The following is a 144131-nucleotide window of genomic DNA, read 5'->3' as shown; positions in this document are numbered from 1 at the left end:
TTGGTATAAAAGAATTTTGATACTTTAAAGCTATACAAAGAATATTTAAAAATTGTCTAGACGTTAACTCATAATATTTATAATCATCTTTAATTAAATTCAACTTTGATAATTTTATTAAAATGTGTTTCGTATAAACGTAAATGTAACGGACACGCTTCGTCAGTTATTTTAATATCATCTTAAAAATTTTGAACCTTCTGTCAGGGGGAGGGTAGATCGACTTTATGACATTGAAATTCAGAGTGTAATAAAGTTTTCGTCATTTATAGCAAGCCATTTAGACGAGCTTAAAGCTTTAGAGAACAAGAGTTAATATACACACATACATATGTAGTTGCACACATATATAATAACACACATATATATGACGTAAAGAAATGATATATTTGACAAATAATTAATAAACAATTAATTTTATGAAAAAAAAATTGACACTATAGAGGCTGCCGATAGAAATGAAAACTTAGAAATATTACTATTAAAATTTGTATATCGGTAACGCGAACCCATAAGATTTTCCCCTACCAAAAAGTGCCAAACGTGACTGATAAAGGAGTCTTCACTTAAAAAAAAAGATTTTTCGCCTGATGGTAGCCGTGAGTTTTGTTATCTGCCAGGTTTATTTATATTATGTAAAAAAAAGTGTGTGTAATTCACACACGGCAGAAGTGAAAGTTCTGAAAAGTAGACTACGAGAGATGTTCTTCACCGAGAATATAAAATACTGTGTAATGCATTCTATCTCATTCTCCCTTCGACTTAATTCTATACTTTTATCTTTTTGTTCCTTTAACGTGACGCATTTTCGTTTCATCGACTTTCAAATCACAACTACTCTAAAGAAGTTTCGATTTAAAAACTTTCTTTGCAACAAAAAAATAATAATAATCTAACGATATGTTTGTAAGCATGTTGTAAATTTACAGACACAACTATTGACTTCTTAATTTGTGTACAAACGCGAATGTTATCCATACACATACACTAGCGTTGTAATACACTAAAGCAAACTATAGAAAGGTTTCCTGTTCAATCCACATTTCTAAAGCGAAAAGGTTTTCAACATAATATTCTTAATTAAAAAGAATTATTAACTAAGAACCTTTTCATATTAACAAAACGACTTAATCAATACGTAACGCGACACGGTTCCATGTGACGTCTCGTGTCTATTGTATTATACCCTTGTCGCTGTTGGCAGTTGAACAATTATTGTCAGTTCAATTGTGTTATAGGGATGTCAAATGTACGTTTATTAAATTTATTTAATTAAAAATATTAAATTGCGAATTTGTAATAAACTTAAAGGCTGTGGTTTTGTTTACCTAATTTTTGTTTACTTGGTAATTGATACATCTTTTTCATTCTAATATAGCCAAACCGTGAATCGAAATTGTCATCATCATCATCATTTCAGCCTATTGCAGTCCACTGCTGGACACATGCCTCCATAAATTAGCGCCAAAAATGGCGTGAGTTTATGTGTGTTGCCCATAGTAGCGACGCTGGGAAGGCGGGTTGGTGACCGCAGGGCTGGCTTTGTGGCACCGAAGACGCTGCGTCCCTTCTCTTCGGCCTGTGTGATTCAAATCCAGCGGTTGGATGGTTATCCCGCCATCGGTCGGCTTTATAAGTTCCAAGGTGGTAGTGGAACTGTGCTATCCCTTAGTCGTCTCTTACGACACCCACGGGAAGAGATGGGGAAATTCATACTCACGTTTTTTTTAATGTCTTTTGCTGTACATGTTTTTTTTTAATCAACTATCTTCGAAAATAAGTGTCTATTTTATTTACCCGAACCTTTTTGGGTTTAAATAACTTGTAACCAGGATATATCGAAAGCTTTGAACGTACTGATAATCTTAAGCTGGCGTATTTTATCTACCAGGATTAATGTCCCCTTCATTAGGCAATTACCAGCGATTAACGCTTCAGCCTGTAATATCCTACTATTGGGCATAGGTATCTTTCCCCATGTAGAAGAAGGATCAGAGCTTAATCCACAACGTTGCTCCAAAGCGGGTTGGCGGATATCCTTACTATGAGTAACGATCGCTATCAAGTGTACATGATAACAACCGGGATCGACGGCTTAACGTGCTCTCTGAGGGACGGTGAGGAGACCCACGAGGACTGCACAAACACCTACACCACGGCAAACACCTGTATGGCAACGATTATAGGAACCTAAATACACCTTTTGTTATTTTTATTAAATTAATCTAGAAGTTAGTAATAATGCCTATAGAAGGTTATTATCCGAAAAGTTTGTTCTCGTCTAAGAAGATCTAGCTAAAAATATCGTGTAGCCAAAAATTATAAATTGTATAGAAACAAAATATTGTTAATAGCCTTTAATTATGGCCTAAATTAAATTTTAAATACGGTAAAATAAGTAAATTATAAGTACGTAAATTTACACCAAGCAGAAGTAAATCCAGTCATTCAGTCAGTTCAGCCTATTGCAGTCCACTGCTGGATAAAGGCCTCCCCAAGTTCGCGCCAGACATCCCGGTTTTCCGGAATTCTCATCTTACGTACCTATATCGTTGGTCCAACGGTCCGGAGGATGACCGAAGTTAATCCGTGTAAAAATAATTGCTATGCCCCTAGATTAATATTAAAACAATGTATATACACTCGTAATTATGTAAATGCTACTTTATGGACTTTTCGAAGATTTTTTAGGCTTGTATAAACAAGCCTAAGAAGTCTTAAAAATTCTTTATAAGTCCCTTTAAAAAGGAAGCCTGAAAAACAATTTATAAAATGTTATTTGTTTTGTATCTTTCTTTTAGCCTTTGATTTAATGTCATTTTGTTTTGCCCATAGTGTGTGACGATCAACATGCCTTGATAGCTTACATTAGCAAGATATATTTTTAATAGCAATAAAGTTATGCTTGAAAAGTAATTTATCTAAAATATTTAGTCAAGCTTCAAGAGCACTAGTGAACTACCTTACTCCCACCTTATGCAGAAATAACTAATTATGTTACGTACAAGAATACTTGAGATGCATCGAGGATACTTGTAAGAAAATAATATTTTATAATCAAGATGTAATATTCTGCAGTCTTTAAATAAAAAAAAAAAAAAAAAAATGTGGTGTCATGGGACAACAGGTAGGAACGAAGTTCCTTCGCATTTATAGAAGCAACACAATTTGAAAAAAAAAAAATGTTGAATTTTATATATTTTTTCTCGTTCTTGATTTTTTTTTTAATTTTGTTGATTGGTTTTTAATTAAGTACATAAAAGTATTTAGGAAATTTTGTAGTTTAGAAAGTAACAAATACCGTAAAATACAATAATAATAATAATTCAAACTATTAAGTGAAATAAAAAAAGATGTCTTTATTTATTTTTGTCGACAGTATAAAATTCCATAAATAATTTTAAAAAGTTTACTAGTAATATTTTAGTTTTACAAACGACATATTATATATCGTTTGTAAAACTAAGTCGTGTGACTGATATTACGTCACTTCCGTTATATATTTTTCTTACGGTTTTAGTATCACATTTTTTTCAGTTCGGTCGCCCAGCCAAATGTCGACCTGCAGTAAGGAACTTCGTTCCAAAAAAAACAACTAAACTTATCTCATTTTATATTATATTACATACGTTCCTCTAATGAGGTTACTTAAAAAAAAAAATGTCTAATTCCTAGATAGTTTTCGCTTCATTCGATTAAAGGTAGCCTAAAAGAGCGACTTTTTAGCGATAAGACCGCCTTTTGCACATTTTTTTATATATATTGGAATTTATTGGAGTTTACATTTTCGTATAAGGCCACCGGTATGAAAAAAATATGAGGAGTAAAATCTAACGAACGAATGACCTCGTTACGTTTCTCGTAACGCCATCTATCGACACCCAATATTAGTGCTGTAGATGGCGCTATTTGATTAGTTTATTTACCATTTGATAAGGTATAGTGGTATAAAACTTTCTTAGACTAGTAAGCCTTTTTATGCCTATTTAGACAGTCGATCTGAAGGAGCGAACTCCAGTTTCACACGTTTTTTTTCTTATTCTATTTATTATTCTTTTCCTAGATGGAGAAACAGAACCCAGTAGTCGGATGTTACAGGCTGAATCGATCGATCGAATGTTTCGATGTTTTGAATGATCGAATTTAAATATATTTTACGTTGTACAAAAGAGGATACTTTTATTAATCAGACAATGTAGTGTGCAATCTTCATGTTGCTTTTTGTTTTTATTGATCCTAATCGCACAGAAGAGCGACAAACACATGTGGTTCGAATGACGATCGCTGCGTCTCTGTCACTGTCGTCTGTCACACAAAGCTGCATATTTAGCAACACACGCACACTTTGAAGACCGTAAGCAAAGAATGCAATAATAAAAACCGTAAGTCTTGTGATGTCTGTACAATGATTTTTATATGTACGTTTTAAAAGTTAATCTTGAAACAGTGAAACTGTGATCAAAATTAATTAATATTATATTAAATTGTTTTTTTTCTTCTTCAAATTACTCAATGAGTCGAAATTTATTACTTTAGCAAAAAAACATTCGTTTTTTATATACGTAAATGGACTTCTATGTTAGATGCGATACGAAATAATATTCATAATGTTCATAAAAAAATAGTATAAAATAAAATAGCTTGAGATAGAATGCAACATCTGATATTCTGGAATCAAACAAAAAAAAACTTCTACATTTGCAATTATATAGATAGATTAAAAGATTAATATTGATTTAATAAAAAGAACAATGTAGTCAGTTCCTTCATCTACTAATAGATGGCTTTGTGCGTCCGAGTGAAAGACTAATTTATTTAGTTTCTTCATTTACTAATAGGTGGCGGCGGTATGGTGTCTGTTAAATCGCGCTGTCAAGATTATTTCACAGATGTACTTAATAGACTTCTGATTGTAATTTCGTGTGCCTAAATGGTAAATATACGAGTTTAAATACGAGCTCAAACTTGTAATTTTTAATTAATAAGTATACGAGTGTGAATACAAGTTTAAATATACGAGTTAAGTAAACGTGTGCGGTGTGTGTTTTATTTTTGACATAGATAATGTTTTTTTAAGCGACTTCAAAAAAGGAGGTTACTCAATCCGACCGTATATATATATATATATACATTAAAATAAATAAATAAATATATATATATATATATATATATATATATATATATATATATATATATATATATATATATATATATATATATATATATATATATATATATATATATATATATATATAAGAATGAGTCGCTGAATGTGTTGCTAAGCGCAAAACTCGAGAACGGTTGGACCGATTTCGCTAATTATTTTTTTAAAATATTCCTTGAAGTACGAGGATGGTTCTTACGGAGAGAAAAATACTAAAAAAAAAATAAAATTCCTGAAAAAGTCTAAAAACAACACTTTTCTATACTTCCATACAAAAGATTTGTGATAATACTTAAAAGTCAATTTGAACTTTAATACCATACGATAAAGTTTGTGTTAGGCGATACGAAGTTCGCCGGGTCAGCTAGTATATATATATATATATATATATATATATATATATATATATATATATATATATATTTTTTTTAATGTATGCCGGGGATAGCTTCGTCGTTTATGAAGCGAGTTTAATAATTCTTTTTTGTTTGTTGGAAAGGAGATATTCCAAATGTGGTGATTTGATAAAAAAAAACCAGGATCTGATGATGGGATCCCAGAGAAATTGAGGGAAACCCTCGAAAATCATAATGACGACTAGTGCATTTGTTAATTTTTTTCGTCTACTTACGTTGTATTTCTTATCGATGTCGAAATGAATTGAAATCGGTTTTTTTTTGCGAGCAAACACAATTATATTAAATTTGTATTTGTTTGTTATGATGTATAAGTCTGATTTTAATTTTCTTTTTCGCTGCTAAATGAATTCTTTTGTAATGAATTTTCTGGTTATATTTTTTTATTAATTATCGCTTACGCGTATAGTTAGTATTTAAATTTTATTACACAGAAGTGGAACCAAACGCGATAATTCAGAATTTTAAAATTCCTCTCAGCATCTCGAATAGTGATAAAATTGGTCCCGAACGTTCGTTGTACGTAATCGCACACGTTTGTGCTTCCTTCACTCTGGGGAGCAGCTTCCAATTTACTTGCAAGATGAATGCTCCCCATTCATTCGAGTCAGTAGACTGGTAGGTGTTTTTTCGAACGTGTTTCAAGTCTCGAGTCGATTATTTGTTCCTTTGTCACGTTAAAGGATACAGTTCAGTTTTTACATAAATTCTTTTTCCTTTTTTATTTTGTTCTTAATTTTTTTTGTAGCATTTCATTTTTACATTATTTAAGACATCTTATCTGGTTACTGGTTCTGTAATAATTTCTATATCTATATGTTTAAGACATATTTACTGTGGCTTAATATTTATAGTGGCAAGTACTGTACGAAATTTTCCGTCCAGCTGGTCCAGTAACCCAGGAGATTGGACATTTCTGCTCTTGTAGATGTGGGATCACGGAAGTGATATACAAGACCATGGATGGAATTGTATCAAATTATCGACATATAATAAAATTGCTGTGGTATTTTACCGGTTTTGCAAAATCAAAGATTTCTTGATTAAACGAGGCTTCAAAAGCCTTGTAGAATCTGCATTTTACAAATTATAAAGATTGAATCACTGATAAAATGTATCTATTATTCGTTAGAATATAAGCAAATAATCCGCCTGCCCAGCGTGGTGACTATGGGCAACACACATGAGTTCACGCCATTTTTAGCGAGAACTTGTGGAGTATACGACAGATAGACGGCGATAGGCTGAAGTGATGATGATGATAATGAAACTGACAAACCAGTTCAGAAACTTCTGTCTATTTGATACTGCCTTACATCAAAAAAATATTAAATTGTAGATAGACAACAGTTATTTGAAATGTAAAACCAAAATATCAAATGCTTATGTTTGCTCATATTTCTTTTTGAATTAAATCCACAGCCCTACTAGAAATAAATTCAAGTTACAGAGTGTCGTATTTTCTGTGCGACGTCATAGTGCCTCTTGCATCTATTTATGGACTGGCTTACTTATCCTGCGGCCTTTATTGTATTCAATTATGTACTGGAATGAATAATTTCATTTGTATTTGGGTAGTGAATTCAAACTTTTTATTACATATGCAAGGAAAGTTTACTTATAAAAGATAAGTTTTTTTTTTAACAATAGAGAGTCGGTTTTTTTGTTCGATTATATTGCAAAAACTACTAAACTGATCAGAATAATACTTATAACATCAGATGCAGCGTGTTTCGTAGAAGATTTTAGTATCTAATAATATGTTGCTGATTATTTACCGTATAAAAAATATGGACAGAAAGAGGTCGCTTGTATACTATAATGGTGGATAAATAAAAACCGATATATGTAATATAAATTTAACTTTTTTGCTAATGAAACGTCTTAAGATGGGCTACAAAAGGTCACGCTTTTTTATATACAACTAGGTCGGCAAACAAGCTATAAGCTAGCTATCTTTTACTGCTTGAAAGCAATTTTTTTTTAAGTGTGATAACTGTGTATGGAGATATTTTAAACTAAATTTAGAACGATTTCATTTTAAACGACCAAAAATAAAAATAAAAATCCTGGTCTCATATCGCAAAGGAACCCCAAAGCGGCGCTAAGCTTAGAAATTGTTCCAAGTTGTTCAAAAACATTCTCGTAAGCAGAACGTAAAACTAAACAAGTTGTTGCTAGCTAAACCATGTTATCTTTTGTTTTTCTCTTTATTTTAAGAAATAGCACACCTACTGTTTTCGTTAAATGTTTAGGGAAGTAAAAGTACTTAGCAAAGCTTTTTCCAAGTAAAGTTTCTTCTGAAGTACCCAGCTTTTTTTTATAATAAATTTGTAGCAGTTTGAGGAATTACTATTTTTATTATTGAAAAAATTCACCTTACTGTAACGTAAACTCCTGTATTCTTTTTCCCTATTCAAGATAACAGACTATGATTACGGGAACTATATTGATTACAGATACACATTACACACAGCTAATACTAGATGGCGCTATCAGTAAGAATGATAAATGAAAAAAAATTTGATCACAATTTAGTTCTGAAATATATTAAAGATAATAATTTTGATTAGATTATAAACAATTGTACAGTTTTACAACATATTTTCGTTTATTTTTTCTTTTACCCTAAGAACAAAACAAGTTAGGCTTTGATATGTGAAATTCAGTTATGCAAGCAGATATTTCAACTAGCGGTCTTATTTCTTACTTAGTCGATAGTTCGAATGTGAAGAGGTCTTGACCTGCTGTTACTGCTACTGATTCAGCGTGACAAAAATGAAAATTATGCCAAATCTGCCAAGAGAGTTATAAAACAATTCCGAGTCACGAACATTCTATCATCAGAGAACTAATAACAGCTATATGACTAAGTAAAATTATCAAAGCGAATAAATTCGGTCGGTAACCTGATCGTATATTGTACGATTCTACTCAACCTGAAAGTCCACGGGAAGAAAATAAAATATAATTAATCAAAATATTGGGTCAATACCATAAATTGTAATATAAATATAAACGAAAACACTACAACTGCGCACGGCACATGGCAAAAAAAAATGTCCGAACTATGCACGATAACAATTTTTAAAAGATGCTATGAAATGTTTCAAGCTTTTCTGCTTATGTTGTTAAGCATTTAGATCTCTAAGACCACTGAGGATCAATACGTGTCAGACGTCTTTTATTTATTACTTTGATTGTTTATTATATATTTAATTTAATGTATATATTCCTACGTTCAACAAACTCTTTAGCTTTTATTGCTTTAGCAGAATATTTCTAACAGAAATTCAAACGAACAAAATATAAAATGTACAGCGAATCTAAACGTGATGTGATCACTGCCACTTTGCTCAAACTCTGAGTTGTGTTTTATCTTCCAAGTGAATTTACACTCGAGTAAAATCATTAACCTAGATACTAGACAACTAAGCTCCGTTGAAAGGAGAGCTTATATACATTTTACTTAGTACCGGAGAATTTTTGAGCCTTTTTGTTTCTGGATTTTTTTAAAACTAGAAATATTTATTAGTATATTTTATAGTGTTTGAAAGAATTAAGAGCGTATTTACTTTTGTATGCATGCTAGTCTAAAGAAAAAGTGTTTTAAAATAAGCTTTTGGACCCATCGGGAGTTTACTTGTTATACATTTAGCAGCCATTGGTAAATTTACAAGAGATTGGGCATTTTTTGATTATTTAGCTTAATACAACATAAAATTTTGTAAGTTAAGTAAAGTTAATTAAAGGTTCTTGAAGCAAGTCTGAATAATAAATATCAAGAATTTGGAACATCGTAGATTAAAACGAATGGATGGTCCAACGCCTCTGAGTCAATACGCTTAGCGATCAACGGCTACTGAATGAGCATATGCAATAACTCCGATATTGCCTTCGTTGTCCGCAAAGAGTAATTAAACAGATGTACCAGTACCCACATTTCCCTTTGAATAGTTTGAAATGTATATTACAAATTTAAATTATGCCTAAAGTTTAAAAACATTAATAGTATACCAATAACATTATTTTAATTATTACAGAATAGGATGTAATAAGATAAATAAAGGTATAGGTACAGATTTTTCTTTTGTTTATTTTATAGAAAAACTTTGACAAGATTGAAACACTACGGGTTTCTCTTCGCTACTCGAATATTGAAATTACGTAAAGCGAATAGAGATATCGGAAAGATGTGAATATTTCGTATCTTTTATCGGTTGGATCCGATTATACGTCAGATAGCGTTATCAGCCACCATTGAAATAATATCATAACCGTTAAGAGCCTTTTGATAGGAACTTTTAAAGCCTATCATGAGATTGAAATATATCACATCTGCTACTTATTTAGTCTATCATAATCTCTGGTCGAAAATCTGTACGGATCACAAGTATTATTGGATTTCTGTCTGTATGGTGCCCCTTTTTGCATCGCAGATTTCACTCTTATTTGCCGTGTCTGGCCTTTTACTCATGGCATATAAAAGTTTAAAAAATTATCTGTGTTTAACTGAGGTAGAGCACAGCAGGAAATTTTCTGCTCAAAATATGCAGCAGCCAAACTGGGGTCGACCTTACAGAAGATTACAGCTAAATAATACTGTTTTCAAGCAGTGTTATGTTCTGCTCCAGGGGAGAATTCGGGATAGGCAACGCGCTTGCGATGATTCTGGTGTTGCAGACGTTGTTAGCTTTACAATTAAAATAACAATAATTGCGTGCTCAATTTACAGATTCTGAGCTCCTTATTTATTTTTATTTATTTAAATTCTTTATTGTACAGTAAATACACTAATACAAGTGTGTACAAAAGGCGGGCTTAACGCTAATGCAGCCTTACTGTATTATTTTGATCATATTCTAAACCAAGACTATTTTATTTAAGAAAACTTTTAAAATACTTTATTGGTCTATTATTAAAGACTTAAAGGATGATATTATAGGAAAACAATGCGATCACTGGCGAGTGTCGCCATATCAAATTGGAACAGAACAATGCGTTGAGTCAGTCAAGGTTAGATATTTGAATATTTTGCTTATATTAAAAACAGTAACAAGGAACTCGGCGGTATGTATCTTCATTAATAGTAAATTGTTAAGTAACATTTACGTCTATGGGAATATTCCTTTTCTTCGTTCATTACAATTTTAGGGTCAGGGATTGGTGAAGGACGGTGCGTGAATGCCTAAACACTGGCAGTTGTGGATACAATTACACTTGGAGTGGATATTTGTATTTTTGCAAACATTTCTTTCCGGTCTTTGTAGGTCTCTGTAGGTATTATAGAGCTCATAATCACATGACGACGTTCTATAGTCCTAGTAGGCATTATATGTAATATGAATATACGCCAACTTGCAAAATCCTTCCCTTATGTAGAGCCCAGCAGTTGAATGTTAGTGTGAATTAATCAATCTATCAATCGAAATTTCAGAAATTTTGAAAACATTTCAAGAGTATTCCTACTATTTTCATTATTGGTTTCTATTTCAGATCGTTCAAAATTCACAATAAGTAAATCAAACTTGTAATATACGAAACCGATTATAAAAGAAAGTTGAAGATTTACTGGCAGCAAAACATTATAAAAACGAAACGAAACTAGTAACATGACTTTGAAATAAAAGAAAACGCAGATGATTATTTACAAGAAAATTTCAAATGACGAATGAAGAAATTTGAAATATACAAAAATACAAACCAAGAACAAAATATTACGACGAGTTGAAATTGGCAAACTAGGTATATTTAATGAAAAGAAAAAGATACAAGGGGTAATTTTTTTTAACGTAGTCTATACTTTTGAACGGGGTCGACGCAATTAGGAGCTCTAGCCTCGGGACTCGCATTTGAATCGTAGCGAATGACATCTCAGAAATGAACCGAGGTAAGAGAAATGTACAAATATTTACCGTTTCGTGTTTAATTTTCAACATGATTTGTAAATAAATAAGATTTTTTGAAATAAAACTTGGTTACCTGGCCGAGATCCTTATTTAAGGCTACAGCTAATAATAGTACGAAATTAATCATTCGTATGTCTCATTAAGGTGGGACACAGCAGAAAATATCTCGTCGAAATTTGGAAAACCGTTGTGTCGTTTGCGTTTATTCAAAAAAAAAAAATAAAAAAAAAACACTTAATTTACATCGTAAAGTAGTAAGTACGTCGTAAGTAATCTCTTGCTTAATTTAAATGGTAATAAATATAGTTATATGACAATCACGGTCAGCGGTCACCCACCCGCTGCCCAGCGTGGTGACTATGGGCAAAACACATGAGTTCACACCATTTTTGACGCGAACTTTTGAAGGCCTATGTCCAGCTGTGGGCTGTATTAGGCTGAAGTGAGACAACCACCAGCTTCCGAATAAAAAATAATCGTTTGATTCAATAAGTAAAAAAAATTAAGCAACACTAGTTAAAATACAGTCGAATTTGGAACCTCGTCCTGTTTTAAAGTCGGTTAAAATTATAGCTTGATTTCATTACACCTCTTAGAAAAGTGACCACACCATTCTTGATTGTATTGAAATGAGTTACTCACTGCATCACATGCAATCCTGCGTCCGTCGTAAAAATGGCATGCTTGCCATAATAATTGTGAATGGATTTATTGTATGACACCGTCCCAGCGCAAATAAAATTAGATCTTTGTATTTTAATATGGAAAGTAATGTTTATATATTTAGTTATGATTTCATGACGTGTTGGCGCAGTGATCAGAATTAATGACGCGCTAGCAATCGCAGATACGACCTCCTGGAAATTTGTTTTCGAGTTATATATCGACGCTAGAAAGCGAACAGGTAGTAACCCACAAAAGTACAATTGTTCACCAGAGCCGAAAAACTTTTTATTTTTTTTAATTTTAATCATAACTTGCGTATTTATGGACCTAGAGTTGCCATTTTTTGACACTATATTTATGATTATTTGCTAAATAGCTTATCTTAAATGGATTTAACCTAAAGTTTATTTAAAATAATATTTTGTGGGTTACGACATTTGACAATATATTTTACAATCCATTAAAACGTAGTAAATGAAGTAAGTAAACGTATGGAACGACGAAAATCGCACTTTTTTTTGGAAAGCAAAAAGTTGGTAACCATCATTACTTTAGGTAACATCACATATAAAAACCTCATAATAATGAACAATGTTTGATATGTTGTAATCAGTATGTAGTAACTAGCATTTTTTTGCATAATCCGAAAAATCTAATTGTAGTAAAGGTAAATCAATTGAACTGAGGTTGCTAAACAGCCTACAGTAAGAGTCAAAGAAATAAAACGTATATACTAGAAATAAATGTATTTTTGATAGGTTTATTTAAAAAAATCAAAAAGTATTTTTTAACCGACTTCCAAAAAAGGAGGAGGTTCTCAATTCGACTGTATTTTTTTTTTTTTTTTTAATGTATGTTACATCAGAACTTTTGACCGGGTAGAGCGATTTCGACAAATTTTGTTTTAATCGAAAGGTGGTGTGTGCCAATTGGTCCCATTTAAATTTATTTGAGATATAACAACTACTTTTCGAGTTATATCTAATAATGCGTTTTTACTTGACGCTTTTTTCGTCGACCTACGTTGTGTTATATACCGCATAACTTTCTACTAGATGTACCGATTTTGATAATTCTTTTTTTGTTGGAAAGAAGATATCCCTAGTTTAGTACCATGATAAAGAAACCAGGATCTGATGATGGGATCCCAGAGAAATCAAGAGAAACTCTTGAAAATCCGCAATAACTTTTTACTGGGTGTACCGATTTTGATAATTTTTAATTTAATTGAAAGCTGATGTTTATCATGTGGTTTGACTACTTTTTCAGTAATCTTTTGATAACGCGTAGTTGCTTGACTATTTTTTCGTCGATCTAAAAAAAAATACAATTAGACTTAAACAAAACATGATGTACCTTGTTGCATTAATCTAAATTAAAACAATCATTATTACGTATTTATCCATAAAACATTAACAATCAACAGTTTCTGTCATAATATATAAAAATAAATAAAAAATAATTTTTGTTATAATAAACCCTAAAAACCTTTAAAAATAATCAGTACTTTCTTTAGCTTCTATAAACTGAAAATAATTACTTTAACAATCGTCTTCAGCATCGGTGTCAGGTAAACAATCTTTGACTTTTGCGCTGGTCTTAAAATCTAAATATTCTTTAGCGAATCTTTTCGGAATTACCAGTTTTTCTACTATTTTTTTTAAATCTGCATATTTCTTTTGAAAAATTGGCAACTTTGAAGAGTACAACTTCTGTTTTGGGGTCGCATTGCTCAACGCACTGAGTTTAACTTCATTGGTGTCTGCATCTGGCATCATGGAGGTTTTCACGAACATTTTTTCGGGGTGTTTCTTCCGGAATGTAACAATTGATATTTTAGAGATTTGTATGTTCTGGTTTTTTTTGAATGTGTGTTCCACAATATCTTCAAATCCTGAAAAGTCTTCTCCATTCAGAACGTTCACAATATACAAAATCGATCTTATCGCTGAAGAGCGATTTCTTCCAGATAACCTTTGGGCACAGGACATGATATAGTAGTGACGGATAGGAAGTGTACAATATTCTTAAGGATGAATAAAAATATAAAATATGCATGTTAAAATTCTGAATATTATTATATATTAAGGGACATATATAGTACTTCTTTAGACGTTGCTTAAAACAGGCTGGAGTAGAAGCACGTCTTATTGAAAGCGGAAGAGAATTCCAAAGGCGGACAGCTTTAGCAGTGAAGGAATTAAAATAGAGGGAGGATTTATGGGAAGGAACTTTTAGAAGTAAATTGGAATCAGATCTAAGGGAACGTTCATGGGAATTGCAAAGATACGTGAACCGTTCTTTAAGATATTGAGGGGCATCAGGATTGAAAAGTACACAGTAAAGTAGGGAAAGTACATGAGTATTCCTGCGAAAACGAATCGGGAGCCACTTGAGTTTCTTGCGGAAATCGGAGACGTGGTCGTATTTGCGAAGCCCAAATACGAACCTTATACAAAGATTCTGGAGTCGCTCAAGCTTATTCAGGATATATGCGTTGTGTTGAACCTAAAATCATTAGTAGTGTTGTGAAACAAAGTTACTTGTTTCATTGGATCCTTGTAAATGGTGTAAATAAAGTGAAAAAAATAAATAAAATAAACCGTGTAAAGCGTTATAAGCATCACAATATAAAAAAATATCACCTACTAAAAGGTATTAAACGCAAGTGACCATAATTTTACGAGCAACAAAACTGTAGTAACCCGCATTAGTTATGGAATTATTGATGTTGTAACTTTTAGATTAGTTCTTTTTGTAGAAAACAAATTGTCGTAAGAAACAGAGTAAAAAATAATACCTGTTTTTTTGTTATTTACATCGTTTTATTGGTGCAAAAATGAAAAAAATATGGCAATTTTGAAAATCCTATATTTTTTATTATCAGTCGTACAGTTACTTGACATATACCATTCGACGCGTAATTTTTTTCTTATTCTAATGACGCAATAAAAAAATATTTCGATGGGTGTTGGTTACTACGTGTTTGCTTTCTCGCGTCGATATGTATTTCTACATCCTACTGAATGCTGTTAATTGTGTGTTTTTTTATTCGTTATTATCAAATAACGTATTGGCGCGTACATTGCGCGGATACGCAAAACTATACGTGCTTTGGTTATCGGTTTCACGCTAGCAGCGCTAGCTGATGACCAATAGCTTAAAATATCTGTACGAAAAACACAAAAAAAAATTGTAAAAATTTGCTTCACCATCGCTTGTTTGTCACGTGCTTTTGTAAAAGTTCATTTGCATTTATATTGGTTATTCTAACAGACGATAGTTCATTAAACTCTTTATACTGGACGTTATCACAAAGGCGAGTGAAATATTACCATAAGGGGAACTGAAGGGAGTTTATTGCATGTGCAAAACGTAGGAATGACGTATCACGCGAAAATGTATTTAAATTTTAATTAATGCGTTGATCGTATGCGTCAACATTTCTTACTGAGGGCTGGTAGCTCACACGATACGTTCAGGAAGGGCAAAGTTTAGTGCATGAATAATTAATTGGAGTCTTTTTTGTATACAACTAGCGGACCTGGCAGATGTTGTCCTTCCCGGAAAATAACTACCAAATTTGATTGCTTACATATCGATAGCAGCGCCACCTAACGGGTCTGATTGAGATAAAAATTACTTTATTTCCCAAGTTGGACCAAATTACAGATGCTTAAAAAATGTGATAAAAATTAGTTCAATAGTTTCGGAGTTTATCCGGAACATAACATCGTGATACGAAATTTTTATATACGGCAAACAAGCGTATGGCTCACTCGATGGTAAGCGATTACCGTAGCTTATAAACGTCTACAACACTAGAAGCATCGTAAGGGCGTTACAGACCCTATCCCCAATTTTCTCCAGCTTTGGCCACATTAGTCACCAACAGAGATACAACACTGCTTATTACTTATTTAGCTCTGGTCTTCTGTAAGGTCGAGGTACTATCCCAGTGGGGCTGTTCCATATTTTTAGCAGAAAATTTCCTGCAGTGCCCTACCTCGGTTATGCTGTGCCCTACCTCAGTTATCATAGTAACATTAGTTATTATCCCTAATTTCGTTCGCATGGAAACCGTCCTACACGTACTAGATATTTTATCACGTCCGCTTCTATAGTGTGAATATGAATTCATAACTTAATAATCAAAATTATGCTAGTCAATCTCTTTCAGTAAAACAAAAATTTTTGAGTTCCTATCTGCAACCCATGATGAGTGCCGCAAGAAGATTTTTGATGAATCGCAAAAGTGAAAACTTAGAAAAATAATAGTAAATTACTTTCCTCTGTAAGGATTGATAAGTGGCTTCTTTAAAGTATGGCTAGTTCATCATTTATCAACAAAAAACTAAATATATACCCTTAAATAAACATTTGAAATGAAAATGAAAACATTAAATTAACTTAAAACAAAATTTTATTCTCATTTATTTTCATTCACTCTTATTTCTTCTTTCCTTCTTGTTTCTTCTTTGTGGCGGACAGAGTTCTGTTAAGTGCTTCACGAGCTATTGCATCATCACGTTGCTCAAAAACTTTGTTTAGTTTTGGATTCCATTGTGAGTCTGGAAAATTTTATTTACTACTTTGTTAAGTATCCCGACTCCATGGATTACGCAAGATAAGGGAAATGATTACATTATTCATAAATATTGCATCAGCCTGGCGACGAGTATGGGAACGCTGAATCGACTCAACGTGACCTGCAGTTGCGACAAACAACGGAATCAAGTTCACGGCATTTTTACCTCACTTTCTGTTCTCACATCGAACACGATTGTCATGTAATATTAATTTTTATAAATTGTAATTGTAATAAATAAATTAGTTGTAATAATTTCGGTTTTTTTGCAACTTGTCTGTCGGACTGACATAAGTACTTACTTTATCTTACAATACATAATATTGTACATTTGAAATATTTTAACGAAAAATCAAAAAATTAATTAGCCTTATATAAGGTTTTAGAAATGCATGATGAAGGTGTATACTGTATGTATATTCAAAATATAACGAACGCACATAAATATGCATAACTTGGCGTGACAAAACCAAGAAAGATATTTATTTATCGATTGCCATATACAAGCCATGCCATTTATCTATTGATTACCATATATAAGAGAATTAAGGGCTAGTCGTCTAGTAGGTAAATAAAACTAGTGAAGTAGTGAGCTAAAAGATATAGCTCTATAAATATATACGTATATTTATAGTGTGATTCAGACAAAACGTAATTCATTTACCATTCCCAAATTAAAAAATGCAGTCCCAACAACAACAAAAGAAAAAGTTAAGGCTATAGCGGCGACAGATACAAAGTGTGCCTTCAGCTTATCACCAGTTGAATTGTCACGTTTTCCCTCTCGTGAACTGTGACTTGAGTGCTTCGTGAGGGCATACGTTAAGATGAAGTCGGAGTATCTTAAATACGGCTAGAGAAACTCTAAAGATAGCCATCGAGACACAATCGCGATAGCGACTTTAAATGCTTTGAAAATGTTAAACGTTTACAGGAAAAGACAATTTTGTAGCAGTAACCATAAATTTTCTTTAATCAAATAATGATTTATATAGTTTATAGCAGACCCCACAAACGTTGTTTTGCCATATATTTTATTAACGCTCTTAACCCCCTCCCGCCCCTTATAATTTAGGGGTATGAAACATAGATGTTTGCCGATTCTCAGACCTACCCGATATGCACACAAAATGTCATCGGTCCAGCCGTTTCGGAGGAGTATGTTAACTAATATTGTGACACGAGGATTTTATATATAAGATAAGAGATTTTATATATTTTTTATTATTTAAGTAATGGGTTTTTTTCCGAATAATATTCATTTATAATAATTCTGAATATTAACTAAAACGCATTTATGTAAATTATGAAATGACAATTAATGTATACTTTATCCTTCTCCTACATGGAAAGAAAAAGGCTCTTTATATACAATATTATACTTAAGGACAACTCTACCAGAGCAGTTGTTTTTACTTTTGTATACGCGAAAAAAGTCCACAGAAATCGCGTTTACCGAAAGTTAAGATTTTGATTAAAACTAAAATTTAGAATAAATTTGATATTTTTACTTAAATTTATGCTTAGCACATTTCTCATTTCCGCAATTTGTAGATTGTTTGATTTACTAATAAAAAAGCCGAGGCTGCTAATAAAAAGCAATGGTCTGTTATTACGTCTAATTTGTTTAATTTTTTTTTAAACTCAACAACATAACCACCCTAACTATAAAATTTAATCTTTGATTTCTTTGATTTCTCTATCTTCCTCTACTTTTATTTATCTATTACTGTCTAATATTTACGGTAAAGAGACATACCAACAAATAGTTTTTCGAGAAGTTGACATCTATCCTTCTGTCTTCCAAGGACGTGTTCTTCGTTGTACAATTGTAGTTCGTGCATACGGTTGATAGCTTCGTCTATTTGCTTATGGCGTTTATTCATGAAATCTTCTATCATTTCAGGAGTTACCACAATTCTGTTACATTTTCAAAATATAATTACTTGTATTAAAATTAGCTACGAAAATTTATAATAAATGTCGACAAAATATTTAAGATATTCATATCTATTTTTGCTTTTCACTTTTTGAGATACTTATAACTGACAAAAGCATGATTTTAAAATTAATTTTAATCAGTGTATTATTAAAGGTGACTTTTTCATCAATCGAAAATTCTCTAAATAAAAATAAAAACTTGTCAATTTAATAACAAGAACCACCAAAATAACCAGCAATATATATATATATATATATATATATATATATATATATATATATATACATATGTATGTTTCTATAAAGTGTAAAGTAAATCTTTGTACCATAAACACCATAAATATGTACGATTTTATTTTTGTGTTACCCACACATTAGGAATTCTAAACATTTTTGATATGATATTCAAAAATGTTTAAACAGCATAAAATTTAGAATAAAACTTTCAAATCAGATTTTCGGAACACTTCTATTTTACGAAACAGTACTGCAGTAAATATACAAAAAACCAATCCAGCAATAAGTCTCTGTTGGAACTCGCTTAAAAAGAAATCTGCAAAACTACAGCATAATTATTTGATAATTTACATTCTATGAAGGTATTATTCTCACCTTTTGTCCTCATCAATCTCTTTTGTGCAAAAAGGCACGAAGTATAATGGTATGAATTTGTCTCTCAACTGTTCAGGCATCGTTAGATATTTAGCTTCTTCTTCGCTTTCAACTGACATTTCTAGAACTTAGCAAAAAATCTTTATAAAATAAATTAATTGACCTAAGAAACTTTCGTCTTGCTTTTTATTTCATTTAAGGTTCTTACCTTCTCCAAATATACATATAATTTATTTCAATGGGTGATAAATAAAGTCGATAAAGTTGTTATCGCGCTATGGCATCAGTCAGTAAGTCAGCTCAACCTATTGCAGTCCACTGCTGGACATAGGCCTCCCGAAGTTCGCGCCAAACATCCCGGTTTTCCGCAATCCTCATCCAGCCTACACCAGCATTTGTATTGTTTATGTAGATCGTCTGCTATGGCATGGCTAAGGGAAATACTAATTCATCTACATATCTTTATTAATATTATAAAGAGGTAAAGTTTCTAACTATGTTTGTTTGTAATCTTCGCAAATACTGATCCGATCATAAAAATTCTCTCACTAACAGAAAGCTACACTGTTAGGGAGTGACATAAGCTATATTTTATTGTTATTGAACAAAAATTCAGTGAAAAATAATAGTATGTGTAAATCAAGTCGGAGAAAACCGAGCAAGAAAGAATCTTTAGTATATATTTGCATCATAAAAATAATAATTAACGCCCAACAAAGTGGGCACGGGTCGGCTAGTGTATATATAAATAGGATTTAGTACAATATTTCTTGTAAAAATAAAAAATTATTTATTTACTTCTTTTCTATATTAAATGAAAACTTTAAAATGTAAGTATACATTATTAAACTTTTTATATATAAAGGGCAGATAAAATTGTTATTTTAGTTTTAGTTGTTAAATTTAGTTGTCTCTAATAATTGTATTATGTAATGAGAATTAAAATTCCTTACACCGAATCTTAGCAAATTTTAGACCTATCTTTACGTTACAAATGTTACCAAATTTTTATTATGGTATTCTTACGTTCACTTTCGGTGGCTGGAGTGGGTCCTTGTTGCAATGCGGAAGGCAGCTCCTCTAAAAATATCATTATGCGAATAATTTGTATATATTTAATGTTATATTCGTACTATCTTTTATTATGAACATTCAAAAGATTACATCTAAAATAAAGGCTTCTTCTAGTGGTCGCCTAATGGTCGAAATTTGACCATAATTTAACCACAGACCACAGTGTGTATCAAAAATATGGTATGCATTAAAAAAATATTAACATTCTGCGCTTATTCTCTATATAAACTATAAGTGTGTGAAATTTCATACTCCTCCGTCCGCGCAATTTTCGTAACAAGGGGTACAAAGTTTTTGCTTCACGTATTAATACATAGATAACATAAATATTAAATTGCTTTTGTTAGTACTGTTTCTTTATAAGAAATATTACTAATTAGTTTAAATTAACATACAAAGGATAACGACAATAAATGTCTTGATGCTGACTTACTTTTTTCTTCACCTAAAATTTCTCCAGCATAAATCTCCTAAAACAAAGAATGGAATTTTACAGCAAATTATTTCCTCATCATTCATCATCATTACAGCCTATACTGTCCACTGCTGGACACAGGCCTCCACAAGTTCACGCCAAAAATAACGTGAACTCATGTGTGTTGCCCATAGTCACCACGCTGGGCAGGCGGGTTGGTGACCGCAGGGCTGGCTTTGTCGCACCGAAGACGCTGCTGCCCGTCTTCTGCCTGTGTATTTCAAAGCCAGCAGTTGGATGGTTATATTTCCTCAACTAAAAGGTATAACAAAGGTAAATGACTAACTTCTGGAATGGTTTGAGAACTTTCTGAGGGCTGTAGAGGTAAAGATTCTAGGTATTCCGATCTAAATTCTTTTCTGAAAAATAAGAACGAATTGGACTAAAAGTTATATAATTTTTCAAATCATAGTTTATAAAATGACGAATAAAAACAAAATTATTAAATGTTTACCTAATCTGTGCACCTCTTAAATTTCTGCCTGGTTCATTGGCATCCCAAGCTTTTCTAGCTGCCGCAAACTGAAGATCCCTTTCATCATTACGTACTGCGTTAACTCCTACAGCTAGGGAGCATTCTAGTTCAACATATGCATCTCCTAGTTGTGGTTGATTGATTGGTATGGTAAACGCTTTATCTTTATCTTTATCTTTCGCTGAACCTGCCTGTGTGGGTTTAGTTATATTTAAAATATAAGATTTTTATGACCAAATACTTTTTTAGATTATTATTAATATATATTATTATATTTATGATTTGTACGAATGTTAATCGTTTTATAGGAAACCCGTATGATTTTTAGCGTATAACACAAAAAGAGAAAGAGAAAATAAATAAAAACAACCGAAAAGAAATACAATACAACGAGTGAACAAAGTTTGCATAATGTGAATAATAGCTAGTTATGTAAGCAACGACCTTTTAAAAAATAACTTCTTAAAGGTATAAATAAAAGAAATCTCTGTGTACATATAACAAGAAAATTGCTACAAAGTTACCTTTTCTTTAGTCGTTTGTTTCTTGGCAGGCGTCTCAACTTTGTTACACTCCAGAGAGTTTCTGATCTCATCGACTCTATTCCACTGGGCCAATGTCAGAGGCCATCCGTTCGGTGCAACAACTCTAACAGAATAATTTCAAGCTTTGATAATTGGAATTTAGCTTCATTGAAGCTATTGTGAGTTTTATACAGACGTGTAAATAAAACTATGGACTCCATGTATGTGTCATTTTGTTCTTAAAAATAAAAATTAAACTACAACTTAATAAAATAATTTAAGCTATACAGATCAAAAACAAGTTTTTATCTTTTTATATTTTGGATGTAATGATTTTTGATTGATAAATAAAAAATAAAAAAATTTGATTTTCTTTATTAACATAATTTTTGGTTTCTTAAATAAAAGGATTTACTAGGAAGTTTAACTTATCGTTAGTTTCGAAGCATTTACAAAATAAATAAACTTACTCAATATAATATTGTTTTGGGGCTAGATGTATTTTTATGTCCTTGACCTATTGAAAAACGATTGCTTTTAGTTTAAAATGTAAGATTAAAGGGTAATCAACTCATACAACGATTATTACCTTTGTAGTTGATCTACTCTTGCCACCAACACCGTATTGTTTTTGCTTTGGACCTTTCAACGAACGAGCACTTGAAAACGCTGATTCACGAGTCGCCTGAATTGTAAAAATAAATAACTTTTACGTAAAATTATCAGTCTACCTAAATTATATTGTATATATTACAAAATACATATTTTTTTTAATTTTAACTTTTAACTGTATCAATACCTGATAACCTAATCTACGTTATCAGGTATGTTTCAGGTATCAGACGCCGCGTTGGCGCAACGGTCACAGCCATGGATTGTGCCGGTTGCTCTGGCGGTTGCGGGTTCGATCCTCGAACATGACAAACATTTTTATTGGTCATACAGGTGTTTTCCTAGGTCTGGGTGTTTGTGTAGTCCTTATGGGTCTCCCCACCGTGCCTCGGAGATCACGTTAAGCCGTTGGTCCCGGTTGTTATCATTTACACCTGATAGCGATCGTTACTCATAGTAGAAAATATATCCGCCAACCCGCATTGGAGCAGCGTGTTGGATTAAGCTCTGATCCTTCTCCTACATGGGGAAAGAGGCCTATGTCCAGTAGTGGGATATTACAGGCTGAAGCTATAATCTATGTACGTAAAAAGAATCTATAAGAGTTAAGACGTCTGTGAAAATTTGTACGAATGGGCAATTTAACTTATTTAATATTGAGTTTGATACTTTGGCGTTTGTTAATTTTTATACGAAAAATGCACCAAAATATTTTAAGATTAAAAATTGGCAAAAATAAAGAATTTTATTTCCAGGAAAATATACAATACATGTATTTTAAATTGCTTATCTAGATCATTACTGTTGCCAAGTTCGATTGAGACACAGAACGTTTTTTATCTGCTAAATTCAAAGTCGAGAGAGTCGGTTCCAATTTGATATAAGGCCAGTACAACTCTCCAGTTCCGGAACATCTTGCTATTTCATCAATTTGACCATCTGAAGATAGTGTCCGAAGGATAGCTTCCATTTCCAACTGGATAATAATTATTAATTGTCAGATTATTTATACTTAATGATTGTGAAATAAGGTATTTTTTTGCATTAATTTCAATTAAATATATCTATAATATTAGAAAGAGGAAAGATTTAATTGTTTGTTTGTTTACATTGAATAGGCTTTGAAACTACTGCATCGATTTGAAAAATTCTTTCACTATTGGAAAACTACACTATCCGCGAGTAACATAGGCTTTATTACATTTTCAAAAAAAAAAAAAAAATTTCTAACTTTTGTTAAATACCCGTGCGAAGCCAGGGCGGAATGCTAGTTCTATATATAAATATGCATATAAAAAAAAAACGTTTATACTTAATGCCATTTCATTTTACTTTTGTATTATTGAAAAAAAATATTGATTATAATACAACTAGCTATACCCTTGCGAATAATTCGCAATAAGTAAAAAATTTACCGACCGTCAATCATGTTGACGTTGTTTCAAAATTAATGTTGTTATAATTACATTTATTTTTAATAATTAATTCATTACAAAAACAAAAGCTATAATGGCTAAGATCTAGAATAGGAAAAACCGAATTAGAAAAACCGAATTATGGGGTTTTTGGGTGTGGAGGGTGGAGGGTGTAGGGGAATCTATACAAGGTAACACTGTCACACCTCAAAACCCCATGGTTATGGAGATATCTATGGTTAAAGTTTTGAGGTTAGAAGAAGAATTTAAAGCTATTATAATACCTTTGAGCTCGTACTGTTTGCATTGTGTGACAATTCGACACTTTTAAACAAAATAACGCGTCAGACATAATATTCTAATAAAATTAGTAACATTGCGTGCTAGAATATAGGTTTAGAAATTCGAAAAATACCCAAAACCGAATCGGAGCACCCCACTGTCCACGTGGTCTAGGTCTGTCCTACCCCTAGAGTGTTTTTTTGTGCCGCGGAGGCGCGGCGGAAGGGCTGCACTTCCCGCAGCGCCGGAGCCAAGTGTTCCTCTAACTTTAAAGGTGGTAGATTAATTTGAAAAAACGCGTGTGAAATGTGAAAATAACGTGTGAAAGCTACGAAATTCTTCTTCTAACCTCAAAACTTTAACCATGGATATCTCCATAACCATGGGGTTCTGAGGTGTGACAGTGGTACCAGGGATAGCGTTCCTCACCCTCCCCCCCCTTCCCCCCACGATCCCGAAATTCGCTTTTTCCTAATCTAAAGCTTTACCGCTATAATTTTTTTTTTAATTATTGATGCCGGTAGAGCAAGCAATTTTCAATAAAATTCTATATAATTTATGTGGAATAATTGTGACCTTTTTTCTAAAAAGTGAGGCAAACATCTTAACTTTAGTGTATTAGAATATTATAATACAATGTGGGTAGACGAAAAAATTGTCAAGTATATACGCGTTATCCAAAATTTAGCAGAAATGAATTGAATTTAAAAACAAATTGTAAAGTAAAATCGTTTTACAAGATTCTAGTATCAATATTAAAAATACTTATACCTATATCTACTATAAAATTACTTACATCGGGCGACGTTGCAGCCGCTCTGAAACTGACAGCCTCAAGTTTCGTTACAAGTATTTGAATTCCACCAAGAATATTCCTTCTATTTGGTATGAAGATTTCGTCAATATGCAATTTATTTGATGGAATTAAATTCAATTCCTTGCAAAGGTCAGTATCGTTATCGCAAATATGAAAAACATTTGCAATAGACGAGAGAACGGTTAATTGCCAATGAACTTCTGAATTGACCCCCGCAGCTTGACTTAAAGATCCATGTCCCATCACAGTGTAGCTAAAAATATAGGTGTCATTGTCGCTGTTAAAAACAATTGTTACCACCAATTATATATTTTTACTAAGCCGAAAATAGAATCAAAATATATGTAAAGTTGTGATACTGGAGATTGGAAGCATAATTATAATGCATGTTCATCAATCATGCATTTCAGAACATGATGTTAATTTTAAATAAATAAAAAAGATTCCGGATTATACAATAACTGTCCAACATAAATTGAATAAGATAATTAAAAAAAGCGTCTAAATATATTATTATTTCATATTATATTTAAACTAATATAGGAAATTTGACCATGCTGACGTAGATGTTCAATTTGGATATAACAGCTGTGATTCTTCAGTTTTGTAATTGATGTGTCCCAAGCAATCTTGATGGTCATATAAACATTGACATTAATTATGAGACATATTTAAAGTTTTACATCAAACTTTTAGAAGCGAAACTAAAGAAAACGATTGCAATTGTTTCTTTTTTTATCTCTCTGACTCAAATTAATTTAACTATCTCATCTAGGACAATACTTGGTTCAATATATTTGATAACATGTTTAACTTTCTATCAAACTTGTTCGACATTCTTATTGTATTTTTACTGTGAAACTTTACTAGGCACTTTCCGCTGTCTGTATCCTTAGACCTTTAAAACTACGCAAGGTTTATGTGTATAATAAACGCATAATATAGAGGTCACACATTACGTCATCACATAGAGGTTTCTAATGTGATGACGTAAATAAATACATTTTTTTATGCTTACGTTGCAAACGCTGGCTAAACACTACGAGATAGATCAAAATAATGTACTACAGTATTGTACACCTTAAAAAGGTAGAATCGATACATCTGTAGGTCTAACTCTTAGGGATAACTCACAATAACCTTTATTTATCCTTTACTTTTTACGAGAAATAATGGCTTATTTACGAAGCGATTTTAAGCAGTACAGCATTAATTATTATACAATTAAGTACAATAAATACATTGTACATTTAATATAGATCAATATGGTCCCTTACAGCATGTAATAATTGAAATGAATATTTTCGAAGATATTACAGATTTTAAATGCAGGGACTACTATAAAGACATTCTGTAGTATATTTAATATCGACATTGCACCCGTGCGAAGCCGAGGCGGGTCGCAAGTTTGAAATGAAAAGCATCATATTATCTACTTACCCATAATCATTTGGTTCAAAACTAAAAGTGATGTGCTCATTGTAAGCTTGAGGCATCTGTTCTCCAGTATCGTTATTATAAACAGATAATATGCTATGTTGCAAAGAGCTATGAATATCTAAGTGAACTTTGACTGGAGCATGACAATTGAAAACTCCTTGAAAGTATGGGATCCACTTGCATTTTGGCGTAATTGGTGATATACCGGTATATTGGTTGATTCCATAAACACCACTAAGAGCTGATGCAACTGAATATGCGGTTTTAGCTCCCGGATACAATGTAAACAATTCATTCATCAACGCTGATAAAGCTTCCAAATTTCCGAAAGCGCATTCCATTATCTATAAAATAATAAGCAAAGTAGCACATTTTAAACAATTACTACAGATGACGCCTTTTACTCTAAACCAAGAGTAAACTTCTATATAAATATTTATTTTATTCTTAAACCAAAAGCCAATAAAGAAATGTTAGTACAATTTCATTTGATGAAACTGAAGTTAATTAAAAGTTTGCTTTACTAATTGCTAAATTAATTAATTACAGGGCAAAAATTGTGGGTAGCAAACATACTCTGTTGTTTTAACTTAAATTCTTACAGCTTTAGAAATTTCAGGGGTAATAGGAACGTGATTAGTTAAACACTTCCGAGCCCACGTGCCTCTCCAATGCGCTTGTATGACAGTAGCAGCTTCGTGTTTTCTAATTACTTTCTCCCTTTCAGCTTTTAATAATTCACATGGTAGTTCTTCTGTTGCTAGTTCACAAACTCGAGAAATAATTGGAGGCTCTGGTTGTGTAAGTAGTTTATCTATAACTTCTGGTTCTATTAGAACCTTTTCTTTTTTAATCTGTTATGAAATAATTTATACGTTATTTTATACAATGAAATAAAATATTTTTATGAATACAAATTATTCCACGTTGGAAAATGAACCCGCTGCTACTGGAAATATTAGAAACAACGTCATGATTTCAAGCAGATAATAATTTAATATATTTTACTATATTTAGTGGCAGTAAAAATATGATTTCATTATTTGTTAAGTATAGTATACAATAACCACTTGTTCCTCTAACTGGTCTTCTTTTATTTCAATCTCTTCTATTTCCGGCAGAGCACAATCACATGGGTCTAAAAGTTCAATCTCTCGTAAAGATTTTGGAGGTAAAGGTTTTGTTGGCATTCCGAAATCAGGATCACAAAAATATTTCCGTAAAACTGTACAAACTGCTCGAAACTCAGGGGGAAGAAGTATTTTAAAAAACAAAGATTGTAACGCTTGTCTGAACATCCAGTGCAATAAGGATTTATTGTATCCAACAATTTCTGGATTCCATTCTAAATCTGGTTGATATGACCTAAAATTTTATATGTAGGTATTTTATTTGTAATTGAACATGTTATATTTTATTATATAATTATACATACTAATAGTCGTATATTACCTTTTACGAATATTAGAGTACATTGATGTAGTGAATGACATTCATGACTTACAATATTAACTATTGCTTGATGTATGATTTTATTAAAATTTATAAATATTTATGTACCTGTAAAACTCCTTATCACTTCCAGATATATTCATTGTTGATCTATTTACTCTTATCCAATTGGAGAACGCAGAACCAAGATTTGAGAGAAATCGTGCTGCCCAAGGACACTCTTTTACAGCAGCACATTGAACTACATCTCGTCTTCCAAGCAAAAGTGAAGACTCACTGAGTAACATTGCGTGCCAGTTCATGCGTGAATGTACCCATATCCTGACGAGAATTTAGATATATTTGTAGAAGAACTTTTTTATGGGTTATTAAGTATTCTAATAGGTTTTGATTAGAAATTATATTGATAAACTTGTTTTTATATTTTTATTCAAATATTTATGTACTTATAAATCTTATATATCGGCTGTAACCTATAACACAAGCATTAAGTTGCTTACTTTAGTAACAGACGACCGTGTGTGTATTGTGTAAATATTTATTTATTTATTATTTATAAATCTTATGATGCCCCTCTGCTTTAGCCAACCTTAAATGAATATTAAGTATATGTGGAAGTCATATTGATAATTAATTGATAGAGAACTAAAGAAATCATTTAAAAATTACTTAAACTGTTCGTAATTGATCTAGGTTTACTACATTTTAAGACCCTTAGAAGACTTTTGGCTAGCAATTAATGACTATCAGTGACCGATAGTAAAAATGTACTACGAGTCAGTGAAATTCAAGCATAACGATACCTCATAACCTAACTTAACCATCATACCTGCAAATATGTCTACCAGGTGATAGTTTCAACTCAACTGAATCATATCCTCTAGTCTCAATAAAAGCCTTTGTCTTTGGTAAATCACAGTCAACGAACCATTCAAAAACTTCAAATATTAAATAAGCTGGTTCAACATAGTCGATAATCGGTACACCACAGTTTAGTAGCACTCTTGGATGAAGTGTATTTAGTGATATTCTTAGAACATTCTCGTCAGGTCCATCTAGTTGTAGATAAAGTGGTGCAAATTTCGGCGCTTGTATATCCAAAGCTTTATTCGGAGCTGCCTTAGTTATTCTAATCATTGGATTACTTGCCACTGACGTAAAAGAGTACATTGACGGATAGTACAAAATGTTTACAGTTTTAATTACTTTTTGTATCTGTAATCATAAAATCTTCAAACAATCAAAGCTGTTATTATTCTGAAATTATAATCCTCGCTTTGATCAAATATTCCTAAATTACCGCATTAAACTGAATCCATTCTCGTAATTCCTCCTTTATTTGCTGAGCTACTGTGGAATTGGCTGTCGTCGATCTATTTAGATCTTTTGCTGCCTTCTTAGTCTTAAAGATTAAAATATATTTAAATTACCATTATCATGACAAAAAAGGTTTAAATTATATGTATTTATAATTATTATATGAAAACATAGTCACAACAATAACCTAGCAAACTTCTTAGACTTTTTTTTAATCTAATAATTTTCTAAGAGAAAAAAGAAAATAGTACTCACCGGCACAATTAACTTGTCATGCTCTTCTCTGAATTGAAAAGTTATCTGAAACAAAAAAGTGCATATTAAAGAAAAATTACTTTATTTGAAGACCATACAGTTGTAGTAGACCATACGTCTGCGGTAATTTTTTCAACTTTTACTCAGAACATGTATTAAGGTAAAAGTATTAGTTTTTAGTTGAGTTTTTCCACCTCTCCCTGGAATCGAAGCAATAGCCTTCTGTCTCTGTTCTTAACATAAACACCCAATGATAATCGATAATACGCCAGGAAATGTATCCAATATATCGCAATAGAGTAGCAAAACGCGTTGCGCGAAATTGAGTTTTACTACATGACAAAAATGTCTAGCAGAGGAACATTTCGTTTATAAGTCATTGTAATTAAGTTTAATTTATTTTAAATGAAACTTACCGATTCTGTGCTTTGAACATCTAATAAATGAGGAGCATAAGAGAGTTTCAAGAGCCCGTTTAGTTTCAAGAACCTTGTCCGTGGACAGTCGTAAGCCTCGTACAAGCCGTGCTGTCGCGCCCAGTCGAGCCAGCGGTACGTTTTCCATAATGGTATACCTAAAATAGGTGAATATATTTCTTATGGTATAAAAAGGCCCTTTTTTACTAACTAAGCAAACGATAATTACTACAAGAATGGACTTTTAGGTTTTGGAACGAATATGATACTTTTACTGATCCTGATGCTGAAGAAAGTTGTACTGGAAGCTTGTTAGCTACCACAAATGCTTAAAAGAGTGATGTTTGAAATTTTACGCTTCAGCCTGTAATATTCCACTGCTAGGTATAGGCCTCTTTCCCCATGTAGGAGAAGGATCAGAGCTTAATGCACCACGCTGTTTCAAGGAGGGTTGGCGGATACATTCCCTACTATGAGTAACAATCGCTATCAGGTTTACATGATAACAACCGGAATGACATCTTAACGTGGTCTCCAAGGCACGGTGGGGAGACGCCGACACCCAGACCACGACAAACATCTGTATGGCCAATACAAATGTTTGTCATGTGCGGAGATCGAACCCGCAACGCCGGCGCAACAGCAACAAACCGGTGCTGTGACCGTTGCGCCAATGTGCACATTGAAATTTTAAATAATAAATATAAAAAAATGGTAGATGATAAAGTGTTTTATTACGGGTTAGTTCAAACTACTACTTTAAAATTACAACTAACTACATTCAAAATTTATTTTTTAAACTACTACTATCTGAAGTCAAAAAATTTATATAAAAAAATATTAAATCTGGCGTTAACTTAAAAAGAAATAAGCGAATTTCTATTCAATATATTAAAAAATACTTCAGTTATCAATTAAAAGTCTATAAAATTTTACGGCGCTACTTCAAAATAGCTTTATTGATGCGCGTTTCAATCGACGTCATCTAATTTTCCTCAATATTATTGTAAGACATATTACAACTAACTTGGTTCAGGTTGAGGTTTCTTCAATGGCAAATCTCTGACCATTATTACCAGTAAGTCCATCTCATGACCTGGTGTTATCCCTGGAAGGGCGTATGGGGGGAAATCCTTTGTATCCTTAATTATTATAGACGTCATTGACCCACGCTGAAGAAGCCACCAAAGAAAAAAAAAAACAACGTTAATACTGTATTTTTCTGTTCAAACATTGGAATAAAACTAGTAGTTTTGAAAAGGAGTAAACATTTTACAATATTGAGAGGAGTTGAGATACGCGCTAGTCTCGCGACTACGTCAAATTGTATATGCCATACACATTTGTATGCATCGGCCATACATATCTGTATGTTTTTTTTTTTTGCCTTGGTGTTTTACATGGTTATTTTCCCCAAACACAGGTTTCACATCGTAATAGTTGTTCTTAAACTCCTCATGTTTTGAATTACAAAACTCTCGCTAGTAAGATATATTGAAGCTAGACAGATTAAGATTATAAATATAAATATAAGATTTTATTTAAGTCCACCATAAGTTACCCTGACCACCGTCGTTTCTTTCGTTGTAGGTTTTTTCGTACTTCTTGTCTTGACTGTACTTGCGACGGTGTCATCGTCGTTATCCCATGAAAACACAGGGACCTCAGACGTTAAAAGTTCCCAAATTACTTCTGGATCTATAAAAATAAGTCTATATTAATTAGAATAATATAAAAGTTATATCATAGTGCAAGTGTATCAAAATCTAAACTATTTTTATTTAGAAAGAAGTTTCTATATTGTCATAGTTACATAAATCACACTGTATGTGTTAATATAAGGCTGGCTCGATCAAGATTGTAGTACGTTTTAAAGGAGAGTCATAAAGTGGCTTCTATATTAATTTATTGGGTTCAATTTATGTTGCTTATAATTAAAGGTCAAAGGTAAATTCTTGTTAATAATTTTAGTTTTCCAACGCTGATGTAACTGTATTCAAACTTGTTAGATTTATTGTACCTGTCAGATTGATTGAGGTATCTCTTCAATGTAATATTTAAAAATAATAACGTCAATTAACTTTTAGCTTTAAAACAGGATGAACTCGACTTAATAAATGCATTAGCTTTGTGTTCATTAAATAATCGTAAATTGATTGTTAAAAAAATGTATTTTAGGGATAAAATTTGAATGAGAGATCACTATATAGTCTCCAGGAAAAAAATTAACTAACAAAAATATGGTCATATGGCTGAAAATAATAATAATTATTATTAGTATATTATTTTTAAATATATCTGAATTTGGCTAAATCGACGTTAGGCTATATCAACAACTTTAATTTTATACTTAACATTTTAGTATACACTTCAATAAAAAAAGAACAAAAAAACTTAAATAGGACATTCCACATCTTTGTTAACTCAAGGCTCTATGACCTTCAAATTCTTCCCTGTCACCATGTTAGAAGCCTTAAAATGTTTATAACTCTTCATTCACATTCTTAAAATAATTAGACATGCCTGTATAAGTAGGTCATAATAAGTACTTAAACATTAATCTTACCCTTAAAATTATAAATCAAGTTCACAGCACCAGTTAAGGCGTGCACTATATCAAATTCTGACATCAATTCGTCTTCACAGTCTGTATCGTCTGAATTCATGTCAGGCGCGGCCAGCTTCAATAGCGCCTGTACAATTTTGATTAGCAATTAAACATTCACGCGGAGCGAATACTTCGTGAAAACAGGCGTTCAAATTAAATTGTATGAAAACGATTTTAAATCGACTACGAAAATATTTAAAATATTTTTTCTGTAAAATTCGAAATATGTTACTGGAATTCAATACAAAAATATTAATTTTTATATCTATTCAAAAATTACTTGGCTGCCGATTTTTTTGACACAAATGACACAAATTCTCAAATTCAGTAAAGCTTTTACAATATATCAAAGACAGTGATAAAATACATAGATATTTCCATTACAAAAGATAGATATCATTTTATGAGTGTAATAAAACTAAAACATGACATTCCGAGTTAGCGCCTTTTATATGTATCTGCTTCATCTTGTAATAAAATGTAAATAAATCTCTTAGTAGAGCAATTTATGCGTTCTATACTTATACAGTTTTTATTGTTTATAATAAAAATGTTGGAATATAACTTCATTTCGGTTAAGTAAATGTTACTGTGAGCTATTTACTTAATGCAAAAAGTCAAATAAAATATTACATTCTTAATATTATTAAGATTTGCTTTTCAGTTTGTTTCTAAGAAAAAACTTAAAGATTACTTGACCGAGTTTAAAATATCTTTTACTAGTAGGTACGTTATCACTGAATGAGGTTTTGGGCAAAGCCCTTGAGACTATGTAGGATAAGGGTGCGAGTGGATTATTTTGAGATTCAGAGGCCAGGGCGAACAAACTTTTCCAGCTCCAAATTTTTCGGCTGACCAGATTCCATAAATTCATTTTTTTTTCACCCATAGTACATAATTATGTTCGGTTTATTCCGCCCCTCGTGCTCGGCTTGTGCCGCCCCTCATAAAATGCTACCCAAAACCATGGCCCTTTTGGCCCTAGGGTAAATATGACCATTGGCGATGCTTGAACTACGGCTGCTTTGGATTAATGTACAATTTCCACGTTATAAGTAACAGTAGCTATCAAGTGTCTATGATAACAACTGGGATCCAAGGCTTTATGTGGCACGGCAAAGAGACCCAAAAATACATCGAGACCAAAATCAAATATGTGTGTGTATGCTGTGTGGCTACGGCACTAAAGAATTTAGCCACCCTCTCTCTTCCCGTGGGTGTCGTAAGAGGCGACTAAGGGATAACAAGGTTCCACAACCACCGTGGAACTTAAGAAGCCGACCGATGGCGGGATAACCATCCAACTGCTGGCTTTGAAATACACAGGCCGAAGACGGGCAGCAGCGTCTTCGGTGCGACAAAGCCAGTACTGCGGTCACCAACCCGCCTGCCCAGCGTGGTGACTATGGGCAAAACACATGAGTTCACGTTATTTTTGGCGTGAACTTGTGGAGGCCTATGTCCAGCAGTGGACTGTATAGGCTGTAATGTAAAATCAAATATAAAGCCGCCAGACGCCGCGTTGGCGCAACGGTTACAGCCATGGATTGTACCCGTTGTGCTGGCGGTTGCGGGTTCGATCCCTGCACATGACAAACATTTGTATTGGCCATACAGGTGTTTGCCGTGGTCTGGGTGTTTGTGCAGTCCTTGTGGGTCTCCCCACCGTGCCTCGGAGAGTACGTTAAGCCGTCGGTCCCGGTTGTTATCATGTACACCTGATAGCGATCGTTACTCATAGTAGGGAATATATCCGCCAACCCGCATTGGAGCAGCGTGGTGGATTAAGCTCTGATCCTTCTCCTACATAGGGAAAGAGGTCTATGCCCAGTAGTATGATATCACTACTGGGCAGTGGGATATTACTGAAGCTGAAGCGAAAATCAAATATTTGAACAAATATAACTATCTGCCCAGAACAGGAATCAAATCTATTCGCACCACTAAATTATCAGTTAAAAAAAATGTGCTTTAGACCACACGACAGAAGTAAAACTTCTTTAGTTACAGTAATATACGAAACGCAACTCTCTTTCTATCTTCACTAACTTCTTCCTCTCAACTTCCGTTCGCTTCACCCGATCAAACTTTTCCTAACGCTCTCGTCACACATTCACCAGCTTACTCCCCAACTCAGCGTACTTAAAGAAGTTTTACTTCTATAAGCTGTTGTATACAAAAATCTTATTTAAAAACAATACATCAAAGTACTATAAATAAATAATAGGGAAATGTCTTTCATTATTACGACACCGGTCTCAGTTCGTTACCACTAATAAATCATGCTATTTTGCGGTATTTATGAATTTTCGTTGCGACATTATAATAAACTGTTTTAGGCTGCATTAACACTATCAACTTATTAATAATTTTATTTTACACGTACCACTAGAATGATGTTAGAAATTAATTTTCTATGTAACAGAATAAAAAGTATAGTAAAAAGTTCTTTGAGGATGTGATAAATGTAAGTCGATCGTGTGAATTCGTTCTTATTTTTTATTATTTGATTATGTAAACAGCGTAACTGGGAATAAGTAGCTCTTGTGTAAGAGTCTCGATTTCAAGATAATATTATAGTATAAAGATTAGGAATTTGCAAACAGTTGAACGGTTGTTGCAATTGCTATCACGAATCGGTCTCGTTTAGGAAATGTCGAGGTTTTGAAACTTATGAGATCGGGTCTATATTTTGTAAAGTCTTTAGTTTTCTTATTTTTTATTTGGTTAAATCTGGTTCTACTGCTGACGTGTTTTTTATCTATTTATATTAAAACAAAATTATGTACTAATAAACTTAGCTGGCGCTTTGGTGTATTTGACAGTGACTTTACTTCACCCCCAAAAGTTGTAAGTTCGATTCTGCCTCGAGTATGAGTTTGATATACTTATGTTTAAAAAATATTACAGTTGGCTTAAATACAGATATTATATTACTTATCTTATCTTTGACCAGAAGACCATGATTAATTAAGAAATACATATCTACTTATTCATTATATATTTACAAAAGACAAAAAGTCTTATTTTATCATTTTAAAATGATAAATATTTTTGTCACGTTTTTATTATTTCTTTTGAATACCTAGGAATACTACTAAACGCAGTAGTTACAATTAATATTATATAATTACAAGAACTTTTCACACACGCATAAGTAGGTAAGTAGGCTCTAAGTAGCTTCCTTTAACTGATGAAAAAATGTAAATAATCTTACCACATAAAAAGTTAATTGTGTTCGCATTGTTTTCAACATGCAACAATCAGTTAAAGAAAATTTGTTATATAATTTACCTGTTCAGTGAATGGTGCTTTATTTATTGTCATAATTAAAGATGAAACTATAGAAAAATTAATGCAATTTACTCCTTAAGGGGTTGACGCCCAGCAGTGGGATGGAAATAGTTCCTTCAGATCGACTGTCTAAATAAACACAAAAAAAGTTTACTAGTCTAAGAAAAAGGTTAATAGCATATCAAATGGTAAATAAACGAATCAAATAACGCCATCTATCGGAATGCTTTTGGGTTCCGATAGATGGCGTTACAAGAAACCTAACGAGGTCATTCGTTCAGTAGATTTTACTCCTCATATTTTTTTCATACCGGGGGCTTTCTATGAAAATTTGTTGTTAAGGGGTGTAAAATGTGAGAAATGAAATCGTGTGAAACAAATGACGCTGTGGCTCAGTGATGCTACGAGTAACGTCTTACAGCGCTTTATCTGTTCATGTAAGATGAGATTTATTTATTTATTTATTTATTTGGAGAACGGTACAGAAACAATTACAGAATAACAGCGTAGCATAAAACAGAAAAAAAATAGATACAAATTGTCCCCTCTATGTCTCACTAAGAACATAGGGATAAGATTTACAGCAAGGACAGTAATGATGATTAGTTTTTACTATTATAGTCTAGAGCTAATGAAACCACCAAGGCAACTAATTGATCTAACTAAATAGCTTCCTAACTTTAGTTTTAAAAAGATGCCGGGAGCACGAGAACATGTCTATATCATTAAATAAACTATTGTGTAGAACACACATTCTGTAAAGTGGCGCGCGTTGACCTATATTTGTTCTAGTTAATTCTATATGGAAAAGGTTTTTAGACCGAGTTGGTTTAGCTGGAGCTCGAAAATACAGTTCTGCAAGAAGTTGTGGTGCGTTTATTTCACCCATGCAAATATGTCTGAGGGTAAGTGCATCAGTCATCGAACGTCTATCGCTAAGAGAAATCATGCTGTATCTATCTAATAATTCATCATAAGAGCACCTTGGGGAATAAATACGGTAGTTGAGGATACGTAAAAACTTTTTTTGTACAAGTTCTAGGCGATTTTTGTATGTATCGTAGTATGGGTTCCAAATGGGGGATAAATACTCAAGTTGTGAGCGCACTAAACTTTTGTAAAGACACATAAATGTTTCTTCTCGCCTAAAAGATTTCGTGATGCGGCAGATAAAACCTAACATGCGGTAAGATTTTTTTATTATATGATCAATGTGTGTATCAAGCGTAAGCTTTGTATCCAGATAAACACCTAAGTCACGAATCGACGGTTCAGTATCGAGCATATGATCTCCCAGCAAAAAGGTGGATGGTATTATGTTTTTATTTCTTGAAAATCGAATATGTTTGCACTTGCTATAGGCTAAAAATAGTTTATTGGCTCTACAGTATTCATTTAGTCTATCCAAGTCTTCCTGCATCAAACAGATATCATTATTGTTTGTTACGGTGGAGTATATTTTTAAATCGTCTGCGTATAAAAGAAACTTTGAATGTTTAAAGCAAGGCGAGATGTCATTAATAAATAAAGTGAATAGTAATGGACCCAATATCGATCCCTGTGGGATACCGGATGTCACAAGTGCAGGAGAAGATGCGTATCCATTCATGACGACAACCTGGGTACGATTTTCTAAGTACGAAGAGAGCCACCGAAGGAGATTACCTTTAATGCCATTGTACGATAACTTTCTTAAGAGCAAAAGATGATCCACCTTGTCAAACGCTTTTTTATAATCAGTGTATATAGCTTCAACTTGGCCCTTTTTGTCTAAATTTTTAAATATGTAATTTGTGAAAACTAATAGATTTGACAAGGTAGATCGCCCCCTAACGAATCCGTGCTGCTCCTCGATAATAGTATGCTTAAGCTTCGATGATATGAAATTGTGAACTAGTTTCTCAAACACCTTCGGAATAGTTGATAGGATGGATATTGGCCGATAATTTGGTATTTCATTTTTCGAACCCGATTTAAATATAGGCGTTATAAAAACCCTTTTCCATTGGCTTGGAAATACACCTTTTCTGAGGCAGTTATTAAAAATCATTTCAAGCGGAAAAGAGACATTTTTACTAACTCTTTTTAAGAATATAGGTGCAATGTTATCGGGGCCAGGCCCTTTGCTAGGATCTATATCTTTTAGTGCTTTATAAATGTCAAGTTGAGGTAGATAAAGTTGATTCAAACATATGAGGGTCTCATTAGTATCTAGTGTGTCAGAAATTTTGTAAGCTTCTAGATTTACCGGCTCAAAAACTGATTGAAAATATTGAGAAAACATACTACAAATTATGCTTGGATTACTAGATGTACAATTGTTAAGTTTCATGGTTTTTGGATATCCTGAGTTAGTTTCTTTTAAATCAGAGGTGTATTTCCAAAACAACTTTAAATTGTCTTTAAGAGACTTTTCTATATTTTCAATATATAGATTGTAGCAGTTCCTAATTAGTAGTTTGACTCGCTTCCGCAGTAAATCAAATTCTTGATAATCTCTTAATGAACCGTAAGTTTTCCAACGCATCCATACCTTAGTTTTTCGCCTAAGTGTAGAAATTAAACTTTTAGAAAACCAGTTCGGATAGCGAGGGGGTTTTGATTTTGTCTGGGGCACATGTTTCTCAATTATGTCATTTAAGAGATTGTAAAATTTGTCAACAGCTAATTCGGGAGACAGATTGGCGAGTTCCGATGTCCAGTTTATATTACAAAGATCCTTGTTAATGAGTTCGTAGTCAGCCTTAAAGAAGTTTCTCTTAATTTTGTGGTCGTTGAAGGTTGACATATGAGGTTCCCTATTGCACGCTGAATGTAATATTTCGAGTGGAGGGTGGTGAGGAACAAGGTTGAGTAGCGGATCTTCTGCAGTGTTAACAGTTATGTGTCTGCTGGTACTAAAAACGAGATCTAGTGTTCTGCTGTTCTCATTTAGAATAGTATTAAATTGATGCAAGTTTAATAAGGCCATAGTGTAAGTTAATAATTTGGATATGTCAGTATCGGACACAACTGGGTGTGGTGACGGACAATCAGACAGCCATTTAAGGTAAGGTAGATTAAAGTCTCCTATTATCATCAAATTTGAAAAATGTCCATTCAAATAAACATCATGCAGTTTACAGAAAAACCTATCAAACATAGTGCTTTTGGATGCTGGTGGTATGTAGCATGCGCACAAAAGTAAGTTAGAGTAGCAAGGGAAATGTAAGTAAATTTCCTCTATATTATTAGCCTCAAGGTCAAACCTTCTTAGTACATTAATGTTTTTTTTTAACTAAAATCAACAGGCCTCCACCTCCTTTTTTATCCGTGAGATTAAGATTTCTGTCTCGACGGAACATTAAGTAGCTATCGGTCTTTATTTCAGAGTCAAAAACAGCAGAAGAAAGCCAAGTTTCGACTAGGATAATTACATCGTACTCACAGGTAAGTAAATTTAATTTCAATTGAGTAATTTTAGTTTTCAAGCCACCACAGTTTTGATAGAATATTAATAGATTATCTAAATGCATTATTAAAAGAAGAGTAATATATTATATAAGCTATTGTATGTAAGTAAGTTTTGTGTAACGTTTTCGTGCTCCCTGACATCAACACTATACAACGACAAGTACAACAGAGACAGAAATAAATATCAAAAAAATGTGTAAAGCTCAGAACAATATTATGATGATTATGTGTATACGCACAAAGCGGCATCGCCCAGAGTCACAATATTTTCTTTAAATCACTACTACATCGGATATGTACCACTCGCGCTTCGTCACTTTTCCTTAATAGAATGCAATGATTTTTCACCCAAATGTACTTATAATTTTTAGCCTTTGCGTGCTGCCTAGCGGTGCTAAATAACAATTTATTTTTGAGCGTTAAATGTTCGTTTATATAAAAGCGGGCATCCTGATTCGTAGCAGTGGCGGCGACAGACATGGGCGGGCCGAGAAGTGAAGCCACGGTGAGAGAGCGGCGCGCGCGCGCAGCGGCAATCACATCATCGCGCAGCCGGCGTGTACTAAGTTGAAGTACAATATTTTTTGGACGGTTGCTAGGTTTGCCGGGGGCTACCCGATGGACGGACCGAATGTCGCTTTCTTTAATGTCAATACCAATTAACTTTCCTATTTGGATAGATAAATGAACGAGATTTTCAGCCTTTTTCTCGGGAATATTTTGTATTTCCACATTACAGCTGCGAGAAACCTGGTCTAGGTCATCAAATTTAGCCTGTAAACATTCCAGGTCCGTGCGCAATTGACTGTTCTCCTGCTGTACTGAGATGTTGAAGTAATTTTTTTACGTACACTTGACTAGTGAGTAAGCTGGTAAATACGTGACGAGAGCGTTACGAAAAGTGTGATCGGGCGAGGCGAACAGAGCAAAAGAGAGAGGTACGAGCACACATTTTTTTCTATTTCTCTCGTAGCCAGTTACGATTCGTTTATCTAAGACACAGTGCAGGCCTATTGTGCAGAAGTTTTACTTCAGTCGTGTGGTCTAAACAACACTAGTTTTTTTTTTATCTGCCAACATTTACTGTACATAATACATACATTTTATAGCATACGAATAACACATGTCATTGTGTTTTGATTTTAGAGTTTTATTATTTTAATTGATTACAATTTGTTTAATTAAATAGAAAATATTAATTTCTCAATAATTAGCGTGCTAATTATTCTTAAGGAGTAACCTACAGTTGCGTGTTCGCTGATACACACTTTTTAGTTTGCTATCATGTTAGACATCTGAACTTATATAAAAAAATAGAGACCTATCCTATGCTTGAAGTACTTAAGTCGTTATGTATATAACTTAGAATTGTTATGTAGAATGTATATAGTGGTATGTATAAATGATTAAATTTAATGCCTCTCGCTTCTATCCATCCTGAATATACCATACATGACAGGAATACACGACCTTAATTAGTCATTGAGATATAAAATATGCATCATATGTTCTAAGTGTGGAGGGATGATTCAAACCACCTTGATTCTCATGTTTCCATTTACGCTTTGTATCGTATGTATCAACAGTGTATGATTTTGCGTGACATGATATCGAGTCGCTTATGGGTTTATAGTATTCAAATATTTATTTTCAAATCATCATATTTATATCCGTCCGCCAACAGGCAGTGGAGTAGCGTGTGGATTGAGCTCTGGCCCTTCTTCTACACGGAGGCAGAGGCTTTTGCGCAGCAGTGGGATGTTATTAGCTGAATCGGACGTTATATTAATAAAAGTACACACACAATGCCAAGTACTAAGACTATATAAGAAAATAAAGCACCAAGTGTCACAAAAAAAAAAATTCGGTTTAAAACAATGAATATAAATAATTATAATTATTACCTTACAAATCAACAGAGGCCATAGATGTACCACGTTAGAGGTGACTGTAGCTGCTTGCTTCACCCCTGATTTAGCGAGATTAGGGCTTAGTAGAGGGGAGAAAGGCAAAAGTGGGGAATCAGTAGCGTCCACTGGAACCTGATCGCTGACCCAGACACAGCGCCATGCTCCGAGGTAGAAGAGACGAACTAAGTAACATCCTGAAATAACAAACAGTATCTCGGCACAATTTGTTTAAAACAATCTTCATTTAGTTATATCCTACAGTGTGGAATATAAGCATATATGAGAAAATTTCAATTCGTATTATATTTGAAATTGCATCAGCATGGTGTATCCACCTATATGTGTTTGTTACATTTACATTAAGTTATGTGTAATATGATATTTCTCTTCAAGCTGTGTGGTTACGGCAGTAAAAAATATAGCCACCCCCTTCCGTAGGTTATCTTTCCGTGGGTGTCGCGAGAGGCGACTAAGGCATAATACAGTTCAACTACTACCTTGAAACTTAAAAAGCCGACCGATGGCGGGATAACCATCCAACAGCCGGCTTTGAAATACATAGGCCGAAGACGGGCAGCAGCGTCTTCGGTGCGACAAAGCTAGCCCTGCGGTCACCAACCCGCCTGTCAGCGTGGTGACTACGGGCAACATACATGAGTTGACGCCATTTTTGGCGCGAACTTGTGGAGGCCTATTTCCAGCGATGGACTGCGATAGGCTGGAATTATGATAATGATGAATGATTACTTGTCACATAGTCTTTATAATCCGTAGTTTTGGTCAATTTAATTCATTTTTATGTCCTATATCTCCATCACCTTTGAGTCTTATTTTGACTTTTATCGGTCTCTCTACTGTCATAGACAACAATAAATATTACAATTTTTTTTCTGTCGGACTGTGTTTCAAAGCCAGCGGTTAGATGGTTATCCCGCCATCGGTCGGCTTCTTAAGTTCCAAAGTGGTAGTGAACCTTGTTATCCCTTAGTCGCCTCTTACGACACCCATGGGAAGAGAGGGGGTGGCTATCTATATTCTTTGATTCCGTAGCCACACAGTACAGTGACAGTGACAGGTAAACGGGAAACTTAATAGTCTCCGTGACACCGTGAACTTTTTTTTCATTCGACTTTTTTAAATATACGAATAAATTGTTGTGTACATCCTTAAGATAAAAAAGGTCAGAAGCGTGAAAAAATTTCGGGCTTAAATTAAAGTGTTTGGATTGTTTGAAGATATATTATTGTTTCATTTTTAATCTAGAAAAAAATTCAGTTGATAAACAACTGACTTTATTTAATTATTTGTACTCGTTTATTGTATTCTATTAAACATTTAAGAATAGGTATTATTATTACTATTTAATATTTTTCACAATAATTAAATAATTTTAAAAATGGAATATATTTGAATAATTTTACGCAATATTTTTGCACACTTAATGACATTGAGAGGCAGAGTTGCTTCCGTGGGAAGACCCGAAACTCTCGACCGGAAGCAAGTAGTGTATTTTATCTTTTATCGTTAGAAAAAATCTAAGTATTGCAGTGAGAAACAATACACAATTATTTTCGTGTCTGCAGAAATACGGATGAATCTATCTAAGTTTTTTGTGGAATATTTTGTAAGTATTTACAATATTACTAGCGTTCTAGCTGACCTATCGAATATCGTATCGTCTTATTTTTTTTTCTTAAATATAATAATTACATATATCAAAATAAAATATAGCCTATCTTTCAAGTTGGATCAAACTGCATACGGTGTGCAAATTTAATTAAAATCGGTTAAGTAGTTTAGGAGTCCATTGCGGACAAACAATGTTACGCGTAATTTATATTATTACAAGATAATACATCTTTGCAGCCAAAATATTTTTATTTGTCATTATTTAAGTTGACAGAGAGTTGTAGAGCATTTGTTAGTTTCTTCAAAAAGGGTAATTATAGTATTTATAGAGTTGAAAGAACTTTTTTTGTAATAAGTAAACATTTTATTAATAAAGATTTTATAACCTTAAGCTGACAAAAAATACAATTTGTAACGGGTGAAGCCGTGAGGGTTTTCAACCATCATATGTTAACAATATTAATATGGACCAACCATTTTTTGACAAAGTCGGACGGTGTTGCGGACCGCCACCAGGCTTCATACCCGGAGAATAGATGTGGTAGCGCGATCGCCATCCTTCAGGAGTCATGTTGAAGACGAAATTCTCCCATTGGTGTTCTACCTGATAAATAATATACCATTTAGTTTAAATAGGACACAGCAGGACATATCTGTCTCAAGATTTGGAGAAGCTTGACTGGAGAAATACCTCAACCTTACAAAAGATCACGGTGAAATGATACTAAGATCTACAGAAAAGTCAGGTATAGGGTCAGCAGTGTACTTGCTATGCTTTTGATGTTGCATCCGATCATAGGCTACGGTATTCGCTTACTCAGAGCGATCTACACTATAAAAACTTTTTTCATTACTGCATTGATTAGCATTTTTCAATTCAAAATTAAATCTTCTACTTTTAAATAAATTAGACCAGAAAATTGATTAATCTTAGCTAAAATTTGCAGGCTTAAATTTGGGTAAATATTTGCAAAATATTTAAGTTCCTTCTTTAAGCTTTCACCTCCTGCTTGTTTGTAATAAATAAAGTAAGCAAATATATGTCTCTCTTGAGAAATTCCAAGGCACGTATTCGTTAATCTGCAGTGACGTAGTGCGGCAAGCTCCATTTCTTTTCCTTGACAGGCTGTCAGGAGTTCGCCCAACTTTTGACTGCCACTTTAGGCCATACATCACATACCGTTTTGTTGTGTTTTTTTTCCCTCTTAACATTCAATTTCATATCATCAGTCGTAGTCAGTCGTGAAATGTCTTACTATTTGACTGATTAATATTGGTGCCATATAAGTGCCGTTCATATTTTGACGCAAAATTTATTTATGAACTACTACAAAGTAGGTAAAAACCAGCCAAGTGCGAATCGGACTCGCGTACTCGGTACCATTGACTAGGTAAAATATTTAGACAATTTTTTTGTCTTAATATTTTTTGATTTTAATTTAACTATTTATTATTAAAGTAAATATACAATGCAGTATTTTGAGAATATTCCAAGTGCCTACCTGTTACCATTTATTGATATCGAGAAAATATAGGCAAAAAATGGCGTTTTTTGTATGGGAGCCCCCCATAAATATTTATTTTATTTGGTTTTTAGTAGTTGTTGTTATAGCGGCAACAAAAATACATAATTTGCGAAAATTTCAATTTTCTAGCTATTGCGGTTCTTTAGGTACATCCTGGCAACAGACGGACGGATGTACGGATGGCGAGATAGCGAAGTCTTAGTAATATGGTCCCGTTTTTACCCTTTACGTACGGAACCCTAGTAAATTGAACCTTTTTAATGTCTATAATTAGAAATATACTAAATACAAAACTCACACACACACACACACACACACACAACACACAGAAACATGCATAAATAAACTCTTTTTTTTTCTTTTGTGATTGAATTATGATAATGTGTTGTGTTAACGGTATGTTAAGTTTTATTTTACAAGTATGAATATGGAAGAACGGGACATCCTGACACAGGTAAAACACTTACTTAAAAGGATGTTCCAACAACGGTATCATGTATGTAAACGTTTTTTCTAAATAAATTATTTTTATTTTTTTATTTATTATTTATTTATAATTTGAGACAATCCAGCTTTTTATGACTGAATAAATAATAGTTGTGAAGCAAATCCATTTTTTCGCTATTGATATTAGCAATTATTTTAAGTCGGTAGAGTACAATTTTAATAAAGTTTTGGGTGGATAAAGCCATGTTTAAAAATCTCTTATCTTCTGCAGTTCTTTGACTTGTCAAATAATTAATGTTACCATGTTTATTGTTCCATTTCAACACAGTTGTATTGACGTTTTAATCAACACTGTTTAAGCTAGTACGGTAAATATATGCTAATAGACATTGCCAAAGAGATTCGCTAAGTACGGTATTGGCTCTGTATTGTTTGACCACTATGAGATACAATACGAATAGTAACGCTATGTCAAGATTTAGTTAAAATTAAAACGTATGAAACATGACGATTGTGTGTTCGACTCCCTCCTCCTCCTCCCTCGAGTCTGAATGAAATATATTCGCTAATTTGTATATACAGTATAATTTTCACATTAAACGATATATATAACACGAGAATGTAGTTGCTTACCTTAGTAACAGAGCATGTGTGTATGTGAAACAAACTTATTTATTTGATTATTTATAACTTTTACTCATAATAGAAAATTTAAAACTGAAGAAGACTTACAGCTTAAACAAAACGGGGTAATTTTTTGATAAACACAATTTTTTTTTTCATAAACGCAAATGAAAAAAAAACGAAATAAATTAAATTGACAAGGAATACAACGTAGGTAGTCAAGTAAATACGCATTATCAAAGATTATTAAAAAATGTTAATCATATCTCGATCAAATTTAAATTATATCACAAAACAACCGCCAGCTTCCGATCAAAATAAGAATCATCAAAATCAGTATAACTAATGAAAAGTTTTTCGGTAGAATACAACGTAAATAAAAAAAAAACAGTCAAGTAAATACGTATTATAAGATATAACTCGAAAAGTACTTGTCAAATTTCGATGAAATTTAAATGGAACAACATAACATGCACCACCTTTTAATTAAAAAATGATCAAAGTCAGTGCACCCAGTAAAAAGTTCTGGGGTTCATAAAAAAAAATACAGTCGAATTGAGAACCTTCTTTTTTTGAAATTCGGTTAAGAATAACAGACGAGTAGGACTACGCATAAATCTACTAATAGAATCGATGTGTTTCCAAGCTGGTGAGCATGATATACTACTTCACTTTACTTTTATCATTTCCTCCAATCCATTCAATATTTACATACGTCGAATTCCATCCCAGTAAGTGACGGCGTCTACAAAATAGTCTAATAGAAAATAATAAAAAAGCTTCACGGAATTTCTTTCAAATTGAATAAAAGTTTATTTATGGCTGGGTGTTGATAAATGACAGATGGTACTTTTGTTTTTCATTTACCAACAATACTTCCTTGTTAAACACAAGAATTAATTGGTAGATAATAATTTATTAGCCTTAAACTGTTTTCTGCTAGAACTTTAGTTTGCGTAAGAAAGAAATCAATATCTAGCAAAGAAATTATATTTACCAAAGGTCAATCAATAATTTGGACTTCCAGGATTCAAAAACTTCAAACTTTGGAAGTAACAAAATTAAGTCGATTAGAGAACCTTACCCTTTTTATTTTCATGTCACTTTCAAATACTATAAAATCAGAAGTAAAACAATTGTGATAATATTTAAATAACAATAAACTTCGTAACTTTAAAAACTTGACGATTCATTGAAAATTAAGAGTAACTTAAAGATATTATAAATTTAGATCAAATTCTTTTCATTTTATTCTTCGAGGCTGGAATTCGATAGATTGCATTTTTCTTAGAAAGAATCTCCAATTAAAAGCAAAAGACAAACTCGGATCCCTAATAAAGGTTATTCCTGTGAATAGCAATATCCGTAGTCATTTTATGGTATGAAATAATGAAACTTTCTTTGATTTAAGCGTTTTATGCATTTTAATCGAAAACTATTTGTTATTATAGAAAAATGAAAAGAGATTTTCTTAAGTTTTTCCAAAGTGGAATTATTTTTAATTATAATTGAGGTAGGGCGCAGCAGAAAATTTCCTTCTCAAAATTTGGGGCAGCTCGACTGGGGCAGTACCTCGACCTTACAGTAGATCACAGCCCCATAATACTGCTTTCAAGCAGTGTTGTGTTCCACCCAGAGCTCCTTGGGACTATTGGGGATAGGTTGGAGATAGGTGGGGATAGGGTTGGTAATGTGCTTGCGATGCTTCTGGTGTTGCAGACGTCTATAAGCCACGGTAATCGCTTACCATCAGGTGAACCGTATGCTTGTTTGCCGACCTAGTCATATATAAAAAAACAAGTTGTAACATTTTGAGTTTATTATCACAAGTTATTAAAAGTTCTTCAATTAAGCAACTTAATGCTTGTCTTATAGGTAACAGCCGGCTATATAAATAAATACGAATATTATAAACATAATCAGGCGGGAATTAGACCCAAAAACCCTGGAGCAGAAAACAAGGCCACTACAACTGCGCCAACGGTCTAGTAGTCATATGCGAGTTTTCGTCTATTATACGTATATTTACTCGTGTATTGTATTAAGTAGACTTCATTTTCTTCCAACAGTGAAATTTAACAAACTTGTATCGAAGGACCTGTGATCTCTATGGCCATCTCTGACCCTAGAACTTTCACATCGCTAAGTTTGAACTAATGAGGTCACGGAAGGTTGAAAGGTCTACTCTCTACTACTCTTTCAGTTTAATGTATTCTTAACTGAATAATATACATATAACTATAACGCAATGCTCATACTAACAATTAAGCCGTCAACTCGTTCAAGCATGTAGCATATGGATAGTACTCGTCTGCAGAACGATGACCTTAGGAGGACCTGAGCGTGACTTAACTGCATATCCATAATCGTCATTTTACCACCATTATCCTGGAAAAAAGTCATTTAGTTATGGACCATATGTCTTTTAATCATACAATTTTTTTGTCATCAAATTATATCAATATTTTTTATCAGCTACCCAAATTGATTTATATTTCTTGTCAAATGTCTATTCTATTTTTTAAGTTTTGTTTTTATTTAATGGTGTCTATGGATTATTACGTTATGAGTTATTTATGTCTAGTTATGTGTTCTTCTTTGCTCTTTTTAATTCTTTTTTTATTGTGTTATAATTATATTACTTAACACGAATTATCATTTTTCGTTTTATTAACAATACTTGTACTTTACGTATTAAACGTATTTTTGGTGCATATTATAATTTTAATGTCTACGATTTGTGTTATGCGCCAAATATTTTTTCCTTTGTTTTTAGTTTTATCATCAACCTTCCAAGACTATGCTTATAGGTTTTTTTTTTACCAGGTATATAATAAGTATCTCAATAATACTATGTATTTTTTTCCCCCAAAGCATCTAACCAAAAATAATACTAGACACGTAGACTTGTGTGATTATTAAAATTCCACACGAGGAGTTACATTTCAATTTTAAAATCGACATCTACGTCAATATTCTGCCCGATCTCGACAAGAACTAACGCGTATCCTATGAATACGGAATGCGCTGTATGAACTTGAGGCAAAATAAACAAGGGGGAAAATTGTCTGGCGTGGCATTTTTGCTATTCCTTCGATTTTACTTATCTTTTCCTTTTATACTCTTTCGATCTTTCGAAAGTTTCGTATCTTTTGTTGTCTCACTAGATGTCGAAAGGGTGGCGTTAGCTTGTTCAGACAGCTTTGAACAACATATTGAGTGAAGTTTTTGAGTTGAATGAATTCGATTTGTAGATGTACGAATTTCCATTTGCTGTTGTCTTTGTTTAGCAAATTTACATTTATAACAAATTATAAGCATTCGCTGCACACCAGCTGAAATGCTCCATAACCTTAAATTACATACATAAATGTCAGAGTAGAAATATCATCAATTCAGATTAGCGAAATATCACAGGACATTATGATATGATATGATTGAGCTGTTATTCAAAATCTGGGGCTTCTGCTTGCGTTAGCTGTGGTTAACACATGTGCTTTAGTCATCTTGGTGTTTTTTTCTAATTGTTTACAGTGTAAATAGTAGATTATTGTGGGAATAGTGGTTAAACTAACTTTTTTTACTGTAGGTAAGTGTTTAGTTGTAATTGTATCGTTCTTTAGAGCATATTTTAAATTTTAAAATGGACCTCGATCGTCCTCCTGACCCGCCAGATACGGGTGGTACTACTGACTCTGAAAATACTTCTGAATCCTCTTCCTCTCAGCAAAATTTAAGAAAACGCCCCGCTATTGAACATTCCAGCAATGCCTCTTACAAAAAAACTATTGTTCATCCATCCACAGCTAGTCCGTCAATACAATCACTTTACACCCATCCATCCTTTTCCGAAGGCCCTAAAAGTTACTCTGATGACGACAAAGGTCCTTTCATTGTCCATGTTGCCCGTGAAACCCCAGACCCAGCCTCAGGAACTACTGTTCGCGCTTTGAAATTCGGCCAATTTTTACACACTCATAAAATTGGCTCAGTTGCAAAAGACGGCGTAAAAAATGTAGGCAGAAACAAAATTTCTGTTGAGTTTGTTTCAGCTCAAGCTGCAAATGATTTTTTAAAAAACCCTATATTAGCAATGTGTAAGTTCAATGCTACTGTACCGACTTACAATATAACTCGAATGGGTCTTGTAAAGGGTATTCCGGTTGACTGGTCAATGGAAGAATTAGTGGAGTCATTAGAGCTCCCATCTGGCTGCGGTTCAATCATGAAAGCTCGAAGGCTGAATCGCAAAAATATTCAGGAAGGCTCAGTCACTTGGGTTCCAACCCAGTCAGTGGTTTTAACTTTTAGAGGTCAAATCCTCCCAAGTAGAGTTTTTTCGTTCCACACATCCTTACCAGTAGAAACGTATAATTTACCTACCATTCAGTGCCTCAATTGCTGCCGTTTTGGCCACATTAAGACACAATGCAGGTCAAAGCCAAGGTGCTACAAGTGTTCACAATCGCACACAGGTGAGTCATGCGACGTTTCTAAAGAACATGCAACCTGCCTACATTGTTCTGGTAGGCATTTTACAACCGAGAAGGACTGTCCTGAATACCTACGTCAAATTAAAATTAAAACTGATATGTCCACGGATAACATATCCTATATAGAAGCATCCTCTCGCTATCCCCCTGTTCGTCGATCATATGCAGAGATGACAAAGGAAATGTTCACTCCCCCCGTATATACACTCCCACCTCCTCAACACAACCTCCCTCTTCACTTAATAAGTCCTATCGTAAAACGGTAACGCATTATCCTCGTCCTGTACCCGCCCTAGGCAAAGGATATGATAAACAAGCCCACCAATCTATTGTGGGTGACATCCCTTCCTCTCTCCCTAATGGTTGTGCAGTAAACAACCCTCATAGACCCTTAACCCCTTATAGTAGCAACCTATTAGAAAACCTTGTCCAAATGATCCTCAGTATTATTACTACATGTAATGATATGTCCTTACCGCCCAACGTTGCCGCATCACTTTCTCAACTCTTCTCTATTCTCAAAAATGGCCCCACTCAGCTTCCTTCAGTGGAACTGTAAGAGCATCCGCCCAAAAAAACACGAAATCCTATCTTTAATCAATCTGCATAATCCTGCCATTATTGCCATCTCTGAAACATGGTTGGTCCCAGGTTCTCGTTTTCGAGTTCCGGGGTACTTTTGTTTGAGAGATGACAGAAGTGATGGGTATGCAGGTAGTGCCATCCTTATTCGGCACAAAATCCCCTTTTCCCAAATCTCCATATCCTCTTCCAGCCAGCATATCAATGCTGTTGCTGTTAGATCCTGTGACATTTCCTTTTTATCTCTGTATATTCCTCATCCTAGTCCTTCCCTTATCCCTGAACTCCGTTCTATCTTTTCCTCTCTTCCTAGCCCCGTTCTTGTCATGGGAGATTTCAACTCCCATCACACCTCCTGGGGATCCCACCTTACTGATGGTTTTGCTCTCTTGTTGTTGGACATCTTTGACGAATTCAACTTTTGCATTCTCAATGATGGTTCACCAACTCGAAGAGTTTATCCTAATCAGAACCCCAAATCTGCTGTAGACCTTTCCTTGGCCTCCCCTCCCCTAGCTTCTATGTTGTCCTGGAAAGTCCTCCCATCCACTTTTGGCAGTGATCACTTTCCCATTATCCTTGCAATGCACTTACGACCTTCCCTGCCTCCTATTCCTATGCCCATTCTTAAATTTAAATTGAATATTGCTGATTTCTCCCATTATGCTGAATCTGTTGATAGCATGATTGACATCCTCCCTGATTCTCAAGATGATGGAAATATTTTGATTTGTTATGATCTTTTTCTTAAAGCTATTTTAAATTCCGCTAATATCCACTTACCTAAAAAGCACCTCTCAAAAACACGTTTGCTTTCCACCCCCTGGTGGGATGAGGATTGCAAGCGTTTGGCTGAACTAAGATTGGAAGCAGAAAAGGCATACTCTCAGAGCATGTGCCCTGAAAACTTTATCAGGTATCAAAAATTGGATGCCAAGTTTAAACGCTTGGTTTCCAAAAAGAAAAAATTTGGTTGGATACGTTTCTGTGAATCCCTTACTCCTCGCTCTCCTCCCCGTCTAGTTTGGAACCAACTTAAAAAATTTCGCCGATCCCTTGCCTCGGACACCCTATCCTCTAATGATCCTTCCGTATGGCTTAATGATTTTGCAGACAAACTCGCCCCTCCGTTTGTCCCTTGTGAGGACAGCATCTTTACTTCAATGCCAGCATCTATCTCGGATGAAATGGATGCCCCCTTTTCTTTTTCTGAGCTTCAGTGTGCTCTGAATGGATTGAAAGATTCAACACCTGGGGAAGATGGCATTCCATACTCTTTTATCCAAAATTTAAATGATAAAGCAAAACATTGTTATCTTAACATAATTAACACCTTGTTTATGACAGGAATCGTCCCGCAATCATGGAAGTCCCAAATTATTATCCCTATATTGAAACAAGGTAAAAATCCCCTAGACAGTAATTCTTATCGTCCTATTGCTTTATCGTCTACTCTGGCAAAAGTTACTGAGCACCTTTTGAAAAATCGCCTGGAATGGATAGTGGAAAGTAGAAACATTCTGTCTCCCTCCCAATTTGGCTTCCGGAAGGGTTTCAGCACAACTGACAGTTTAAGCTTATTCACAACAGACATTCGATTAGCTTTTGCTAAGGGAGAATATCTTGTAGGCATTTTTCTGGACATAGCGTCTGCATACGATAGTGTCCTTCTTCCGATACTCAGGCAGAAAATGCACCAGCTGAGTATTCCGCCAAGAATGGTTCATTTTATATGTAGTATGCTATCTTGCAGAACAATATCTGTGAGACATCCACTATTCGTGCTTCCTCCCAGATTTATCTGGAAGGGTCTCCCTCAAGGCTCTGTCCTCAGTCCCTTGCTCTATAGTATTTATACACATAATCTCGATATGTCTGTTGATAGCTTTTGTAACATTCTGCAGTATGCAGACGACATAGTTTTGTATTATAGTTCAGATTCAGTAGAAAATTTATCTTTCCGCCTCAACTCTGCTTTACATTATCTAGGTCAGTGGCTGTGTGATAACGGTTTATCACTATCAATAAACAAATGCCAAGCTGTCACCTTTACCAGAAAAAGAGTAGCCCCTGTCTTTGATTTGTTTTATGAGGGTGAGCGCATCAACCTGGTGGACAAGGCAAAATTTCTTGGTATAATACTCGACAACAAATTGAACGGATTTTCCCACATAGAATATATTTCCAAAAAGTGTGAAAAATCACTTAATGTATTAAGAACAGTATCAGGTGTATGGTGGGGTGCACATCCCTACTGCTTAAAATTAATTTATCATGCCCTTGTACGTAGCCATATGGATTATTGTCTGTTTGTTTTAGACCCTATTAGTAAGTTGCTATCACAAAAGTTAGATAAAATCCAATACAAAAGCCTACGGATTATTCTAGGTGCCATGAAATCGTCGCCCACTAATGCCCTACAGGTTGAGTGTGTTGACCCTCCTTTGCAAATCAGAAGACAATTTCTAAGCGATCGTTTTGTCATAAAATCATTACAGCTGTCTTCCCATCCTCTTTGGCCTAAACTTAACAAGCTCTCCCAACTCTGCAACCCAAACCGGCCACGTTCCTACATTTTAATCAGCTACACCAAATTTTCAAACCTCCCAAATCCTTTCTCAACCTCTTGTATCAATCCCTTATTCTCTACTTCCTTCAAAGCCCTTACCTACAATGTTCCTATCGTCACAGATTTGGGTCTAAAGAAAGGAGATCCTGATATAAAGTTTAAATTTCAAGAAATTCTTCATCAAAATTGGTTAAATCATCATCATATATATACCGATGCATCAAAACTTTCCCCGTCCAGCTGTGTTGGTGCTGCCTGCTGGATCCCTAAATTTAAAATCATCCTCCAATTTAAATGTCCCCCTGAAACATCTGTGTTTACCGGTGAAGCTGTTGCTATACTTGAAGCCATCCTCTTTGCCCTCTCCCATGACTTAGGACCGACCGTAATCTTTACTGACTCACTAAGTTGTCTCTTAGCCATTAAGGAAAATCCCTTTCGTAGCAAATTAAAAGTTTCTATTGTTTTTAAGATTAGAGAGGCTTTGCTCTCTTGCAGTCAAAAGGGTCTGCATATTCTACTTGTCTGGATTCCAGGCCATTCTGGCATTGCAGGCAACGAGACAGCGGATTCATGTGCTAAAGCTGCAATCCAAACTGGTATCCTTGACCATTACAAAAACTCCTGCCAAGACCTCCGTTCCCTAGCCAATATCCATATGGACAAGTCCTGGAATTTATCTTGGAGTTCATCAAAATTGGTAAAGGGTAAATTTTACTCAAACATACAACCAGACATCCCAAGACGCCCTTGGTTTTTTCTTCATAGACATGCTAGTCGCTGGGTCACATCCAGCATATGTCGCTTGCGTCTTGGTCATGCGTGTACACCTGTTCATCTTGCCAAAATCAGAGTTCGTGACCACTCATTGTGTGAATGTGGCCTTGACGAAGGCACGGTTTCCCACATCCTTTTTTCCTGTCCCAAACTCCTCCGTCCTATATATGACATCCTTCCCTATGATATTCCCCGCCCTATAAATGTTCAATGTTTGTTGATGTTAGTGTTTAGTCCCTACTGTACATTTTTGTGTAAATATTTTGAAATAAATAAAATTAAGTTGTAAATAAACCATGTGTCTGTCCTAGTGTAATTAGTTTGTAATAGTTTAGTTACTAACAGTGGTTATCTTAGTCTAACATTAAATGTTTGTGTTGTTTTAGGTTAAGGTGTAACAATGAAAGTCTTACTATTTTGCCTGTTTTCAAAATTAAATTGAGACTGTTATCTCAACTGCACCGATCAATCAATCTCCTACGTGTGTTCTCCACTCTACGTGACATTGGCGGAATCAACCGTGCTTCTCTGGCACAACTGAAAGCCATTAAACCAATCAATCAATCAATACCAATCAATCTCCTACGTGTGTTCTCCACTCTACGTGACATTGGCGGAATCAACCGTGCTCCTCTGGCACAACTGAAAGCCATTAAACCAATCAATCAATCAATCAAAATCTGTAAAACACTTCCCGTTCACGACCTTGTCAGTTATAATTTACTTAATTTACTTAGAGAACAATTTAGATATTGAGAAGTTAAAGGAACACAAAATTACCACACTTCAAGTAACAAACAAAAAATTAAATATACCTAAAATGAAAAATATATATGGCAAACGTACCAGCGCCTGTCTGATTCTTCTTGTCAATGATCTCTACTCAGGATTAAGAAATAATATAACTCCAACAAATATAAAATACAAACTTAACATGCATTTCTTGAAAAAACTATAACAGCCTGTATAAATATTGTTTTGTAAACTTAACATCTCTGTATGTGTATGAATATTTTCATTTACTGAGCTGCCCAGCTTGTCGGATTTCTTTTAATACTACCTTCATAATTATGTTGTTTTGTTTTGATTAAGAACTGCATTGTGATTTTTGTTTTGCGAATGATAAATGAACGACATATTCCTATGTAAACCTAATTGGTTTTTTTTTGTGATTGTGTAATTTGTATTATTCTTACATGTTTGTGTTGTAATAATAAAAAAATGGATTGCTGTTTTTGATGTATATTGAGTATTCATTTTGATCTTATTTCCATTTATTAATTATTGTCCTCTATAAACAGGTTATACGGATAATAAGCATTGGTGGAAGACTCACTAAGCCAGTTTTTTTTTTTTATTTACACAAATTCAAATTTTTCCTCTTTCTGTGATATTTGAATAAAAAATAAATAAATCGGAAATTTTCCATCAAAAATCTTTTATTGCTAATTTAATATTCTTAACTAAAACCTTTTTTGTTTTGGAAACTAAAATAGAGTTAATAAAAACAAGTTACCTGTTGAAATAAATTGAAGGCGATCTTTTTATTTCCAAGGTTTTGCTATCATCTTCAAAGCTACTAATTTCGCTAATTAACGTTAAAACATCTGAGGTCTTTGTTCAAAAGATTTATCGATAAATTTTCAATTTCGCAATGAAAGGAATTTAAAAATAAGATATAAAGAATAAGAATAAGAAAAAAGATTCTTAACTTACGTTAAAAGAAAAAAATCGATAATAGAATATTTTGTAACATAAATATGATGTATTTTAATTAAATAATAATTATATAAGATTATCTAAACTATAAAGTTATACGGCAAAAATTATGAAAGCTCTATATTTCATTGTTTAAATTGGCCTTAATCTTGTGATTAAGGTCATTTCGACTTGTTACGCTTACAATGTCGTATTTTGATAAATGTTTGTGTAGATTAGACAGATGCTGCCCATCGACCTGCTGTATATTTCTCTATTAAATTTAAAAATATAATATTTATTAGTACATTAGTCGTGCCACTACATTTATGAGTAATATACCCCGACCCCCAAAACTTTTGTCTTAGCTTTTCATCAAAATAGTCAACAGAATTTTTGGTAATATTATCACAATTTGGGTGTTCAAATGAAGAATCATTTTTTTTCTTGCAGCTAATGTAAATAAAGACTTACAATACTTTTTACCTCAAACACAACCACTTCAGCATCCCAGCGTCTACTTGCCAGCTCCTCGGCCTTTACCCAACCGTGTAGATATTGTCTCGCAGATTTCGGTAAAGGTTGCGTCTGGTCGTCGACCCAAATCATTTCAGCTGTTGATTTGCCTGTTTTACTCATAAAATGACTTGCTCGAAACGCAGCTGGTCCCTAAAGAAAAGTATATATTGAAGATATTGGGAATTTAAGTGGTTTTCCTGATGAATCATTTAGTATTTTCGATAATTTTGTAACTGAGCGCAATTTTTTTTGTTCATTTACCTTCCTTTGCCATAGCTTAAATCGGTATAAAAATATTATTTTTTTTTAGTCATAAATATTCTTAATAATATTTTCTACTCAAATATACAACACAATTTTCCTAAAACTCCTAAAGAGAGTATTATTTACAAGATTATTTTTACTTTATCAGAAAAAAAAAACCATAGTTCTAATTTGGTTGAAGAAATGAAATAATTGTATTTGCTGGCAAACGAAAAAAATCGACTTCAATTACATCGACAAGTAATACAACGTAGGTAGACGAAAAAATAGTCAAGTAAACACGCGTTGTCAAAGATTACTCAAAAAGTTGTTATCAGATCTCAATGAAATTTAAATGTGACTACATGATAAATACCAGCTTTAGATGCAATTAAAAATCATCAGAATCGATACATCCAGTAAAAAGTTATGCGGTATAATAAAATGAAGGTCGACGAAAAAATTGTCAACTAAAAACGCATTATTAGATATAACTCAAAAAGTAATAACTATAATAACTATTAGATATCAAATAAATTTAAATGAGACCAAATGACACGCACCACCTTTCGATTAAAAACTTTTTTATCGATATCGGTCCATCCAGTCAAAAGTCCTGAAGTAACACACATAAAAAAAATACAATCGAATTGAGAACCTCCTCCCTTTGTGGAAGTCCGTTAAAAAAAGAGGCATTTGCCCAGCAGGGGAATATTAACGTCACAGAGCACGTTTAGCCCTCCGCGTCGGTCCCAATTGTTATCATGTACATCGGATAGCGATCGTTACTCATAGTAGGGAATGTGCATCGTGGTGGACTAAGGTGATCCTTTTCCTACATGGGGAAGGAGGCCTATGCCCAGCAATGGGATATAACAGGCTGAAGCGTTCTTAAGCCTGGATCATATATTCAGAGAACGATTCATTCGGCTTACGAAGCAGAATTATACGTGTAATAAAGTAAAAGTCAATTTATATTTCATAATGATCACATTCGGTCGCGTCATAACGTCGTTACCGATCTTCATAGAGAAAAGAGTAAAATAAATCACGACAAATTGAATTCATCGATTCCCATAAAAGATAGCACGTGTGACGTATTCGAAAATATTCATACCATTCCCCAGAAATCCGGTGATATTTCGTTATCTCGGAACTCTCGGAAGGGACATTCGCTAGGATCTACTTGATGAACTAACACACTTTGTCTCGTCATATCACTTTTCTTGGACATTTTTATTCAATTAATCTATTACTTAACTTTATTTTTTTTTAATTAATATCATCAACATTTCAAGAAACAATAATGTTAATTATATTAAAACGACATTGACGTAAATTATATTATTGTGACGAAATGAAACCTTTTTGATAGTTCTATTAGTACCGATTTTAAAAATCACCTAATAACGTAATAAATACTGTATATAAATATGAATACTAATAGCAATTATTTCAACAGAGTTATTTCAATATATGTTTGACATATTTTTATTTGGTGAAAATAATTCAAAATTTAGTGTCGGCAACTTTTTTGACAATCTATAGAAATAAAAATGAATGGAGCTAAGCGCATAACCAAAGAGGATATAACCACTACGTTTTACACGTAACTCAAGAATGGCACGACCAATTCGGATAATTTATTTTTTTGTATGTTCCTTAAGGCTCACAGAAGGTTTTAATAAATAAAAAATTAAAGAAAATTAAAGTTTTTACATTTATTTAATTTTTACCATTATCTATTGATAGAACGAAGTCTGTCCGGGCAGCTAGTAACATATTAAAACTATTTTAATTGTGAGTTTATCTACATATTATTCAAACTGATAATAATTCCAACTATCACAAGTTATAACATGAATTTTGATGAAACATAGTGTATAAGATCATTCTTACATATTCACAACTAAAGCATAGAGTATTGACTCTTGGATCTCGCTTGACTCTTTTGGTACCTACAGCTTAATATTCGATTTTTTTTTTCATGTTTTGTCCTAAAGGGGATGAAATCAAGAGTTTTATTCCAAATTTCAACATAACAATTTATTTAAAAAATATTGAGGAAAGATTAATATTGATTTGATATATACATATAATAATGTATTCAGTTCCTTCATCTACTAATAGATGGCGTTGTGCGTCCGAGTCAAAGACTAATGTATTTAGTTCCTTTATTTACTAATTGGCGGTTTGCCGTCTGTTATCATTTCACAGATGTACTTAAGAGACATCTAATTGTATTTTTTACGAGTTTAAATATCTGAGTTTAAGTTTAAGCATACGAGTTAAGTAAACGTGTGATTGTTTGATTTTTAACAATATAAATGTTATATAGTTTGAAAAAAAATCACAAAAAAACCATAAATATAACGGATGAAAGTGTCTTATTAAAAAAATATTACGGAATATGACTGTTATACATATATTTAAAGTATTTTAATAAGTAATAATTTTCGTAGGTTCATCGCTGACCCAGACGTATTAACCTCATTTTATTAAATGGCGTCTACATAATTAGATAATTACATTATAATAGTTACTTGTAACTTGAAAATTTTTGCGTTTTAGCATTTATACATTGAACTTACGAAATTCTTTCAAAAGATCAAAAGACTTCAAGAAGTAGTCTAGTTACATTCTCTTTTAATATTGGTTTTACATAAGTATTTTATACATCACTTCAGCCTGTTGCAGTCTACTGCTGGACATAGACCTCCCCAAGTTTGCGCAGAACATGCCGGGTTTACGCAATATTTATCCAACTACCATCGGTAATCTTTCGTAGATCGTCGGTCCAACAGGCCGAAGGCTGTTCCACACTGCGTTTGCTAATAGGCGGGCTCCACTCCAGAAGACGTCTACTCCAGCAGCCATCGGTCTTGCAACACAGGTGACCAGTCCACTGCCGCTTCAACTTGCTAATTCTGTAGGCTATGTCGGTTACTTTCGTTCTCTCGCGTATAGTCTCATTTATCTTTGAGATTGACCCCAAGTCCGTTCCATTGCACGTTGAGCGACTTTAAACTTGTGGACTAGTTCCCGCGTCAGTATCCACGTCTCGGCACCGTATGTTGAAACAGGCAAGACGCATTGCTCGAAGACTTTTGTCTTGTCTCTAGTAAATGTTTTTATACCTCAAATGTCAATTGTTAGTTATCACTAAACCATTAAGATACTCTAAGGACTCGATATCATAATTTTCTAAAAAAAATTATATGATGTTGATATACATACCCATATTTAATATTGTACCGTAGGCATACTATAATAGAATGATTGATATGATTCTTTTTCGGAGTTTATTTATTTATAAAAAAAAATATTACATTTTCTGTGAAATGTTGTAAAACATAAAATTTTAACAGTTATGAATCGTCTGTTTTGTATATAACGAGCTTTTAGTTTTCATATATCGTATTAATCGAAGGCTAAAGGTAATCCAGGATTTCGAAACCCATATATTAAGGTTTGTACTCGTATTAAGACAAACACATAGGTCGAAGCCCTTCTTGGACAGATTCTCAGAAATTATCAACGTCTTGATTTTCTAACTTTAAGCCTTGTTGGTCCTTGATAGGGTTAAGCTCAAAATAAGGGTTTGATAAAGGATTAATAGTGTTTTGAACATCTTGATTTAAATCACGGGATCGAAAATACAAAGTTGTTGTCAGTCTGATAGATTAACTAAAGAGTAATTTTTGAATGTCTATTTGTACTGTTCATTTTTGTAGCTTATTTGTATACCTATAATTATTAGAACTTCGTCAACGTATTGTATGATGTACAATGTACCTAACTAAAGTACTTGTACATATTATTTCATCATACTATCAATATCCGAAACTTTTATCGTGATTACAAATAAATAATTAAGTTTGATCGTAAACGAAAAAATAGTCAAGTAAATACGCATTATTCGAAATAACTCAAGAAGTATTCGTCAGAACTCAATCCAACATAAATGTAACCATGTGATAAGCACCAGCTACCGATTAAAAAACGATCATCGTAATCGGTATATCGATAAAAAGCTATGAGGCATAATACAACGATGGTTGACGGAAAATAGTCAAGTAAATACATTATTAGATATAACTCAAAAAGTATTTGTCAGATCTAGATTGAATTTAAATGGGACCACATGATAAGCACCACTTTTCGATCAAGAAAAGTCATCGAAATCGGTCTACCCAGTAAAAAGTTCTGCTAATTACCTCCTCGTTTTTGGAAGTCATTTCAATAGAATGCAGGATCATAGTTCTTAATACCTATAAAAAATATCTTAATTTCAGTATCGATCATATAGTGACAACAAATGATCGCAATTGTTAATTATGGTCCCCCTAATTTTAAATAATCAACTTAAGCCAGTTGCTAGCGCACTCTCGCCAACTTTTGCCAACCACACTCTCACTGTTAACACGTCATCTACCATGCTTTAGCTAATTAACTTTTATTAATTAATTGGTTGTAATCTTTATGATCCTGCTGTGTCCTATCTCAATGGTACATACGCTAAGATCATGAACGAGCTTGATGGGACATATTTAAGTTTGTTTTACATTTGTTTTTAGTCAACGGGTTTTTTTTCATTTTTGAAGTAAACCCTCTTTACGCACGCTTGACTTGGTGAGTAAGATGGTGAATGAGTGACGTTACGAGAAGTATGATCGGGTGAGGAGAACGGAAGTTGAGAGGGAGATATAAGTTAGTGAAGATAGAAAGAGAGAGAGTTACGTTTCATAAATTTTACTTCAGTCGTGTGGTCTAAAGCACACTTTTTTATTTAACCCTTTTTAACCGACTTCAAAAAAAGGAGGAGGTTACTCAATTCGCCCGTATATATATATTTTTTAATGTTTTTTCGGGGATAACTTCGTCGTTTATGAAACAATTTTGATAAATTTTTTTTGTTGGAAGGGGGATGTCTCTGGTGTGGTACCATGATAAGGAAACCAGGATCTGATGATGGGATCCCAGAGAAATCGAGGGAAACTCTCGAAAATCCGCATAACTTTTTACTGAGTTTACCGATTTTGATTATCTTTAAGTTAATCGAAAGCTGATGTTTATCGTGTGTCAACATCTAAATTTCTTCGAGATCTGAGTACAACTTTTGGAGTAATCTTTGATAATGCGTATTTACTTGACTATTTTTTCGTCTACCTACGTTGTATTACTTGTCGATAAAATTGAAGTCGGTTTTTTTTTCGTTTGCTTGCAAACACAATTAATTAATTCATGCACAAGGAAATTTGATAACCAATTACTATTTTTTTTTTGTTCTTATCAAACAAATCTTTAACAAAGCACATGTAAATCTTTATGAAATGTTTTTAAAGCACGCATCACGAATACATTCCAAAGGAAATCAGATTTTTTCTAAAATATTCTGAGCACAAATTCAACGCTCTTTAGTCCGGTCCGCTAACTGTACGGGATTCAAAGGCAAATCCACAAACACTGTCTTAAACCTGTTCACAAAACAATGATAACAAGACAATCTAATATCAAAATTTATCAGTCTGTCCGTGACAAGATTCTTTTTGTGTGAACGACCTCGCTTTTGTTTGGTCCGCGAATATCTGTAGAAAATCTTACTCTCTGAGTAAAATGTTTTTTTTTTGCTTTTTTTTTGTTTTAGAGTAATGGTTTTATTGTAAGCAGTGTTGTTTTTAATCTGTACTACTATTGTAAAGGGAAGAGATTTGTATTTTTTTTTTTTATTTTTTTGAATGTTTTAACGGATAAACTCTTAAGCTGCTGTAGCGATTTTATTATTTTTAACGGGGGAAATGGAACTGAATAAACTGTGTTATCCATGCAGGCAAAGCCGTAAGCGCATAACTAATTTATTAATGAGTTAGTACATGCCAGTAAGATTAAATATTTATATTTTTTTTTTGTTTCAAAAATAACTATATTTCAATTGATTATTAATGAAAAATAATTGTGTTTGCAGGCAAACGAAGAAAAACCGACTTCAATTATATCGACAAGTAATACAACGTAGGAAGACGAAAAAATAGTCAAGTAAATACGTATTATCAAAGATTACTCCAAAAGTTTTAATCAGATCTTAATGAAATTTAAATGTGACTACATGATAAACATCGGCTTTCGATTAAATTAAAAATCCCCAAAATCGGTACACCCAGTAAAAAGTTATGCGGATTTTTGAGAGTTTCCCTCGATTTCTCTGAGATTCCATCATCAGATCCTGATTTCCTTCATGATACCAAACTAGGGATATCTCCTTTCCAACAAAAAAAGAATTATCAAAATCGGTTCATAAACGACGGAGTTATCTCCAAACATACATTAAAAAGTATATATATATATATACGGTCGAATTGAGTAACCCCCTCCTTTTTTTGAAGTCGGTTAATAATCCTTTAACGATTTCGAATAAAGTAGGTATGACTTAATAGTATATCTGAATAAAATGATTGGCCAAATATGACATTAAATGTCTTTAAGTATTCTTAATCTGCACCATTTAAAAAAAAATGTAACTTTTTTTTCATTGATAAATAATTCCTTCAAATTATATTCCATAGTTCTCAATACATTTACTTTTACGCAACACTCATATTATTTCACTACCTCAGTCATTGTATTCAAATATATACATACTTGTAACTGCATGCCTGTATCGATATTTAAACATACATTTTCTTGGCGGGCGTCACGAAGGCTTTCACAGTAAACCGGTACTACGCTTTGCTTCCTGCCCTGTAAATGTCGATCCATATTCGCCCACTTACGTGTAGGAAATTTAAAGAAATCTGTATTGGTATTTTAAATGTTTACTGTGTTTCATATCTTCTTCTTTACATTAATACGTGAAGCAGAAACTTTGTACCCCTTTTTACGAAAATTGCGCAGACAGAGGAGTTTGAAATTTCGCACCCTTATAGTTTAAATAGAGAAGGAGTACAGAATGCTAATATTTTTTTTTAGGTCTTGTTTTTCATTTTTTTTATTTAAATTTTTAATTATGGTAGAATTTCGACCACTGGGCGACCACTAGTAATAATAGTTTTGTGAATGTGTTCGTCGGATGTCTTGCTTTTGTTTAGAAGTTATTTTGTTATTTGAAATATACTTTTTTAGATATTTTCGATTGATAATATCTCTCTCTCTCTCACTCTCTCTCTCTCTTTCTCTCACTCACTCTCTTTTTTCTCACTCTCTTTCTCTCTCTATCTGTAGAACAAGGATTGAAGTTTAGTCTTTCACGATGCTTCACTACGAGCTTGCGGTACATTCCTTACAATAAGTAACGATTGCTATCAGGTATTTATGATAACAACCGGGAGCGATAGCCTAACATGCTCTGAGACGCGGTGGGAGGACCCACGAGGTGGTGGTGGTATGTTATATTATTTATCGTAATAATTATAGTATATAAAGATGATTTAGAATGCAATTATGTTGGTAAATTTTAATTGTAGCCTTACATAAATAAAACATAATTGGTCTCCTGCGTTTGAATTCTATTCCACACTTTTATTTTTAGGCGTTTGTGTTTGTAGTGTATAAGCTGAATGCCCCCCGACATTAGACTCTTATCCTATTAGCAGCGTTTTATTATGAAGAGTTTATTAATTAACCTTGAAAAAAAAAAACGTTTGGAAATGAAGATATCCCTGAAATATCGTAGTGATGATTTTCGACTTTATTTGATTATCTAACTTTATTAATTGATTAAATTGAAAAAAAATTGTTGTATTAGTTTAATTATATTTTATATTTATTTGTAATAGAAGCCACTGTAATACTATCTAAAGATTTTAAGTACCTACCTCTCTATCTACGAACATCTTTAGTTTTCGACGGCGTCCTTTAGTTACAAAAGCCATTTTAATGACTTTGATTCAATCCGTTACGTAACCTAATAACGCCTAAATATATAAAAGATAACAAAACTTTAACAATAATTATAATAACAGTTTATGTTACTTAGAGAAGTAATAAGTGGCATTTGATCTCCTAGAACCAAACCAGTTATAACTAGTACAAACCGCATTGAGACTTCCTGGTAATTGTAATGTATGAAGTCGAATGGATCAATAAGGCTTTAGGAGCTTTAATAGTCATTATCATTGATATTATAATTGTAGTATTAATCTGTCTGTCAAATGCTCATAGTTACGAATGGAATTTAATTTTTTTTATCATACAAACCCATGATTTATTATTCTACATTAATGGTTCAAAAGTGATTCATGCCTTCTAGCATAAAGCTATTTTTTAGGTTGGATTTATTTTTAAAGATATACGCTTCAGCCTGTAATATCCCACTACTGGGCATAGGCACCACGCTGCTTCAATGCGGGTTGGGGCATATATTCCCTACTACGAGTAACGATCGCTATCAGGTGTACATGATAACAGCCGGGACCGACGGCTTAACGTGCTCTCCGAGGCACGGTGGGGAGACCCACAAGGACTGCGCAAACACCCAGACCACGAAAAGATTTAACTGTAACAAAAAATATATTTTCTTTATGAAACATGAGTTTGCTTCATTCCAGACTTCTTCATACCCGGGGAATAGATGTGGTAGTGCGATCTCCACCCTTCAGGAGTCATGTTGTAGAAAAAAATCTTCCATTTTTTGTTCTATCTGACATATAATATATTATTTTAAATGAGGCAGAGTACAACAAAGAAATATCCTGCTCAAAATATATAGCAGCCCGCCTGGGGAAGTACCTTACTGAAAATCACATACTAAATAATACTGATTTTAAGCTGTGTTGTGTCCCTGCGGTGAGTAAGGTGACCAGAGCTCCTGCGTCGGATTAGGGATAAAATCAGCAACGCGCTTGCAGTGCTTCTGGTGTTCAGTTTATTTGCCTACTAAACTTTATTTTATTTAAATTTTTTAGTTGAATTTTATTTTTTGTTCTTCGTCTGTTGTATAATAATTGGGTCACTTAAGGCATGCAATAGGTATCGAATGCATTGAGATATTAAATAATTGTTCCAATGCGAGTTTGCAGCAACACCGGTATATTAAGGTCAATTGCAAAATGTAATAAGTCTGGTGAAAGTGGTTCTTAGCGACTAGACCGTTTGACCTTCTCCACCCCCTTCCAGTTATGTGTTGTACAGAGAGAAGGGACGGTTGTGTAGGTATCGACGAGGTTCAAGTTACAATGGTCAGTACAGGAATGACTTTTGCAGAGTTTAGTTAAGTTCTCTGCAATTTTGTTAGATTGAAGTGTTTTTGATTATCTAAATGTTGTTATAGTAAGCACTTACCATTTGTTAGCCAATTTCCTGCTTTTTTATCATTCATTAGTATATATTTTATAAAATTTATTTTGTTTTTTTTTCATATTTAATAATGCTATAACGAATTTATTAAATTATAAAAATATTGCTTGTAATTTTAATTATTATTATTTAGTTAATACTAAAATTAGCTTTTTGAAGTAGAATAAAGGAGGATACATGCAAATTCTATCTTAAAAATTTGTGATTCGGGTCAATGAACCTTTCACATACTTTGTATTATTTTCAATTTCGTCAATAATGTTTTGTAGCTGTTTATAATACTGCCTGTGACATTTTTTTTGTAGTAGAACAATAAAATAATATGACATTACCAATAGCACTTTGTGTGTGTGTGTGCGTGTGTGTGTGTGTGTTTTATCTGAGTCTAAGAAGCATCTATAATATAAAAATGAGTCGCTGAATGTGTTGCTAAGCGCAAAACTCGAGAACGGTTGGACCGATTTCGCTAATTCTTTTTTTAAAATATTCCTTGAAGTACGAGGATGGTTCTTACGGAGAGAAAAATTCTAAAAAAAAAAAATTAAATTTCCTGAAAAAGTCTAAAAACAACACTTTTCTATACTCCCATACAAAAGATTTGTGATAATACTTAAAAGTCAGTTTGAACTTTAATACCATACGATAAAGTTTGTGTTAGGCGATACGAAGTTCGCCGGTCAGCTAGTGTATATCAACAATAAATAATTCTCTAGAATTGAAATAATTTCACACATTAAAATCGATTTAAAGACTTAGCTCTTATTTATGAAACACATTTAGTTTCGTATTTACGATATTATCGGTTTTAAATTTTAAATTTATACGAATTTCGTTCACCTAATTTAATTTAAATAACTTTTTCAACGAAAGCATTTTTTTTCTTATTCAACTTTCTAATATAAATTATTTATTGAAATTCGATTTTTTCATTTTTATTTTTTCGTGTATTCAAATCATTTCATTCAATTCAATCATTGATATATATAATTCTTTTGTACGTGTTTGTCACTTAGCTCCTCCTAAGCGGTTGGATCAATTTGGTTAAATTTTAAAACTTTTCGTGTGTAAGTTTCTATGGTACCAGGGTTGATTTAAAAATATCTGATTAAATACAATAGAATGTGAATATAGCCACCCCCTCTGTTGGTGTCGTAAGAGGCGACTAAGGGATAACATAGCTCCACTACCACCTTGGAACTTAAAAAGCTGACCGATGGCGGGATAACCATCCAACAGCTGACTTTCAAATACACAGGCCGAAGACAGGCAGCAGCGTCTTCGATGCGACAAAGCCACCACCCTGCCTGCCCAGCGTGGTGAGTATGGGCAAAATACATGAGTTCACGCCATTTTTGGGGCGAAGTTATGGAGGTCTATGTTCAAAATGCGCTGCTTTCAGTATGTCAGCAATCAAAGCTGAAAAGTAGCTGGTTTTACGGCATGGCAACGTCTGCCTGGTTCGTAGTTTTCGTATATTCCTCGAAGTGATATTGTAACTATCTTTATATTGAGGAAAATGCAGAAACAAATCATTTATTTTACACAAAACTTTTATTTTTTTATCAAACAAGTTTGTTTGAAACCAGCCATTTTAACATTAAAATATTTTTATTTTGGTAGTTAATTAATCAACTGTATAATAATAAGAAGATGTATATTGTGTATTATTAACTGTTTAATATTCCGTGGCATCCTTGAACTTTTTAATTAACTAGAGTTCTTGGTTTCACCTCTGGTAGATCTGCAAAAACAAAATAACTTCATTACAATTTCACTGTAATTTTTTACCTATACTGTAAAAGCTCGAAATGGCGTATAATTATGAATCTTCCACTTGGTTGTCTTGTGCTCTATTTTAGTAGAGCAGATTATGCATGACGCATGAATTAAACATACAGACAGACAGATAATCGTAGTTAGAAATTCCAAAAAAAATTGTATAGACGTCTCCTTCAAACTCATTATATGTATAAATTTTGTGGGAGATTATTTACTCGGTTCTACGATTATATTTTTTATGGCGAAAGTTAATTGATTTTAATAATTGTTTTTTTAGTGAAGAGGATATGTGAAAGTTAATTAATATTTACGAATAAATAATTTTGTTTGCTCGCAAACGAAAAAAAAACTTAATCTAAATCGACAACTAATGCAACGTAGGTAGACGATAAATTAGTCATATAAACACGCATTATTAACGATAACTCAAAAAGGACTCGCTACAGTTTTTGATAAAAAAAAGGATTAACAAAATCGGTACACCCAGCAACATGTTATTAGGTAACATACATAATAAAAATACAGTACAGTTGAGAAATGTCTTCTTTTTTGAAGTCGCTTAAAAATAAATCGAATCCTATTCGACGTATTTTTGTCACTTTCGACATCATTAAATCATAAAAGTCGTGTGTAGCCCTTTTCCTAATCGAAGTAGTTACTCAGATTGCTGAAAAACTAAATTTAGATGAAAACGAAATTGAGCGCGCTGAGAGGGTAAAGAGTAAAAAAATGAATTCCGGTAAACCTATGTCGATATACGCTATAAAGTATTTTCCTAAAAAGCCTTTTTTTACGTGGGGAAAATCCATCATGGAAAGTGAAAATGGGAAATCATCATCAAAACTTATGTCAAACTCCTATTGACTAAAAAAAAACCACCACGTGTGAGCAGTCGTCCGCTTGGGTGGCGCGAGGTGGGGTCACGCTAGCACTCGCCACCTCGCACCGGTGGTAGGCCCGGATGAAACCTCCGGGCCCAGGCACAATGTTGGGGGTGGCCTCGCTCACAACAAGGACACCCCTCAGATATGTGGGGTCGTGTCGTCCGGCCGGCCAAAGTCCCCCGACTATCGGCCGGCGACCACACTATTACGATGGGGGGGGGGGGGGGGGGCAGGTGGGCAAACCGTCTCCTCCTTGTCCCCGTACGTCTGCGCTGGAGTGGGTCAGCGGAGACGTTATTCTCCCTGGCCTGCTCCGCGGCCTCCTTCTGCGTCATTAAAAAACCTAATTCAGCTTAATAGCAGTGACACATATGTACCCACACATAAACCTTTTTGAAAATAATTTATTACATGTCATTATTATTTTATGTTAATAATGAAATATCGCTAATAGTTTTTGTATGACCAGATACTTCCTAGTCACATTTTTTGTAAGAATTTTAATTCGGTTTTGTAAGATTTATACATATGATACTTTTTACAATGATCTCCATGATAGACCAAGTTAGTAGAAAACAAAATGAATAGATAAATATCAAGCTGTGTTTGATAAACAGCTTTATTACCTTTACTAGCTTACCACTACTTTTTCATAGCATACATTTGAATGTAATTAATATATATGTGTATTATATAATAAATTAATTTATACTCGATACAAATTACGATAATAATTACAGTTTGTAATATAAAAACAACTACTTTTTACAAAATTCATATGGATCTATACACGGTACATATACCAAAATAACATTTTTTTACAAATTTTGTCTGTCTGTCTTTTTGTCCCGAGTAATCTCTGAAACAGCTGGACCGATTTTGACTTGACTTTCACTGGCAGATAGCTGATGTACTAAGGAGTAAATTAGGCTACTTTTATTTTAGAAATTTATTTACCTTATAACTTTGCGAACTGAACAATATTTTTTTTGCTAAATTCCACGTAGACGAAGTTGCAGGCACAGCTAGTATAGTATAAAACATGGCCTTAACAGTAAAAAAATTCTTTACCATCCAACCGTAGGGTGTAATTTTTTTTTATTATCATCATCAGCATCCGCAAGATCTAAATTTCTCATGTCTTTGGTTAAAGGTGCATTACGATTATCCTACAGATGATTTATTACATAAGATTGCAGATTGACAGTCCTATGACTGCCTAGTAAAGCTAGGACATCGCTTAATATTTAAAGTATATTAAGTTACAGAAGAAGAAAACTTGTTTTTAAATAGTTCATACAAGGTACACTAAAACTAGGAAATTATATATTATCTTGACTATTTCACAGTTGATGTCTGTCACTAGCGGTTAATTGTTTGTAAAAAGAAATATTCGTATAATTAATGAGTGTTAACGAGAACTTTGTTACCAATTACGTCTTCAGTGTACTTTCACTTCCAACCCGAATGATTGAACATGTCGGTTCTGTCGTAACGTTGTCAGCGGCATTGATTACGATGTTTTTTTTTAAGTACCAACTTGATATTACACTAAAAATCACTTTATACAAATGATTTATTATCAAAGAACATTTTTCAAAAAAAATTAAAACTGATTGCATACCGGATACCCTGTGATTTGCAACTAAATTTTAATTATATAACCTCATGATTTCCTTTGATATACATTTTACAAATATTTCCCGAATAGGATAATGCTTTTAAACTTTTGATCTTCTACTTATTCGTAATTAAAAAAATAGTTAGTCTCAAGCGACCTCTAGTCTATATAAATAAAAATGAATGTTGCTAAGCGCATAACTCAAGAATGGCTCGACCAATTCGGCTAATTTATTTTGTATGTTTCTTAAGGCCCAAGGAAGGTTTTTATAACATCAAAAAAAAAATTAAGTCATCACTCGGAAAACATTAAACTAACAATTAAATATTGACAGAACGAAGTCTGTCCGGACAGCTAGTAAATAATATTTCTATGTCGGGGATATGTAATTAACTGAGGTAGGGCGCAGCAGGAAATACCTCGACCTTACTAAAGAATACAGCTGAAGCAGCAGTAGGAAAGCAATATTACTGATCTAGGAGTAGCATCATCAATGCGCTTACAATGTTTCTCGTGTTTCAGGCGTCTATATGCTAAGGTGACCACTTTTTTTTTTAATTTTATTTTTTAATTCTAATCCTCCGGTTAAGGGTCGGAGCCTGTATTTTCTATTTTCTCTTTCATACCAGTTCTCACATTTATTGTTCTCGCACTTTCATTCCGCATACCTTATCTTTCTAGCATTCATCACCTTTCGCACACAGGGTGGGTTCCCTCTACTTTTAAGTCCTAATTTTTCTGCTATGATTACCTTACTTTATATTTCACATGGGTAAATAATTTGGCACTCTTGGGTTTTAACGTTCTTTGTTTTACAATGTTGATTATTCCTTAATATCTAGTTATTACTATTAAATAGTCTTAATGATATCTATTATCATTATTACAATTTTTCTTATATTCTATTTTTAACACAAATTTTTGTTCATCCTTAATAAACTACAGGGTCTTAATCTAGTATTACAGGATCTTAGTCTTATATTATTATATAGTTATTTTACATATTCTAGTCTAGTGCTATGTTATTAGTACATTTCTTTCATTACACTTATTAACTACTTCAACTTTACTCTTGAACTTTTAATATGTACGATTTTATTTTTGTGTTACTATTTTCTAATTCTAAACATTTTTGAATATCATATCAAAAATTGACCGCTCCAGCGGGATTCGAACCCGCGTCTCCGACTGACCGTGTCTTGAACTTTTACTTATTTTACAGTCTATTCTTAATTTTATATCCTTACCCTAAACTTATCCTATCCTTATGCTATGCTATTATCTTATATGCTAATCATATAGAAATAGCATATTTGCCTGCATTCTGAATCAGGGACCATTATTCCACTTGCGACCTCATATAATATTGCAAGGATAAAAATCATCCTCCGTCTGAGACCCTTTCTTAATTAATTATGTCCTGTAACCCAATGCCGAAAACCTGCGCAGGAGTCGCTGTACGTGCACTCCCCTCTCGCTCTGCTGGAGTCTTGTCCCGCAACAAACACACAAGTTTCCTCCGGATCCAAGACCCCCACAGAGTGTCTCGCGCATATTTTGCCAGGGGATGGAGACTTCCTGCTGATACGCCACTGCACCGACCATCGCACCTTCACGAGTACGCGACCGTCGACCGCGCCAGTTCGTCCCACTTGCTCCTGACGGGGCAGTCGCTGCTAAAGGCGTTGTGATCTAGCTTGTCCAGCTTTGCTCTTCGGCAGTTTCTGCAGGAGAGCGGGATGGCCTGCGCCCAGTCCGAGCACTCCGTCTTCAGGTGCGAGCCGCCGCAGTGGCTGCACACGTCGACCGACTCCACACAAAACTACCTGCTGTGCCCGTAGCCCAGGCATCGGGAGCACTGCCCCAAAGGGGACTGGTCCTCAGCCCTCACCCTCTGGAGGTCGATATGGACATATCCTTTACAGGTAATCCTATCCCAGAGGGCGGGCGAGGTCTCCAGAACCACGTGGGCCGCGTGCGGATTCCGGGCCCGTCGCCTGTAGCGGACCCTAGCCCTACCGGTCTCCTGGTCAAGGCCATAAAATAATTCCGGATTCTGGTTCCTCAGGGCCTTCAATACGTCCTCGTCAGTGTTAACTGACGAGACGCCCCTCAGAACCAGAAGCGGGTCCCTGTTACTTACCTCCTCGACCAGGAGACCCTTACCTTTCTCTTCCACTCTCATTCGCGCTTTGTTCCTCTCTTCTTTCGTGCTGAAGGCCATCATTATTTTTCTATCCTTGGCCTTCCGCACTTTCTCGACCCTAACCCACACCTCTTTGGCCTCCATTGTCTCCCTTACTGGGTGAGGACTTCCTCACCCGTCAATTCCTCGTTTGCCGACGAGACCACCAGCGAGTGTGAGGCAACCGGTCTCCTTGGCGGAAATCCAGCCGTCGCAACACTCGCGTAGGTTCTCTGTTCGACCACCGCTTCCTCCTGTTTGGTCAGTCTGTCCTGCAGGTCTTGGAGACGTTTTCCGTTCTCAATTAGGAGGCGGGTATGTTCCTCTAGTTTACGGTGACCACTTACCATCAGGTTCTTCGTACGCTTGTTGGCTGGAGTTGAAGAATTTTTTTTTTAAAGTTATAACCTCTTTTGGCGCGTTAAGGAAAAATTATGAGAGTAAATTTTTACGATGCGCGCACACACCGTCACGAATAAAACCGACACCCTGAAGTTAGCTAGTCAAAGAAGAAGAATTAAGCAACGTGAAATTAGCTAGCCAATGAAGTATAACTTCTTACCTACATAACTACACATACTCTTTGTTTTATGACCAGATCAAATCCATGATTAATGTGTAAAGTAATATTAAAAAAGGAATAGTATTCAAATTCATCATTAAAAGTACCGCCAATATATGCATAATATTACCTTTTGACATGACAACGTCTAATAAATGGATGAATGCCGGCTGCATGCACGATAAAGGATGACCCATTGCGTTACGTTTATTGTCCCGTTACGCTAATTGTATGAATGCGCCGCAACTATATTCCACTCACTTGGAGATTTTTTTTTTTATATCACTAGGTCGACAAACAAGCGTACGGCTTGCCTGATGGTAAAAGATTACCGTAGCTTATAGACGCCTGCAACACCAGAAGCATCGCAAGCGCGTTGCCGACCCAATCCCCAATCCCCCCAGGAGCTCTGGTCACCTTACTTACCAACAGGAACACAATACTGCTTGAAAACAGTATTATTTAGCTGTGATCTTCTGTAAGGTAGAGGTACTACCCCAGTCGGGCTGCTACAGATTTTGAACAGGAAATTCCTGCTGTGCCCTACCTCAGTTAGATGTTTTGTTATAACGTTGTCACGTTAAACTATCGTCCGTAAACTAACCTTACAGACAACCATTTTTTTTACATTATTGGAAAACTGTTAAATTACGAGCTTAACTAGAAAAGTATTAAAACAATAATTGAATGTCATTGTTCGCTCTTGAACTTAATGACTAGTGGGAATAATAATCATGATATACCTTTTTAAAATTCTTGTATTGTGTCCTTCAATTTGATACCCATATTGTACTATTCGAGAAAAAAAATTTTTTTTCATTAACTACAATGGCTTCGCGCAGCCGCCATGTTTGATTTTTTTTAATGTCACCTATCTAAGAACACTTGGGCAGCTAAGACGAACCTAACGATACCTCAATTATGTAAATCCGTTCAGTGGTTCTGGAAATATGAGGTAGTAAAGAATATTACATACAAATATACATACATACATACAAGATACGCGCGAAAAACATAACCCTTCCTTGGCAGTCGGGTAAAAATACACTTAAATCATTTATCCAATACGAACTTTAGGTCAAAAATCTTTTTTTTTCCTGTATTTTGAACGCTATGATAAATATTGTATAATTAGTAGGCCTTGATCTTTAAATTTGATTAATTAAAGTAGAGTCAAATCTATTGTGTCAAATACAATCATGTATTAATAAATTAATAAATAACTAGTTGTACACGTGCGAATAATTCGCACTAAATAACTTTAATAATTATCACTTAAAAAAATTCAAAGGAGTATTTATACGTAAGTTGATTTAAAATTAAACAAAAAATTTACCGACCGTCAATCATGTTGACGTTGTTTCAAAATTAAAGCTGTCAGATGGCAGCTTTGCTGTACTATGTCTCAATGTATATATTTATATATAATTTTATAATTTTAATAGCTTAATAATTTACAAAAAAAAGCAATAATACGTTTTTAATTGTTGATGCCGGTAGAGCCGGTATCTATAAAATGATATATAATTTATATGGAGTAGCAACGGAATGGCAGCAGCGTTTTTGGTGCGACAAAGCCAGCCCTGCGGTCACCAACTCGCTTGCCCAGCGTGGTAACTATGAGCAAAACACATAGGTTCACGCCATTTTTTGCGTGGACTTGTGGAGGCCTATGTCCATCAGTGGACTGCAATAGGCTGAAGTGAAGTATTCTATAGATTTTCTCGTTAGTTTCTTGCTAGAGAATGGTGATTAGGATTTGGATCTGTATAATTACGACCAGTAGCCCTAGATCGCCCAGATGAAATTCACTGATAATAACCAATTATCGAGGCTCTACCACAATTAATTTTAAAAAAGGTGTTAAGTTTAAGGTTCTATACAAACGGATAAATTTATACATAAGTTTTTTGATCACTGAGAAAAGAAGACGTCTACAGTTAGAATACTATTTCATATGTAAGTTAATTATCTCACGTCTTCCTGTACTTGTTCTAGAAATACTAATGAAAGTCGAATGAACAAATAACGAAGACTTATAAGTAATTTGTATCATTACTCAAAGCTTTAGTAATAAAGTAACTCTGATGTAAAATTCCATTTTCCTTTACAATTAAATAATAGTAAAAGATTCAAATATCAAAACTGAATTCTCATACTGCCCTATACTCATCTCTGTTCTATATGTTAGAGTGCCATACAAACTTTCACGCCCTACTTCACCTCTTTAGAGGTTGAATAACAAAACAATCTTTTGGTCCTTGTCTTCGTCATAAAAGGATGAAGGATGTAAAACTTTTTTTGTTTGTTCTTCCAGTATGTTGTGATATATGTCCATTAGTCAGATTTGTCTTTTGTGTAATAATTATATGTTTTCCTTATCTTGTCCGTAATAACAGATATGGTGTAGTGGTGCGAGTAGCCGCCTAAAACAGCGACGGTTTGCGGGTTCGTTTTCGCTCAGGGTAGATATTTGTATTTGTACGAATATTTCTTTCCAGTTTGGATGTCTCCCCACCGTGCCTCGGAGAGCACGTTAAGCCGTCGGTCCTGGTTGTTATCATAAATACCTGATAGCGATCGTTACTCATCGTAGGGAACATATCCGTTAACCTGCAGTGGAGTATTGTTGTGGATTATTTGGCGTGGTGCTTTGATCTTTCTCCAACATGCGGAAAGAGGCTTATGCTTAGCAGTGGCACGTTACAGGATGAATTTAAGCTCCAATTCTTCTCCTATATGAAGAAAGAGATATTTACAAAGTGTAGGATGTTACAGGCTAAATAAATCAATATAAATGATCCAAAATTCAACGTTCTACTGCTTTATACCAAGTAGTTACGATTTTTTTGGTATAAAACAATTTTAAAAATAAAATGTCTACATCTACCTCCTCAATTTGGAAATTTAAGGCGAAATCAAAAGATATTTAAATGCAAATATTATGCATAATTATTCAAATAACCTTCTCCAACAAACAGGTAATAGATAATACAAAAAATATATATATTAATTCACGGCTTTTTATAGACAAGATACAGGAGAGAGATAATTTGTAATTAACGCCGTCCTTTAATAAACAGGCTTTGATAAGGGAGGTTGAAATTTGGCCTTAAATAACAAATAACAAAAAAAAAACTGGTTTGTACTAAATATTAGGATAAATATTTTAATTTCAGTATTCTGGAATATCGGCGTTCCATCATGTCTTTTGGGTGTAGCACATGTACAGAGAGTCAATTAATGGTTCCTGTCTGGAAAGAATTTAACAATTGATGCAAACATTTACGTTTATTTTATGAAAACAAAATTATAACTGAAGCTACTGCAATTATAGTATTACGTAATGGGATCCCAATGGTCCTCATTTAACCAAAAGTGCTCGGGCTCTTTGGTCAGACATTTTCGCATCGTTTTGTATTTATTGATAGGATGACTCTATAAAAATATTGCTCTGGTTCAAAATCTATTCTCTTCACTACTACATGATACTGGTTTTTTCAAACAAATAATAGGAAATCAAATTTTTTATTTAATACTTACATACCTATATCTAATTATATAATTGAGGAGGTAAAGAAATCGAGATTATTTTCAAGATTAATTAGCTTCTGTTTAATGTTCCTTCGTTAATTGATTTGTTTGGGATCTTATTACTTACAGGTAATATTGTAAAAGTATTTTTATTTGATATTATTTTGCTACTATGCTGTATAAATAAGAAATACTATCAATACCCGTGCGAATAATTCGCCCTCAATAAATAAATAAAATTACCGACCGCCAATCAAGTTGACATTGTTTTAAAATTAAAGCTGTCATATATATAATTTTAATAATTAATTATTTTACAAAAAAGAACCAATGGTAATTTTCGTTTTGTTGTTGATGCCAATAGAGCAAACAATCATCTATAAAATAGTTTTTACTGAAAAGGGAGGCAAACCTTAGCGTATTAATATACTCGTACTTAATGATGATTATGTCGGGGAAACGATTTCTTCGTATTTAATATAGCAATTCAAGGTAAGATTTTACAAATTTAGTCACATTAACAACACACGAATATTTGACATTTTACCGTAATTAGTTATCTTAGTTTTAATATAATGAATTATTGTTAATTTTTGTATTTGTGTTTGGTATTATTTATTTTTATTATTTCGATTATTAAATATTGTTGTAAATGTAAAACTGTTGTGGCATTTAAACATTTTTAGTTATATTTGTTTTGTTGTTTTCATCCATTGTACGAAGAATTGCTTTTATGGGTCATTTATATTTGAAATAAAGAATTATTTATTTATTTACTAATAATAAAATATATGAAACATTTAGTTCGATAACTTGCTGCCATCTCGTAGGTAGTTAGATGATTCCGTTGATGTAGGAATTTTGCGACTTCTCATTAAAAAACCGAGACAAGTAACTTTGACAGTCCTAGCTTGATGTTAACTTTACACTATTTAAAGCTTTACACTATCTAAAGGAAATATGAAGGTGCCATATCAATAAATTTAATTGCCATTTGATAACAATTTAATAATTAAATTAAGGAAGTGACGAAACGTTTTAAGGTATTGTGTCTGATTGAATAGGAATAATACTGACGTCTCCCTCTTACACTTAAAGTGACATTCGTGCATGGTGAAAGGAGACGTGCGTAAAAATTTTATTTTTAACAGAAGTTTTGTGTGATTTGTCATTCGAGTAGTCTTGGTATTTGAAGTATTTATAATTAGTTAAGTTTTTTTTTATTTCAAATATTTTTGCAGCATGAAATATATTATAATAAATGCTTTTATCATAAATCTACCATATATTTATTTATATATAAAGTAAACTAAGATAATTTTTAAGCTTCTGCATTGATATCCAGCTTTCAGTCTTTGGTTGACAGAAATTAGTGGCTGCTGGTAATTTAATCCAAGTATTATGTCTGCCTTGATAGTCGCATTTGTCGGCTTTTACTTCACCTTTGCGACATTTTCATTTTTGTAACTTAATCAGGTTTCCATTATTTTTAGATCTCTTTCGCCAACTGATTGACCCTGAGCTTTTTATGAGGATCATTGAGACCGCGTTTCTCCATCATAAGCAACTTTGACAAAATTCACGGTTTGAATGTATTGGCCGTAAAGTACTTAGCAAGTAACGAAAAGATATAATTAACTAGCTTTTTCAAAAGCTACTTAATCGAATTGGTCTTTTTTTACGTGGGGAAAATCCTTCATGGATGCCCTCCGGCGAGGGGCGCCAGAGGGTCCCTTTTTTTACACGAGCAAAATCCATCATGGAAAATGAAAATGGAAAATCATCATCGAAATCTCTGGCGGTTATGTCAGACTCCTATTGACTAAAAAACCACCACGTGTGAGCAGTCGCCCGCTTGGGTGGGGCGAAATGGGATCGCGCTAACATTCGCCACCTCGCCCCGGCCAATCGAATTGGTCTAGCTCAGCTGGATTCAGCACCGTAGTATATATATAATCTTGGCTCAATGAGATCATTACTACCAAAATTTAACGTAATTGAAACCGCAGGAAATGTTTAGTTTCCAATGATTCCAAATTTTTACGTACTGTTTTATAAGAAAGCTAAGATCGAAAACCAAAGTTGTATAAAAGGATTTTTTTTTAATTATAAGGATTTTTTTATTAATATTACCCTTACAAATGTTTACAAAGGATGGTTCTTGAAGAGAATTCAATATGTATTTCTTAAAACTCGAACCAAACTTTTTAAATTAAACGAAACAGTTTCTGCGTATCAGTAAATAACTCGAGGGCTATGAATTAAGCACTTTCAAAGTATAAGCGGTTTTAAAATAAGTTTCGGGCTCTCAAATATTTTGTAGTTGAGTTTCAAGTACTTTAATATACGTAAAACTTTCTTGAAAATTTGAAGTCTGAAAGTTGCATTTATTTGAATTTGAAATTTTCACGAGAATTATTAACGACTTGAATTCAAAGGCGGAGTGTGGGTTACATTTTAATAATTGTTTATCTGCAATTTAATTGAACATTGATGATTTATAGTTGCTCAAGTAGGATCAAATATTTTTTGGTTGCTTTTTATAAGTATAATACAATTAGTTAATATTTTTACTGGCAATAATTTGATGCGCGCAAGAACCCAAAAGGATAGTTATCAAGACTAAAAATAAATATTTTTAGTAATACAAATATCTATCAAATCAAACCCCATGGATCCCTATAGGGGTGCCACCTCCATATAGCAACAAACACTTTTTGGAAGTAGACGACCTTCTTACTTTTCAAAGCACAAAACAGAACATATGTAACACAAAGTTCTTTTTTCTAGTTCCACAGCTTAGCAATGAATTATATGTACATTATCATTATTTGATAAATACAATGTACTAGATAACCATTATCGCAAAAATATGCAGAGCTTTAGAGAGTTTTTTAATAGCTTTTAATGAACTTTTACTCAACGATCGCTAGTTACTTATCCATACTTAGTTTAATAAGTAATAAATTATATCTTTTTGACGATATTTATTTTGTAAAGAAAAATAGTTTCTTTAAGGAATTAAAAATTCAATTTTTTTTTCATTTAAGTCGATGCAGTTGCATACACAAAGCAGTCCTAATTATGATTAATGTTAACCGCAAAAATGTTACCAAAATCACTGATAATATTAAGTCATACGATTTCGTCAATAATAAATCACTTTCATTTTTATAATATTATTATTCACGTCAAAGTATCAAGACAGTTAGGTCCGGTGCGCGTACGCACACCGCTTGAATCGTTAAACGGGGCGAAACGCCGCACTTTCGGCACGATTCAGTCCATAGCCGTCTTTCCATCGTGTCAGACAGGACAGAAATGTTTTGTAAGGCGACTTGAGTTTTTTTTTTCCGATAATAAGTGAACTGTTTTCGTGTCTGTGACCGACTATAGTAGCGGTTTCTGTGTTGTGTAGATATTGTTATTTCTAAGTGTTATTTGAATTTGGTGTAATTTTAAAAATGGTAAGATTTTTTTTTTTTTTTTTTTTATTTTTTTTTAGGCATCGGAGAAATTTTACAAGAAAGCCTAAAAAGAATTTTCTTGGGAATCTTACCAGTAAAAAAATTAGGTAATTTTATAAAACACAAAAAATATAATTTATTCAAAGTTATAAATTTTAATTAATTTTTTAATTTAATATAATTGGTATATGACCTTGTTTATTAATTCCATTCATTAAACGATCGTTTGAAAACCACCGAATATTAAAAATATCGTGTAATTGATCAACAACGAATGATGACTTCGTGACATATTTAAAACACGGAATTTAATTTTAAATTCATTAATGTTTTATTTATTAATTACAATAACTAACAACATAGATTATTAAAAATTTTATTTAAAAAAACTCTTACAGAATGTTTTACATGCACAACTTAATTTAAAAGTTATAGTTTTAAAATCTATATAAGTATAATTTAAAACAAATAAATATTTAAAATAAATCAAGCGTAATCGTTAATTAATTTTTACCATGTTTTATTTAAATTTTATTTATATTTTTAATCATTATTAAATTATCGACAGCCAGTTGCCGTTATCGCCGCCAGTTGTACGAACTCGTTAAAGTCTTTTCCTCGCAAGGTTTTTTAATTAAAAAATATATATTAATATACATACTTTGTGATAGTTTGAAATTCGAAATCTACTATTTGCGTAGTAACGTCTGTCGTACAATGGATAAAACATAGTTTCACTAAGAGAAAGTTGCGGGTCCGTAGAAATCGCGAATGTATATATTGTTGTATTAATTTGATCTTTATACTATGTATGCATAAGAACTACCTCAGCTTGAACGTTTTGTGAAAATCTATGTGATTGTCATTCGTATTGTTATTGTCATATACATAATATTTTTTTTCTTTTGTTGATGATTTATATATTAAGGAGGTTGAATAGTTTTAATTCGTTTTTTTTAATCGAAAAATGTTATTTGAGATTTTTTTTTTGTGACTTTTGTAGAGCATTTATTTATAATTATTTATAATTAGAAAGCAGCTCAATTGTCATAAAATTGACATGTTATTAAACTTTAGCTTAGGAAAAATATTTTTAAAACCTCAAAAGCACAACATATTAATTATAATTGGTTTAGACTTTCCATAGGAAAACAAAAAAAAAATTGATACGCGGTATTCTTAATATTAATAATAAAAAAATTAGCACATTATTAGACAGGTTTTTTTTTTTATAGAATTCTAACAGTTTCACCAGATGAAATATTGAAAATAATTGAAAAAATTAACCTAAGTCCATTTAAAACTCGTTTGAAACAAAAAAGTTTTTTGAAAAATTTACACAAGCACACACACACTTAGAGTTAACGAAACCTGGTACTTGTAACCAGTCCTTTTTAAATTTATTCGATATTTGATTATTTCTTCGTCTAGAAATAATACTATATAAATATTTATTGCCTTACTTGTCAATGTATTTGAATGCTATATAAACTCTTTATACATAAGTTACATTATTTACAGAAATCTATATATTAATGCATGAAGCAAAGACTACTGAGCATTAAAATCGTAAAATTTTAACTCTATTTTTTTTGAAGGTTTCTGTGCCAATGATTGTAATACGAGTTTCTTTTCATATTAAGGGTGATAATCCGTCTTATAATAAATTGTTACCGTAGCCTACAGGATAGCAAGCTCGTTGCCGATTCTAACATCGACCCTCTCCAGGAGCTTCGGCTACCTTACTCACCACACAAACACAACACTGCTTGAAAGCAGTATTATTTAGCTGAGATCGTCTGTAAGGTCGAGGTACTTTCCCAGTTGGTTTGCTATAAATTTTGAGCAGGGTACATCCGGGTGTTTCCTGCCTCAAAGTGTGTTGTTATGTGTACAGATTATAGTTTAATGAAAGATGACATGCGGGGGAAGGTGCTCTGTTTTGCTCCTATCAAGGGAATTTTCTGTACCAGCATTTATCATTGTGTGTGTGTGTGTGCTTTTATATGTATACGAGTACATCATAACCACGTTCACTATTGTACATTATAATACACATTAAAATTAATTGTATTAGAACTGGAAGTAATTTTTAGCGTCTTATTAAATCAGCTGACGACCTTAACCGAATTACATTTAAAAGAGGTTCAACGTTTGAAGTTATTACGAAATATTATCCGTTATTGCAGACTAATCGTTTTTCTCAGCGTTTGTATTTCCTTTATAAGTTTTTTTTTTAAATTAATGTAATTATTATGTAAATAAAGTAACTTGTTATATTGGTCGGAAAAATCAATTAAATTATAGGTATATGTCATATTTATGACTAGCCCGTTGGCACAGTTTGTAGTGGCCCCGCTTTTTGCTTTATGTATTGCGGGCTCGATTTACCTGTGTATTTATTTATATATGTAATATTTCTACGTATGTATTAAGAAAAAATATTTAGCTAAAACACTCGGTTATTACCTATACGAGAATTAATTTGCTTACCGTAGGAACAGACGACCGTGTATGTAACATATATTATTACATAATGTTATAAGATATATAGTTGATTGTTTTTAAATGTTATGCCGATCTAAAAATGGTTGTAGGCTATCATAAAACTTGTTACTATAATATTGAATATATATAATCTATATTTCTTTGAATGAAAGTATAAAAAGTCAAATTATGTACATTGAAGTAATATACATATTTTTATTATGTTTTTTCTACTTACTTTATAATTTAATATATTAATTACTGACAAATGATATTATTTGGATGAGGATTGTGGAAAACCGGGATATTTGGCGCGATTTTGGGAAGGTCTATATCCAGCAGTGAACTGCGATAAGTGATGATGATGACGATGATGGTGATAATATTTATAGTTTTTGAGTTTAACCGAAATTTAATAAGAATTAAGTTTGTTTTCGTAGCGATCGAGTAGCTAGAGGTCAAGTTGTAAGTATGTACTACCTTAAAAGTTATATGAATATTTTAGATTCGTGAATAGATTTCGACGAACATTATTATGTGAGAGAATGTGCATGACATTCAAGTACATCGTTAAATACACGTGTATTTTTTAAAGACACATCCGGGTCTCAAAACAAAATTTGAATTTAATTTAGTAAATATATTATTTAGCTTATTTTCTGAAGTTAAAGTATTTATTCAAAAGATATTTTAATTAAAACAAATGTAAATGAAATTTATTTATGTGCATTTTTTTATTTATTTCTGCAGCTGTTTGTCTGTCAATTACAGTTACTAATTTAGTTACGAAATACATGTATTCTTTGCTGCTCTCTTAGACGTTTTAAATTACGAAATTAATAAAAGATTTAAATATACACACGAAAGCATTCCTCTTAAACTAATACAGTCATTTATTCTCACTAGCGACCTCTGTCCGTCCATATTTTTTATACGATAAGTAATCACCAACATATCATATACTAAAACCTTCTCCGAAACAGGTTGCATCTTATGGTATAAGTATTATTCCGATCGGTTCAGTAGTTATCACAGTATAACCAAACAAAAAAAAAACCTGCTCTCCACTTATTAGTCTAGCTTAGATAAAATAATGTTTTTACATATTGTACATATTTTTTACGTATTTTATACATTGTAAAAACAAAAATAGGAAGCTACATTATAAATGTCACTAAGCTGTAACTCTACATCTTAAACACTAAACAAATGTAAATTAATGACGATATTAAATTATTTTAAAAGGTAAATAAGTAAATTGATAAAAGTTTTAGTTTAATTGTTTCAATTATTTTAGTATGTGTAGCTGCTTAAATATATAGTTATCAAAAATAGGTTTAAAATATATATTGGTCGATTTATTTAACGGGTGTAAAATTAACATAGATTCGTAATTCTGATTTTGCTTAGAGACGGCAAGAAGGTTACGATTTGAAAAAAAAAAGATTTTTGTACACATTTTTTCCTTTTATTATATTTATCACGACGAGGATTTTTAAACCTCATTCTGTAATTCTGTAACAAATTACAAACGCCGTGACTCAGCACTTTCTAAAGGTTATTTCTCAGAACAGAAAGTCGTGTAGAAGAGACGCCTTATCATCGAATAATATTAAATTATTATGAATATACATATTACGATTATCATAAATTATTAATTTACACATTTGAAATTTTATTACAGTTGAAACAATTTATTTTTAAGTCTTAAATAGTAGTAGTAAACGAGTGTACTTTAGACCACACAATTGAAGTAAAACTTCTGCACAATAGGCCTGCACTCTGTCTTAGATATGCGAAACGTAACTGGCTATAAGAGAAAGAGAGAAAGAAAATGTGTACCTGCACCTTTCTCTCTTGCTCCGTTCGCCTCGCCCGACCACACTTTTCGTAGCTCTCTTGTCACGCATGCGTTACAAGTAAATTAAATAATAAAAATGAAATAATGTTTTGCAAATAACAATACATTATTATACGTACCTATATAATCCTTAATAAATACTAATAAAATCTACTACTAGAGATTAAGTGGTCTAATTTAAAAAAGTTTTTTATTTTTATTACATCAGTACTTCAAAACCTAAATAAAAATATCGAATACCTTTAAAATATACATACTTATAAGTACATTTTAGTTCCTATCTTTATAATCACGTCAATATAATCATATCATTTCCAGTTATCCCTATTCTGTATTTACCCTAATGAAGGGCCTGACTATACCGCTAGGCGAGATATTGGAATAGTTATTTCTGAAAACCGTTAGACCGATCAGCTGAATACTTGGGACAAATAACGGTACCATACTTTGTATCAGACGACACGACTACGACACGATTTTCTATGATCGCAATCTTGTAAGCTTAATTAGCTCTGCTTAAGTAAGCACTAAACTGAAGTCACGATAACATCAAAAATCGACCTCAGTTCTTAAAGTCTTATTAATAGCCCTTTAACCTTGATGTTGTTACCTAAGTTGGATGTTTTAATACGATTTTTTAGAGCACATGGTATGTTTTTTATTATTATTTTAATGACAATACTTCCAACGCTTCCGGTTTAGTGATCTACAGTAGGATACACAATAAATACACAAAAGCCTAGACAACGAAAAACATCCGTGACTTAAACATTCTTCTTTCACATTCGATGACTGAAATTCGCTTGAAATACCCGAATAGCGTCCTTTAATATTAAGGTGAAGAACGAAGAACGTAATGTTAAAACCGACTTCAATTTCCTCCCTCAAATAAAACGCATCAGCATTCAAATAAAAATAAAAAAAAAATATCAAAATCGTACCCAGTAATATGAGGTAGCTCACACACAAAATACAGCCGAATTGAGAACCTCCTCCATTTTACGAAGTCGGCTTAAAATGTTATATTTTTAGTTACCCCGCTTTCAAAAACAAGGTCAGTTATATTGGGAAATCTTTGTTTGCAACGACATGCGTGATCCTAACCGCTAGTGATTATATTAAATTGCGTTTGCGTGCGTTTGTTTGATCTCTGATCGATATTTTCTTTTACAATGTTTATGCACTTGCATATTTGTGTTAGTATTTCTATTTTATACTACATAATCCACGCGGTTTCACCCTTCCTTACGGTTATAGTTATCTTAATAAAAGTGAAGTCTACATGTTGAATTTGGAAATTGTTATGTGTAATAAATCACAGGCAACTGTTAATTATTACGGCAAAAAAAAACGTAATATGTACATAAGAACTCCGTAAGTATTTTCATAATAAAATACAAGTGACCTTTTGTAATATAACAATAAAAATAATTTGTAACATTATATAACTTAAGACAGATATTTCGTTTGGATTACAAAATTTTTTTTAAACGTTATTGCATAGTCATTTCAGACGTTAAAGTTTATAGTTATATTTACCTTGCAAAACGAGCTCACGAACTCTATTTTAAAATATTAACAAATAATATAAAAATTACGAAAAAGCTCAGTTCCGAATTCGTAATGGCTGTTTAACCAGGGACGTCTGTGTTGTAACTAACTTACATACATAATTATGTTATTATCCATAACTTCAGCCTATCGCAGTCCATAGCTGGACATAGGCCTAAACAAGCTCTCGCCGAAAATGGCGTGAACTCATGTGTGTTACCCATAGTCACCTCGCTGGGCAGGCGGTTTGGTGACCGCAGGGGGCTTTGTCGCTCCGAAGACGCTGCTGCCCGTCTTCGGCCTATGTATTTCAAAATTAAATTGTAATTTGCACACTATGTGCGGTTTGATCTAACTTGAAAGATAGGCTATATTTTATTTCGATATTTATATAATTATTATATTCAAGAAAAAAATGAGGGTACGAAGTTTGCCAGGTCGGCTGGTATATGTAATAAAACCATATTACATGGTCGCTCTTTTGATTTTGATTTCCTTGGCTTTGTTGCTATATGCGAATCTATACATTGATCTTCGTCATGCAAGAATGTTGTATAAATTATATGCAGATATTTCTTTTAAAATGGTATAACTGGGTACTTAAGAGGTATATGACTAAAACGAGATTTTTATGCAAAAGTATACAATCAATGATTAATGATTGTAATCATTTATTTATTTAAGCTAGCTAGTAATAAATATATGTGTATATTTGCATTTGAGCTTACTCGTCCACATTGCCCTCTGTGGTCTGCGCTTAATTTTTTTATCATGAGTAACGATCGCTATCAGGTCTGACAGCTTTATGTACCCCCCCAGGTTATTGGGGTGACTTACAAGGACATGCACCCAGACTAGAAACAAAATACTGATTCTAACAAATAACAAATCAAACAAAAAAAAAGTTTTTTTTTTTTTATATCAGTAGGTCGGCAAACAAGCGTAAAGCTCACCTGATGGTAAGAGATTACCGTAGCTTATAGACACCTGCAACGCCAGCAGCATCGCAAGCGCGTTGCCGACCCAATCCCTAATCCCCACCAGGAGCTCTGGTCACCTTACTCACCAATAGGAACACAATACTACTTGAAAACAGTATTATTTTGCTGTGATCTTCTGTAAGGTCGAGGTACTACCCCAGTCGGGCTGCTCCATATTTTGAGCAGGAAATTCCTGCTGTGCGCTACCTCAGTTATAAGTATTTGTATAAATACTAATATCTGTCCTGAGCAGTTCTTGAATTCTCGACCACCGACGTTAATACACCTACTAACTTAACTACTACTAGAAGAAAAACATAAGCTCTATCAAAAAAAAAAAAACAAAGAAAAACGAGTCTTCTTCAGACCCACATGACTGAAGTAAAACTTCTTTAGCTCCATCTAACTTACATCTCCCTCTCAACTTCCGTTCGTCTCGCCCGATCACACTTTTCGTAGTCTCTCGTCACGCATTCACCAACTTACTCCACAATTCAAGCGTGCGTAAAAACGTTTTACCTCAAAAACAACACATCCAAAACTGTGTTAAATCTCGCTATCTATACAGACGTGAAAGCAGGACAAAAATAGACTTTCACATTTCTTACGCTCAGATAATGACCATCAATTCATTTCTTAACACAATGAAACTTTGTAGCGTTAGAATAAAACCCGCAACATTATGGGTCAGTGTGGCGATACGGTCCAGTTGCTCTTTTATAATTAAACTCGCGGCCTCTGTACTTCGAAGACAATTCTTGGATCGATTTTGTCTATCTCTGGTTTTGCTTACTAGCGATAAGTTTTAGGCGCAATTTGTATGGAGATTACGTCAAAATTCTATAGTAAGCAAATTCAGAGAGGTAGAGAGTAGATAGAGAATTGAAACTGGCCGTTAAATAACTGTTAGAATTTGAAAAGTAATTTATTTTGAATATATAGAATAAACTAGCTGAACAGATACCTTCGTAGCGCTATTTGTTTTCGTGAATGTATAGTTTTCTTTTTTCTAAATTTTATATTTTAAAAAGGACGCGTTGGCGCAACTGTCACAGCACTGGTTTGTGACTATTTGGTTGAAGGTTTGATCCCCGCACATAACAAACATTTGTATTGACCATACAGAATTTTGCCGTGGTCTGGGTCTTTGTGCAGTCCTTACGGGTCTCCCCACCATGCCTCGGAGAGCACGTTAAGCCGTCGGTCGCGGTTGTTATCATGTACACCTGATAGCGATAGTTACTTATCGTAGGGAATATATCCGCCAACCCGCATTGGAGCAGTATGGTGAATTAAGCTCTGATCCTTCTCCTACATGGGGAAAGTGGCTTATGCCCAGCAGTGGCTTATTACAGGCTGAAGCGTTATTTTAAAAATCTTGGTTTGAAAATAACGAACAACAAAAAAATAGATGCATAATTTAGTGCAATCGTAATATATAAATATAGATAGATTTATGATATTGAATACAAAAAATAAAATGTCCTTGATACATAAAAAAGTAAATAACATTTTTTTTACCTACGGCTCGCCACCGCCATATTGTTAAAACAAAAAGTATTGTAGAGTTCGTATATTTTCGTTTCTCTTATTTGACTTTTAGTCAATAGTATTATTATAATGAATTCAACTAAATCCTTAAAAACTTGTTTGAAACTGGTTATCTAAATATCCATATTCGATCGATGGTTAATGCTTAGTAATCAAATGAATGCGACAAACGCGACAAAGAATTGACGTTTTTTAAGCAAGTCTTATAATAACGCGCAATAGTTTATATATTAAAACCTTAGTTTGCATATTTTTTTTTTGATGTTCTGTTTTAACATTCGAAAAGGCAATGGTGTCATTTTAGATTCGATCAGCCTTCATTTTGAGTAAGATCTGACAAGCAGATTTTGATGTATCCCTACTAATGTGTATTTTACTATACTTGTCAATGTAAATCGGATTCTTTTTTTTTGAGAACATACATCACAGCTAAATACATCACATGATTTGAAGCTGTGCCATCTTCCTGTGGTGAATAAAGCCACCAGAGCTCCTGAGGATCGGAGGGTCGGTATCTTGCGTGCGATGTTTCCGATATTGCAGGCGTCTATAAGCTACGATAATCGCTTACCACCAGGAGAGCCGTACGCTTGTTTGCCGATCTATCTGTATAAAAATAAACACAATTATGTTATGCATTTGATTACACACACTTATTTAGCTTTGTGAAAGTCTAGTTAGATGCTTACTTATCGTGGCTTTCACGTAATAATCAATTATGGTTTTCTATGAAACGATGAAAGTTAAAACAATGGTAATTTAAAACTTAGTCATGGTTCAAGTTACTTAAAGTGAAAAATTATTAATTAGAAACGTTTGTATATTAGGCTTGAATCGGTTACGGTAGCATAAAAATCAGAATTCTTGAATCCAGAATCAAAAAATATTAATGTTGTGTAAATCCCGAGGGTACGAGTATCCGCCACGTAATAATCAGCTTTCATCACTATGTGGTATAGAAATGAAATGAAATGAAAAGAGGGAGAAAACTTACCAGCTAAAGTCGTATAATAAACGCAGGCGAAGTCACTAGCGGAAATCTAGATAAAGCCTAACGCAGATTTTGTGAACAATTATATTCAATATAATAAACTAATTAGGGAGATTGTTAATCGTTTATTGATAAAAATAATATAAAGACATTATCCAGATTAATGTTTCCTCTCATTCAATTCCAATCACTTTGTTGTGTCATAAAACAATATTTATATTACAAAAGTAATTGAATTATATGATTGGAACCGCGATCCGAATGATTCGGTTACAGTAATTGTATTGCTTTGTGTTTCGCTAAAATGGGACATTGCTTTTACGTTCTTTTTTGTTTGTTTTTTGACGATTGAGCCGAGATCGTTAAGTGAATAGAGTGCTTTGATCTCAATCGTCTGTCATAGGTTCAATTTCAAGCTCATTTAACTTTTAAAGATCTCTTTCAAATGCATTTTAAGCTGTATGAGAAGACATCGTTGTGTTGTTTTAGAAAAAATATTTTGGACATATATTTATGAATCAGTAGAATTAAAAAAATAACAATACTTATAGAGTTTGAGAACAAGTCAGAAGCGTTAAATAAAACCTAAGTATATGTATAAATAAATGAATGTTTGTCTGTATGTCCTTTATAGAATCATAAACAATGCATTTGATCATATTGTCATGTTCTTCAGAAAAGTGTTGTGCATGAGCCCAAAATGGACAAAAAAGGTTAGCAACGCGCGCAGGGTACAGCTAGTCATTAATAAAAGTTACTATTTCAAAGTTTGTACCAACATCAGTCGGATAAAACAGTAATTTAGGCACAAGATGTTGGTACAACTGAATTCAATTGTAATTAAAAAAAAGACCAACTAGGTTGATTGATTTGACAGCAAAAGGCACTGTTGTTGTCAAAAACGCTGTTATTCTAACAAAACCAATAACGGTGACTGTAATTATCGCAGTATTAGGCTTAATTATGGTACATAAAAATTATCAAATATAAAATAAGTAAATATTAATCGAATGTATCATAAAACATAAACACGCTATTTAAATATATTACACCTGATGAACTTAATATACATAATTATTATATGGACCTGACCATCTTCGTTGCAACAACAACAAACAGAACCTCGTATGAACATAACAAGTCAATATAAATTTAAATTTATTTACTTGATATGACATAATTGTTAACACAATATAAGCCATGACATTTAAATATACAGTAAAAGCCTATTTAACAACTTGCTCATAAATAATATCTGGCATATAAGCTACTGATAGGATATATTAGCTGGGTAAAACAGGCCAAATGGAATTTCTTTTTTTTACTGATTTATGAATTTCAGTATTTTTTTTAACATAACGATTACACTAAAGCGACAAAATTATTTTGCATAATCTTTAATAATTGTGTCAGACAATAAAATTTCATTGCAGGAAATTACAATATTACTTGTTGAAATGTAACCGCAATAATAATGGCCAATTTAAAACGGGCTAATTCAGAATTAAAAAAAAAAAGAATTTAAACGAATAACCTATAAATTTTGATTTAAAATTAAGTAAATAATAAAAATATATATAGTATAATGTTTGTTAAAAATTAGTTCAAAAGCAATATTTTTACAATTTTAATTTCGAACCCTCCATAACAAAGGATACAAAAATTAATTACGTTTAAAATAAATATCCATTTTTACGCGACAGATAGCATAAAAAAGATTTTTATCTTTTATTAATTAAAACAATAGGTTACATATAGATAATAAAAGTCATGGCCGTGAAGCTTTGAATAAAATTATTTGAATTCCGAATTCGTATTCGAAACGTTCGTTAGTCTGTTTCGTGACTAAGGACTTGCAATACGCTTATCATAAATAATGCAAGCGATAATGTAGCCTATTGTTAATGCAATTAGTGCCTTATTTGGGTCTCACATTTTCATCATCATTTATAACTGACCACTGTATGTTGTGAAACTCTTTTGTACGGTTTAAAGTTGATGAAAAATATCGATAAAAAATTAAATATAACTTAAATTTATGAAATAATTTTAAAGTGGCGCTATTTTTAAAATATATGAATGATTATTTGCAAGGGTGTGTTGCTCAATTCTGCATTTCCAAGCGGCGTATCGACAACTTTGGATGTTATTTTCAATAAATTTCTTGGCATGCACTATTAACAATACTAACTGAACTCCAACTAGTGGCAAGAAAAGGTCAGCAACACAAAACATTTATTTATTGTTAAAAAAAACCGTCAAAAATAAAAATTACTTAGATGTAATAATTGTTTTTTTTTTTTTTTTTTGTTATAACGACAGCTACTATTTTTGCTGTAGTTAAGTAAGCGATGTTGAAAGCGCACGCGCAAGGCCGGCCGGTTGTAAAGAATGAATAACTTGCTGTTTATCTGTATGTTTCATACTAACAAAATTGTGTTGACACTCAGATGTCCACCGTCTTTAATTTAAATTGTTTTTGTTTTTCTACGAATACCCAACTACTAGGCAAATATCTATTGCCAAAATTTTACTTGAAATCCAAAAATTTAAATCAAAAAGCATATGTAATATGGACTAACAATGACATTGGAGTTTCCTTCAAATGCACTATTTAAATCTTTATTTTAAAGAATTTTAAGAATAAGGGACTTGTCATAAAATGGCGGATTATTTATGTATATTAGATAAAGATAATGACCTAGAATTGATCCCTGAGGTACACTCATTTTCAGCACAGCAGTATATTAGGAATAAAGTATGAATCTTCTTCTTTGTTTCTTCTACGCTGTTCTCTGATTTAAAGATTAAAGAATCTATCATTTTACAGTTATTTTCTCTCATTTGTTGTTATCTGGTATATATCGAGCAAGGAATTAATAACCCCACTATTTATATGTCCGCAAGCAAATACGGTAATGTGTTCACTACTCGTGTATTTTGTGTACAAATATTTTTGTATATAACTAAAGTTAATATTACAGTGCCTTGAAAATTGTCTCGACCTATTAATACCAAAATATTTGCTGTCAAATATTACATAGATATTACAGTTATATATCATGTGAAGAACTTCTGAGTCGAGTATACGTTAGGTTTAATAACTTACAACATATTTATTGTAATTTATGACACAAGAAATCATAATAATAATATTCTTTATTGTACACAACAAAAATCAACACAATGACATAGTACAGATAAAAAAACAGTGTACAGAGACGGTCTTATCGCTAGAGGAGCTTAAATTTTTTTTTTTTTTACTAAAAAAACTATTAAAATCAAAAGACCCTTTGTTATTTTAGTTATTTTAATTTTATTAGAATTTTTTAGATTTGCATTAACAAAAGAAGAAATTAGTATAAAGGTTCTATTCAACCTTTGGGTCTAAAACTTCCGACACATTCAAATTATATTCAGTCTGTGGTCATATTGTTACCCTCACAAAAAAAGTAAAAATATTTTATCATACGTTTACATATGCGCATATTAATGTATTCAATGTGGGCAAAAAAAAAATAAGACGCATCCGTGAAGACGTGCTTTCAAACGCTTTCTTCACTCTACTTTTCGTTCATTGTGAAGCGACACGCGCACAGGACCGTATATTAAATATTCTTTTATTTTCGTATAGTGAAAACGAATACCTTCGAAATATCATATTAAGGAATTCAGAAAGGAAACTAAAATATAAATGACTTTATCGTGATTTAACTTATATTTAACTAAGGTACCACAGTAAATTTCCTGCTTAAAATATGGATCAGCCCGAATAATATGGGGTAGTACCTCGATTTGACTGAATATCATAGCTAAATTATACTGTTTTTAATCAGTTGTTGTTCAGTTTGTGTTGTTTCCTGTGTGTTACATGTTTTTTATCATTAATGTATATAGGAGTAATACATACATAAATTTAAATATCACTCCCAGACTCAGGCGGAAATCGAACCTGCAACCCGCGGGGCTGAAAGCAAGGCCACTACAAACTGCGCCAGAGGGCTAGTCATAATATATATGTAATGATAGTCTATTTAGAATACAGAAAGAACATGAGTTTTAACTAAATCACACATACACAAACATTTTCTATCAAAAATTACTGAAAATAAAAGCCTAAACGTAGTCCAAAATCTCACCATAATCCTTTACATTCTTAACAATATTCAATATAGACCAGGGATGTCAAAGATACGGCCTGCGATCGCAATATGTCACAGGAAGAAAAATTACGACTTTACTCGATTCTAAATTATTTATATAAATTAATTATAAATACACATTTTAAATTTAATATATGGCCCTCTGCAAAATTATGTTTGACGCTCCTGATCTAGACGATGCTACGGCATAAACTTAAAGTATAACAAGCGATCGTTAGCCCTGCCCCAATTATTTAAATTGGTGTATATGAATAATGTATGCACTGTCTTGTAATGTTGTAACTAATTGAAGATTCGTTACCGCTGCAGTTATATCTCATACATCTACACTAATATTAATAAGACTGAAAAGTTTGTTCGTTTGTTTAAACGTGCTAGTCTCAGAAGATACTGGTTCGAACTGAAAAAATTTTTTGTGTTAGAAAGCCCATTTTCCATCAAATTAACGCGTGCCAAACCAGCCGAAGACCAGCTGAAAAAATTCATTTTTTTTTAATGTCTAGAAAGTTCTTACGAAATGCAAAAAATAAGAATATTGCGCAGAATATTGGAATATAAACTTATAACGATAATTTAAGATTCACGCATGTCCCAGTTTGCAGGTACGTCTATCTGGTTATCTAGTGTATGGGTATTAAAATTACTGTAAAATAATAAAAGTGTAAGAAAAGAAATTATATTTTTTATATAATGTTTTATGTAATCATTATATGTAATCAATATAATAATATTTATTTATTTCAATTACCAATAGTAACCGCGAATTCAGACTGCACAAGTAATATTTCAAAATCAAATCTTACTAAATTGAATACTTTGACTAAAAATATACGAATATTATGCTAATTTCCTATTTTTTATACAACTGGGTCGGCAAACAAGTGTCAAGCTCAAGTGGTGTTAAGCGATTACCGTAGCTTATAGACGTCTGGAACATCAGAAGCTTTATAAGCGCGTTGCCGACCCTAACAAACTCTGGTCATTTTACTCACCAACAGGAACACAACACTGCTTGAAATCAGTATTATTTAGCTGTGATATTCTGTAAGTGACCCAGATTTTGAACAGAATAGTTCCCGCTGTGCCCTACCCCCAGTAAAAAAGTTCCTCTAGGGAATATTAGGAAATAATTAAATAAATACTATATACTTGAAGCATGAATCATTTGTATTAAACATTTCGTTTGGGCAATCAATTAAATTTATAGTTTTACTTAAATTATAGTACTTGGAACTACTTAATTAGTTGTAATTTGCTGCAGTAATTAGTATTAATCACCTGTTTGAAAAAATGTTTTCAATCTTAATAACCTACGATTTTGTAATCGAGATCTTAGAACTGTTTCTATCAATGATCGTACGACATTTAATATCTGGTTAATAAATTGACGTGTTGACGCAACGGTCACAGCACAGGTTTGTGACTGTTGCGCTGGCAGCTGCGGAATCGATCCTCGCATATCGCAAACATTTGTATTGACAAATGTTTACGATATGCATACAAATAATTGCCCTGGTGTTTGTGCTTGTGTATTATGTATATTTTAATTTTCCGTTGAGGGTAAGAAGTTTATTATTAAATAATTGGCTGCCGAATAAAGGGCAGATCAACTTAAAAAAAAAAAAAAACAAATTTTAATAACACATTTTATTAGTTGCGTCACTAAAATGTTGTAATTCTTAGATTTTAATTATCAATTTTGAGTATAAATTGGCATTAGCATATTTATTTGACTGCTTGTATTCAAAAACAACATCCTCGTTCGAATATTAATGCAATGCAAAAAATTAAAGAGATGGATGTTTTTTACTTTATTCATTAATAACTGCTGAAGCTATTATCCAAAATTCTATCACAACTAAACTGCATTTAAAGTAACGCAGAACCGAAACGAAGAGAAGATGTACATGATTAAAGCGACTTTACGCACCATTTTGGCGTTAGCTATGCTGTGTCGTACACCCAAAGTTTGTCTGGAAGAGATCGTTCTTTTAACGATAAGAACGCTTTTGTCCATCTTTCTTTACCTGTGTTATTTGTACCACCAATAAAAACTATTTCTATTAATATTGTAAAATAGATAAAATACATTTTCTAGAAAATTCGAAGAAGAACTTTTATGTTATAAGTATAATATATTTCATCAAATACGTTTTGGCGGCTTTTAACTTTTGATACGCAATAAGGAAGTTTGAACAGGTATAACGAAATTAGATCTAGTTCATTTGAATACCGGTTCCACAATCACAAGTTAATAGTTTGAAAAAATACTGTAAAATCGTGTGCAATTATTGAAACGAAAACAAACTAATTTTATGGCTTCAAAGAATTGTAAAATTTGAGTGATATATACCTTCCACACCATCTGTATTTTTGTATACAAAGAAATGAGAGCTTTAGACCACACGACTGAAGTAAAACTTTCTATCTTCACTAACTTTTATCTACCTCTCAACTTCCATTCGACTCACCCAATCACACTTTTCGTAACGCTCTTGTCACGCATTTACCAGCTTACTCCCCAAGTTCAGCGTGCTCAATGAAGTTTTACTTCATTTTCAATTTCATTATTATTTTTTTCATTTTTTGATTTTATTTAAAAATGAAACTCATTCTAGATTTGAAATAAATCATTTCAAATTTTACTGTGAAAACCGCATTGAATTTAATTTAGAAACTTAGAAACTTTTTCGTGATACCGTAACAAATACACATACATAAAAAACAACCTAAAATAATTCGTTTCGTTTCGTTTCTCTCTCAAATACATTTATATTCTGTTTTTCTTAAATGCTTCTCATGTATAAACGTCGGCCAGTTACATTTTTATTACAATTACAGACTATAGATCACCGGTGATATTAAATTAACATATTAATTGTCTTTTAATTTTGTAACGATTTCAAAACCTGATAATTATTAATAGCATCTTGTTAGTGTTACAAAATGTCTATTGACCAACTTATAAACCCTGGTGACGTCACAAGCACACATGACTAGCATCACAAAATATGTTTGCTAATATATAAACGATTATAGACGAATTTGTAAGCCTTTAAAGTACTATAATTGTAGCAAGTAATGTATAATGTCACTTAGAATGTAGAAGATATGAAGGAAATTAGTCGGTTTGGTTGAGATAATAGTATCGCTTTAATTTTTGTTCTCTATCAAAAAAAGAGTGTGTGTGTACTTATGTACGCACGTAAGAAGTTATACTTCATTGGCTACTTCTCACTCTACTCTTTACATTGCATACTTCTTCTTCGTTGCCTAACTAACTTCAGGGTATCGGTTTTTTGTGACGGTGTGCGCGCGATCGTAAAAGTTCACTCTCATCATTTTTCCCTATCGCGCCAAAAGTAGTATAACTTTAAAAATCGACTTTATTTTTTAAACTTATTATTGTTTCATGGACAATGGGTAGCTTAAAAACTACTCATCAATTTTGCTTAAATTTTAATGGAACTAAATGACAAGTAGCATCTTTCGAATAAAGTACGAGTAATTATGAATAAAGGGTTTTCATTATATTCAGTTGTTAGCTGTGAAATAGACCATAGAAATATACAGTCGAATTGAGAATCTCCTTTTTTAACGTTGGTTAAAAACAGGCAAAACAGTCCGACTTTCATTGACAGCGAGGAGACAACTTTTTACCGCAAATAGGTTAGTGGGTAGTATTGTCAAATAACTCACCATCGAACCTATGAATTGGTTTTAAATGACGTTAGTTATTTTCAAAATTAATGATTAAATCATGTATGGTGTTCCTTGATTTATGGTTGTAATTACGTGATGATAAAGATCAGTGATTAATTGACAATCGTTAGTGTGCGTCGTTTGTATCAGAAACAGAAATCGAAATATACACCAAAATATCTTGCCATTCTGTTATTGAATATCTATTATTTAGTTGCTTAAATTTAAGTTCCGATAATATTAATCTGTTTTCCAAAAGATGGCGCTGTAGGTTAATGTGTCAAATATAAAACATAAACAATGAAATGAAATACTTTTTTCTGTCATTAGTAATTGACAGATCGATTACTTGATCCAAAATATACGAACTATTTTGATAGACAAGAATATATAGCGTCAAAGAACCCATTCAAAAATTAATGAAAATGTAGTATTCATAATTATTTCACCGTTACAGCAGTATTAAAAAGACTTGCCAAAAAAATCAAGATCTTCCTAACTATAATTTGACGTTTTAAAATATTCGTGTATACACACATCGGGTAAACAAAAAATGCAATACACGAAAAACATAGAATTTTTATACGAAATTTACTTGGCGCCCACGAAACTCGTTTCCAATCTAAAGGTTCAATTGCGAAACTGTCACGGCTCTTACGTAAGAACGGTCGTTTACAAATCGGCCTATGTAATTTGTAGTATTACGCGAATGATATAGCGTCGCTAGAACTATTTAGAAATAATTGTGTTGGCTCGCAAACGAAAAACACCGACTTCAATTTCATCGACAAGTAATACAGCGTAAGTAGACAACAAATTAACAAACGCACTAGCTACTAACTTAAAATACTAACTTCCCTCGATTTATCTGGAATTCAATCATCAGATCGTGGTTTTCTTATCATGGTACCAGACTTGGGATATCTCCTTTCCAACAAAAAAGAATTATCAAAATCGGTCCACAAACAACGAAGTTATCCCCGAACCGTCAAATTTAGTAACCTCATTCTTTTTTTAAGTCAGTTAAAAAGAAAAAACTGTAGTTGTGAAAATCTACATTAGATAAATAAAAAAATTAATGTTTGTAATTACCGATCGACTGGACCAAATTGGATATTGTCTTTCGCGTTCGTTGTTATCAGGACATGGTTTTTAAAAAGAAAACAAAAAATAAAAAGTGCGTGTAGCTATGTAGGCACATAAGAAGTTATACTTCATTGGCTAGCTAACTACACGTTGCTAACTTCGGGGTTCAGGGTATCGGTTTTTAGTGACTACTTTTGATTTTGAGTGACTGATTTTTCTCTAACGCGCCATTAGAAGTATAACTTCAAAAATAAAAAAGTATCTTCACGAAGTCGTAGTTTACAATAACTTTTGTAAGGGTATTTTTTATACAGTAGGTACTGCACTGGCAGTAGGTCTTACACCAGTTGTCGCGGTTTCGATCTTCAACCACGATAAAATGTTTGTGTGGCATAGACAAACAGTTTGTACAAAATTATGTTAACATTTTCAGATTTTCTAAGTACATAAAAAAGTGCCTACCAACAATAACATAGGTTAAGTGTACATTGTAAGTAGCAAATAAGTGTACATATATTGTAGTTAACAAATAAGTGTAAATATAATAAAAATAATATCTATTAAAAAAAAATATATGTAGAATAGTCTTGGGCAGTTGACTCGCGTCGATTTTTAGAGATTCTAAGACTAGTTATTAAGTTTTCTAAAGTTGCAGTGAAGCACCGATGCATGTTTTAAAAGAAAAATTAAAAAATATGGAATAACAAAAGCACGGGCATTATAAGCCTGGAAGTGGATATAACACTAACAATAAAATAAAAACATAATCTGGGCTTATTAATAGTTCCGGCCGTTCTGAGATTCAACCAAAAGATGAGAATCCTTCACTAAGAGCTGTCAAGTATAAGCGAAATAATTTGGTTTCCTAATCTCCTCAACGTTTTGAATAAGTATTTGTAAAACTGGTCTTACATATAAGTGTGATCTAAAATATAAAAATAACATCTATACCTATTTCTCAGTTAATATCATATTTTATCTTCGTATCAAACTAAACAAAAAAATATGAAATTCTCAAGCGCTCACGTAAACAGTGCTCATCGACAAAATAAGATGCGATCAAGTACCTACCTAATTTAAATTTCAATATTAATTTTATCGTTCAGTATCAGCTTAAATCTATTTATTTTTCTTATATTATTTTTAAGTAGAATCAACATTCAGATCCGGTAACTTCGCATTACTTATTTAAATTTATTGTAAAAGCGTTATGGTATAAATTTGATACTAATAAATTTTAAACAACCGCTCTGGTGTTATGTGCGTGTATGGTTCCCGCTCGGAATCGATATGTTTGTTTTTGTACTAATTTTCTTTTCGATTGTTTGTCTGTCATTGTGGGTTACCCCACCGTGCCTCGGAGAGCACGTTAAGCTGCTGACCCCAGTTGTTATCATAAATTCCTTACAGCGATCGTTACTCATAGTAGTATATATCGACCAATTATGCGGACACCGCACTGCGGTGGATTATTCTCCGATTCTTTTCCTACATAGAGAAAGAGGTCCATGATTAAAGAACATTCGATTTTTTTAATCAAAAATCCTTACAGTATTATTAATTTTCTATTAAGTATCCTCATTAATTCAATTTAAAACTCAAAATTAAATATTTTACTTTCCCAATCTATCCAATATATCTACTCTATTACTGTGACACAATCGTATGGACACGAGGCCTCTAATAAAGGCATACATTACCACACTGACTGCCATTGCACACTGCCCCTTAAACAGTAAGCCACGAAATTGAGCAAGACACCCTACAAATCAATATAAACTAAACAACAATCCTATAGATTCTTATTATCATAGACATAAGGTTGAAATTAAAGTAAATAAATGTTTTGTAAGCTTAAATATGAGTTTGTGTTAGCTAGCTCTATGTTGCTGTCAAATCAATCATAATACAGCTAAATAGGTGTGATTTTGTAATGTATTATTATTGTTTTTGACATGTCAAAATAATAGTGACATATTGTTTATTACGTTGGGTACTACCTAGATACTTTTTTTATCTAGATAGTCTTTTACAATACTTATTACCTATACCTAGACCAGCGATGTCAAAGATACGGCCTGCGATCGTAATGTGTCACAGAAAGAAGAATCATGACTTCACTCGATCCCTCTACGGAAGTTTTAAAATGCGCACACTTCATTTTTTTATTTTGAATCTGGCCCACATATTCTAAATTTAAAATATGGCCCTCTGCAAAATTAAGTTTGACACCCCTGTACTAGACTATCCCGTTGAAACAGTAGTTACCTTGTCACCCAAAGTCTTGGGGAAATTATATTTATTTATGTATTAATCATTATGCGTATTTTTATATAAAAAAAATAGCTATATCAGTTGGCTGTTACCTAAATCATAGGTAATAAGTTGAATACATTAGGAACAGATGACCGTATGTGTACATCAAAGATAAAGAAAGGCAGCATTCAGTTTCGTTGATTCCCGTTCCGTTTACCACGTTAATCCTATGTGTTATGAACGACATATTATATACCTTATATACATAATTCACTTTTAATTATTATTATTATCTTTTGTGATAAATATTCTTTATTAATACCTTTTCCATAGTTTTAAATTATTATAAATATAGTGTTATATTTCAAAGTAAAATATACAATATCTCCGCCCTATTTATGATTAGGCAAATAAGCTACAGACGCCATATAACAGGGAGCATATCATTCTTTAGTGCTGACGACGTAGGACCTATATAAACATTTACGCTTTGACGCAAAGTGTAAGGATCAACTGAAGGATTTTCGTATGTATCACGTATCATCTTGTGTAATAATATTAATATTGAAAACTTATCTCACAAACAGCACAAATAAGTATGTATGTTTAATTACGATAACTGCTACAAATCCATTATCAAAATGAATCGTTTAGCCGATTTAAAAGGAGAAGATTCTCAATTTAGACTGTATTTTTTTTATGTGTAGCATTTTACTGTCTTTACGGATTTTGATGATCCTTTCTTTATTCGAAAGCTGATGCCTGTATATATTATGGTCAGTGTATATTTGCTATTGAATTATACATAATAATGCGTATTTAATTAATTATTTTTTTCAACTATACAATTATGTATATTTAAGCACTGCATACTAGTTCATCAAATGTAAAAAATGTATGTACAAATTATGCCCGTGCTTTCGATTGTAATTTTATTTGGATGTACGAACAGGATTTAGAAACTAATAATAAATAAATATTGTTTTTAAAAGCTTTCGTATAGTACTTCAGCATTTGGTAACCAAATAAATAAGATCTAGTACAAAGAGAAATTGCTAAGCTAATATTTAAGCATAATCCTGCTTTCACCGCGCATATGTGTATTTAGGAGAAACTTTTTTATTTATTCTTAAAATGTAAGGCGAACGTCAAAAGAAAGTGTTTTAAGGAAAAAATATATAAAAATGCCATCAACAGATTTTTTTTAATTTTTTGAAGATAGATTTTTTTAATTTCCGATCTTAAAAAAAATTAAATATGTTTAAGATTGACTTGTATTTTTTTTACATTACAAGTATATTTTTTTCTATGATGCTATTTTATTTTTCGATAACTATACTTTGTTTTTTATAAAGTACAAAAAAGTGTGTCCCTTGTTACTCACACGTTGTTTGGTTTAATTTCTAACTAAAATCTTTAGTTTTACTTAACATGTAAATCGCTCCTTACATTTACGATTACAAAAACCGATGTCAACGTACTCAAGCTAGTGATGACCCACTAACCGTAACTAGTGATGTGACAACGGTCAGACGGCTCAAGGACGCCCACTAAACGGGTTATTTAGGTTGAAATTTGAACACCATCGACTGTGTCATAGTTATGACTAATTGCGCAGCTGCATTATGTAATGCTTTGAAGTGGATACTTTTGAAAAAGTAGATCTTACTTCTAGTTTTGTAAATTATCTGCAAAAGCTTCGCATCTTGTTTATTTATACGTGTGTTTGAAAACACCTAGCTTTATAATGAAATTAAAAAGTCTCAAAGATTATTTAACAACAATGAATTCAACTTTAACCTTTAAATGAAATTGTATATTTAAATAAAACATGTTTATTTATTTTTATTTATTTCAAAAGCACACTTTAACAACATACATATAAAAAATTTAAAATTAAAAAATATATAATAATAAAGTATCTGATATGCATGTCACTTACAAATGTACATAACACTTTGGAATACAATGATTAAAAGCACAAAAAAACATAAATAATTAAAATATTTGAACTTTAGATACACCTACATTAATAGAGTTCAACACAATTCACACATGTTTATAGGTCAGTGAGACCCTTTTTTTAATTATATATATATTTTTGCTGCTCAGACAGACTTCGTTCGGTCAATTTTATTTTTTTTTTTTTTTAGTATTAAAACCTTCCGTGGGCCTTAAGGACCTTACAAAAAAATTAATTAGCCGAATTGGTCGAGCCATTCTCGAGTTATGCGCTTAGCAATATTAATTTTATTTATACATATTATATAGATCTATAAATTTTTGAGGATTTTTGAGGTGATGTTTTGTGGGAACCCAAAAAGATAAATAAAATTAATCGATAAAAAATAACTACATATTTCATCAGCATCATCTACGTATAACATCAGAAACCCTGACCGGAGTTGCGAAAACTAATGAGTATTAGCATATATTTGTGAAGATCAAAACTAAAATAAATCATCTATTATTTTTATATACCTCGGTTATCTAACAAAAAACTAGTTTTGTGCTCAAACGACTAAATAAAAAATGAAAAAAAAAAAGGTTTTATGATAAAGTTGCCAGATCTAAAAAAGTGCCGCCATTTCAAAAAAAAAAAGATTAACTTCTGTTTATCAAAGGCGTTATTTAAGCTTATACTAAAATAAATTTAAATAATATTTAGGTAGCGATGCATAAAATATTTCTATTAGAATAATACGAACGCGAATTTGAAAATTCTGTTAGAATTGTTAATAACGTAATTATAATACAATAGTATTCATTAAACGAATGGTTCGATATGAATATCGGAAGTAAAATCGCGTGGAACAGTAAACAGTAACAGCAGCGACCTGCCTATTTTTAAATATCAGGGTCACTAAGGAGAACTCCAGTCGCGGGTCAGACCGGTCAGACACATTTTTTTGTGTTTTATTAAAATTATTACATTAAAATCAAAACAGCAACAATATCAAGGGATCTTTTGATTTTATTAAGTAAAACCTCTTGACGCACGACTTGGGGAGTAAGCGGGTCAATGTGTGACGATTACGTTACGAAAATTGTGATAGGGCGAGATGAACGGAAGTTGAGAGTGAGATATAAGTTAGTGAAGACAGAAAGAGAGAGAGTTATCTCACACACAGCCACACTCATTTTTTTTTTCAATATTACTAAAAAAAAAAAATATTTGACTGAATATCAAACCTATTGCACCCTATTATTGTAAGAAATATTAATAACTAATCTTCAAATTATAAACACCAAGGTAAGGTATCTCCAAAACTCCCAAACTGTAATTTGAACTTTTTTTTCTTTTGATTCGAGCTGGACGATCGCAACGACCGCCTGCGTCTTTAAGCTGAATGATAAACAAACAGTTCATATATATTTTTTTTTATTTTACAATCAAGATTAACTAAATTCAAATACAGCAACAATGTAATGCGGTTTAAGGCTTGGACTGGATGAAATAATAACTTATAATTTTTCGATATGTGGCCCCCCTGGTTCCGCTCCAAAGTTAATGTGATATTCGATTTCCGTCCCGAATCTGAGTATCTAATACTAGTAAATGAGCAATTCTTGTATATATATATATATATATATATATATATTATGTATTAATAATTTTAAAATTGCTCATCAAATTTCGTTCAATTTATATTGATCATGATATAAATCGAAAATAATCAATTAAATATACATTCTTAGAAATAAATCAAAAGCAGATAAGAAGAGATAAGAAGTATGATAGGAGTTAAACTGGGTGACAGGATAAGAAATAGTGAGATAAGGAAACGTTGTGGTCTGAAAGAAAATGTAGTGACAAAAATTGAGAAAGGTATGCTCAGATGGTTTGGTCATGTCGAGAGAATGAGTGAAGAACGATTGACGAAGAAAGTGTATAAGGTGAGTGTGGATGGAAGGGTTGGAAGAGGTAGACCTAGGCGGACGTTCCGAGACCAAATAAGGGACGTCTTAAAAAAAGGCCAGGTCAAGAGTACCCTAAACCGAAGAGCATGTATGAAGGGAATAATGAAAGTGGACGAAGCGAAAGAAGTATTTAGGGATCGTAGCAAGTGGAAAGAAGTGGTCTCTGCCTACCCCTACGGGAAAGAGGCGTGATTATATGTATGTATCTATGTATGTAATCTTCAGATATGAATCAAATTTAATTGGTACCATGAAACAAACACCGGATACATCTTTCGAACACAAAAAGAACCATTCATTTCGATATACTCAGTAAAAAGTTATAACTTAAAACTCATTAAAAAAAATAAAAATAAAACTTTAAATTAAGAACACACGCATTAAATGCCTTAGGAGCAATCAACCATGTGTGTGGGCAGAAACAAAATACCAATGCATTATCATAATTCTTAACTTCCCGGTCCACAGGCTTATATTCCTCAACAAGGCTGAATCCTTCATTTAAAATTTAAATTTGTAACAATAATCCGATTTGTCGTGCACTAAAGAGCTTGTCGTGTTCATTTCTTTGAAATATTACGAGGAACTCGGGATATTGACCTCTAACTTAACTGTGTTTATCCGACCGCTTAAAAAGAGGTCGTTCTAAGGAGTTACGTTATTTTATATTAAACCGTCTCCAAAGGTGTACAACGTATGATGGAGTAAAGATTTTTCGTACGATGGATTAAGTATGGTAGTACAAGACTAAAATTGTCAATTGAAAATATCTTTACATTTGAATATAATAATGATTTTATTTCATTTTTACAAAACTGACCAGAGAGAAACGCGTTAAGTTTAACAGCCGTTGTCATTAATCTCTAGTTTTGCTTACTAATAGAATAAAAATAGATTTTTAATATACTTTGTAATAAGCTCCATAGCTTACGTTAAAATTCTATCTCTATTAAAAAAATTCGGAGATATATAAAATTGAAACTGGCCGTAAGTAATCGTCAAACTTTCTAAGAATTTCCAAATTTAAAATTTGAATTCTGGACCTTTTACAAAGTATTATTAGATAGAAAAAAAAAAACAACTGGATCGATCCGGTCTCCAATATTGTGCTTAGCAACACATTTCGCATTTATTTTTAACCGATTTAAAAAAAAAGAGGAGGTTCTCAATTCGACTGTATTTTATTTTTATTTATATAGAATACTATAATTATCAAAAATACTCATAAATATGACGTACAAAGCAGTTTTCAAGTACATATAGTTCTATAAAACATTTGATGCGAGCGCACTTCGCTTATATTATTCAAGTACCAAGACTCATGTGGCAAATACATTCATATATAATGGCAGTCTATACCGCAATACTGACGTAATATGTTCCTTAATACTAATGACATTTATGTGACATGTCTGTCTGTTCATTGAAATTTATTTATTTAAAAGGCATACATCGTAACATACAAAAAGTTCTATACTTATTATTATTCGTTTAACTGACACAAGCTAGATAAAATGCATTTAAGATGAAAAAAAGATAAAAGTAAGAAAAAAATACAGTACCATTAATAATCATATCAACTAGTATTATGTACATACCTATATACATTATATTATATTCGATCGTTTAATAATCTTTGAATAAAGTAATTTTTAATTTAGTTTTGATTTTTTTTTTCCATTTTTCAGAGTATTGGAGTACAATGAAACATATTAGTATACAAATTTGTAAACATAATCACGGACAAAAGAACGCTTTATTTACGTTCAAACAATACTCTTATTTGTATGTATTATATTGCAAAATACGGGCTTATTAAAGTTTCAGTAAATAATAAAATAAATCAAAAACAGAAAAAAATAAATAAAGTAGCTAACATATTCTCGACTAGATCGATAGCACAGGTTGTGACAACCCTGCTTTCTTTTCTGATGGTTATGAGTTCAATTCTCTCCCCAAGTTTGGATGTAATACATAAATTTATTAATATATTTATTGCTATGAGTGCGTTTATCAAAAAACTCTTTTTTTTGATATCGCAAGGTAACCCATTTACGGGTTGATATCCAGGATGCCCGGGTAGGCATTCCTAGACCGTATGTCGGCTTCAGCACTTGAGGGTGCACTATCGACCAAAACCCCTGCGGGAGCCTTCAGCCGCTTTAATTGGAGGGTCCCGGATCTGCAGATCAAAAAAAAAGCCCTACCAATAGTACGAGCTAATACTTAATAGTCGCCTATCTTAGGAACAGACGACCGTAACTGTACGTTGAACATACTTTAAAAAAATATCAGCAGTAATTATCGATGTATCAGTTTAAGATATATTTATTTAATCTGCTACATTAACACCAAAATGAAGCCGTGTGTAAAAGCTTGTACTGCGAATATAAGCAGTCGTAGAACATAACAATGTCATAGTACATACCAATGCATAGCTAAGTTTGCGCTTTCACGTGAATTGTATAAGACTCAAGTCTATATAGGTAGTTCAGAAATAGTTGTAGCTCGGGTTTCGGAATTAATCTTGTAAGATATCGGTCTTAACTATATTTCCGCGGCTACGTGCTATTCGCGTGTATTTGTGCGAGATATTTGCGCGGTCAAACGTACCCACGGTGTTGTAACTGTAGGGTTAAAATGCTTATTATTATTTTTTTGTTTATATTTTATTTCACGTATTTCTCATATTCAATTACGTATCTTAAGGTATTGAAGGTAAAAAAAGAAATCAAAACATTTTTTTTTATATTTAACGTGTCATTGGGCACGAATAGAAGATATGAACGACCAGGCTTTAAAAATTTCATTCGCATTTCTGACAGGAAACAAAACAATACACGGATGGAATCGGGACATACAGAAAAAATTATAGAATCGACAATTTATGTTAGTACTTCTAAATTTATTTTAGAAACTGTTATGTACTTACATAATGGCTTATATCCATTATCTACCTTACCATATCTTTCTACATACATGGTGGCATATCACGTGGAATTTTCTACGTATGTGTCCTTAACTCATAACCACTTCCGAAATGCTATTAAATCCGTTCAATATATCAACCTTCACTATTGTTTCCAGCGGAAACTCTTATTTTCGTACATCCAACTTATATATTCATCTAAGTTGACACTTGTTTCAAATGCAGTAAGATTCAAATTAGAATAAATATATATACAAAAATATCATTGCCCACAAGCTTTGAAAGTCTTAGTTCCAGCCACGCTATTAAGTTTGTTATATATGAGTCATAAAGGCGAGATTTCTTTGTCAACACAGAATTCAAAAGGAGCTCAAGTCAATAGATTTTATTATAAGGGAATAAAGTATATAATTGCTCGTTTTTAAAGTAGTTACAAAATGACCTCAGTAATTACATTTTGTATTGAAGTGAATGGTAAATTGTCAAAATAAATCGTGTTTTGTTAACAGCAGAAAACTTTAATTGCTGATTGATTAATGTGACTGTCTGTTTAATGGTTGGTTAGTTTCATTTGTTTTAATTGATCTAAATAATATATGTATTTATTAGTTTTTAATATTTTTGACACCGCGTTGGCGCAACGGTTACAGCCATGGATTGTACCTGTTGCGCAGGCGGTTGCGGGTTCGATCCCCGCACATGACAAACATTTGTATTGGCCATACAGATGTTTACCGTGGTCTGGGTGTTTGTGCAGTCCTTGTGGGTCTCACTACCGTGCCTCGGAGAGCACGTTAAGCCGTCGGTCCCGGTTGTTATCATGTACACCTGATAGCGATCGTTATTCATAGTAGGGAATATATCCGCCAAACCGCATTGGAGCAGCGTGGTGGATTAAGCTCTCATCCTTCTCCTACATGGAGAAAGAGGCCTGTGCCCAGTAGTGGGATATTACAGGCTGAAGCGTATAATATTTTTGAAGTAAAACTTCTTTACGCGCGCATGACTTGAGGAGTAAGCTTGTGAATGCGTGACGAGATCGTTACGAAAAGTGTGAACGGAAGAAGAGAGAGAGAGATAGAGTTGCGAGCACACATGTTCTATTGTTCTTTCTTTCATAGCCAGTTACGTTTCGTATATCTAAGACGCAGTACAGGCCTATTGTGCAGGCCTATTACTAAAGAGGTTTTACTTCAGTCGTGTGGTCTAAAGCTTCTTCTTTTTTTATACTTACATATTAATATGTTTCTTTTTGTTTTCAGGTATGTATCAGGTCTACGGTGAAGATTGTTAGATTACAAACGCCGAAGTAAGATCTAATCCTTGATCACTAAGGTTCTTTATCCTTTGCTACTGCAAACTTTTATTTGAGCCAAATTGAAGAGAATATTAAATTAACCTCTGTAATGGTTTAGTACTACGTGTAGTGTAACCTAAACAGCGTCAGTGTTTGTTTCTCGCTCAGGGTAAATACTTATATTTGACTTAGACTAGAAACAAATATTTATATATACAAATATTTGTTTCTAGTCTAGGTCTTTTTGGGTCTCCCCACCGTACTTTTTTTTTATGTCACTAGGTCGGCAAACAAGCGTACGGCTCACCTGATGGTAAGCGATTACCGTAGCTTATAGACACCTGCAACATCAGAAGCATCACCAGCGCGTTGCCGACCCAATCCCCAATCCCCCCAGGAGCTCTGGTCACCTTACTCACCAACAGGAACACAATACTGCTTGAAAACAGTATTATTTTGCTGTGATCTTCTGTAAGGTCGAGGTACTACCCCAGTCGGGCTGCTCCATTTTTTGAGCAGGTAATTCCTGCTGACCCCTACCACCTACCTCTGAAAGCACGTAAAGATGTCAGTCCCGGTTATTATCATAGACATGAGGCGATCGTTACTCGTTAGGGAAACTTCAGAAAGTTAAAAGCAACGTGTCAGATTTTGGTTACGATCGTTCTCTGTAGGAGTTCGCTGGATGAGGATTGCGGAAAACCGGGATTACTGGCGCGAACTTGGGGACGTCTATGTGCAGCAGTGGACTGCAATAAGCTGAACTAACTGACTGACGTCTATTATGTTGGTACATAGTAAAGAAGGTCTTATCAAAATTGTAACGTTTCAATTCAGTTAAATTCAATGAGAAATTGCAAAAATAAATTTTTAAAATATTCTGAAGTCTAGATTTTGTAAGTATTTGTAAGACTCACATTACATAATCCATAACGTAATTACGTATGTACACTTAAAAATCTGTACGTAACAGTGTTTTGTAATAATTTCAATGTTAAAAGTAATAATGTATAAAAAGCTAAGAATTTCTGATATACTTCTTTGCTTTCATAACCTCCATTCAATGCTAAGATGGTTCAATGGTTATGATATGTGGATTTCGATGGCAAGGTAGCTAGGAGCAATTCCATTTTAATAATAAATTTCAATTTTATATTATTTATTTATTTAAAGGTTGCTAACGGAGCATACAATGACTAACCCGTTGGTGCAGTTTGTAGTGGCTCTGCTTTCTGCTTTGCGTGTTGTGGGTTCGATTCCCGCCTGAGTCTGGGTGTTCAATTTTTATTTATATATGTGTTGTTTCCATGCATATTTATCAAAAAAATAAATAAATATTTAGCTACAGTAGTCAGCTGTTACCTATAACACAATCGTTAAGTTGCTTAGGTACCGTAGGAACAGACGATCTTGGGTGTATGCTGTAAGATATTTATTTATTAAAATAAAATATATTATCCGCTAAAATACATGTATTTGTTTTCGGAATAATTGCTGCTCTTATTACAAACAACATTAAATTTATAGAGACAATCAACTAACAACAAGATACCAATTGTTTAATATTAATTATTAAATTATTAATATTTGCTATTATAAATATTAGTTAAATTTTATTATAATACCTACTGTATTATAAAAAATATATGATTTATACTTGAAACAAGAAAATGTGTGCTTAGCTATAGAATCAAAATCAAAAATCTAAATCTAAAATAACTTCATAATTTACAAAATAAAACTTATTAAGGGATTCATTTACGTTTCCATTTCATTTCGATTATTATTTTTAAAAGTGAAGTTACAACAGATTCGAAATAAAGATTCTACAGAGAAGAATTGGTAAGAAACTCTGCGGTTACTCTACTAGAATAAATAGAAACCGTGTTATATTATAACGATAAACATCGCTCTGACAAGAACGTATTTAAAAAAAAGTCAGTATCCAATATATTTATAGTTAGGGTATCTTAGTAAGGGTACTAACAGTAAGTTGGATCTAATGTTCAACCTATCTGTGTAAAAAAGCTAAATTGTATTTAAAAACGTTATAAAAACGTAGTGTTTTACAATACAACACATTCGACCGGTTAAATTGTCATATTACGTGAATACGCAGATACATGAGGGAAATAACATTTAAAAAATTAATTTTTGTTCTGCAAAAAATGTACACAACATATCCGGGAGTTACACAAAGCTTAGGTGTCGAACTAATGAGAAACGCGGAAACGGTCAAGTAATAAGTAGGCGTGTAATTTACCGCCTACAGGCTATATTAATAATATTATATTTGATATCAAAATCGATTACCCAAATGAGTATGATGTAATGTCGATCTGTTTTAATACATAGAACTATTATTAATATTATGAATCATTCCTATTAATGCATTCTCCTTTATTTGAATCTGTTAAGTATATTTTAGGTTTTTAAAACATTTTCTAAAAAACGAGTGTGCTTTAGACCATACGACTAAAGTAAAACTTCTTTAGGTACATCTAACTTATATCTCCCTCGCAACTTCCGTTCGCATCACACAATCACGCTTTTCGTAATGCTCTTGTCACGCATTCACCAGCTTACTCCCCCAGGTTTCTTATCATGTCAATTAATTTTGTATTCTATTACAAAGACTGTTATCTGAGAATAAAAGCGTGTTATTGAAAAAATTAAATTATGGGGGTTGTGAAAAATTATATTATAAGTCTTATCAAAAAGGGTCACGTAGGGTCGGGAACGCGTTTGTGGTTCTGTTACAAGCGTCTATAAGCTACGATATCCTACGGTGGGCCGTATACCAACTTAGTTGATTAAAAAAAAACAGTTTCCTGTATTATCTAATAATGAAATAATCGCCTGGTTCCATTTTAATCGTTTCCTGTTAGAAATTTTATATAATTTAGTTTTTTATAACGCTTCCTTTGTTAAATTGACATTATTTATTAGAGGAAGTTTATATAAAGTAATACATAATGTTAGATAGAGCAAAAACTTTTTTTTCAATAAACACGCTGATACGTAGTTTAAAATATGCTTATAAATAAATAAATAAATAAATATCTACACAATACATACACGGTTGTCTGTTCCTAAAGTAAGCAATTTAATGCTTGTGTTAATAGTATATAAATAAATATTTATATTACACCCAGTGGTGGTGGGAATCGAGCCCACAAGCTTCGGAGCAGAAAGCAGGGTCACTACAAACTGTGCCAACGGGTTAGTCAAAATGAAAATGAAAATAAAAAGGTCTAAACTCTAAAGTTTAAAAAAATCTTTATAGGTATATATGTTGTTCCACGCCACCTTATGAGGATTGAAATTAATAATTAGTTGAAATACAAAAATACTAATATAAGAGGCGCTATTATCGCTAAATACCGATATCTTCCAGACAACCTTTAGATAGAGAAAAATATGTAGTCAATGGAAAGACGATAAAGGTATATCAGACTTAAGTAAAAATAATATTATTACGAAAAGTGCGTGCACGATTCACACACAGCAGAAGTTAAACTTCTGAAAAGTAGTTTACGAGAGATTTTTTCACCGAGAATTAAAATTTTTGTGTAATATATTTAATCTTATTGTTTCATTACTGTGTTCGCTTCTTTATCGTGACGCATTTTCGTTTCATCGAGTTTCAAATCACAACGATTTTCGAGAAGTTTCACTTCAAAAAATTTGTTTAGAAAAATATATTTACTTTGATACGCATTTACAACAAAATTAAAATAGCCTTAAAACTAATTTCCCACTAAATAAATATAATATTTATTTATATGGTTTACCGATTAGGCAAGAAAATTATTTTCGACACATATAGTAGGTATATATATCAAAGAAAATACCAACCTCTGTTGGAACCTACTTTTGATTAATGCTAGGGGTGGCAGATGCGTGCGTGCGGAGGCCGAATATTAAATATCAATGGTAAATTATTTATTAATTCTACCCACAATAAAAGCAATTGAACTTGTTTCGGGTTCTTTTAACATTCTTTGTTGCAAAATACAGTAGGTACACTGGAATTTAGTTACATCACATATTTTTATAAAATCAACTTAAATTAAAGCATTTTTTTTTTTACTTTTTAAATGTCACTGCTTTTTACGTAAATAGGTTTCATATAAAAAATAAACCACATAATAACTGGCTTTGGTTATATTAATAGGTAAAAGTTTGTCAGTTATTGAGACAAACACTTTAATAACACACAAAAAACTGAGACAATAATGTCATGAACATTATAATATCAACATAACATAGGAAGTAAGGTCATCGACACTAATATTATAAAGGGAAAACGAACGAATTTAAAAACGACTAGATCTATTTTAAAAATATTTTTTTTTTGAATTTTATGTTATGAAAAAATCATCAGCTAAGCCTATTGCAGTCCACTGCTGGACATAGGCCTCCCCAAGTTCGCGCCAGACATCCCGGTTTTCCGCAATCCTTATACCAGCGTACACCGGCAATCTTACGTAGATCGTTGGTCCAACGGACCGGAGAACGTCCCAAACTGCGTTTTCCAAGACGCGATCTCCACTCCAGGACCCGTCTGCTCCAACGGCCATCGGTCCTGCGACACAGATGACCAGCCCACTGCCACTTCAACTTGCTAATTATGTGGGCTATGTCAGTTACTTTCGTTCTCTCGCGGATAATCTCATTTCTAATCATATTTTTGAGAGAAACCCCAAGCATAGCTCGTTCCATTGCCCGCCAAGCGACTTTAAACTTGTGGACCAGTCCCTTCGTCAGTGTCCAGTCTCGGCTCCGTATGTTAACACAGGCAGGACGCATTGCTCGAAGACTTTTGTCTTCAAGCATTGCGGAATCTTCGAAGTGAAGACTTGACGAAGCCTGCCAAACGTCGCCCAGCCCAACCGAATCGTCCTACCGGCCTCCTTCTCGAAGTTGTTGAATGAAAAAATGTGTATATATATTTTTTAATTATTGTTATGAGAAAATGGGTCACTTAAAATCATGTAGTCTAAGAGGATGAAGCCGCAGTGGAATGCTTGCATTCATTTTATTAATTTTCATTTATTTTCACGGTTATCTACATACATTCTTATCAGCTTGCAAAATTGTGGAATTTACATTGCATCCTTTAAAGTTATTTTTAATAAATGTTTTTGTTTTGCATACTTTGATATAAACGCTGTTGTTTCGCTTTTTGATCGTATATTATTTTAGATTCCATTTTTTTCATTTGTGAAATAAATAATTATTAGGCAGTAAGGTTGATAATTCCCCGAACAAATTAGATATTTATGGCTTTCTAAGGTCCGATAAAGCTACTGGTTGTTAGTATAAAATTTTTTTGTTCATAAAGTAGAAAGTCAAAACTTATAAAAGGCAAGTATAAATGTGAATTTACAATATATCGTAATATTTTACTTTAGCAAATGCCAAAACATGTTAAATCGAACAAAATTAATTATCACGCATTGAAATTAACGTTACGAATGTTAAAGATTTAAAAGACATTTAACAAGTCAACTGGTTTGGCGACCAGTTCGACGATCTTGTTGACATTTATTCAAAGTCTTGCGACAAGAAGGGATTCAGAATATTTCGCAAACTTTTATTAATTTTTTATTAATATTAAATTATATCAATGTCCAATCACTTTTTAAATTAAATTGCTGATTTTAATTAAAAAATATTATATCGTACGTAATCAACATCGATAATACGTAACACGATGAATGAGAAATAAGCTGGACTACACGAAAGTAGAGTTGAATGCGAGCTTGTATGAAAGTTGGTCATTAAAGCTATTCAAATTGCAGCCCTACAGAAGGACATCCACTGACCCTATGTGTATATAGATTAATTGGTTTGTATTCATAAACGGTAATATAAATCTACTAAATGAAAATTAAATATTTGCTCACAAATCCAAAGGAATTAATCAATGAATTTGCATAAACAAGACCATTTTGTTAATACGTAAAAGCCTAATGACCCTTAAAGCACCCGAGATGAAGTTATATAACGAATAGAATCCGTTAACCACTTTTACTTTCAAAGAATGAAAAAAAAATAAACTCAGTTTTAAACTGGTCGAGCAACTGGTTGGGTAACAGTACTAAATTGTTTTAAGTACAATTTTTGACATTACTCAATCGCTCAATGAGATTTCGACTGGTAAACATTGAACTGTGTCAATTTTAAATAAATAAAAAATCGGTTATACGTTTCTTATGATTAAAGTTTTATATGTTGTACAAAATATTACATGTTTTTTTTTTCTATAATTGGTAAACATTAATTAATGTTAATTAGTATCTTTAGTACGACATTTAAAAGAAAAATGAGGTTATTCAGTTACGTAGCAACGATTAAAATTTTCCGTTGAATTCGTTTAAGAAATATGTTTGTAGAGCTAGAACTTTTTCGAAGCTTAAAACTTTTAAAAGGCTTAGTATTTTAGTCAAAATTCAATTATAATCAGTAAACCTTATTAAATAAATAATTAATAATAAATAATATCTTATAACATACACACACAGTTGTCTGTTCCTAAAGTAAGCAACTTAATGCTTGTGTTATAGGTAACAGCCGACTGGTATAGCTTCATTTTTTTTTCGATACACATGCTTATAAATAATACATAATATATAAATATATAAATAAATATTGTGTGGGTGAGAATCGAACCCACAACCAACAATTTTGTCAATTATAATAATAATGATTATTTTTTTATTTATTTATTAGTTTATAATAAGGTTATGTATTATGTATGTATGTATGTAACTATGTATTTATGTGTGTATGTATGTATGCCTTTGTGTGTATTCTGTATAAGTATTGTGTGTATGTATTAGCATGTAAGTTTATCATATTATAACTGCACCAACTAACCTGTCTCGAGATTATATTAAATTTATCCCTCCTTTAATTGGGTTGTCTGGAAGAAATGGCTAAATAGCCATAAGTCCGCCCATTGTACTTCACAGTCTGTAAATATTTTTTTAAATGTGTTTATTGTTTAAAATGTAGTTGTGGTGTACAATAAAGTATAAATAAATAAATAAATAAATAAATAAATAAATAAATAAATAAATAAATAAATAAATAAACCCTCGGAGGAAAAAGCAGGGTCACTACAAACTGCGCCAACGGGCTAGTCAAAAAATATAAATTATATTTTGATATTCTCTTCTGAAATAAATTATGGAGCAACTTTGACAGTCGCAATTAAGTTAAATATTAGCTAATATTTAACATTTTTGTTTTATAACTCTTAATATAGAATCAATGGCCTGAGCCCTATTCCTTGTTAATTTTAGGAATTGGTAACCATTCTTAAAATTATCTTATACTCACACATCTTCACACCTAATCAAATGATAAAATATCTGATGGAGCAAATATATATGTATATATTTTTTATAACATGACACAAATCAATTTAATTTATTTTAAAAATGAATAATTCAAATACTATGACCCGTTAAAACATTTCTTAAACGCGTTCAACACAGCGCCAGACTTGTGCCAAGTACAAAGCACTAAATATCAACAGAATTTGCATTTTCTTTAACGAGTTCAACTGATTTACGGTCGGGACGTGTTTGGAAAATTTAGGGAAATGTGTCTTGGAAATCATACTAGAGGTGAATTATTATTGGCTAAAATTTTAGAATTATCGAAGTTTTAGAAAACGACTCAAATGAGCATTTGATATTAGAAATGAGACTCGGAGTGCAACAGTTACACGAAAAACGTGGTAAAAAACATTTGGTAAAGTAATAAATACGACAAAAAATCATTCACATTCATTTTATTACTGAAGACATATTAAATTCACTTTGTAATCTAAAGGTCTCTTGAAATAAAGAGCGAGATTAAAAAAAAAAAAAACAAAAAAATGATACCTACTTGATCATCATCTTTGTATCCCAAAAACAATCTCAAATAAAAGAAGTGTTCTTTCAATGATACCAATGAACATTAATCACGAGCTTGTATTCATTTGGGTTATTTTTCGTATTCTATAAACAATTAAAAAAAGTGAAAGGTAATTATAAATTTTTTTAAATCAAATTCCAATAACAATAAATAACTTAAATACCTGTATATGTGTGCGACGCCGCGTTGGCGCAACGGTTACAGCCATGGATTGTACCTGTTGCGCTGGCGGTTGCAGGTTCGATCCCCGCACATGACAAACATTTGTATTGGCCATAGAGGTGTTTGCCTTGGTCTGGTGGTCTTGGTGTTTGTGCAGTCCTTGTGGGTCTCCCCACCGTGCCTCGCAGAGCACGTTAAGCCGTCGGTCTCGGTTGTTATCATGTACACCTCATAGCGATCGTTAATCATAGTAGGGAATATATCCGCCACCCCGCATTGGAGCAGCGTGGTGGATTAAGCTCTGATCCTTCTCCTACATGGGGAAATAGGTCTATGCCCAGTAGTGGGATATTACAGGCTGAAGCGTGTGCTGTGTGGCTACAGCACCAAAGAAGAATAAAGCCGATGATGATGATGATGATGATGATGATGATTTAAGTTCAATCATCGTCAATCAATCATTCCAGCCTATTGCAGCCCACTGCTGGACATAGGCCTCCACAAGTTCGTGCTAAAAATGCGTGAACTCATGTGTGTTGCCCATAGTTACCACGCTGGGCAGGCGGGTTGGTAACCGCAGAGCTGGCTTTTTCGCACCGAAGACGCTGCTGCCCGTCTTCGGCCTGTGTGTTTCAAAGCCAGCGTTTAGATGGTTATCCCCCCATCGGTCGGCTTCTTAAATTCCAAGGTGGTAGTGGAACCTTGTTATCCCTTAGTCGCCTCTTACGACACCCACGGGAAGAGAGGGGGTGGCTATATTCTTTAGTACCGTAGCCACACAGTACTACTTTAAATATAAATATATATATATATATATATATATATATATATATATATATATATATTATTATAAACTAATCTGTCCCCTAAAACATGAAAATCCAGTGTTTAAAAAAATGTAAAACACGAGTGCAAACGGCCAGTTAACGTCTGAATTTTCTAGTCTATATTTTTTATCTATGATCTAAATTACACAAATATTTCTTATAATCGAAACCAAATCGAACCTGTAATTGATATCGTAAAAACGAATTACTGTAACCTCTGAAATAAGTTATCTATACTAATATCAAAAAGCTGAATTTGTTTGTTTGTTTGGTTTGTGTGTAATTGCTGGTTCGAATTGGAAAATTATTTTTATGTTGGGTAAGCTCATTTACCGAGTAAGGGAACAGGATATTTTTTTCCTCAAATTAAAGCGTGTAAAGCCGCGGTGCACAGCTAGTCATCAAATACATTTTTTTTTTAATATAACGTTGGTGACTTCCCAAATGAGTTTAAATTAAAATTAAGCCTTTCGAAAAGCTAGAACTAAGCCCTGAAAGATAATTAAAAATTCCATAACTTTTTCATCGGTTCGGTAAAGCTAAACTACGGCATTTTTTCGAATAAGCTTCTCCAAGCTGCATATATTTTACCTAAAATTCCTAATATAAATAATATTTTTAAGGTGTTTACTTAAGCTTTATAAACTGCATCCGAAATCCATGAAATATTGTTATCTAGGCTTCCTCTGCGACTGCGTTTGGTTATTTGCTCTAATTGGTTTACTTTTATGCTAACTTTTTATTTTATTTTATACCACTTTACTAGACTAGGTAAACAGGTCTTCCATTTACATGTGGGGCTCACAGGGGAAGGAGATTTCAGAGAAAATACGCAAAATATCACAAGGAGCGAAGAGTGAGGCTTTATTAAGATATCACGTGTACTTATTTGACGTTGAATGCACGAAATTTAATGAGAATGTATTTCAAAATTTAATGAGATTATGTATTTAAAAATAATATTTCGAAAATTTGATTTCACTTTGCACAAAAAATACATGTGATTTTTGGGTATGGGGTAGTCTAAAACTTCAACACATATCATCAAGGGAGGAAGGGGATTAAAAACCAACTATCCAACTGCTGGTTTTGAAATACACAGGCCGAAGACGGGCAGCAGTCTCTTCGGTGCGACAAAGCCAGCTCTGCGGTTACCAACCCGCCTGCCCAGCGTACTGACTATAGGCAAACCATATAAGTTTGCGCCATTTTTGGCGCGAACTTGCGGAGGCCTACGACCAGTAGTAGACTGCGATAGGCTGAAGTGTGTGTGTGTGTGACTTTTCGTATAAAAAATATGGATGGACAGATGTCGCTAGTAAATAGTAAAAGGCTGTAGTAATAAGTAGTATTAACATTAATTTGATTGAAAAATGTTTAAGCAATTATCTTGTACTTGTTGCGTAATATTATTATGTAATACAGGCTTTTATTTCCACTGACTTTTCAATAAGAGCTGGTACATATCCGCTGCCCCTTTCTCTTTATATTTGAAGTGGATTTAATCATATTACAGGTTATTAAAATGACGTGTAGAGAAAATGTATGATTTTCATCCACTTTCACTTGCTTTCAATGAAAGTACTAACGATATTTCATATATGTTCTGAGTTTATTTGTATAGAATAAGGGTGAATTAAAGAATGTTTTTTAAATAAATAAATAAGATCTCACAATCAACGGCAAACACATGTATGGCCGATAAACATGCTTGTTCTGTGTAGGGATCGAACCTACGACCGTTAGTGCAACAGACGCAAGCCAAAGCTATGACCGAAGCGCCAAGCGTCGTTGTATTATTCTTACGGTCTCCAAAATTCTATTGTGGTTGGCATCTCAACCGCACTGATTAATCACCTATGTGTCTTACCTATTCCCGTGACATTAGCGAAACCATTTTACTTTTGGCACTAGTAAAAACTATCAATTCAAATAAATACTAATTAAACCTACTATTTTTATGGTCTTCGAAATTGAACTAAGTATGCTAACTCGACCGGATCGACCAATCTCTACGGTCTCTCAATCTTACGTAGTAATGCTAACATCATTAAGGATTTTTTGGAACTAGTGTAAGCTGTGGTTTCACAGTAATGAAGAATTTGAATAATAGTTAGTTTATTTGTAATTATTTGATGCTATTATTTAAGAGTTTATCCAAGTTTTTGAAGACTGAAGAATCAAATGAAGTACAATTGAATGTAAAGAGAACTTGATCCAATACCTCTTATCCTCTTATGAAATTATTTCTATTCAAGCAGCAAATTAAGAATCATTAATTTTTTTATGAATTTCTCAACGTGACGAACAATCAAATGTTTTTTTAATGAATTTCTCAATGTGACGAAATACTTGAAATAATAAAAACATTCGCAACTTGACTTATCTATAAAGATAATAGAAGTAGACACTTCACTGGAGCCATTCTGATTTTTAATCGTATTTTAATTGTATCAGTGAAATATGCTTTACTTTTTAGGATAATATTTTGTTGATATAATGTCGCATTTATCTGATAATGCTTTAACAAGAAATATATTTAAAAGAAGTTGTAAGTTGATAGATACTTTTTAAAATATTTAAGGAAGGTTCGAACTCATCTTTACAAATAAATAAAATTGGAATGTCTGTTTGTAATATTAAAATAACCGTTTCTTACTGAACGGTCGGATGTATACAGGTTACCTATAAGAAAATACATTTTTTATAATTTTTGTCCGTCTGTCTGTCTCGCTGTTACGGCTAATCTATGGAACGGCTTTTATAACTCTGCAAACTGAACAATAACTATTTGTTAAATTCAACGCGGACGAAGTCGCGGGCACAGCTAGTGCTAGTTTATGTATATAAAGCTTTTAATTCCACGTTTGTATTTATTTATGTGTAGAGAGATAATAGTAACTTAGGCTTAATAGTGGGACAAGTATAAATTATTAGCTAGATTTTATTACCTAGTAAAAGAAAAGAACAGGAAGGAATATAGTCACTGTCGTACTCCGTGTACTCTATGACAGCATTATATCTTGCGCCACGAGCAGCCGCATGTTGGAATCCAACACGCTCTAATTACCGCGATTGTACCACTTGTCAATTTCTAAGTAAATATTTCTAATGCGTGCTAAGTATGCGATCGTAATCTTGAACAAATTATCTTACAAAATCATCTTTGTGCAAAGAATTTCTATGGATGAGATGTGACAGGTTGTATTTACTATGTTGCGTTTTTTTTTTATTTATTTCTGCTGAGCTAGTATAAGATGCTTTTTAATTGAACTAGACAGTCCCCATGAAGGAAAATTCTGGCCTTTTCGCCGAAGCCAGCTTATCGCTGGAGAGATCCTGTTACCTGCAGATCCGGGACCCTCCAATTAAAGCGGCTGAAGGCTCCCGCAGGGGTTTTGGTCGGTATTGCACCCCCAAGTGCTGAAGCCGACATACGGTCTAAAAAAGCCTACCCGGGCAAGCTGGATATCACCTGTAAATGGGTTCCAGTGCTATACCAAAAAAAAGGTGCTTTTAAATTGTTTAATAAGCTATAGGTTCTGAAAAAGTTAGAGAGTGGTTAGTTTCTTGTTTAACGAGTTAACCCATGATGGATTCAAAATCGAGTCGTTACTCGATAAATGTCTGGGCACTTTTGTTGATTTTTTCGCATGTTCCCTATATGTTTACGATTATAAATACTTTAATCTTTCATTGTCAACAATCTTAATAATGCAAGTGAAAAAGTATAAGCGGTCTTGTAATATAACAAAAACTTTATTTGATCTACCATCACTAGAATAGCAGTTTGTCTTAATAAAAACTTCGTTATTTTCCATCAAATCTCCCCTCAAATCAATTAATCAAACGGGAAAGTATTTCGATGAATACAAATGAAAATTTTATCAATATCCGAGTTTTGTTACGGAAACTTTAAATTGTGTACAGAGCCTTTCCGACTTTGAAACAAATACGCCAACAAACTTTACACAGAATCGTGGATCTAATTTTCTTACAGCGAAATTTCGTACTACTGAAATTTTTTATTGAATTAATAATTCATTTACGAAATGAAGATTGAGTAACACGCTTTAAAACAAGAGAAGGTGTCTTCATTTTCTCGCTAAGAAATTTATATGCAGCGCTGCGAATCTATAATAATGTAATGTTAACTTGTGTTATAAAATATGAGTGGTTTATTGCTTTTATCTCAAACTTCGTTATTAATCTTACTATTATATTAGTAAGAAAACGCCGACATTTCTTTTCAAATTAATTAACATTTCCAACTACACTATAAGTTGTAACGTGTTTGTTATGTTTTATCGCGTATAATCTTAATCGTTAAGCAATATTTAGTATTATATTACTACTAGCTGACCCCGCAAACGTTGTTTTGCTACATATGTTATAAATTCCCGAAACCCCCCCCTTCCCTATAACTTAGGGGGATAGAAAATAGATGTTGTTCGATTCTGAGACCTACCCAATATGCACAAAAAATTTCATGAGAATCACTCAAGCCGTTTCGGAGGAGTTTAGCTACTAACACCGCGACACGAGAATTTTATACATTACATGTAAGCAATATGTATGTACTGGTATAAATATATACAAATATTATAAGCATACTTTGATTTATATAATTGTCAAAAGTTCCAAGTAAAAACTGTCAGATGCAACTATTTTCATATTTATAATTTTAGCATTAAATTAATTATAAACCAGTATGACATGTTAACCTTACCGTAGAAATAAGACAACAAAGAATAAGTTAGTTCTCGAAATATCAAAATAATACCATAGAAATATGATGCGATTTAATGTTCGATAAATAATAATATTATTATATTGTCCATATTTCAAACTTGAGTCTTATTAAATACTTGTTAGCATAACAATAAAAGGACTTACAATAAGAAATATTTGAAATTTATAATGATTTGAGTGTCATAGTTTTATGTTCCTCGTAGTAAGCAACAAACGCGGAATCGAGACGCAAAAATGTATTTACGATTTGCGTTGTCGCATAATTTGACCTTGCTTTTTAAACAAAAGCTTCACTGTTTATATCACATCGTATTCTGGTTAAGATGAGCTAACTTGTCACATAGTTTGGATAGATTGAATCTAAAATCAGAAAAGTCAGAATAAAAAGGACACTAGTCGCGTAGCTGCTTCTTTTGTTTCTCAGTTAGTTAATCCTGTTGTTTGAGTATATCTTTTTGTACTCTCATAAGCTAACTTGTCTATGTTTATACACAACATACACAAACACACACACATCAGCATATCGCAGTCCACTGCTGGACATAGGCTTCCACAAGTTCGCGCCAAAAATGGCGTGAACTCGTGTGTTTTTCCCTTCACACTGGGCAGGCGGGTTGGTGACTGGGCAGGTGGGTTGGTCTATAGTAACGGCAGATATAAACTAAAAAAGTGACACAATAAGTATGACTCTGTTGTATCTCTGTAAATTTCGTTTTTCAGTATGCTGCAAACAATAAAAAAAAGTTACAACATTAAATGTAAAACGTACGAAAAATATGACTTATTATGCTGACAAATTAATTCTATACTATTCGTATTCTTAAAAAACGTAGGAGTACAATATAATTTTAGAAATACTTGTCAAATAATAAACATAAAAATGTTGTCAGCATCAATAAAATGTATTTTCCAACCCTCATTATAATTTCCGTCGATTTGGGTCAAACTTTCAAATCAACTACAGAATAACACAAAATAGACCCATTTGAGCATCTCTGAATAGCTTAAATTGACAGAGCTAAGCTAATTCTTAATTATCCTTAAATAGCCAAATCCATTTAGCAATACTTTGAGCAACATATAGTGATGTACAAAAAAGCTAATTTCAAATATCGATACTTTGAAAATACCTTTTTAGTAATTGTTTTTATCTGTGTCTTTTTTAATCAAAAATATCCTTTTTATTAGCTAAATATTCACTCGTTTAATAAACATAGAACCGAAGTGACCTTTAGAAATGTGCTTTGAACCTTGAAAACTATGTTAATGTATATTTAACAGGCGAACGAGATTATATTGCTAACAAAAACAGTGATTCAGATGAATGATACAATTTGTAATTACGATACAATCTTTATATTTGTAACATTACATGATTAATAGTAGAGCTTTAATAGATTAAGCGTTTCGAAACGTGAGTTCTAATTTGTTTTATTAGTTTGTTTTTATATTATGATATAAATATTGCTGTTTTAGATTAAAAGGAAATTTCAAATCTATTGACCTTCAAGGTTATTGTGACATCGTGACGCGCTTAATGTAAGCTTGGACCTTATTTATCAGACTGAGCGTTGGAAAAATATATACTTTTATTGAACTTGTTGCTCTAGACATAAAAAAAAGAAACAAAATTTTCGTTGAACTACGTAAATATTTATAGTATTATATTCGTAGTTTTTTAATAATCAAATTATTTTTGGTATTTTTATTTGACATATAACTTCGACAGAAAATGTTTATTGAAAGAAACGGAGGTTGCATTCACTTCAGCCTATCACAGTCCACTGCTGGACCAAGGCCTCCACAAGTTCGCCCCAAAAATGGTGTGGATTCGTGTGTGATGACGATAGTCACCACGCTGGGCAAGCAGGTTGGTGACCGCAGGGCTGGCTTTGACACACGGAAGACGCTGCTGCCTGTCTTCGGCCTATGTATTTCAAAGCCAGCAGTTGGATGGTTATCCCGCCATCGGTCGGCGTTTCAAGGTCCAAGTGGTAGTGGAACTGTATTATCCCTTAGTCACCCACGGAAAGAGAGTGGATGACTATATTCTTTACTGCCGTAACCACACAGCAGGTTGATTTACAAAAATATATATTTAGACCAACCGAACGAGTAAATTATCAATTTAAACGCGTCAATATAACTTAATACACGTCAAATTTTAAATTTCTTTTTCGTATGACAAAGGACGCCTATCGTTTCTTAGAAACTTTTATAGCCGTGTACGAAGTTATGGTATTTTGAATCTGAATATACAATATCTGTCGAATAAAAGTAACGACGCATATTATAAACCTACGACGTAAGTCTAGTTTAATGTTTATTTCATCTTTGACCTTCTCAGTTAGTTAGGCGTATTTTAAATTTAAAATTAAATGTTCGAACAGCTATGATACAAACAGCCAGTTTTTTTTTTATTGTTATTTTAATGACAAAAATTATTGTAAGAGTAAAAAAAAAGTTGTCGTTACTATAACCTGTTATAAGTAAACTAAACCCGAGTGTAATTTATGGCCTTTTTTTCTTGAATAAGTTCACTTATAAATTTATTTGTGATTTATCAAATAGTAAAAAAAGTTTTAACTACTAAATAATGTACAAAAATGTAAATTTGATTAATATATTTAAATAAATATTTAAAAATAAGTTGGTAATAAAATTAGATTATAATTATATAAATTCGTACATATTTTTGGAGTAAAACTTAGCTGGTGAATGCGTAACGAGAGCGTTACAAAAAGTGTGATTGGGTGATACGAACGGAAGTTGAGAGGGAGATATAAGTTTGTGAAGATAGAAAAAGTGAGAGAGTTACGTTTTGTAAGTTTTACTTCAGTCGTGTGGTCAAAAGCACACTCATTATAATGGGCTTTCTCATAAGGTTACGATTAAATTGAAGTTAAATTTAAAATGTTAGCAGGTTGTTGGTTTAGTTAAAAGTTTTAAAACAAATTGAATACTTAAAAATATATTTAGTAGTATTTTTTATTATTATTATCGTTTATAAAATTTACAATACATAATAAAAAATATAATAAAATATATATGAATATGAATTTTATATATATCTGTATTTCTGTTATTAAATTTTTTACGAACACAGTGTTAAGTTTTCTTACTCATGTGCCATATAAACATATATAAATAAATAAAAAAATATCAAGTTACTTTACGTTTACCTTGATTACTTCTTCATATAGCGACAAGTACACAACTGGTTTGCCACTGGACAAATGTTATTACATGTCACAGAACCTACTTGGAAAACATCGGCTGTCTTTTTCCAAACCTTGGATTTCGAGTGAGACGAATGACTCGAACAGTCGATTGCAACCTTTATGACCATATAGTTTTATAGTGACAGAAATGTTATTAAAAATATGAGATAAAGTTTTTTAAAATAAGTATCGATGATTTATATTTAATGTTTGAAATAACTTTAAGACGGTAAAATAAAAACTGTTTAATAGTCAAACCGACATCGACATACCAATATGCGAATAATAATAAAAAGACATGAACATTTTGTATATAAAAATATAGAAAAACACAAAAAAAGCGATCTCATCGATAGAAAGTGTATTGAGGAGGTACAGCAGGATAAATCCAGCTCAAAATCTGCAGCAGCAAGACTGGGGAAATACCTCAACCTTACAGAAGATCATAGCTAAATAATATGGTTCTCAATTAGTTTTGTATTCCTGTGGAGAATAAGGTGACCAGAGAGGGAAAGGGTCAGGGATAGTGTCGCTAACGCGCTTGCAATGCTAAAGGTCTTGCAAGCGTCTATAAGCTACGGTATTCGCTTACCATTACGAGTAGGTGTTCCGTTCGCTTGTTTGCCAACGTAGCCGTATAAAACAAAAAGGCGAACTATTTCTTTCATAAAACATTCGGGCATAGCACACGTAACAGCAGCAATGTAAGTAACACAAAGTTTTGATACAAATAAAAAATAATAATAAAATAATTTAAATCCGTCAAGCAACTCCAGTTTTTGCGAGACTTTATACAAAATACACGATTTTCATTCAAAATGAACGCTGACCATGCACTGACCTCGTTAGCTTTTGGTATTTCTTATCACGGCCACTTAAATTATAGGTTCATTGAACATTTAAAAGTATTTATTCTTGGGTAAAAATCTAAAATTATAAGTTAAATAAACATTCAAAGTGGATACATATATATTATATGCATTATATTTTAAAATTTATTTAAGAAATAACAAAAAAGCACTACAAATACTTTTTAAATCGTATTATTACACAATTTTATAGGTCATATCGATTTCATAAATACATAATGTATAAAATTTAAGAATTATATTTTTTAACTTTATCGATAGTTTTGCAAGTTTTTAAGTCGCTGTCACTAACTTTAGTTTTGGGTCACGCTGAACAAACAAGGTCATTGAAAATTTGTTTGCTGAACAATCTAATGTTATTTCGCCGACTGGATCTGAAAGCTTGTTTTAAAACTTTAATGAAAGATACATTTTGGAATTTCAAACGATTCACGTAGAAGGTGTTCTTGGTAAAAAAATAAGAAATTGAACTATGTATTTATTTTAGTATTTAGATAAGAATTTTGACGTCGCTTTATTTATAAGTAATATAAAAATTCTATTCATAAAAAGGTATAATTAATTTTTTTGATTGCGTTTTAAATTTTTGTTTTTAATATTCTAATTATATATTTATATTTTTTCAAAAACAACGTAACGCCGAAAATGGCGTGAACTCGTGTGTTTTGCCCATAGTCGCCACGCTGGGCAGGCGGGTTGGTGACCGCAGGGCTGGTTTTGTCGTACCGAAGACGCTGCTGCCCGTCTTCGGCATGTGTATTTCAAGACCACCAGTTGGATGGTTATCCCGCCATCGGTCGGCTTTTTAAGTTCCAAGATAGTAGTGGAACTATGTTATCCCTTAGTCGCCTCTTACGACACCAACGGGGAGAGAGGGGGTGGCTATATTCTTTGACGCCGTAACCACACAGCATTATTAGCACAGTTATTTAGCTGTGATCTACTGTAAGTTCGAAGTACTTCCTTAGTCGGACTGCTCCAGATTTTAAGGGATGGTATCTCCTACTGTGCCCTACTTCAGTTAAATTATTTCCTTTATATTGCATGACAACCCTCATCAAATACTGTCAAATTTAGGTTAACGAGAAACCAAGGATCATCTTCGAAATACGTAAAATAAATCTACTTATGGTTCAAATTACATTGTCATTTTTTATAATTAAAAAAAATAAGTTCCTAAAAGTTTAATTTTATTAAGTTATAATGCATGTATAATAAAGCAAAGTAAAGCTTGTCAACTAATGACGGTCACAGCACTGGCTGTTGCGCTGGTGTTCGCGTATTCGATCCCCGAACACCTCAGACATTTGTATTAGCCATATAGATGTTTGTCGTGGTCTGGGTGTTTGTACTTGTGTATTGTGTATCTCGATTCCCGACCCATTAAAAAATCCTACTGGAATTTTTGAGTGTGAATGATTTATTTAGTCAATGAGAACACATAGAAATTTTCACCCGATCGCGGTTTTCAAAGGTAATATTCAACAAAATTGTAATCCTTTTCAAAAAATTGTATACTATTTCTTGATTACACATTATTTTCTAAAATGTATATAAAATTATATACTTAGCGATGAATGAAGTACCTCCAATAAATAATTATTTACTTTACATTCAATTTTATTTATAAAGCTTTTCGCATGACTTGTCAACTAATTTTATTTGGAAAGTTTATTATGAAATCTATTCATCACACACGTACTGTACGCCGAGGTTCGCAAGTCATCGCAAAGATTGACGTTGTAAATATAATAACTTTTAGCGCTTTTATATGTAGCAAGGTATAATGATATTCCAGCTATTACCGATACGAAAAGCAAATATCAATTTATGCTTTTTGAAGTTATACTTCTTTTGACCATTACTAAAAACCGACATCCTAAACCCCGAAGTAAGCAACGTGAAGTTAGCTAGCCAATGAAGTATAACTTCTTACGTGCATACATAAGTACACACACATTATGTTAAAAATAAAAACTATTTATTATTATTATTTTATCAAAGCGGTAAAAGCCACGTGATCGCCGATACCATACAGAGTAATTGTTATTCTATGGAAAATTTACTGTTAAAGCTTCATAATGAATAGATTATAATCAATGATAAATAAATAAATAAAATTCTTATGTCATAGATAAAAGGCGGCTGATATAACTAGATATTATTTTACGATAAATAAATATAAATAATACTTATATATAAAAAAAAATGTATAAATAACACCCATAAAGAGGAATCGGACCCGCAGCTCCAAAAGCAAAAAGAAGGGTCGCTACAAACTGCGCTAACGGTTTAGTCAGTTCCCTTCAAAAACAAGTATATTAATATTAAAACAGTGATTCGTACCTGTTGCTATTAAATTATTTGATGTATCATTCCCTGACGTGTAATGAAGATAAATTGGTAAATCTGAACTACAATATTACTTTTGATGATGTATTCTGAATTTATATCGCGTGATGCGATACTGTGATTTATGACCGATGTGAGGCGTATTTTCTGACACGGTGAATGTAATTTTTTTAACGGACAAAAAGGAGAAGGTTCTCAATTCGACTGTATTTTTTATCTGTACGTCAAAACTTTTTACTGATCTAATACAAATTTGATGATTCTTTTGTTAATTGAAAGAATGTGCTTGTCATGTGGTCCCGATTAGATCTGATAATATCTTTTATTAGTTATCGCTCATAATAATGCGTATTTAATTTGACTGTTTTACTGGCCTTCTTTGTATTACCTTTCGATGTAAATCGCGTCGATTTTTTTGAAAGTGAAACTTTTTTAGGTGCATTATGGGTAAAATTTTTACGGATCAAACGCGTTACGGCGTCACGAATTTTAAACGTCCATAGCGCGTCGAATACAGCGGTTCTCGCCCGATCACCGAAGTTAAGCAACGTCAGGTGCGGTCAGTCTTTGGATGGGTGACCGTCTGGGAACACCGCGTGACGTTGGTGGAGTTTTTGTTTTTTTTTTCGATTTTTTTTTAAATTAGTTTGCCAAAGAAGTTTCACTTCTGACATGTGTACTTTGTACGCACTCATTTTTTTATTCTTTTTCGGATACAATGACTAAAAGAAAAATCATTTATATAGACTAACTTCTGTAGTACACTAAAATTTGTTTGCCCTAAGTTACAGTATATATTAAACAATGTTTGTGTAAATTATAGGTAGAACAGTCATCCTAAACTAAAATATAACTTTCACTGACTGAAATTAATTTGGTTCCTAAATTTTTCTTTTATAAGAAATTTGTTGAAATTTTATATGGTACATGCAACCGTTTTAAAACATTCGGAATCCTTAACATAGGAAATTTCGTCATCAGTCGTTTATCAAAATTGGTCAAAAAGTTTAAAATTTGACACCAAAAGTCAAGGTAAGATAAATGTTAAATTAATATATATGGTATTACAATAACAAGCAGCATACAATTTCTTGCAAGTTAGCTGATGATACTATTTAAACAGTATTATAATGATACGAGTATTAAATAAGTCGTTAAGACCTCAACGGAGTCTACACTCCGAGCTGTGAATCTGTCACGTGGAAATGACACGACAGACTTATAAAGTAAAATTTCAAAAGTTCTAACAAAAGCCTACTTAAATAAAGTTTATTTTAGGTTTGAATTATCTCAGAAAACGTTATAAAATAGAATACAAGAACAATAACATTTTCTTAAGCTGGTTAGTGTATACAATAAATAATTGTGTTTGCTCGCAAACGAAAAAAAAACCGACTTCAATTACATCGACGAGTAATACAACGTAGATCGACGAAAAAATAGTCAAGTAACAACGCATTATCAAAGATTACTCAAAAAGTAGTTATCAGATCTCGATGAAATTTAAATGTGACCACACGATAAACATCGGCTTTCGATTAAATTAAAAATCATTAAAATCGGTACACCTAATAAAAAGTTATTGCGGATTTTCAAGAATTTCCCTCGATTTCTCTGGGATCCCATCATCAGATCCTGGTTTCCTTATCATGGTACTAAACTAGGGATATCTTCTTTCCAACAAAAAAAGAATTATCAAAATCCGTACACCTAGTAAAAAGTTATTGCGGATTTTCAAGAGTTTCCCTCGATTTCTCTAGGATCCCATCATCAGATCCTGGTTTCCTTATCATGGTACTAAACTTGGGATATCTCCTTTCCAACGAAAAAAGAATTATCAAAATCGGTACATCCAGTAGAAAGTTATGCGGTATAATACAACGTAGGTCGACGAAAAAAGCGTCAAGTAAAAACGCATTATTAGATATAGCTCGAAAAGTAGTTGTTAGATCTCAAATAAATTTAAATGGGACCAATTGGCACACACCACCTTTCGATTAAAAGAAAATTTGTCGAAATCGCTCCACCCAGTCAAAAGTTCTGATGTAACATACATAAAAAAAAAAATAAAAAAAAATAAAATAAAAAATACAGTCGAATTGAGAACCTCCTCCTTTTTTGGAAGTCGGTTAAAAAAACCGTTCTATTTACGATTCGTTCAATTTCGAAAATGGATCGTAATCAAAACTAATTGTTCGTAAGTTATAGAAACGGGTCTATAAATATTATACTAAGTTAACAAATACTTTATAGTATTGAGATAAATTAACATATGTCCAGCGGTTCGTAAAGGTCTAACCGACAGTAGTGACCTTATCTAATACTCGGACACAGAACAATGAAACTACAGAGAAATATAATTTCAGAATTTACAATTATATTTGATTCTTGACTATGCCTACTAATTTTTGTTATAAAATAAATAAATAACAATTAATATATAACTTCTTCATAATAAAATATTACCTGTACAAATTTTTTAATATTAAAACAGGGCTATTAAAACGTGTTTTCTTAATAATAATATTCATTCTTTTAGAAAATATGCAAAGCTAAAAAAAATTGTTAGCTAGTAAAAATTCTCCTAAAATCATAAAGAAAATAAACATAGCATAAACTTAACTTATAAAAACAGAAATAATATTAAATATTTACATAATAATAAAAAACGAATGTACTTTTGACCATACGACTGAAGTAAAACTTATGAAACATAACTCGCTCTTTTTCTATCTTCACTAACTTATATCTCCCTCTTAACGTCCGTTTCCATCGCTCGATTACACTTTTTGTAACACTCTCGTCGCGCATTTACCAGCTTACCTCCCAAGTTAAGCGTGCGAAAAGAAGAATAGGAACATGAGGAGGATGTATTACGACGTCTAAATGCTTTACTCACGTCAACGTCTCTGTAATTTTAGATTCAAATCAACATGTTAAACAGACAAGTTTCCGTATCATAAAAACCATAAATTAAATAAATTTTAAAATGAGAGACTATTAGTAATTGTGTACCTTAAAATAATTAAACATTTTAACATTTATGCAAATTAATAACTTCATAAAAATTACACTACATTATAATCTATACAAAGAATTATATACTATTAAATGGAAATCACGCGTGTAAATAAATCAGCAATTTGTCTGTTTCTATTGCCGATTTCAAATAATAATTTAATTATTTAAAGATAATAACTTCGAAGATTAGAAGAACGAACTAGAAGAAGTATCAATCATTTGTTATAACAAAAAAAAAAAAAAATCCATATTAATGTTCTATGAATATAAGTTATTAAGCTTTGACTGACACTGTGACTTTTTATTTTACGGGAATTACCGCGATACTAATTTAAATCCCGATATTAACGCGACCATGATGCCTGCAACGTCGCCTTAGAATCAAAATTTTTCTATGAAGATAGAGAGATTAGTAATAAAAAATGTATGAAATATATTATGAATTACTGGTCGATATTAAAATAACAATACACGAGACAAACAATCGATCAAGCGTAACAGGAAATATAATTGAATGACAGCTGACAAACAAAATGGCGTGATAACAAAATATAAATGTTCAAGATTTTTTCTTCTTTCTGCTAACTATTGACTTTATTTAACGAGACAGTATTGAGCTATAAAGTGTATTTGTAAGAGACCTTTAAATTCAAAATTTATTTAAGCTTTTCAACAGAAACATAACTTTTAGTTTCGTGATCCAATAGTACTGGCTTCTCATTTCATAAGCTTATTTTAAAAAGTATCTATTATTTTTAGTACTTTTAAGATCTACGCTTATACGCTTCAGGTACTGACTGATACCAATATCCCACTGCTGGGCATAGGCCACTTTCCCCATGTAGGAGAAGGATGAGAGCCTAATCCACCACGATGTCTTTAAAAATATTATATTAAAATCAAATAAATATTATCATTTACAACGACTTTGTCAACTCGTGAATTTATTATTACACATAAATTTACTATTATTTTCTTTAATAAAAAACACATTTAATTATTTTATATAACATCTGGAGAATGGGAAAGAAGTACGTCTATAAATACATCTATTTAATTTAATTTAAAAAGTATTGTGTATATAGATAGAGAATTTTAAATCACAGCTAAATAATACTGTTTTCAAGCAGTGTTGTGTTTCTCTTGGTAAGTAAAGTGACCAGTGCTTCTGGGGGGGAATTGGAGATAGGTTCAGCAACGCGCTTGTGATGCCTCTGGTGTTGCAGATGTCCATAAGCTACGGTAATCACTTACCATCAGTTGAGCCGTACGCTTGTTTGCCGACCTAGTTATATACACAAAAAAAAATTGACAGCTAAGAATTCTCTGAATTCGCGCTAATCTACAGCTCGAGTCCACTCCTTTTCCTTTCATTTGGCCTTGCGCATGCGTGATATAATAACGTTAACGGCGCACTGCGCATAGGCACATTTAAAATGATTTAAAGGAATTTCCATTTAAACATTTTTTATATTTTTTATGTAAATATGTTTTAATAATATAAATAGAATAGCCCGTTGACGCAGTTTGTAGTGCCCTACTTTCTGTGCCAGTTGCGGATACGATTTCGGTCCGAGTCTGGGTATAATATTTGTATTTATATATTTATATATGTATTATTTCTATGTATATTTATAAAAAAATATAGTTATAACATTCGGCTGTTACCTGTAACACAAGCATTAAGTTGATTACCATAGAAACAGACGAACCTGTGTATTTATGTAAAAAAAAGAAAAAAAGAAAACATGGCCGTTACCACATGCACAAAATCGCATTTGTGCATGTGGTAAAGGCCATTTAGTTTGAAATAATTTTTATGATGAGATTCGTGCTAACGGTTAGTTAAGTTTTTTTTTGTGGCTTCTTGGTTGATTTTCGTAACTTTTTTTAGCAAAGGTAAACTTTTGTTTGCCAAGAGTGAAGACCCAGAGCATTTTCACATAAAATTAGTCACTACAAATACTATTATAATGAGTGAAATTCGCGTAAACATTAGAAAACAATATGTAAATACTATCGCCAGTATAAATTATAATAATGAGTATAATCTGTGGCATACCCACACTTATATGAACTTTTTACCTTAAAATAATATAAGACCTCATTTCGTTTTTATATCTTGAAAAAAAAAAAAATTTTTTTATAGTTCTCAATAATTTATATTTTACATTGACTTGTGTTGTATTTTTATACGTTTCATCATTTTATTATAAATTTAAAAGTTAATAAAAATATTTTAAAGTTATTTCATTATATTTCCACTTAATTACTACGTTAACTTATATTAAAAGTGTCAATCATCGAAGTATCCTAGCTCAGAGTATAGGACCACATTAATTATGCAACCACAGGCATATTCCTAGAGAGTACTCTGTTACATAATAATTAGAGATGATTACGTCCAATACTTTTGTCTTAGAGTCGCCAATTAATACCTCAAGGTTACCCACATATTTTTATAGAGGTTTCTTGATTAACAAAGGCATTAGTTATCGTGCAAAAAAAATTTTTTACTCGATTCAGTATCGCTTACGATTAAACAAACGAAGTAACATTTTAAATCAATTCTTTAATTTTTTAATCGATGAATATTAAATTTACAAGTTAACTATTGTATAATAAGACTCTTTTTGAAATAGCAGTAATTAAGAAAAAAACTTTATTTAATAATTTATAAAATTATATTATTCAATTCATCGTATTGATTCAACAAACGTATTGTACGTCAATGATACTGAACTTAAAAATAATTTATAAATAATATAATGGGATAATCTATATATATTAAATCGATGACTCATTCACTTCTCACGAAATCTCAAAAACCGCATGCCGCAAAATGATATTTAACAAGGAAGTAGTTAGTGGACGTCTGCTAAGAACGGATTTTTCAATAGGGCCAGATTAAAAGAGGTCGAAGGGTTCTCACAATTTTAGTGTTTCATTTTTTGAGCTACAAGCTTGAAAAAAATTTTTATTGTCAGACTAGCTGTGCCCGCGACTTAGTCCGCGTGGAATTTAACAAAACAGTTATTGTTCAGTTCGCATTCATAAAACAAAAAAAAAACTAAAATAAAAGTAACCCAAGTTACTCCTTATTACGTCAGCTCTCTGTTAGTGTAAGTCCCGTCAAAATTGGTCCAACCGTTTTAGAGATTAGCCAAAGCAAACAGACAGACAGACCGATATATTCCGTGTTTACATATATATGAATTTAGTAAAAAGCGGTTATTTAAATATTACAAACAGACACTCAAATTTTACTAATTTGTATAGATGCATTAGGTGATATTAAATAATTGATTTCTATGAAAGTTTGTATCTTGTTAGCGTTTGTGAAAAATAAAAATTAAAAAATACTAGACAATATCTATAACACTTCTGACCTCTAAACAATTATAGAACAAATCCTCGTTCCTAATAAAATAAACAAACACACGCTGACATTGACCCTAAAGCGTATTTATTATTATTATTTTTTTTATTTTAACTGATTTATTTTTTTGGCTTTGATTTGGAAACTTTTTGGAAACAAAAATATTTGCTCAATACTAAAATAAGTTTGAAGATGCAAAATAAAACATACATATATAACATAAATAAACAAATCAACTGTAAAATCACTTCTAAAACATGATATTAATAGTATTCAGCGAACTACAAAGAGACGCACTTAAAGTCAGTCAAAAGAAAGTTTCTTTTAAAAGAATTTATTACAAACGAGTTCTTTTAAAAGATATCAAATCAGTACGTTAGTGTCGCGAGTAGTGTTTCATTAAGGCTCACTGTGAAAAGATTCCTGGGTATTTTAATCTTAGGAAAGATTATGAACCTTTGCGTTTTTAATTACTTTTTTTTGTGGCCGCGAACCCATTGTTGTGATTTTAAATTAAAAATGCCTCGGGACTTGTCCTTATTCCAGTATAGATACTGGAGCAGGTCGAGCAATAAAGTTTTAGCCACATTCGGTTATCGTTTTATTTAGTTTACCGCGAAGCTAATGATGAAAATATAGTAATTAATGAAGATATTCGATCTGTTTTTCTATCATAGTAAAGAATATCGACGAGCTCCACTGCCTGTGCCTTTTGTTCAAACATTGTGCTTTATATTTATCCTACACGCGACTAATTAGAAAGAGAGAAGATTGACAGTTCTGAGTGCTTAATAAAGTTAAGTGATTTTAATCTGTTGTTGAGTGGGTTTAAAATCAGAGAAAAAATCTTAACTCGTAAAAAGTAATTATTTCATAGAACAACTCTTATCTATTTTTACTGCATGCACACTGTGTATATACCGAAATAACATTATTTTTTACAACTTTTATCTCTGAAACGGCTAAACCGATTTTGATGAGACTTTCACTGGCAGATAGCTGATGTAATAAGGAGTAACTTAGGCTATTTTTATTATTTTTTTATTTTTCACTTTATAGTTGCAAATTAAACTATGATGTTTTTGTTAAATTCCACGCAAACGAAGTCGCGGGCACAACTAGCAAGCAATAATTGTTATGATTAACAGCTAAGATTAAATTGGTTTATGCAGATTAAAATTTGCATTTTATCGTTAAGTGCTTTGAAACAGGCTTAATTCCTAATCATCATGAGTTCATCGTAAAACTTAACGGTGTAACTACCGCTAACCCTAAAATAACCTTTTCATTTTTAGTATCCTAGCGTTTAAAGTAATGAAGCTGTTAGATAAACCTGTGTTTAATTACACAATACAATTATAAATGTATAATTGATAACACGTTTTCCGTTAACTTTATAAATACAATTTTTTTTCCAATGAAACTGATATCATGTAAAAAAAGAAATATTAAGTTTTTTTTATTAGGAAACAAAAAAATATAAAATATAACCTGAAAGTAACATTTCATTTCTCCTTACAGGAGACGACACAAATATATAGAAAAATTAAACAATAATTAACAAAAGGCTTTAACCTAAAAGGTTTTATAAGATATACAAATTATTTTTGATAATACCTCATTACTGGCCACCCATTATACAAAAAAAAAAATTAAAAAAATATATTTTGCTGTCAGTACCTTGGAATTGAGATATAGCTCGCATTTAACGAAACCTTAAGAGATTAAATGTTATCCAGATGTTTCTACTGCTATTACTCTAATACCTATCATAAAACCTTCATCCTTAATGGATTGTTATAATTAAGATTGCTATTAATACCGATACTAATATCATAAAAAATAACCATTTGATTTTTTATCAATGAAAATCCACTGAAAAAAGTAGGACTAATTTTTAAAATTCTTTCACAAGAAAGTCACGTGATTAAAGAGACAAGGATGCAATCAGAAAGTTATTATTTATATAAATATTATTATATATTAAATATAAATAATAATATATTTATATATTATTTTAATTACTTGTTTTATTTGTCATATGTTGAGAAAGTCAGAATAAATAAGTAAATAATAAATTCAGATTCAATGTCGAAGAGAAAATTTCGCAGATTGTAATCTAGATTTCTTCACAATATTATGTGTCATTGCCGAAATTATCCGTACCTTCTGCTTTAACTTAAATCTATAAAACAATATATTTACGCATAATATTTTAATATGAAAACAATGATTCATTTTAACGACTTCAAAAACAGGAGGATGTTTTCAATTCTACTGTATTTTGTTAGTGAATTTTGACTATCTACGTTGTAATAGATACTTGTTGATGTCAATTAAAGTCCTTTTTTTTCGAGCTTACTCCTTAATAATCGATTATCCCCTCGATAAGGAAAATGTTTAGAATTCCTAATGTGTGGGTAACACAAAAATAAAATCGTACATATTACATTTAATCAACTTAACATTCATAAAAATATTTTCCATTTAGTCATATTTTCATTAAATTAAAATTCATCAATTATTATTAAAAATAAAAATCAATTATGTATATATTATTACTAAATATAAAAAATCGCCTTACTATATTTTTAAAACTACTTACATTTTTACATACGCCTACCGAAGACCAAACTGTACTTAATGAAACTCCATCGAGAATTCAATGAACACTTAAAACGATTACAAAAAACTTTCAACTAAACCCATTTACCTAAAAAATAAAAGTAGAAAAATAAACTTTTACTCCGAACGCGCGTTAAAAATTCTGTAACCGAATTTTGTGTAACAGTCCTCTAACAAACTAACTTGTTCTATACGTAGTAACGAAACTATTCCTGAAATTCGTACTCGACACATTTGCTTTAAGGATAAAAATCTGTTACCTGCTTAAATTTAGTTAAAGTTTAGTTCACGTGGAATTTCTCACGTGCGTAAAATATTACTGCTAGTTTTTTTTAAACATAATTATACAGATGGAGAAATCATTTTGTTTTTGTTTTCAAGTAATTCATTGACTATTATAATTGAAAAATTAAAACAACGTAACCATTATTTTACCTACAGTTGTTTGACTCTTTGTGCAAAATAGAAAAATCTATCATGTTGTCAAGTATATAATAAATTAGATACTGTATTTTCGGTTGGCGAAATGTCGCCCTACTGAGATTCATTGAGTACAAGTCGTTTACACAACCTTTAAACTTGTATTAAGCTCCATTCCTTCTCTTACATTGAGAAAGAAGCCTATGTCAATGGGCTAGTATGGTTAGTTCGGCAAACAAACGTACGGCTCACCTGATGGTAAGCGATTACCGTAACTTATAACCCCATCACATTCTCCCCACGAGCTCTTACCACCGTACTCGTTAGCTGTGATCTTCTTTAAGGTCAAGGTCCCCAGTCGGGCTGCTCCAGATTTTGAGCAGGATATTCCCCGATGTGCCCTACTTCAGTTTATTAAAAACAAAATCACTGATCGATCGTGAAAACGTGACGTAATATCCGTTTATAATATTAGATATTGTGTATCGAGATACCTTTTCTCGAGTATCCCTTGATAACCTTTTTAAGTAACCGGATAAAAATTTATCCGTTATCCGTATTGTAATTACGTTTACCCGAAACATTATCCGTCAACATGAGACTTTTAATAACAACAAATAACTTCTTTGAATTTATTTTATAAATTAAGTTAGATTGAACACGCACTTTTGTTTACTGATACTCTACCAGGATACATAACTTTAACGTTTTATTGATAAGATCTTTCTATTAATTTCTCCTTAACTATACTAACTTTACCGGTGCCTAATTATTTTTCAAATTTTTTGTAAAATTAAAGACAGGCAACAATAGAACAAGACATTTCAAGATTTTTGATCAACAATAGCATCTGATCTTAGAAGTGGATTTCAACCCAGTGTTTGTATAAAAAAAGAAAAAGTATTTAGCATATTGGTTTCTAATTTTCACGCGAAATTCATTCATTATAATGAAAAAAACAATTTCGAATTTTAGCGCGATTTATTAACTTTTTTAAATCCCCGACGTTTCGGATACTTTACAGCAACCACGGTCAGGGGCGATAAAGTTCGAAAAAGTTGTTTGATTATTCTAATTATTATACATGTCTTAAAACACAATGAAATAAACACGTATAGTCACAAACAACCAACCAGGTGTACATATAGAATACTATAATTTACAAGTCCACTTTCCATATCCCAATGAATTAAAAAAAAAAACGTCTCTTGAACCCTCGTCAAGCACGATCTCTGAAATTAAAAATTCGCTCTTAATCCAGTTAATTGGGTTATCTTCTACAACTTCATACTTGTGACTAACAGGCGACGATGTAAAATTATACCTGGATACTTGCCTAGAATGGGCTATATTATGTAACATGTGTATATTTTCGTAAGAATAGTATTAACAGACAGACAGATATACTCACTACAGGCTTTTGAAAATACTTATTTTAATTGCGGAAATAGTTATATTAATTAATTACGGAAAAATACATAATTATTTCAGAGTTCATAATTAATACTGATAGATTGGAAAATAATTTTAATTTATTTATATTTAAATTAAATAAATGAATTCGTCAGTCAGTCAGTCAGTCAGCTCAGCCTATTGCAGTCCACTGCTGGACAACCTCCCCAAGTTCGCGCCACACATTCCGGTTTTCCGCAATCCTCATCCAGCCTACACCGGCAATCTCACTTAGATCGTATTTGAAATATTTAATCGCATCGTAATTGAATTATTTAATCGCAATGAATTCGTAGTCCCATTTTATTAAATAAAAATACAAAATAAAATAACAAACAATATTCTAGCACTGCAAGTAATACCATCTGTTCAATTTCATCTGAAACGTACACAGTGTACAGTGTGCGATTGTACACAACGAAAATTATTATTATGTAAAGAAGTAGAGAGAGAAATACAAAATTACTAGCTGGTTCCGCAAACGTTGTTTTGTCATATATTTTATCCCCATCAACCCCCCCCCCCCTATAACTTAGGGTAATGAAAAATAGATGTTGTTCGATTCTCAGACATATCCAATATCCACACAAAATTTCAACAACTTCGAGAAGGAGGCCGATAGGAGAATTCGGTTGGGCTGGGCGGCGTTTGGCAGACTCCGTCGAGTCTTCACTTCGAAGATTCTGCAATGCTTCAAGACAAAAGTTTTCGAGCAATGCGTCCTGCCTGTGTTAACATACGGAGCCGACACGTGGACACTGACGAAGGGACTGGTCCACAAGTTTAAAGTCGCTCAACGTGCAATGGAACGGGCTATGCTTGGGGTCTCTCTTAAAGATAGGATTAGAAATGAGACTATCCGCGAGAGAACGAAAGTAACCGACATAGCCCACAGAATTAGCAAGTTGAAGTGGCAGTGGGCTGGTCATCTGTGTCGCAGGACCGATGGCCGTTAGAGTAGACGGGTCCTAGAGTGGAGACGGCGTCTTGCCAAACACAGTGTGGGACGTCCTCCAGCCCGTTGGACCGACGATCTACGTAAGATTGCCGGTGTAGGCTGGATAAGGATTGCGGAAGACCGGGATGTCTGTGCGCGAACTTGGGGAGGCCTATGTCCAGCAGTGGACTGCGATAGGCTGAAGTGTGCACACAAAATTTCATGAGAATCAGTCAAGCCGTTTCGGAGGAGTTTAACTACAAACACCGCGACACGAGAATTTAATATATTAGATGATTCTCAAGAAAAGGAAATTTCTCTTTTGAAATTCGAACAATTTTACTTACAAATGTATAAAAATGTACACAATTTTTTGTATTCAGTTAGTTCAAGATATAAGAAGTTTTATTGTAATACAAACACAATTTTTAGCCAGTAAAATTAATATAACACACCCAGGTGGTCCTTTAATATCCCGATACAGTCTTGCATTATTCATAGCCTGTAGCTGAGACCCGAACAGCCTGATTTACAGCGGACTCGTTTATGGAAATAATGTATATTTATGTACAAGAATTTTATATAAAAATATACTGAAAAGGTTCACATTTCTATGGTGAAATTGAATTCCTTTTGTTTAAAAGAAACCATTTAAACTCTCTTTTTACTTTTCCGGTGCAGTCGAAAAATTTGTGTAAATTAATAGATCGATTGTCTCCGCCTGTGACATCCTCAGTTCAGTTTCAGGCCTTTTTTTTTTGTTGACCCAGAGGAAATCCCTAACGGATGCCTCCATCCCGGGGGAGCTGGAGGGTATGTCCGAGTTCAGTTTCAGGCCTGGATGAACAAGTAACATAATTTAAAAAATATATATTTTTAATTTATTTACGTAATCAATAAATGGTTATAAATGCAATTTAAGCCAATAAAACAAAATTCAATCAAACTTACGTAAAAAAACGTTAATTAAAAATTATTTAGCTCCTACAGTAATACACGAAACGTAACTCTCTCTTTTTTCTATCTTCACTTGTCTTTCACTTATATCTCCCTCTCAACTTCCGTTCGCCTCATCCGATTACAATTTTCGTAGCGCTCTCGTCACGCGTTTACCAGCTTACTCTCCAAGTCAAGCGCGCGTAAAAAAATACTCCAAAAATTCTCTATACATGGTTATACATATATCTAACAAATTATTTTTTTAATTGTTGCAGTGGCCACCCAGATTGTTACGGTGGGCGTTCACCGTGTTGCTGATAGTTGCTGTCATTGCTCCCACTTCAGACTCTACCAGTAAGTATTCATGGTTAGCTTCTCATCATAATACATTAATTCTATTAAATTCAATGATATTTTAAAGGCTACGAATGCATTTTGAAGTGGACAAGTTATATTGATTTCTATTTTATCTATTATTATTTAAACATAAATTCTTTTTACACTTTACGTTTTAAAGAAATGAAAAATTGAAATTAAAATTTGTTTTTATTTAAATAAGTATATAATTAATTAATTTTAATAATTTTTTATTGATACCCCAAAAATCTTGTTTATATTGTTTTACAAGATTCACATTAGTCTTACAAATCTAGGTTTTTATTTGATATAGATTAGATGTGTAGATTTATATAAAGGCAGAGACAGAGAAGAGACAGAGAAATAATATATTGTTTGCAATACTGAATAAATAGTTAACTGAAATGGAAATTTGAAAATGTTTTCAGCAGCAACTTGAGGTTACTGTTTTCCGTTCCGAGCGATAAATTTTCTTTATTTTAAATTCAAAACCTTATGGGTTGAATTGTTCAAAGAATGAATAGAATATTATTATATTCTTTACTACGTTGAGATAACGTTCATTTTCCTTTGAACTGCGCACTAGCTCTGGTGGCACCTCTGCGTGCCGCGACGCTGCAACGTTTGTTCCTCATGACGGTTATTTGTCGAATAAAATATCAAATTTAATTTAATGATCAGTTAATTTAAAAATTTCATTTGAAGATCACTATACTAATAATATAATAGTGATATAGATGCTGAAATGAACAGGCGTTTGTTCCACATACATTTTAGAACGATTGAACGGATCTGGATGAAAGTAGATATACATAAAATATTGTCGTAGTCTGGAATAGGAGGTAGTCCAGTATGGACATTGCTAAACAACAACAAGACACAACAAGAACAAGACACAACACGTCGTCATGTCGTGAACAAGACATTCGCAGTTAACGTCGAAATATCGAGCTCCGCGAAATAAAATAAAAAACATGGTTAAATTCCCGTTTTTGAATAGTTTTCGTAATAGAAGTAATCGTGGTAATCTAAAATCTTTCTGCATAATGTTAGTATTGGAGTTACATTATTTTTATCAGAACTTTTGAAGTAAAACTTCTTTACAATCGTTGTTGTTGGAAACTCGATGAAACGAAAATGCGAATAAAGAGAGAAACACATAAATGTATGGAAGAGAATGAAATAGACTACGTCACTGCTCAAAACGAGTACGCGACGTTGTTTAGTTGGCGCTTACGACCTTTTCACGAGACAGTGATCTTCATCGATAGAACAAATCGCAACGGCCTGCTTTCCTACGACTTTTCAGAAGTTTCCCTTCTGCCGTGTGAATTGCACACACACACTTTTTTTCACTTATTGATCAATAAATCTCACGATTCGTATATATGAAAATATTAAACCATATTTCTGCCTGAAATGTTCCGTATAATGTACGTAGTTACAATGTTCTTTCAAAAATATTTAATATAACAGGAAAGTGGACATAAGGTGCCAATCAAACCACTAATTGCAAATTCATGCGACGTTTCGATCCTTTATTGGACCATCATCAGGCATCTACAAAATATAAACATTGAAGAAATTTGTACAACCAATTAATCCATAACAACAACAACCTTTTTTTTTTGTTTTGTTGTTGTTATGGATTAATTGGTTGTACAACTTTCTTCAATGTTTATATTTTGTAGATGCCTGATGATGGTCCAATAAAGGATCGAAACGTCGCATGAATTTGCAATTAGTGGTTTGATTGGCACCTTATGTCCACTTTCCTGCTAACCGTCAAAGAATACTTATAACAAATGGACACAACGATAAATAATTTAATTTAACATTAATTTTCAAAACATTTGATACTTTAGAACAGACAAGACAAGACAGGCGCTCGATAAAAGATTTTTAGAAAATACTTTATAGACCTCATAAGATTTAAGTTAAATTCTTTAATTTTTTAAAAATAAATCAACTCCGCAGGCGTCCGCAGAAGATTACGAAAACCCAGCAAAGTATCAACGTCAGTGTCGACCAGCGTATCGAGATCTACTGATCAGGTGATATCTGCAAGTGTGAACAGGCCAAAGATACGTGGACGGCCTAGCATAGCGAGCCGCAAGTCATCTGCAGCTATAGACAATTCCGTTGGCACCGATGACCATAAGGATAAAGATGGCTATAAGGTTAGTGATTTATAAGTCTTTAGACCTATATCTGGCACTAATATTGGTATGGAAAAGATATTGATAATTGTAGCATAAATAGAAAATATACAGAAAGATAATTCCAAAGATAGAAAAATTCAGTGTATTTTGAGTTTCAAATTTTTAATTTAATTATTCTTTTTTTGGGAAAATATGTTTTATTTAAACGACGTTATACTACGACTTAAAATTAAAACCCTAAAACGTTAATATTTTTCAACAAATATCCAATATAGAAAGAACCCGAATATTATTGACAAAATAGTTTGGATGTTACGCCCGAGGGATGGGTCCAAATAAGCTGTTACTTATGTAATTTTTTTTATTACTTTATATTTCATATCTTAATATTACACGGCTTA

General features: G+C 32.6%; 1 protein-coding gene and 1 long non-coding RNA gene across 2 annotated transcripts; both read right to left on the bottom strand.

The window, feature by feature from the left end:
* Nucleotides 1–16560: 16560 nt before the first annotated feature.
* Nucleotides 16561–57456, bottom strand: LOC123657480 (androglobin-like). The gene is made up of 29 exons (XM_045593023.1): nucleotides 57340–57456; nucleotides 55947–56129; nucleotides 53067–53069; nucleotides 47604–47729; nucleotides 43219–43348; nucleotides 41110–41309; nucleotides 32417–32543; nucleotides 31412–31548; nucleotides 30878–31022; nucleotides 29851–30008; nucleotides 29435–29479; nucleotides 29163–29264; nucleotides 28692–29077; nucleotides 27971–28183; nucleotides 27481–27775; nucleotides 27013–27264; nucleotides 26411–26754; nucleotides 24950–25223; nucleotides 23259–23432; nucleotides 22434–22529; nucleotides 22315–22361; nucleotides 21845–21968; nucleotides 21300–21511; nucleotides 21132–21204; nucleotides 20804–20840; nucleotides 20323–20376; nucleotides 19297–19423; nucleotides 18503–18663; nucleotides 16561–16726 (listed from the first exon to the last, which is right to left on the bottom strand). The coding sequence occupies exons 1-29, from the start codon at nucleotides 57454–57456 to the stop codon at nucleotides 16605–16607; spliced, it is 4464 nt and encodes a 1487-aa protein (XP_045448979.1). The 3' UTR covers nucleotides 16561–16604.
* Nucleotides 57457–67102: 9646 nt separating this feature from the next.
* LOC123657355 lies at nucleotides 67103–125261 on the bottom strand. Its single transcript, XR_006743694.1, has 2 exons — nucleotides 125179–125261; nucleotides 67103–67254 (listed from the first exon to the last, which is right to left on the bottom strand). It is a non-coding gene; the product is annotated as an uncharacterized LOC123657355 (long non-coding RNA).
* Between the last annotated feature and the right edge of the window lie 18870 nt (nucleotides 125262–144131).

The sequence above is a fragment of the Melitaea cinxia genome, chromosome 10, assembly GCF_905220565.1.
Source record: "Melitaea cinxia chromosome 10, ilMelCinx1.1, whole genome shotgun sequence".
NCBI classification, from domain to species: domain Eukaryota; kingdom Metazoa; phylum Arthropoda; class Insecta; order Lepidoptera; family Nymphalidae; genus Melitaea; species Melitaea cinxia.
The sequence above is the reverse complement of the archived record's forward strand: the minus strand, read 5'-3'. Positions and strand labels throughout refer to the sequence as shown.

Bases quoted from the DNA above. Each gene is read 5' to 3' on its own strand.
- LOC123657480 (XM_045593023.1), bottom strand. From the start codon at position 57,456: ATGTCCAAGAAAAGTGATATGACGAGACAAAGTGTGTTAGTTCATCAA. The intron at 26,755-27,012 runs GTAAGAATTTAA...ATTATTTTATAG, and splicing joins CCCCTGAAATTTCTAAAGCT to ATAATGGAATGCGCTTTCGG. The intron at 21,512-21,844 runs GTAACTTTGTAG...AAACCCACACAG, and splicing joins AACAAACGACTAAAGAAAAG to GCAGGTTCAGCGAAAGATAA.